Source organism: Salmo salar, chromosome 10 (genome assembly GCF_965601325.2).
Source record: "Salmo salar chromosome 10, fSalSal1, whole genome shotgun sequence".
NCBI classification, from domain to species: domain Eukaryota; kingdom Metazoa; phylum Chordata; class Actinopteri; order Salmoniformes; family Salmonidae; genus Salmo; species Salmo salar.
The window spans coordinates 72,513,165-72,657,343 of NC_138300.1; the positions used below are offsets into that span (position 1 = coordinate 72,513,165).

Sequence of the window (144,179 nt, forward strand, 5' to 3'; positions counted from 1 at the left end):
CGTCATACCGCTCAGGAAGGAGACGCGTTCTGTCTCCTAGAGATGAACATACTTTGGTACAAAAAGTGCAAATCAATCCCAGAACAACAGCAAAGGACCTTGTGAAGATGCTGGAGGAAACGGGTACAAAAGTATCTATATCCACAGTAAAATGAGTCCTATATCGACATAACCTGAAAGGACGCTCAACAAGGCTACAGTTTGCTACAGACTACAGTTTGCAACTGCACATGGGGACAACAATTGTACTTTTTGGAGAAATGTCCTCTAGTCTGATGAAACAAAAATAGAACTGTTTGGCCATAATGACCATCGTTATGTTTGGAGGAAAAAGGGGAGGCTTGCAAGCTGAAGAACACCATCCCAACCGTGAAGCACGGGGGTGGCAGCATCATGTTGTTGGGTTGCTTTGCTGCAGGAGGGACTGGTGCACTTCACAAAATAGATGGCATCATGAGGCAGGAAAATTATGTGGATATATTGAAGCAACATCTCAAGAGATCAGTCAGGAAGTTAAAGCTTGGTCACAAATGGGTCTTCCAAATGGACAATGACCCCAAGCATACTTCCAAAGTTGTGGCAAAAGGGCTTAAGGACAACAAAGTCAAGGTATTGGAGTGGCCATCCCAAAGCCCTGACCTCAATCCCATAGAACATTTGTAGGCAGAACTGAAAAAGTGTGTGCAAGCAAGGAGGCCTACAAACCTGACTTAGTTACACCAGCTCTGTCAGGAGTAATTGGCCAAAATTCACCCAACTTATTGTGGGAAGCATGTGGAAGGCTACCCGAAACATTTGACCCAAGTTAAACAATTTAAAGGCAATGCTACCAAATACTAATTGAGTGTATGTAAACATCTGACCTACTGGAAATGTGATGAAAGAAATAAAAGCTGAAATAAATCATTCTCTCTACTATTATTCTGACATTTCACATTCTTAAAATAAAGTGGTGATCCTAACTGACCTAAAACAGGGAATTTTTTACAAGGATTAAATGTCAGGAATTGTGAAAAACTGAGTTTAAATGTATTTGGCTAATGTGTATGTAAACTTCCGACTTCCAACTGTAAGTGACCAGTACATGGGGTGTTCATCGATTGGGTGTTAACTGACTGGCATGCCTGTAAAATGACCTACATTATCCTAATAATGATGAGCAGGCTGCAGACCTTACACATGTAAATCAGCCCAAGGCCAGCCTGAACGTGCCAAAACATGAATCAGGTCAAGCGTTTTGGCTAGACAAATACAATTTATTTGGAGGCAGTATCCTAGTAAGATCATGCTGCTATAATATCACCCCAATTATGCCTGTAGCCTATCAACAGTTATCACAGAGGTTAACAGCGCGTTTCTTCAACCCATCCTGGTCACAATTAATCAAAAGGTTTCCATCTTGGACTTGGGTTTTTGGAATTATGTGGGTTCAGGTTTTTGTGATTGTGTGACCTATTATTGCCTCGTAAAATAGCTAGACTCTGGTGAGTAGACTGGACACAGTCGATCGTTTTGCATTTACATTTACATTTTAGTCATTTAGCAGACGCATTTCATGCATTTTTTTTTTTTTTTTTTGTACTAGCCCCCCGTGGGAATCAAACCCACAACCCTGGCGTTGCACACACCATGCTGGCGTTGCAAACATCATGCTCTACCATGCTCTACCAACTGAGCCACAGGGAAGACTTGCCAGTGCAGTGCTATATTTGAACAGTATCGTGTCCAATAGCTCCATTTTAAGCTGTTTGACCACAGTAAAACTCCAACACTTGCTATGCCCAAGCTTTTAGTTAAAAGTCACCTGATTTGACACACAATCAATAATTTTTTCTGTACAGAGCAATTTGTTTGTGCAATACAACAAAAATACAGTAAGACTTTTGTTAAACATTACATTTCAAAATTGCATCCTTGAACAATAGCACCAGTAAATTAACAAAATGCATACATTCAAAATAATGCTTTCTTTAAAAAAAAGAAGTTATTATATATTTTTTTTACCCGTAGGCTATTATTATGTTCTTTACATTTATGTATTTATGCTCCAACTATTTCTCAATGCTATCTCACCAAATCTGAAACATAAATTGTATGGGGGTGGTAGGGATGTTGGGGAGGATAAGAAAGTTAAGACGTGCAAAAAAATGGGGGGAAAATAAAATAAATGTTTGGATTATCATGCTATTTCAATGGCAACACATTCCCTTATGCAGCATAATGAAAAATGTGATTTTCAATTTTGGGAAGAAGTTGACAAAACTTTGCAATGGCCAACTGGAAAACCCATTGTCACTAAATGTCTTTGTATCATACACATAGCGTTTTACCGCAGACCTTTATTTGGAAGGGAAAAGCAGAAAACCGGAAATGTTAATGTTGCTGCTGTGACGCTAATGTTGCTGACATGATGCTTATGCTGCCGTTACGCTAATGCTGCCTGCATTAAAATTTACAAAAGGTGAAAGGTCACACAACGCATATTTAAAAGAACATAGTGTTATAATATTTTTAGATGTGGGCGTTGTCAAGTATGCATAATGTTATTCTCAATGACTGTGATGCAAATGTTTATATTTATTCACAAAAAAGTCGTTATAAACATTGTCTTTACGTCACAAATTGTCATGTGACATGCTGCACACTCACTTTTAAGTGTTCTCCATCCATACACCAAATTATGTATACATTGAATGGATGTGATACACTCACAGAGATAAATAGCGATATCATCTTTAAATATGTCCCATATGGCGTCTATGAGCGCACGGGCAGCGCCATTGAGGCAATCTCTCTGAAGTGATCAAATTTCTTCTACTTCTATGAGTTGGCAAACAAACTGAAAGGGTGCATACTATCACCTAGTGTTTGCTCACGAGCCTAATCCCTTGGCTGATTCCTCCTGATGGCCCGGATGGAATCACGTGATCCTTCTTTAACCAGTTCCAACCCAAATATTGGGGGGCATCAGTCCAACCCAGTTGACTACTTTAAAATGATGGAGGCCCTCAATGGCAAGAGTCCTCTAACTCTATGGATACATTTAACAATAAACAATTTGAAGGCCATCTTTGAAAACGTTTTTTGAGCATTTTCACAAATTTGCAATTAAAAATATATATATTTCACCTTTATTTAACCAGGTAGGCCAGTTGAGAACAAGTTCTCATTTACAACTGCGACCTGGCCAAGATAAAGCAAAGCAGTGCGACAAAAACAACAACAGAGTTACACATGGGATAACCAAACATACAGTCAATAACACAATCTATATACAGTGTGTGCAAATGTAGTAAGATTAGGGAGGTAAGGCAATAAATAGGCCATAGTGGTGAAATAATTACAATTTAGCAATTAAACACTGGAGTGATAGATGTGCAGAAGATGAATGTGCAAGTAGAGATACTGGGGTGCAAAGGAACAAAAAAAAAAGCAATATGGGGATGAGGTAGTAAATGGGCTATTTACAGATGGGCTATGTACAGGTGCAATGATCTGTAAGCTGCTCTGACAGCTGATGCTTGAAGTTAGTGAGGGAGATATGAGTCTCCAGCTTCAGTGATTTTTGCAGTTCCAGTCAATGGCAGCAGAGAACTGGAAGGAAAGGCGGCCAAAGGAGGAATTGGCTTTGGGGGTGACCAGTGAAATATACCTGCTGGAGCGCGTGCTACGGGTTGGTGCTGCTATGGTGACCAGTGAGCTGGGATAAGGCGGGGCTTTACCTAGCAAAGACTTATAGATGACCTGGAGCCAGTGGGTTTGGCGACGAATATGAAGCGAGGGCCAGCCAACGAGCGCATACAGGTCGCAGTGGTGGGTAGTATATGGGGCTTTGGTGACAAAACGGATGGCACTGTGATAGACTGCATCCAATTTGCTGAGTAGAATGTTGGAGGTTATTTTGTAAATGACATCGCCGAAGTCAAGGATCGGTAGGATAGTCAGTTTTACGAGGGTATGTTTGGCAGCATGAGTGAAGGATGCTTTGTTGCGAAATAGGAAGCCGATTCTAGATTTAATTTTGGATTGGAGATGCTTAATTGTGAGTCTGGAAGGAGAGTTTACAGTCTAACCAGACACCTAGGTATTTGTAGTTGTCCACATATTCTAATCTGTAGGCAGGCTGATCACTCAGTGCTGTTTGTGGGGTATATCCTAAATGCCAGTGTAGCATGGCTGTCTAATATTTATTAATATCAGACAGCCATGCCATACTGGCCAATCTACTGTTGCTAGCCCTAATTCTGACTTGTGCTCTGATATCTGCATCACTAATTTCTGCTCTCATAAATGCCTGGGTTTTTTGCACATTAACACTTATTACCTAAAATGGATCAAATGAAAGTGTGGGTTCACAGCTCCAGATGTGTTGTTCATTACTGAGACGTGGTTAAGGAAGAGTGTTTTGAATACTGTTTTGAATACCTTTTTCGGCAAGACAGATCTTCCAAAGGTGGGGGAGTGGCAATCTTTACCAAGGATCACCTTCAGTGCTCGGTTGTCTCCACCAAGTCTGTCCCCAAAAAATGTGATTTTCTGGTTTTAAGCATTAAACTTTCAAATAGCTCTTTGTTGACTGTTGCTGGGTGCTATCGTCCCCCATCAGCACCAGCCTGTACCCTACCTGCCCTAAGCTCTCTCCTGGACCCTTACACTAAGTCTGAATTTGTCCTGCTTGGTGACCTAAACTGGAACATGCTTAAACCACCTGACCAAGTCCTAAAGCAATGGGACTCCCTAAATCTTTCTCAGACTATTACCAATCCCACAAGATATGACTCCAAACACCCAGAAAAGGCTACTCTCCTCGATGTTATCCTCACAAATAATCCTGATAGGTATCAGTCTGGTGTTTTCTGTAATGATCTTAGTGATCACTGTTTTACAGCCTGTGTTCATAATGGCTGCTCAGTGAAACAACCTGTCCTGATTTGTCATAGACGCTTGCTAAAAAACTTTAATGAGCAAATCTTCCTTCATGAACTGGCCTCTGTAAAATGGTATATAATCAGCTTGATCCCCTCTGTCGAAGACACTTGAACCTTCTTTATTTATATTTCCAGTGGTATTGTTAACAAACACGCCCCCATAAAGAAAATGAGAATTAAAAACAGATTCAGCCCCTGGTTCGACCGTGATCTGGCAGAGTTACTCCACCTCAAGAATTGCATTTGGCGCAAGGCTCGGCACACGCATACTCAGGCTGACTGGCTCTCGTTCAGGCAAATGAGAAATAAGTGCACTTAGGCTATCCAGAAGGACAAAGTGAGTTACTTTAAGGAGCAGTTCTCTCTCTGTGGGTCTAACCCCAATAAGTTCTGGAAAACAGTTAAAGACCTGGAGAATAAACCCTCCTCCTACCAGCTACCCATGTCCCTTAATGTTGATGATGTGGTTGTTACTGACAAGAAGCACATGGCTGAGCTCTTTAATCACCACTGCATTAAGTCAGGATTCCTATTTGACTCAGCCATGCCTCCTTGCCTGTCCAACATTTCCTCATCTCCCACCCCTTCTAATGCGACTATCCCCGATGCTTCTCCCTCTTTTTCCCCTGCCCCGCTACAAAGTTTCTCCCTGCGGGCAGTCACTGAGTCCAAGGTGCTAAAGGAGCTCCTTAAACTTGACCCCCAAAAAGCATCTGGGTCAGATGGTTTAGACCCTTTCTTCTTTAAGGTTGCTGCCCCTTATCATCGCCACGCATATCTCCGATCTTTTTAACCTGTCTCTCCTTTCTGGGGAGGTTCCCATTGCGTGGATGGCAGCCACAGTCCATACTTTATTTAAAAGGGGAGATCCTAACTGTCATAGGCCTATTTCTATTTTGCCCTGTTTATCAAAAGTGTTGGAAAAACTTGTCAATAATCAACTGACTGGCTGTCTTGATGTTTATAGTATTCTCTCGGGTACGCAATCTGGTTTCCGCGCAGGTTATGGATGTGTCACTGCAACCTTAAAAGGTCCTAACTGATGTCACCTCTGCCCTTGATTCGAAGCAATGTTGTGCTGCTATTTTTATTGACTTGGCCAAAGCTTTTGATACAGTAGACCATTCCATTATTGTGTGCTGGCTAAGGAGTATTGGTGTCTCTGGGGGGGGTCTTTGTTCTGGCCTCTCAAAGAGTGCAGTGTATAAAGTCAGATAATCCGCTGTCTCAGCCACTGCCTGTCACCAAGGGAGTACCCCAAGGCTCGATCCTAGGCCCCATGCTCTTCTCAATTTACAGATGCAGATGATACAGTCTTATACTCAGCTGGCCCCGCCCCGGATTTTGTGTAAAATGCTCTACCACAAAGCTTTCTTAGTGTCCAACAAGCTTTCTCTACCCTTAACCTTGTTCTGAACACCTCCAAAACAAAGTTCATGTGGTTTGGGAAGAAGAATGTCCCTCTCCCCACAGGTGTGATTACTACCTCTGATGGTTTAGAGCTTGAGGTAGTCACCTCATACAAGTACTTGGGCATATGGTTAGATGGTACACTGTCCTTCTCTCAGCACATATCAAAGCTGCAGGCTAAAGTTAAATCTAGACTTGGTTTCCTCTATCGTAATCGCTCCTCTTTCACCACAGCTGCCAAACTAACCCTGATTCAGATGACCATCCTTCCCATGATAGATTACGGAGACATAATTTATAGATCGGCAGGTTAGGGTGCTCTCGAGTGGCTAGATGTTCTTTACCATTCGGCCATCAGATTTGCAACCAATGCTCCTTATAAGACACATCACTGCACTCTATACTCCTCTGTAGACTGGTCATCTCTGTATACCCGTCGCAAGACCAATTGGTTGATGCTTATTTATAAAATCCTCTTAGGCCTCACTTCCCCCTATCTGAGATATCTACTGCAGCCCTCATCCTTCACATACAACACACATTCTGCCTGGCACATTCTGTAAAAGGTCCCCAAAGCACACACATCTCTGGGTCGCTCGTCTTTTCAGTTCGCTGCAGCTAGCGACTGGAACGAGCTGCAACAAACCCTCAAACTATTTTGTTTTTATTTTTAATTACTAATTCCAGCCCCCGTTCCCACAGGAGGTCTTTTTGGCCTTTTGTTAGGCCATCATTGTAAATAAGTATTTGTTTTGAACTGACTTGCCTAGTTAAATAAATGTTAAATAAAAAAAATGTATAATAACATGATAAACAGTGGTGGAAATACACTGCGTGCACAATTATTAGGCAAGTGAGTATTCTAATCTTATCATTGTTTCTATTCACATTTTCGAACTCCAAACCATATAAACTTGAATGCTTATTGGATTTAATCATTTTCAGGTTATATGTATTTGTGTAATGAGGGAGGGTGTGGCGAAAGTGAATAACACCTTATATCAAGGTGTGCATAATTATTAGACAGCCTCATTAACTCAGGTAAAATGGGCCAAAAAAGAAATTAACTGACACTGAAAAACCAAAAATGTAAAATGCCTTTCAGACGGATGCGACACTGTTTAAATAGCTAAACTATTGAGGTGTGACCACTGGACAGTCAAACGTTTTGTTGCGAATAGTCAACTGGGGCGCAAAAAAACGCATTGGGAAGAAAAGGCGCAAATTAACTGCAAAAGACTTGAGAAGAATTAAACGTCAAACGACCAGGAACCCATTATCCTCCAGTGCCACCGTATTCCAGAACTGCAACCTACCTGGAGTGTTCAGAAGTACAAGGTGTCAGGTGCTCAGAGACATGGCCAAGGTCAAGAAGACTGAAACAAGACCACCACTGAATAAGATTCACAAGTTGAAGCGTCAAGATTGGACAAAGAAATACCTGAAGACAGATTTTTCAAAGGTTTTATGGACAGATGAAATGAAAGTGACTCTTGATGGACCAAATGGATGGGCCCGTGGCTGGATCAGTAATGGACACAGGGCACCACTTTGAGTCAGGTGCCAGCAAGGTGAAGGAGGGGTACTGGTATGGGCTGCTATCATTGAGGATGAGGTAGTTGGACCTTTTCGGGTTGAAGATGGACTGAAACTCAACTCCCAAACCTACTGCCAGTTTCTGGAAAATTCTTTCGTCAAACAGTGGTACAGGAAGAAGTCCTCAGCATTCTAGAAGGCCATGATCTTTATGCAGGACAATGCTCCATCACATGCATCCAAGTACTCCACTGCTTGGCTAGCCAGCAAGGGCCTCAAAGATGCCTGAATAATGACCTGGCCCCCTTCCTCACCTGACTTAAATCCTATTGAGAACTTGTGGGCCCTTCTCAAACGTGAGATTTACAGTGATGGCAGACAATACACCTTTTTGAACAGCACTTAGGAGGCCGTGGTTGCTGCTTCAGTGAAAATTTATCGTGAACAGATCAAGAAACTGACAGACTCCATGGATGGAAGGCTCATGGCAGTTACTGAAAATAAGGGTGGCTATATTGGTCACTGAATATTTTTGAAAGGCCAAAAATATTATATAATTGTCATTTTGTGTTACTTATCTGTTACACTTACTCTAAAAATTGAGAATAAACAAGTGAGTTGAGATAAATTATTTTTGTAATTTAGTTGCCTAATAATTCTGCACACTAATAGTTGCCTAATAATTCTGCACACTTATATATTTCCCTGAGAAAGACAAAACTCATTTTTCCTTTGTTAAACATTCAGGTTTGAGGTTCAATAATATTTTGGATTGACTGAGAGCATTGTGTTTGTTCAACAATAAAATTAATCCCGAGGAATACAATTTGCCTAATAATTGTGCACGCAGTGTAGTACCCAATTGTCATACTTGAGTAAAAGTAAAGATAACTTAATAGAATATGACTCAAGTAAAACTCACCCAGTAAAATACTACTTGAGTAAAAGTCTAAAAGTATTTGGTTTTAAATATACTTAAGTATCAAAAGTAAATGTAACTGCTCAAATATACTTAAGTATCAAAAATAAAAGTATAAATCATTTCAAATTCCTTATAAAAAGCAAACCAGACGAAATCATTTTCTTGTTTTTTTAATTTACGGACAGCCAGGTACATGCTCCAACACTCAGACATAATTTACAAATGTTTAGTGAGTCCGCCAGATCATAGGCAGTAGGGATGACCAGGGGTGTTCTCTTGATAAGTGTGTGAAATAGACAATTTTTCTGTCCTGCTAAGCATTCAAAATGTAACAAGTACTTTGGGTGTGAGGGAAAATGTACGGAGTAAAAAGTACATACTTTTCTTTAGAAATGTAGTGAAATAAAAATTGTCAAAAATATAAATAGTAAAGCAAAGTACAGATAAACCCAAAAACTACTTAAGTAGTACTTTCAAGTATTTTTACTTAAGTACTTTGCACCACGGATGAGAAACATAAAAAAAGTGCCACATTTAGAGCTAGCTGAACTGAGCCACCTATTCCTCATTCTGCATTATGTATCTTAATAAATGTAGCTATTCCATGGAGGAAAATGGCATACAATCATATTCTTCATGAATGCATTGTCGTGTCTTTGGGGTACCATTAAACTGAAGACATGTTTATCAATTAACTCCCTGTAATTATTATCACGCGATTAAACTGATTAATCGTTTAATTGTAATTAACTAGGAGATCGGGGCACCAAGGAAAATATTCAGATTACAAAGTTATAATTTTCCTAATATAACTTTCCTAAATTATAACATTATATATTATATTCTATTATAGGCCGATTATCTTCTGGTTTAAGTGGTGTATTTTACCTCGCGTCCAGTCTCATTCCAAACGTCGTAAATTGTTGTATCTGCACGAACCCAGTCTTTACTAAGAGTCATCCATCCATACATCAATTGTCTTAAAATCATTTATTTACTAAACTAAGTAATTCACAGAAAGTATACAAACAGTAATTATCGTCACAAAGAATTGGTAGAGTAATGTGCCCTAGTGGGCTAACAGCATGGCTGGTGTCTTGTTCAACAATGGGTCATAAAAGTTCAGCTGAGGAGGTACACAGAGTTCATTAATATTAACAATTGATATGCTAAACCTTTGCACATGAACGCTCACTCATTCGGGAACAATTGCAATCAATATATATTTACGCTCAGTGTGTCGTCGGGATCCTTGTTGGAGCGTCGTTCTGTTGGAGAGTTTGCTCTCTCTCTCTCTCTCTCTCTCTCTCTCTCTCTCTCTCTCTCTCTCTCTCTCTCTCTCTCTCTCTCTCTCTCTCTCTCTCTCTCTCTCTCTCTCTCTCTCTCTCTCTCTCTCTCTCTCTCTCTCTCTCTCTCTCTCTCTCTCTCTCTCTCTCTCTCTCTCTCTCTCTCTCTCTCTCTCTCTCTCTCTCTCTCTCTCTCTCTCTCTCTCTCTCTCAAAGCGACATTCATTAATGTCGTTATAGAATGGATGTTTTGTTGGTCTTCGCGTTCAATGATATAATTTCTAGCTCGCAATGGAGTGGAGGCCTGGTCTCCAGAAATGTAAATCAGGGTGGGTTTTATAGTGAACATAGAACAGGCTTGTCACATGACGCCTGGTCCTGTCTGTGTCCCTGGGGGCGTGCCGATGACTGAGTTAAGCTTGGTACAGAAATACAATTCTATCACATCAGTACATAGCATCTCAATGTATTACAAATAGCTTTATCCTTATTAATACACTCTATACAACCATGTGGATGCAAGTCCCATCGCTGAGGCTATTATATAAACAGTTTTATGGTAATATGGCTATATTGTCTCTTCTGAGTATCACAAAATTGTACCAAGCGGACCAGTTCGTAGCTGGATTCTTCACCAGTCTTCCATACCTTCTCCAGAACACAAATGTCGCTTGGCTCCCCAATTCTGTGAGTTGGAAGAATTTCCTGTGTCTCTCTATGGGCCATGTGGCAAGAGATTCTCCTCTTAGAGTTTTACGACCCCTTCACACAGGGCCTGGGTGGGGGGGGAGGTAGGTTGGGGGATGGTGCAAGGGGGAGGGGGTCAACTGTCCTCCCTGTACTCAAAGAGGCCAACGTCATGACAGCATAGATGCCCCCAAATATTTGTACGGGTTACAAATACTGATGGGAGGGTGTGGTTGTGTGTCAGGATTGAATGATTTCCAAGGAGGTGTTGCCATGGTCGGGAACAGTTGAAGTCGTTTTTCTTGGTTACAGATACATCAAAACATTTAAAGAAATAATACATTTTTAACTGTTCTAGGAAGAACGACTCCTTTTTGCTCCTCTGTTCCTATAGGCAAAAACTCAAACAGGAAGTACCCATGCTAAGGTCTACTCAACACTGGTCTGACCAATGGAAATCCATGCTTCAAGATTGTTTTGATCAGGCGGACTGAGATATGTTCCAGGTAGCCTCTGAGAATAACATAGACGAATACACGGATACGGTGACTGAGTTCATCAGGAAGTGTATATAAGATATTGTACCCACTGTGACTTAAAACCTACCCAAACCAGAAACCGAGGATAGATGGCAGCATTCGTGCAAAACTGAAAGAGCGAACCACCGCATTTAACCATGGCAAGGTAACTGGGAATATGGCCGAATACAAATAATCCCCCCTTAAGGCAATCAAACAGGCAAAACATCAGTACAGAGACAAAGTGGAGTCGCAATTTAACGGATCAGACACAAGACTTATGTGGCAGGGTCTACAGACAATCACAAAGTACAAAAGAAAAACTTCTGACTCACTGGGAAGGTGATGAAAGAAATAAAAGCTAAAATAAATCACTGTACTATTATTCTGACATTTCACATTCTTAAAATAAAGTGGTAATCCTAACTGACCTAAAACAGGGAATTTTTACTAGGATTAAATGTCATGAACTGTGAAAAACTGTGTTTAAATTTATTTGGCTAAGGTGTATGTAAACTTCCGACTTCAACTCTTTCCCAGAGCTCAATCACAGTGTGACATTAGCTAAGCGTCCTGTTTGACTTCTTCGTTAATGTTTAACGGCGGTTGGTATCTAAAAATGTTGCATTACCGCCACAACTAGACTGGAGTATAACTCCCTTATACTTTGCAATTACTGTATGACATCAAAACACAGACCTTATATGAAGTAGTTCAAAAATCCCCAATGGAAAAATGAATTGTGAAAAAATGATTGGAACCATTTCTGGATTTTACTGCTAGGTTTTCTGGGTATTATGACTCGTACCATGGTACTAATGCTGCGTTTAAAGTCGGAAATCTCTGACTGGAGAAAATCGATTTGAACGGTCATCCAACTCAGAATTCCAACTCTGGAACTCAGGCCTCTTTCTAGAGCTCTGACATGCCGTGTTCAAAAACACTGGGTACTCAGAAAAATCAGAGGACAAATTATGACATCAGTGATCATCAGGTCAGAAAGTCAGCGCTCTAGAAAGAGTCCAGAGTTCCTGAGTTGGAATTCTGAGTTGAATGACCCTTCAAATAGATTTTTCCCAGTAGGAGCTCGTTTTTTTTCCCCGAGTTCCCAGATGTTTTGAATGCACTGAAGTCGGAGATTTTCAGAGTGCCTGGTTGTTTTGAACGCGGCATCAATAAAGACACGACAGGTGCCCAAATTGATGAAGTATGTTGCACAGCAAGAGTGGAGAAAAACGGATTTGTTTCAGTCAGTGGTCCTGATGAGCCCTTCCCAGCTAGCTAGTTTAAAGGTATGCCAAGAAACGTGTCTGCCAAAGTTGGGCCTTAGGCACGTGTTCAGAAATAATTGCGTTTTTAATCAGAGTAATGAATATGATTTTTCACAAAATGTAGACGTTAATGCCGTAGTTGTACATTTCCTGTGTTAATCACTACTTTAAATGTGCTTTAGCCGTCACCCTGGCCTGATATTGGCTGCTACACTAACTAGCTACTTCCCTTTCATTACTGCCGCAAGGGGCAGCTAGGACACTGTGCCCATGCTGTTGGGTTCCCGGCTTGCAGTGCAAACTCTCCATATTGAGCAGTAGAGACTGTACAGTTGGCCTATCATGGTGACATCCAGATGGTTACTAATACCAAATACCAATACTACATGTTATTTATTGTGTAGGCTGTTATCCTACTGTAAATAAAACCAAGTGGGATGGAACAAATTGGCCACTTTAGCTACCGACAGTGTCATGTGATACAGCTGCCAGGTGGAAAGCAACTCACTAGTGCAAGCACTAGCCTCTTCGCCCTACCATATTGCTTTGCTCCAGGAGACCCAAAGATAGAACAATGAGACAGATATTTCACCGGATGTATAAATGTGAAGCATCGGGTTGGCGTTTCCACTCACTACCAAATATGGTGATGAGAGGAAGCCCAGTGACTCGCAGTGGGAGAAGATAGAGCGAGATGGATTTTGGCCTGACATTCAGCAAATTCTCGTCGATTAAACATTTGATCTCCATACCTTTTTCCATACGTTTCCAAAACTAGAATCTGTAACAAACAGTGGACTGTATTTTGTAGACTTTACCCTTTGCCAAAGTTTTAAACAAACAATTGAGTTATTGCACAGGAGCACTTCACCGAATCTAGCTCATGCTTGGTTCTGCGCACTATGATTAATTTGCTCCCATTGGAGTCTATCTTGGGAGACCTGTCGCCGGAATCAAGTGGCTAGCAAGCACCTCTATGCAACATCGTTGCACCGGGCATGTCATGGTGACATCCAGATAGTGACCAATAAATACTACTACTTTTATTTATTTATCGCCCATCGAAATAAACAACTTATTTAACAAGTTTTATATAGCCCCATGCTGCTGTTGTTGCCTAGCTGCCGTCTCTGTTCAGCTATTATTCCACTCCAGAATGTTAGCTAAAATGACTGGTACCCAGTTGATGATGAAGATAATGGCGCCGTTTTACGATCTCGTAACAAATTGTGCTATTGTGTATGTTTTTTATGTTATTTGTTACTTATTTTGTACATAATGTTTCTGCCACCATGTCTTATGACCAAAAAGAGCTTCTTGATATCAGGGCAGCAATTACTCACCCCGTACTGGAGGAATTCTTCTTCTTCAACGAGTCGAATGGGAAGGATTTACTCCAGACACCCGACAAGGCCCTGATCCCCGTCATTCGCAGGAGGAAAAGACGGCGGTATCGTGGAAGACAGTCTGGGTGCCTTGTAAGGATCAGTCGCCAAGAGGGTAATCTACCTTTACCATCGGTCCTATTAGCCAACTTACAATCAATTGATAATAGAATAGACGAACTACGAGCACATATATCCTACCAGAGGGACATTTAAGAATGAATGCCTTATGTTCACCGAGTTGTGGCTGAACGACGACATGATTAACATACAGCTGGCGGGTTTTAAGCTTCTTCGGCAGGATAGAACAGCGGCCTCTGGTAAGACAAGGGGCGGCGGCCTATGCATATTTGTAAACAACAGTTGGTGCACGAAATCAAAGGAAGTCTCGAGGTTTTGCTCGCATGAGGTAGAGTATCTCATGATAAGCTTTAGACCACACTATTTACCAAGAGAAATTACATCTATATTTTTCGTAGCTGTCTATATATATCACTGCAGACCGATGCTGGCACTAAGACCTCACTCAATGAACTGTATATGGCCATAAGCAAACATGAAAATGCTCATCCAGAGGCGGTGCTCCTCGTGGCCAGGGACTTTAAAACTTTAAAGACTTTAAAAAAGTGGTCAGATGAAGAAGATGCTAAACAACAGGACTGTTTTGCTAGCACAGACTGGAATATGTTCCGGGATTCTTCCGATGGCATTGAGGAGTACACCACATCAGTCACTGGCTTCATCGATGACGTCGTCCCACACAGTGACTGTACGTACATACCCCAACCAGAAGCCATGGATTACAGGCAACATCTGCACTGAGCTAAAGGATAGAGCTGCCGCTTTCAAGGAGCGAGACTCTAACCCGGAAGCCTATAGGGAATTCCGCTATGCTCTCCGACGAACCATCAAACAGGCAAAGTGTCAATACAGGACTAAGATTGAATCGTACTACACTGGCTCCGACGCTCATCGGATGTGGCAGGGCTTGCAAACTATCACAGACTACAAAGGAAAGCACAGCCACGAACTGCCCAGTGACACGAACCTACCAGACGTGCTAAATTACTTGCCTCGAAGCGAGCATAGAAGTAACACTGAAACATGCACAAGAGCACCAGCTGTTACGGATGACTGTGTGATCATGCTCTTCATACCTGATGTGAGTAAGACCTTTCAAACAGGTCAACATTCACAAGGCCGCAGGACATACCAGGACATGTACTCTGAGCATGTGCTGACCAACTGGCAAGTGTCTTCACTGACATTGTCAACCTGTCCCTGACTGAGTCTGTAATACCAACATGTTTTAAGCAGAACACCATAGTCCCTGTGCCCAAGAACACTAAGGTAACCTGCCTAAATGACTACCGACCTGTAGCACTCACGTCTGTAGCCATGAAGTGCTTTGAAAGGCTGGTCATGGCTGACATCAACACCATTATCCCAGAAACCCTAGACCCACTCCAATTTGCATACAGCCCCAACAAATCCACAGATGGTGTTATCTCTACTGCACTCAACACTGCCCTTTCCCACATGGACAAAATTAACACTTATGTGAGAATGCTATTCATTGACTACAGCTCAGCGTCCAACACCATAGTGCCCTCAAAGCTCATCACTCAGCTAAGGATCCTGGGACTAAACACCTCCCTCTGCAACTGGATCCAGGACTTCCTGATGGGCCACCCCCAGGTGGTAAGGGTAGGGAACATCACATCTGCCACGCTCAACACGGGGGCCCCTCAGGGGTGTGTGCTCAGTCCCCTCCTGTACTCCCTGTTCACTCATGACTGCATGGCCAGGCACGACTCCAACACCATCATCAAGTTTGCCGATGACACAACAGTGGTAGGCCTGGTCACCGACAACGATGAGACAGCCTATTGGGGGAGGTCAGAGACCTGGTCGTGTGGTGCCAGGACAACAACCTCTCCCTCAATGTGATCAAGAAAAAGGGGATGATTGTGGACTACAGGAAAAGGAGGACCAAGCACACCCCCATTCTCACTGACGGGGCTGTAGTGGAACAGGTTGAGAGCTTCAAGTTCCTTGGTGTCCACATCACCAACAAACTAACATGGTCCAAACACACCAAGACAGCCATGAAGAGGGCACGACAAAGCCTATTCCCCCTCAGGAGACTGAAAAGATTTGAGATGGGTCCTCAGATCCTCAGAAGGTTCTACAGCTGCAACAATGAGAGCATCCTGACTGGTTGCATCATTGCCTGGTATGGCAACTGCTCGGCCTCCGACCGCAAGGCACTACAGAGGGTAGTGCGTATGACCCAGTACATCACTGGGGCCAAGCTTCCTGCCATCCAGGACCTCTATATCAGGCGGTGTCAGAGGAAGGCCCTAAAAATTGTCAAAGACTCCAGCCACCCCAGTCATAGACTGTTCTTTCTGCTACCGCACGGTAAGCGGTACCGGAGTGCCAAGTCGTGGTCCAAAAGGCTTTTTAACAGCTTCTACTCCGACCAAGCCATAAGACTCCTCAACAGCTAGTCAAAGGGCTACCCAGCCCCCTCTTGTACGTTACTGCTACGCTCTGTTCATAATCTATGCATAGTCACTTTAACTCTACCTACATGTACATATTACCCCAACTAACACCGGTAACCCCTTGTGTACATATTACCCCAACTAACACCGGTAACCCCTTGTATGTAGCCTCGCTTGTTATTTTACTGCTGCTGTTACATTTTTGTATTTTTAACTTAACATTTTATTTGTATTTTTTCCCTTAATTTCTTAAAGCATTGTTGGTTAAGGACTTGTAAGTAAGCATTTCACTGTAAGGTCTACACCTGTTGAAATTCGGCGCACGTGACAAAACATTTGATTTGCCAGCAAGCCAGCATGAACTAGCTTGCTGGGAAGGGCCATTGAGCTTTTAAAGAACATGAAAGGCTCATCAGGGCGACTTACTGAACCGAAACCAATCGTTTCCACGACATACGTCATCAATTTGTGTAATTGCCGCGTTCCCATCACATTCGGAACTAGGAAACTCAAAAATGTTCGACTTGCTAACTTGTATAGCGATAGGTGCCGCGTTCAACCTGTTATCAAGTGAGAAATGTCCGAGGTTCCGACGTACGTGGACGCGGCATAAGACTCTATGGCTGTATAGCCAGAGATACTGGATATAACGACGAGATGCCCAGGTCTCAGCCCTAACAATGGAATTTGATGTCCACAGCGTGGAACGGCGTCTTCCTATGCTCTCTTTGGATTGGTGGATACAGCTCGTTATTTGAATATCATTTGAATATTCGAAGAGCGTGTTGACGTCAAACCGCCCGAATTCAATGGAGAGTGAGACGCTATGCAAGCCTCATAAATATAAATCATTTCACCAGGAACAAAATAAATCACATTTTATTCGTCACATGCACCGGCAGGTAGCCAAGTGGTTAGAGGGTTGGGCCAGTTACCAAAAGGTTGCTAGAACGAACCCCCGAGCTGACATGGTAAACATCTGTCGTTCTGCCCCTGAACAAGGCAGTTAACCCGCTGTTCCTAGGCTGTCATTGTAAATAAGAATGTGTTCTTCACTGACTTGCCTAGTTAAATAAAGGTTAAATAAAAATAAATTAAAAAAAATACAATGAAACGCTTACTTACAAGCCCTTAACCAACAACAACTGATAAAGTCATTTTTTTCCACACAGTTGCCAGGATGCCACATGCATCACACGTATCAGTCCACTCCTAATAACCTATGCATTCCAACTTTTATTAGATAAAATAGAATTTCATTTTTATCTCCTAAATTCGACACTCATTGCCCCCACCATACAAAAACGCCTCACCTGCTTAATAATTAATGAGTTGCTTGACGTGGACATGTTTTGGGTGGAGTAAACCCTCTCGCTTCGCCTCTTCCTCTCTGGTATAGCCTCTCCCGTTTCAGAACTCATCATGGCGCTCACTTCCTCAGTCAAAGGTAAGAGTCGTCTTCAATAACATTTCCAAGCTATTATTTCAAATCAACACAGTTTGCAAAGCAGTTGACGGCCATGTCAATTATTTCATTATGTAAAGCCTGAAATATCTCACGTTTACTTGGGCTTCCTCACTGTCCAGGTAGCTTGTTATGCTAATGACACTTAGCTAGCTAACGTTAGCTGGCTAGTAACATTACTCCTTTAATCTTCACTTGCAGTCGCCCCAAAAAGTCACGTTACCTAGCTAGCTATACATCCAATTATCTGACGGGGAATTGCACTGCAGTAATGTTATTTATTGAATGTGTGGGTGAAAGTATTTAGCTAACGTTAACTAGCTATTAACTATAGCGTGCTAGTAACGTTAGCGTGTTTGTCTTATCAGGATGTAATACACAATTGGTATATACAGACAAACATTTTTCATACAAGCCAGAATGTTGAATAAAATTATATTTAAACTTACTCTACCGCTTGTACGTGAGGTTTGTCCTGTAGCTACTCGAAATTTGAGACAAATTATCCACAGGAAAGTATATATTTTTTTACCTGACTTTAAAGAGCTGGTAGGTATATGATTCCGCACCGATTATAAATTTAAAGTGAGTTTTATATTGGATATTCTGTTTTCTCTCGTCAATAGCAATTGAACCAAGCATGACAATGGACAAGTTCATTTTGCATGGCCCTATGTCATAGGTGGGTGGATTTTGATCATTTTAGACCATTCCATTGGTCCTTGAAGGAAAGGTTCACCCATTTTAAATGTTGTATTGTTTTTGTGCATCTCTGAGTGATGTTCTATCGATTTCCCTGTGTTATTTCATGTTTGCATGTGTATCTGAGTTATTGGCATTCAAGTAGTCAGATCCGTCCGGTATGGGTTAGTACTGAGATAAAGTCGCTCTCAGTAAACTGGAAGGTAATAGGAATATGACTTTTAGATTGTTAAAACGTCTTATCATACATGTCAGATTTCAATACTGGCCGATGTGATAACTCGGGAGAATGTATTTTCTCGAATGAGCCATTGATAACATTTTTGTGATATTCCTACCTTGAGAATTTTTTTATTTAATGGAGGGTCTATCACATTTTTCCTTTTTGTCTGCCTCTTTAGGGCAGAGTGCATTACATGGTGCTGTTGCCAGATATATTATAGAAAGGAGATCGGAATGTATAATGCAGCACCCAGCAGACTGTTGACAAATCGCGTTCACGTTATTGTGCTGCTCACGCGGTTGCTAAGCTAATCGTCACACAATCCCTTCTCAAAGTCATTAGCTGCGCTCGAATACTCATACTAACCATACTATTTGTGATGTGAATTGAATGTATATAGTATGCTTATTGATCATAGTATGGATATAGTTAGTATGTCAAATGTTCCCGGATGTCGTACTAAATTTGCCAAAATATGAAGTATACACGCAGAGGACACTGTCTGTACTTTAGGGCCCATAATGCAATTCTTCAGGAAATGGGCATAGCTACACATCATTTTCAGATTTGAAGAAAATGGCGGAAAGTACGCAGCTGAAGTACAACGAGGTCGGATACAAATTCATAGCTTTAACTAATTATGACAAATGTTGAGTAATGTAATAACTTTTCAAATAAATTACCTTACATGTTATGTTGGCTGACAATTTGTTAGCTACGCTGTCCTTACGAACCACATTGCATATTGTTACAGCAATATGTTAGCTAGCTACCTAATGTTAGTTGGCTACTTATACATCAAACCGATTATGGCCAATTATATTGCACTCCATCAGGAGACTGCGTGGCAGGCTGACCACTTGTTACATGAGTGCAGAAAGAAGCCAAGGGAAGTTGATAGCTAGCATTAAACTTATCTTATAAAAAACAATAATCACTAGTTAACTACACATGGTTTATGATAGCTTGTCCTGCATTGCATATAATCAATGCAGTGCATGTTAATTTATCATCGAATCACAGCCTACTTTGCCAAACGGGTGATGATTTAACAAGCGCATTCGCGAAAAAAGCACTGTCGTTGCACCAATGTGTACCTAACACCTAAACATCAATGCATTTCTTAAAATCAATACACGTATATTTTTTTAAACCTGCATATTTAGTTAATATTGCCTGCTAACATGAATTTCTTTTAACTAGGGAAATTGTGTCACTTCTCTTGCGTTCTGTGCAAGCAGAGTCAGTGTATATGCAGCGGTTTGGGCCGCCTGGCTCGTTGCGAACTGTGTGAAGACCATTTCTTCCTAACAAAGACCGTAATTAATTTGCCAGAACTGTATATAATTATGACATAACATTGAAGGTTGTGCAATGTAACAGCAATATTTAGACTTAGGGTTGCCACCCGTTCGATAAAATAAGTAACGGTTCCGTATTTCACTGAAAGAATAAACGTTTTGTTTTCGAAATGATAGTTTCTGGATTTGACCATATTAATGACCTAAGGCTTGTATTTCTGTGTGTTTATTATATTATAGTTAAGTTTATGATTTGATAGAGCAGTCTGACTGAGCGGTGGTAGGCAGCAGCAGGCTCGTAAGCATTCATTCAAACAGCACTATCCTGCGTTTTTCCAGCAGCTCTTCGCTGTGCTTCAAGCATTGTACTGTTTATGACTTCAAGCCTATCAACTCTCCAGATTAGGCTGTCTATACTATAGTGCCTATAAGACCAACCAATACTCAAAGGTATATGAAATACAAACGGTAGAGAGAGAAATAGTCATATAATAACTAGAACCTAAAACTTCTTAACTTGAAGACTCATGTTAAAAGGAACCACCAGCTTTCATATGTTCTGAGCAAGGAACATAAACGTTAGCTTTTTTCCATGGCACGTATTGCACTTTTACTTTCATCTCCAACACTGTGTTTTTGTATTATTTAAACCAAATTGAACATGTTTCATTATTTATTTGAGACTAAATTGATTTTATTGATGTGTTAAATTAAGTGTTCATTCAGTGTTGTTGTAATTATCGTTAATACAAATATATATTTAAAAATCGGCCAATTAATCGGTATTGGCTTTTTTTGGTCCTCCAATAATCGCTATCGGCGTTGAAAAATCATAATTGGTCGACCTCTACTCTGGATAACATGAAGACAGCCTAACCAGCTCTGCTAGGGTGAGTAAAATGGTCAGAGTGGTCTCATTTGTGTCTGGAAGTAGATGGCAAGCTAGTCAGTATTAGCTTGGGCGCTTGACTGCCGTTGTAAGGTAAGAATGCTCAAATCAACCGTACTCCTTGGCCCGAGCGTCCAGTGTGCGCTCCAAGACAATGCTCTGAATTTACGAGCACACTCTGGCACTCCAGATTGAATTTAAGAACACACCCGAAGTTTTAAAATGTCTAAGTAGTCATTTGTTATGCTAGCAAGAGGTTGCATAGCAACAGCATCAACTTCCGGGGGACAGGCGAAGAGCTAGTATGCTCAACTGAAAGAATACTGTTTGTTTACTTTACAATATACTAAAATGAACTCATGTCATGTAGTATACAGTATGTGTTGTATGGGTATTTGAACACAGTTAGTGTATATGTCGAGAAACGTGCCCATTTCCCTCAAATACGTAATGTCACAATTTCTAAGTTAATTATCTCACATCTCGGAAAAGATTTGCAATGTTTTACTTCTTGTTGACAAAATTTCGGTTAATGTTGGGTTTTGGAGCTAGCACCCAGTAGATTCCCATTCACTCCTTGAGGAAAAACGTTCCCTTTCCCAGAATCGCCCAGAATGCACCGCGCAGCCCATTGACCTAGCGTGGTATATCTGCCATTGCGAAAGTTAGACTCCACTCTGTGAGGCACATCGAGCTGCAAGTTGAACATGGTGAGATTGTAGACACCTAAATTGATAATGCAGTTTAAAGGATTTTACAACTAACTAGCTACTTTAAATGCTGATAATGTCTTTGGTATTATTGTGTGTAGCTACGTTTGCTTGCTTGCTAGCTTGCCAGCCAGTCCATAGAGAGAACATTGCATTGTGGATTTTGTAGTTGACTTGAGCTGCAACAGATTTCAACAATGATTTTCCATGTTGCCACCAACCTTATTATAATGCAAAAATGAAACATTTGTTCACAAAAAATATTGTTCTCACATATTAGTGTTATTTAACACTGTCAATTAAAGGAATGAGTGGTTTTGGTTGGATTTTTCCTTTAATAAGTGATCTCTTCACCCACCTGAGGCATGCAAAACGAACTCCACCATTTGAAAATTGTAATTTCTGCATCAGTGGAGGATGGAGAACAATGGAAAAAAAAATTTGTGAGTTTTTCAGTCTCCAACAAAAAGGGGGGTGATTGTTCTCCATCCTCCCCTAGTTCAGAATATACTTTTGTTTTCATGGCATGCTTGGTTCAATAGCTATTGACGAGAGAGAAAATATTTAACATTTACATTTTTAACCTTTATTTAACTAGGCAAGTCAGTTAAGAACAAATTCTTATTCACAATGAATGCAGGAATGTGATTGGTCTGACAAGGAGAGCAAAGATTAATCATCCGAGTGGAGAAGTGCAACTGCAGCACAAAATTAGTCTGAAACTGATCAGAAATGACAATAAAGGAAGCATTTCAGATCTGCATTTACAAAATGCAGCAAGATTTTTCTTATGCTTTCTAAAAAAAAAAAATCTGCGTGGAAAAACGCAGAATTCTGCGTTGAGACCCCTGCTGGCTCAGAACATGTAAGGAAATCAGTCGATTGAAATAAATTCATTAGACCCAAATCTATTGATTTCACATGACTGAATACAGATATGCATTGTTGGTCACAGATACCTTAAAAAAAAAAAGGGTATAGTTGAAACTGGGATTCATCTGTGAAGAACACCGTTATCCAGCGTGTCAGTGGCTATCGAAGGTGAGCATTTTCCCACTGAAGTCAGTTACGACGCCGAACTGCAGTCAGGTCAAGACCCTGGTGAGGACGACGAGCACGCAGATGAGCTTCCCTGAGACGGTTCTGACAGTCTGACAGAAATTCATCGCTGATGCAAACCCACAGTTTCATCAGCTGTCCGGGTGGCTCGTCTCAGACCATCCCGTAGGTGAAGCCGGATGTGGAGGTCCTTTGCTGGCGTGGTTACACACGGTCTGCGGTTGTGAGGCCGGTTGGATGTACTGCCAAATTCTCTAAAACGACATTTGAGGCAACTTATGGTAGAGAAATGAACATTCAATTATTTGGCAACAGCTCTGGTGGACATTCTTGCAGTCTGCATGCCAATTGCGCGCTCCCTAAAAACTTGAGACATCTGTGGCATTGTGTTGAGGCAAACTGCACATTTTAGTGGTCTTTTATTGTCCCTAGTGGAAGGTGCACCTGTCATGAATGATCATTCTATTTAATCAGCTTCTTCATATGCCACACGTCAGGTGGATGGATTATCTTGGCAAAGGAGAAATGCTCACTAACAGGGATGTAAGCAAATTTGGGCACAAAACTTGAGAAATAAGCTTTTTGTGTGTATGGAAAATGTCTGATTAAAAAAAAAAAAAAGATAATTAAAAAAAGAATGTATTTCAGCTCACAAAACATGGGACAAACACTTTACATGTTGCATTTATACAGTGGCAAGAAAAAGTATGTGAACCCTTTGGAATTACCTGGACCTCTGCATAAATTGGTCATACAATTTGATTTGATCTTCATCTAAGTCACAACAATAGACACACGGTCTGCACACAAACACTTATACGTTTTCATGTCTTTATTGACCACACCGTGTAAGCATTCACAGTGCAGGGTGGGAATAGTATGTGAACCCTTGGTTTTAATAACTTGTTGACCCTACTTTGGCTGCAATAACCTCAACCGAACGTCTTCTGTAGTTGCGGATCAGACCTGCGCAACAGTCAGGAGGAATTTTGGACCATTCCTCTTTACAAAACTGTTTCAATTCGATATTATGAAGCAAAGGCAACCAAATTACTAGCATGGAGACTCAGGAAACAACAAGCACAGAATACCATTTTTCAAAATAAAAGACCCCAAAACAAAGATCACATGCAAATTAGATGAAATACAGAATGCATTTGTATCATATTACACAAATCTGTACAAGAAACCAGAGAAGGCAGATGCACAGACAATAGAGCATTTTTTTTAACTCACTTGATCTCCCCTCAATTGGGACAGAGCAAAATGATAGACTAACTTTAGAAATATCCGCCGAAGAAATTAATAAAGCAATATCTCAACTAAAAGTAAACAAGTCTCCAGGCACTGATGGCTTCCCTTCAGAATGGTTCAAGACCTTCAGAGAACAACTAACACCTCTACTTAAGGCCTGTTTAAACTGGACTCTGCGGGAGGGGGGGGGGGGGTCTCCCACCGTCATGGAGAGAGGCCATCATATCTGTAATCCCAAAAGAGGGTAAAGGTAAGAAGGAATGCAGTTCATATAGACCTATCGCAATTCTTAACACGTATTATAAACTATATGCATAAATAATAGCCAAAAGAATGGAGAACATAATCCCAGAATTGATTGACGGAGATCAAACTGGTTTCATACAAAATAGGCAGACACAAGACAATATAAGGAGAACACTACATGTCATGGACCACATTACTCAGAATAAGACCAGTGCAATATTAATCAGTCTAGATGCAGAAAAAGCATTTGATCCGGTGGGATGGGATTACCTATTCCAAGTTATGGAAAGATTTAGTTTCAACAAAGGGATACAGTGCATCAAAACACTGTATTCGTGTCCGACCGCTAGAATAAAGATACATGGACATTTGTCACGAACGATAAAATTACAGCGAGGGGCAAGACAAGGCTGTAATCTTTCACCCACGCTCTTCTCCTCGTACATTGAACCATTAGCACAGGCAATAAGACAGGACCCAACCTTAGAGGGAATAACAATAAGAAGCAGTGAACATAAGATATGCATGTATGCTGATGACGTTCTGTTATTCCTTAAAGACCCAGGCTCAAGTGTACCTAGATTGATGGATGTTTTACAAACATTTGGAACATATTCAGGGTATGTGCTTAATGTACACAAGACCCAAGCCCTAGTATATAATTATACCCCACAGAAAGAGCTGAAGAGTAGGTATAACTTCCACTGGACCTCTTCATCCATTAAATATATTGGAGTATATCTACCAAAAGATACACCCAAATTTTATTGCATGAATTACTATCACATCAACAAGAAAATAAATGATGACCTAGACAGGTGGAATTCACTTCCCTTAGATCTTAGTAGTAGAATTGAAACAATCAAAATGAACATCCTGCTGAGGTTACTGTATTTGTTCCAATCACTGCCCATAGAAATCCCACCTAAACAGTTTAGAGAATGGGATAAACGGATATCAAGGTTTATCTGGAACAGTAAGAGACCAAGAACTAGATATACAACATTACAATTACCAAAAGAATGTGGGGGTATGGCCTTACCAAACCTAAAAGATGATTATTATGTGTCAGCCCAATTGAGACCTCTGGTGTTCTGGTGCAATTCAGAATACGAATCCAAATGGAAAGACATTGAGACTACTTTGACAGACACCCATACAGTCAGTTTTTGGAAATAAGAACATGTTAATAGAAATATACAGTAGACAAAATCAGTGGATTAATTTCTCTCTGAAGACATGGTTTAGGGTAGTTAAGCAAAATAATTTAGACAGAGAGGTCAAACTGCTGAGTTGGCCCGCATACGACCCCAGCTTCATCCCTGCAACTCAGGATAGCAGATTTAAACAATGGACGCAGAAAGGCATAACATCATTCAGTACAATCATAAGGAATGGGAACCTAGATAACTTCCAGGACCTAAGTAAAAAAACATGGCTTGGATAAACAAGATTTTTACAGATACCTACAAGTTCGACACAATTTCTTAAGGGAGATAAAAGTGACTGACCCTCGAGCACCTCCAAAATTAATCCAAGTATTCACTAACGCATACAACTTGGGGAGTAACAAAAAAAACAATCTCAAATCTCTACTTGGGTATTCAGTCCTCAAAGAAACATTCTACAAACTATATTAAAAAGAAATAGGAGGAGGAACTTAACATTGAAATAACTGATGAAACATGGTTGAACATATTAGAGACTCAACAAAGCTCCACCAACTCAAAGTCATGGAGATAATTCTGATGGAAGAATGTTGTACGTTTCTTCATAACACCTAAACTGAAATCAAAACAGACTGGCTCCCTTCATCCTTGTTGGAGAGAATGCGGCCTATCGAGGGTGGATCACTCTCATATCTTTTGGACTTGCCCCGCAATCGAAACCTACTGGGGAGAAATAAAATAATGGGATTTGACATAAACAAACATTCATTTCTTTGTACTTGGGTGAAATACCAGATAACTTACACAATAGAGAAAAGTACCTATTGAAGGTCCTACTGGCAGCCAGTAAAAAGGCTATCACTAGGAAATGGCTACAAAAAGACCCTCCCACAGTGACACAGTGGATAGACATTGTGAAAGAAATACACCACATGGAGCGTATGACCTTTCCTTTAAGAACACAAGAGGAGAGGAATACTGGGAAAAATGGGTTTCGTACTTGGAAAAGGTCTAATTCAAAGATGTCAATGAAACTAATATGATGAAGGTATGACGTGCACTATAACTGCCAGATCTTTTTTGTTCTTTTATTTTACTGTATTTGTACTTTCTTTGTGTTTCTACAATAAAAACAAAGTATAAAAAAAGTAAAAAAATTGTTTCAATTCAGCAATATTCTTGGGATGTCTGGTGTGAACTGCTCTCGAGGTCATGCCACAGCATCTCAATCGGGTTGAGGTCAGGACTCTGGGCCACTCCAGAAAGCGCATTTTCTTCTGTTGAAGCCATTCTGTTGTTGATTTACTTCTGTGTTTTGTCTTTGTTGCATCACCCAACTTCTGTTGAGCTTCAATTGGCGGACAGATAGCCTTAGGTTCTCCTGAAAAATGTCTTGATAGACGGAAAAATGAATTCACAAGTTTGATAGTAAGCTGTCCTGGCCCTGAGGCAGCAAAGCAGCCCCAAACCACAATGCTCCCTTCACCATACTTTACAGTTGGGATGACGTTGGTGTGCTGTGCCTTTTTTCTCTACACATAGTGTTGTGTGTTCCTTCCAAACAACTCCACTTTAGTTTAATCTGTCCACAGAATATTTTTCAAGTAGCGCTGTGGAACATCCAGATGCTCTTTTGCGAACTTCAGACGTGCAGCGATGCTCCAACCGAAGTGTATGTGAACTTCAACTGCACATTTGTGCAACAAATGTGCTTTTTTTCCGCTGCACATTTGTTAAATCTTCACCCGTTTGGCAAAGTTGAAGTAGGCTGTGATTCGATTATTATTATTTTTTTATTTTACCTTTATTTATCAGGTCTCATTGAGATAACATCTCTTTTCCAAGAGAGACCCGGTCCAATAGCAGCAGAGATTAATTAACAGGCACCGCATTGATTATATGCAACGCAGGACAAGCTAGTTAACTACACATGGTTGATGATATTACTAGGTTAACTAGGGATTATGTGAAGATAAGTTTACTGCTAGCTAGCAACCTTGGCTCATTGCAGCCACAAGGTCCTTTTGACGCTGCACTCGCGTAACAGGTGGTCAGCCTGCCACATTTTTTTTACATTTTAGTCATTTAGCAGCCGCTGTTATCCAGAGCGACTTACAGTAGTGAATCCATAGATTTCATTTCATGCATTTTTGTACTGGCCCCCCGTGGGAATCGAACCCACAACCCTGGCGTTGCACACACCATGCTCTACCAACTGAGCCACAGGGCCGGCCACACAGTTTCCTCATGGATTGCATTGTAATCGGCGATCTGCCATGCCGATTTAATTGGTCAACCTCTAATTTTTACCAGCTCGGGGATTCGATCCAGCAACCAATTGGTTACTGGCCCAACGCTCTAACCACTAGACTACCTGCCGCCCCTCATTACTATTGTCCTGCTGAAAGGTGAATTTGTCTCCCAGTGTCTGTTGGAAAGCAGACTGAACCAGGTTTTCCTCAATGATTTGGCTGTGCTTGGCTCTTCCGTTTCTTTTTATCCAAAAAATTCCCTACTCCTTGCCGTTGACAAGCATACCCATAACAGGATGCAGCCACCACCATGGTTAAAAATATGAAGCGGTACTCAGTGATATGCTGTGTTGCATTTGCCCCAAACATAACGCTTTGTATTCAGGACATAAAGTACATTTCTTTGCCAAATTTTTTGCAGTTTGACTTTAGTGCCATATTGCATACAGGATGCATGTTTTGGAATATTCTGTCTGTACAGGCTTCCCTCTTTTCACTCTCACAATTAGGTTAGTATTACAGTCATTAAACAGTTTGAAAGTCACCATTGGCCTCATGGTGAAATCCTGAGGGGTTTCCTTCGTCTCTGGCAACTGAGTTAGGAAGGACGCCTGTATCTTTGTTATGATTGGGTGTATTGATACACCATTCAAAGTGTAATAAATAACTTCACCATGCGCAAAGGGATATTCCATGTCTGCTTTTTAAAATCTTTAGCCTTCAACCATTGGGTACCCTTCATTGCGAGGCATTGGAAAACCTCCCTGGTCTTTGTGGTTGAATCAGTGTTTGAAATTCACTGCTCGACTGAGGGAGCTTACACATAGTTGTATGTGTGGGGTACAGAGATGAGGTATTCATTCAAAAATCATGTTAAACACTTATTGCACACAGAGTGAGCCCATGCAACTTATGTGACTTGTTAAGCACGTTTTTACTCCTGAACTTTCAGCTTTTAATTTCATTTATTTGTTTTAATAACTTGAATAATATAATTCTATGTTAACAGTATAGGGTATTGTGTAGAGGTAGACCGATTATGATTTTTCAACAACGATACCGATTATTTCAGGACCAAAAAAGGCCGATACCGATTAATCGGTCAATTTTTATATTTGTAATAATGACAATTACAACAATACTTAATGAACACTTATTTTAACTTAATATAATACATCAATAAAATCAATTTAGTCTTAATAAATAATGAAACCTGTTTGGTTTAAATAACGCAAAAACAAAGTGTTGGAGAAGAAAGTAAAAGTGCAATATTTGCCATGTAAAAAAGCTAACGTTTAAGTTCCTTGCTCAGAACATGAGAACATATGAAAGCTGGTGGTTCCTTTTAACATGAGTCTTCAATATTCCCAGTTAAGATGTTTTAGGTTGTAGTTATTATAGGAATTATATGACTATTTCTCTCTATACCGTTTTTATTTCATATACCTTTGACTATTGGATGTTCTTATAGGCACTATAGTATAGAGAGCCTAATCTCGGGAGTTGATAGGCTTGAAGTCATAAACAGCGCAATGCTTGAAGCACAGCGAAAAGCTGCTGGCAAACGCAGGAAAGTGCTGTTTGAATGAATGCTTACGAGCCTGCTGCTGCCTACCACCGCTCAGTCAGACTGCTCTATCAAATATCAAATCATAGACTTAATTCTAATATAATAAACACACAGAAATACAAGCCTTATGTCATTAATATGGTCATCCGGAAACTATCATTTCGAAAACGAAACGTTTATTCTTTCAGTGAAATACGGAACTGTTACTTATTTTATCGAACGGGTGGCATCCCTAAGTCTAAATATTGCTGTTACATTGCACAACCTTCAATGTTATGTCATAATTATGTACAATTCTGGCAAATTCATTACGGTCTTTGTTAGGAAGAAATGGTCTTCACACAATTTGCATCGAGCCAGGCGGCCCAAACTGCTGCATATACCCTGACTCTGCTTGCACAGAACGCAAGAGAAGTGACACAATTTCCCTAGTTAAAAGAAATTCATGTTAGCAGGCAATATTAACTAAATATACAGGTTTAAAAATATATACTTGTGTATTGATTTAAAAAAATGCATTTATGTTTATGGTTAGGTACATATTGGTGCAACAACAGTGCTTTTTTCATGAATGCGTTTGTTAAATCATCACCCGTTTGGCGAAGTAGGCTGTGATTCGATGACAAATTAACAGGCATCACATCGATTATATGCAACGCAGGACAAGCTAGATAAACTAGTAATATCATCAACCATGTGTAGTTAACTAGTAATTATGTTAAGATTGATTGTTTTTTATAAGATGAGTTTAATGCTAGTTAGCAACTTACCTTTGCTCCTTGCTGCACTCACGTAACAGGTAGTCAGCCTGCCACGCAGTCTCCTCGTGGAGTGCATTGTAATCGGCCATAATCGGTGTCCAAAAATACCGATTGTTATAAAAACTTTAAATCGGCCCTAATTAATAGGCCATTCCGATTTAATCGGTCTACCTCTAGTATTGTGTGTACGCCATTGACCAAAAATCTAGACGTAATCCATTTTCAATTCAGGCTGTAACACAACAAAATGTGGAAAAATTAAAGGGGTGTGAACTTACTGATGGCACTGTAATAATAAAGCAATTCTCAGAGCTTTGAGAACCATGTAATGAAAAGCGCTATACAAATGAAATGTGTTATTATTCATCAAGTCTTTTGTATGATTAGCTAACTCCACACTAGCAATGGTGTTTCTACTGTTGGCCTAATCTTTCGAAAACATTTGACATGAGGCTTGTGATGATAAGCAGGACGCGTTACCTCCCTTTACTAAATAGGAGCATATTTGAGTTCCCTTGTGTCCCTCATTTCTTTTTGCTCATGATCTTATGTGGTTGATTTCCTGGTGACAGTAAGCATGTTGGGTTTACAGTATGCATGCAAGTCTTAACTGTTGTTCAATTATTTGAGGCTTGTCATGCCCAGAAGGAAGAAATGAGTTGCCTTACACAGATGCACAATGGACAGTTATGCTGACAACAAGATGCTTGCATTAGTACATTTTGGGAGGCAGCCCGTCTGTCTTGAGAGACTCGTAGGCACCTGTTTATCTAAATCTCAACTCATTCCTAGTGCTAGTAGGCTGGTTAAGTCACAAACATAGGGACCACTTTGTGCTGTCCCCTACAGAGGCCTTCTTGACTACTTGTGATTTAGCTTTCATTCTAGCCTTGGTTCAAAGGGCCAGGGGGACCAAGTGGAACAAAACACATAGGCCTACATGACATTCCCCAGACTTATTTATTTTTTTTATGGGCAAAAGGAAGGGAAAGTTAAATGGCGCTGATTAAAGCGAGTCGACCACTGAGAAGGGGGTCAAGGCTGCATGCCAAGAGGCAGAACTCTTCAAATGGCCCTCAGTTTCCATAGGATGTACAGTGGAATTTTCGCTCCGATACAGAATATATCGGGGCGGCAGGTAGCCTAGTGGTTAGAGCGTTGCAAGATTGAATCCTTGAGCTGACAAGGTAAACATCTGCCGTTCTGCCCCTGAACAAGGCAGTTAACCCACTGTTCCTAGGCCGTCATTGAAAATAAGAATTTGTTATTAACTGACTTGCCTAGTTAAATAAAGGTAAAATAAAAATACAACTATCCCTCATGCTAATACATACATACACACTCTGCACAAGCAAGTGCTATTTAATCACACTCTTTGTGTGAGGCTGGAAGTAGTAGTAGCCTAGTTGAACTCATGCGGGGTGTAAATAATGAGTGTACTTGCTCTCCTCTAGGACAGGCAGTCTCTAGTGTCAGATTGATGTGTGTTTCTGTTTCCCCATACAGAGGAGCATCCTTTTAACCACCTGATTGACACGCTGAAAGATGGCGACCAGAAGTATTTCAATCCACAGAAGCTGAATGATGCAAGATACAGTGAGTGTGGATTTGTCAGCTCCTGTGTTGAACAACAATACGCTAAGGCTTGCACTTATGCGTCAAAAGACCAAATCAGAGTCAAATTATTTCTCAAAATGTAGCTTTTGTCATTATAGGGCCATGAGTTGAACTGTGGTCAACCAATATAATGTAAATAAATGCCACATAAATGCCAAGAGTTATGTTTTTCTGAGGGTGTTGATAATGGTCTCTCATTCCTTTCCTTTCCATAGACAAGCTGCCTCTATCCATCCGTGTCCTCTTGGAGGCAGCCATACGCAAATGCGACGGCTTCTACGTGAAAGAAGAGGACGTCCACAACATCCTAGACTGGAGCGAGCAGCAGAATGTGGCAGAGGTGCCATTCCCTCCTGCCCGGGTCCTGCTGCAAGACTTCACGTGAGTGTCTTTCGCTACCTCCCCAACCTTTGATTATCCAGGTTAATCTCTTTGATATACAATCTTTTTTGCAAGAGAAACCTGGTCCAAGATACCGGCAGTGTCCCTGTGTCATAGCATATTCCCTGTCTATCCCTCCAAAGAAATGTAGAGTTGCAGCCATCCCCAGACCTTTTTGTTGTCTTCCTTTTTGTAGCGCCTGTAGGTGAGGTAAATGTCTCTGTAATATTTTGTAGGTCAGGGCTCACCACCGGTATCCTCAGTGTATTCATTTTGGGCAGTTGATCAAGTACACACAGTCTTGCTTGTTGTCTTAGGAATGAACAGTATTTTTCTGAAGAGACCTTGCTCAAGGGTATAGCAACATTGCAGCACTATCTGTTTACATGATCAAATCAAGATCTTGAGTACAATTAGTTAAACTAGCCTATTGCAAAGACTTGTTCCACTAATTTCTATGGTTCCGCCTGCTTAAAATCCCAATAGGCCTACATGTAGTAAATCCTAGTGAGATCACCACTACTGTATCGCAGTGCTATCGGGTTACCAGTGTTGGTTTCCCTGTGTGTTATTGTTTGTTTTGTGGAGTAGTATGGTGGATCTGATTGTTGTTCCTTCCACACAGGGGCATCCCTGCCATGGTGGATCTGGCTGCCATGAGGGATGCAGTGACCAAACATGGAGTGGACCCTGGCCTGGTCAACCCTGTGTGCCCCACAGACCTCATTGTTGACCACTCGCTACAGATCGACCTCAACAAATGGTGGGGACAGTTTGCTTAAAGTTACATATTTTACCTTACGATAGCTGGGAAACCCTCCTGAGTTGGATATCTTGATACTGTGCTATTTCTGAAATCAACATTTGCTGTTTCTTAATTATCCTCAGAAATGATCCTGCTCTTTCTGAAATTATCCACCCTTTCTATGCAGTGCCATACAGAATGCCCCCAACCCTGGTGGAGGGGATAGCCAGAGCCAGGGGCCTCCGTCTCGACCCTCCCCCGCCAGACCCACACCCAGAAGAGGGTCCCAGTGTGCAGGCGAGAGAGGGAGCTGCAGCAAAGGGGGCTGCAGTGACTCCCCCGCCACTGCTGTCCAGCAGATTGAGAACACCCCTCTCCTATGCCCCTTCCACCTACAACCCGTCTCTGAGTAAGACATTATACATATTCATGAACTGCACGTTGCGTCAAGCCATTGTTGTGAATATTCTCTTGAAGACTGGGGTGTATTCATTACGCCAATCCTGTTGCAAAACGTTTCATCGGTTGCAAAACATTTTGCAACAGAAACCGTTTACTCCAAACGCTATTGAGATTAGTTTTGTTGTTAAAAGGAAGGTTTAGTTTAGTTGCGTCTCAAAAATAAATAAAAATAAGCGGCTGGAAGGAAGGAACCCAGTGGACTTCACTCCACTTTAGAGCATGGAAGAATCGATCATTTATAGATTTGAAGTGAACTACAACTTCACATTGTGTTTGGAGTAAACAGTTTGCTGCAAAACGTTTTGCAACAGAATCAGCATAATAAATATAAAATAATTATACATCCCTGAATACTGACTGAACGTTCTACTTAATGCTTCTCAATTGGTGCATATGAAGATGTCATCAAAAGTGCATTATAGTGCCTTGGAGATTACTTGTATAAAGGAGACATAATTGGTAGGAAAACCTTTTGTCATCGTGATGTCAGATTGACTTTAGATGCAGTTTAACATTAGCTAGCTAGATAAAATTGAGGGGATAGGACTGGAGCTAGCTAATGTTAGCATTGCTAGGGATTTTTGACTAACTTTGATAGCTAATGGCAATATGACCATGTCTAAGGTTAAATTGTCGACAACATAATGATGGCAAAGTTATTTTCTACTAAGTATGTCATTGTTTTCTTGAATATTTGTTGTTTTTAAATACCTGCAGGCAACTTGTGCACAAGGTTAATAGATAAACCAGATTACGTTCTTCATTTCGCTTGTTGCATTATTTTTTAATTATGAAGCCGTTCACCCAAAGCAGCTGATTGAGTCACATGGCATGTTTGTTTGCGAAGAGCACACAGAGCAAGCGGAAGCTTTCGTGACGTGATGATCCACTGTTGTGCAGGTGATCAAGTTGCACTTAAAATTCACTATTACTGTTTTCCAGCTAAATATATTAGAAGTATAAGTTTAACTATCTAAGATGTGCCAAACTAATGATCTAAAGCTCAGGGCTCCAGCTATGCTATGTAAGTGGCTAGCTTGCAAGATCAAGCTTCTTGATAACCAATATGCAGAAACGGTGTGATATATTGAAAACATAAAATGTACTATCTACACAGCATGTGCAACAATAGTAATCATATTACTTGTATTTTTTGAAAAGATCACTTTATAAACTGCACACGAACCAAAAACCCAGTTGAAACTACCACAACCTAAAAAAATAATGCGGGAGACAGAGCGCATTCTGGAGAGAGCCTATAAAAAACACAAGGCAAACAATTCACACAATGAAATGATGAATACACACAAATTAACGGGAGACGGAGAGCACATTCTGGAGAGAGACGCGCTTACTAGTGCATCTTCGTCACACACCCCAGTTCCCTTCTTTTTGTGTCGACATTTTACATTTGGGATGTCATTTCTGAAAATACTAAGCTGTAGTGTAGACCACAACTCAATTATTTTAGCTAGGCCTACAACAGAAAATGCATGTGACACGTTAACTTTCACTGCCTGCTAGACAAGTCAAAACAATTCTGCTGGCTTGTGCAGCAATTAAGCTGCATTTATTTTATCTTTCGGATCCATGTGGGATACAGTCCCGACCCAATTTGGCTCCGATTCTCCCTCATCGCTGACATATTTTGGGTCGGATCGGGGGGGGGGGGGGTGGTGGGGGCGACGACTACTGGGTCAAGTCGTTCTGGAGTTTCACAGATCCAATAACATTCGTATCTCAATTTTGGAATCTGAGAAGACCTCTAATTCGGGAATGCAGGTCCTGGCTCCTGAGTTGTTGGGTGGATATATAGTGTAGCAAAGCCTACTCGGTACCCTGTATAGGAGAGAGGAAAGGTGCATATTGTTCTTGTCATTGTTTTCTGCAGACCTGAAACCGCTCTGAAAAACCAGGAGTTGGAGCTGATCCGAAACAAAGAACGGCTGCAGTTCTTTAAGGTAACTTTTTGTCTCTCTCTCTCTAGTTTCCGTCAAAGTAAATTCAATGTAAACAAGATACTTAGTTACAGAGACTCTGCAGCAGCTATTTCAAACTGAAACCAGAACCTGTAATCACACATTGTAACACGGCTGCAACTTATTTAGACCTGTGTAGCGCACCAGTCTAACCTTTTTCTTACGTCTTTCTCTTTTTCCCCTGAAGTGGTGCTCCAAAGCGTTTAAGAACGTGAACGTGGTGCCCCCGGATGTGGGCGCAGTACACCAGCTAAACCTGGAGTACCTGTCTCGGGTGGTGCAGGAGAGCCAGGGCTTCATCTACCCAGACAGCGTGGTGGGCACAGACTCTCACACCACCATGATCAACGGTCTGGGCATCCTCGGCTGGGGTAAAGAACAATTTAAAGTTCTATCAATGTCCACACAGCAGCCAATACTGGCTGAAATCCATTGCCATTTTTTTAAAGTTATGAATATAACTATGGTGCCCTGAAGGAGGGACATTTCACAAATGCTCAACCTCACAATAGCTGTGTGTTGCACAGAGTACACGGACTGAAGTACCCATTAACCTCAATAAATACTAGATTAGCATCAAACAGAAAAACATCAACATATCAAAGAGAATAGATAAAAGAAAGGACTAAGAATTATGCTGAGACCACATTCATCAGGTCATAGTTTAATATCCAAGTTACAATGCTTTGGTGATGAAAGAGCTTAAGAAGGAGATCGACGTGTGAATTAGCCAATAGCTCTATAGCTTTCAGACGGTTTCCTGTCTCTTTCCCGCTCTCTGTCTCAGGTGTGGGAGGGATTGAGTCGGAGGCAGTGATGCTGGGCCAGCCCATCTCTCTGACCCTTCCCCAGGTGGTTGGCTGCAGGCTAGTAGGCTCCGTCAACATCCTGGCCACGTCCATCGATATTGTTCTGGGGATCACCAAGGTAGGCTACAGCTAAGAAATGAAACGTATTGGTACACATCTGAGGGTAGCTCAGAAATGTTGAAACCATATTCAAAAGAAGCTCCCGTACACTGCACTTGCAAAGTATCACTTTTTATTGATTGCTAGCGTTTAAGCTACATGTGGTTGAACCACCTTTAGGTCTTTTTAATTTCCTTTGTATTATCTATATTGTCATTGTAAAGTACATGATGGAGATGTTATAAATGTACTGCCAAGCTTGATTCAATGTGTTCTCCATCTCAGCACCTTCGTCAGGCGGGCATAGCTGGGAAGTTTGTGGAGTTTTTTGGTCCCGGCGTGTCTCAGCTGTCTGTCCCAGACAGGACCACCATCGCCAACATGTGTCCCGAGTACAATGCCATCGTCAGCTTTTTCCCTGTCGACCATGTCACACTCCAACACTTTAAGCAAACAAGTAAGACAGGAAGCTGTCACCTGCCTGTTTCCAGGCTAGACTGTCACTTCTGAGGCTGTGATGTATGTCAGGTGTTAATGTGAGATTCATGTGCATGCGATTTGGAACATGCTGTTATAAAGATTTGTTTTATTGCAAGCTCTTTGCAATAAGGAATTGAGACCAAAAGCTCAAGAGAAGTTTCAAGTGTTTATTACCAAGGATGCCGTCGGCTGAGTGCATACATTTATACTCTTCCCTCTTTTTGGTCACCACCTTCTTGTAGGTGTCACCTCCCCAGCCATACATTTTATGACCCCAATGAGTTTCCCTTATCTCCCTTGTGGAATGTCCATGGTCCTCTCTTTGTTTAGCTAGATGTCAGAATCGCAACCCGTCATTGTCCTGGGCCTTACCATGCTTTCTGATCCTAGGCAATTTCCTCTTATCAGATTTGGTCAACCTTTACAAATGAGCATACACACAGTTTCATGGCCTAAACTCCATTTAATACTCAAAGTAATCATTCACGAAACAGGATACAAACAAACTTCAGTTTAACTTGAAACATGTTACATTTTAACAGAATCCATCAATGCTAAGAGAAGCTGTACTAATTGTTTTTTGCTCAGCAATGTTAATGCTAACTTCAACAAACCCAAATTCTGTATACAGACTACTTTCTTGGTTTCCATAAGGTGGGGTAAATTTGGCATTTGGTGAATGATCCCTTGATGTTTAAATGTTGCATCTGTGGCATGTAATGTTAAAACTTGATGTTTTCCTTTGCTCTCAGACTTTACGGAGGAGAAACTTGAATTATTGGAGGCTTATCTGAAGGCTGTGAAACTCTTCAGGAACTACGAGGACTCGTCAGAAGACCCACAATATTCTGAGGTATTCTTTTAGTCTTTTCAGATATTAGTGGCCAATAAGTAGAGGAAGCTATGGAGGAATATTGGTCCATGTTACAAAGTGCATCGTTTTTCTGTTTCACAATCAGAGGTACAGTTGTGTTGTCCCTGTTTTCTCTAAAGGTGATTGAGATCAACCTGAGCTCCATGGTGCCCCATGTGAGTGGGCCAAAAAGGCCCCAGGACAGGGTAGCTGTCAGCAGCATGAAGGAGGACTTCCAGAGCTGTCTCAATGAGAAGGTAACATATCAGTCAGACGCCTTAGGTCAACGAAGTCGAGAACTCAAATACTTGACATCATCAAACAATTAGCCTATTCATATTTTAGTTTGCATAGCAACAGAAAAGTAAAACTGCCCATTGAGGGGAAATGTCCTATATAAGGCTTTTTGTTGGTTCATCTCAAATGAATCAATCATATGACCCTTGTTCACTACAACTTTATATGAGTGATAAATACTTTTGTTAGAATGACCTGGTTTTGTCTGTTGCGTAGAAAGGGGTGAGATCCTTGCCACATCTTCTGGCTATAAAATATTGAAAGTATGGATTAGTTAATTGTGTTTCTCTTTCCAGGTGGGTTTCAAAGGGTTCCACATCTCCAAGGAGAAGCAGGAGAGCCTGGTGCCGTTCCTCCACGACGGTCAGGAGTACGAGTTGGCCCACGGCTCTGTGGTCATCGCAGCCGTCATCAGCTGCACCAACAACTGCAACCCCTCTGTCATGTTGACCGCAGGTGAGAGACACTGGAGGAACACGGTACTATATTCTCAGGCTTTCCTGAAATCCCAATTGGACTGTCAGGAATTTTGCCAATGCACCTGGTATCGCCTTTTGATTGACAGGTTTGCTGGCCAAGAAAGCAGTGGAGGCGGGCCTTATCGTCAAGCCTTACATCCGCACCAGCCTGGCTCCTGGCAGTGGCATGGTCACCCACTACCTCAACACCAGTGGAGTACTGCCTTACCTCAGCCAGCTAGGGTGAGGACACGCACGGACAGGATCTGAACCTAGGTCTCCTATGGGAGAAACCAATGTCTCGACCGTTAGGCCAAGAGAACATTTCCTCTTAGGCCAAGGGCTGACACACAGGTTTTTAAGTCACAGGCAGGGCTTCCTCATCACGAGACCATGAGCAACTATGTACCCGACTCATGTCCGACACACACCCACATCACTTGATTATGCATAATTGGCTCATTGAATATGCAGGAGTGGAATATTAGATAATTGTTCCTCATATCTGACTCAGGTTTGAAGTGATAGGCTATGGATGTGCCACCTGCGTTGGAAACACTGCACCTTTACCAGAGACCGTCTCTGAAGCTATCAAAGAGGTACTTGAAAAAACTCTGTCTTAACTTGGTTACTATTCACTGCAGAGCTGGAATGAATAAGACTGTATTCCATAATGAAGTATTTAGGAGATATTATCCAATCCAGTGTTAATTTGATCCTTGAAAAAAATTAAATACACTTGACTACCTCCTTTAACGCACTCTGTCGTCAAATCTTTTGACCACATGGGTGGCTAGAGAGAGTGACGGAGAGGTTTTATAGGAAGGTCTAATCTTCCCCATGCGCCCGCTGTAGGGGGACTTGGTGGCCTGCGGAGTGCTATCTGGGAACAGACACTTTGAGGGACGCCTATGTGACTGTGTCAGGGCCAACTATCTGGCCTCTCCGCCCCTAGTAGTGGCGTACGCCATCGCCGGCACCGTCAGCATCAACTTCGAGAAAGAGCCTCTGGGTAAGTGAACAACATCACGTTTCAAACCTCAAGACCACATTTTGAGGTTTGTTTGACACTTAATTTTAATAATCTGTCTCCTGTCTTCACTTTTTGATACCATTGATGAACTACCGTTCACTTGCTGTGATGGTCCAAAAACGTTATCTGGGGGGGGGGGGGTCAATTTTTTTCCCCTGGGAGACACCAATCGAAGGTTAAAAACATAATGTGTTAGCATGTTTGTTACCCTGTCACTCTGGTGTAGGTGTGACCTCTGAGGGGAAGGAGGTGTACCTGCGGGACGTGTGGCCCACCAGGGAGGAGGTGCAGCAGATAGAGCAGGACAAGGTCATCTCTTCCATCTTCACAGAGCTCCGTGCCAGAAGGGAGGTGAGGGTCCTTTTGTTTAGGGTTGGCTCCCTCTCTTGAGTCTTTTTTCTCTCAACCTATTCAAGTTTCATTACGGTGCAGTCATTACGGTGTGCTGTTTGTCACTCTGTTACAGAAAGGGAACACGTTTTGGAATAACCTTGAATGTCCAGAGTCTGTGGTTTTCCCATGGGATCCCAAATCCACATATATCCGCTCTCCTTCCTTCTTCAACAAACTTGTGAGTCTTATTTTTTGTGTGGAAAATTACTCAAATGTACAACAATAATAAACACTTAAGAGAGAGAATTTAAGAAACTCAGAAGTAGACATATGTATTTCATATATTCAAAGCGTAATGGATAGTTTGAGTTTGAGTTTATTTTATTTTTACAGGGACAGTGCACATTAATCAACGTTTCAGTAAAAGTGCCGGTTTTAGCCAGCCGGCTAATTTTCAACCGCAGTCCCTGGGCAGGTTATTAAAAACAATTACAATATAGACAATCATTGAACAGTGAGCACACGCAGAGTAACATAGGACAAGCAAGACATAGCATACAGACAGAGCAACATAGGACAAGCAAGATGTAGCATACAGACAGAGCAACATAGGACAAAAAGCAACAAGACAAAATCCATAAAAACAACAAAGTGTTTCCACACCTCACAAGCAACAGACAACAGACAACATGGAAAGCGGCAATACACAGCTAGGGATTATGTTCACAAGTCTGATTGACCTTTAGCCATGTCTTCATGCATTTTGTGAAATTGTGATATGTGGTGCAGTTATGTGTGTCTGATGGCAGTGTATTCCAGACATGGGAAGCTCTCACAGAGAAAGCAGATTTACTAAAGGTGCTTTTCCTTAAGGGAACTATACAGTCACCTCTCATGGCAGACCTTGTGGATCTGCTGCCATATGTTTGGGTTTTCTGTTTTACAAAAATACTGAGTGGAGGGGGAGCTAGGCCATTTAGGATCTTGAATACAAGACATGCGTCGGTGTATTGCACAAGATTTTCCCAACTCAGGAGCTCATGCTTTCTGAGGATGTAACAGTGATGATGGCTATTGGGCTTTCTATCGAGCACTTTGAGAGCCTGTTTGTAGACAGACTGAATAGGTTTTAATGTTGTATAGCAAGCTTGGGTCCAACTAGTCAAGCAGTATGTTAAGTGGGGGAGTATCATCGATTTGAAATACAGTTTTGCTACCTCTGTGGTCAAACAATTTCGTATAAATCAGAAATTAGCTAGGTTGAATTTGGTTATTTGAATTACCTTTTTCACATGCTTTTTAAAAGAGAGGTTGGAATCAAGTATGATTCCAAGGTACTTAAAATCAGATACCACCTGGAGCTTCTCCCCTGACACATAGACATCTGGCTCAGTAGCATCTCTTGCCCTCTTTGTGAAGAACATGCAAACTGTTTTTTTCACATTGAGATGCAAACACGAGTCACTGAGCCACTTTGTAACCTGGACCATTACAGTAGTGAGTTCTTGTGCAGCTTGTTGTTTGCTCTTTGCATGCACATATATCACTGTATCATCTGCATACATTTGAACTTCAGACCCAGTGCAGACGGAAGGCAGATCATTAATGTACAGGCTGAACAGGAGGGGCCCCAGTATTGACCCTTGGGGCACGCCCACATCATAGCTAAGAGTGGGCGACAGCTCATTGCTCACTCTGACACACTGAGTTCTGCCTTCAAGGTATGATTTCATCCATCTCAAGGCATCGGGGGAAAAGTTGAACTTGGACAATTTTGTGATGAGAATCTCATGGTTAACAGTATCGAAAGCCTTCCTTAGGTCCAGAAACACAGCCCCAACAACGCCCCCTTTGTCCATCTTGGACTTCACATTTTCCAGAAGAAAGCAGTTGGCCGTTTCTGTGGAGTGTTTCGCTCTGAAGCCAAACTGCATGGAGTGTAATGTGAAGGGGGTGTTGTTGAGGTGGGAAATCAGTTGTTCTGCTACACACTTTTCAACAACCTTCGACACTACAGGTAGTATACTAATGGGCCTGTAGTTACTCACATCAGCAGGGTCGCCCGATTTAAAGATGGCCGTTATTATGGCTGACTTCCATACCCTTGGAAACACCCCCAGACCAATAGATGTGTTGGTGACCTTAGTAATGGGGCCAATGAGTGACTCTTTGTAGTTTTTAAGAAAGGTAGAGTCCAGCCCAAACACATCTTTGGATTTAGAGTTCTTTAGTGAGCTAATCACCTTGTTCACCTTTGACTCAGAAACCTCCCTTATGATGAAGACAGGTTGAGCGTCATTCACTAGCACTGAGCCCAATAAACCAGTGGAGGGGTTCTGTGTCAGTACCTTGACAGAGTCAATAAAGTAGGAATTGAAGGCTATTGCTATTTCAACTGCATCCTGTGTTAGATTGTTATTCACCATGATTTCTAGTCTTTTTGCGGTGTACTATGGTCTTTCCCTGTTCACTTTTTTAGATTCTCCCAGATCAATTTAGAATTTCCCTTTGACTCACCAATTATGTTAATAAAAAAGTTTGCCTTGGCCTGTCTGATTTCTTTCATCACCTTATTTCTCAACATGGTAAACCTACGTCTGTCATGCTCTAATTTGGATTTTAGGGCTGTTTTTAGAGCATAATCTTGTTCTTTCATCAATTTCCAAATTTCTCCATTTAGCCAAGGAAGAGTGCTCTTTTGGCCAGGTTTGGATTTGATTTTCTTTAGGAAACCATTTATTGTAGCCTGGATTGTGGATAGAAAAACCTCACTATCAGCTTCCACGTCTGTATAGGACAAGAGATCATTCCAGTTAATTCCATTAATTGCTTTTTCAAAATAGTTTAATTCACTCTTAGGTATTCTTAGTTGATCCGGCTTTCTAACAGTAGAGAGCTTAAACCTGCTCTTAGACAACTTTCTGGCTATAAGTGTCAAACTATGATCAGATAGCCCAGTAACCATATTGAATGATTTAGTCACTCTCTCTGGTTTATTACTGAACACCAGGTCAATCTGTGTTTTAGAGCAACAAGTCACCCTGGTTGGCCCTTTAACGAGCTGTGTAAGGTCAAAGGTATTAGTGATCCATTTGAGGGTTTTCCTACAAGACTTGTCTTCATAATTAATATTAAAATCTCCCATTAAGATGACCTCCTTCCCAAAATCACATTCCCTAAGCATGTTATTAAACTGATCAAAAAACACACTTTTGGTGGAAGGTGGTCTATACATTCCAATAAGGGTAAAGGACATTTGGGGAGACAGTGTAACGTTCAGGCCAATACATTCTAGTTCATTATCACATGACCACTCAATTTGTTTACATCGGATATGTTCTTTAATGTAAATCATCAGACCCCCTCCTCTTCCTTCAATAGTTTGTGAAACATATTAGCATCAGGTTAAGCTGAATTCGTATTTCAGAACTATTCTGGGCCCTGGTTCTATATGACCTCTCCCCTCTCTCCCAGTGTAAAGAGGTCCAGCCGCCCCAGTCTATAGAGAACGCCCACGCCCTACTGTTCCTGGGAGACAAGGTGACCACCGACCACATCTCCCCTGCCGGGAGCATAGCCAGGGTCAGTGCTGCTGCCAGGTACCTGCTGAGCAAACGGTGAGCACCCTATAATTTATCTCTACGTTGTACGCAGACTGCTGCAGTATTTTACCAGGGGCTGGGTTGTTTAAAATCTTCACCTCCATGTAATTTATTTATGTCGTATGCAGTGCTACTTTAGCATTTTACCAGGGTCAGGAGCAAAGTTTTGGTAAACTCTCAGCGGGACTCAGGAGGAAAGCAGTTTGACCTTTAAACTCTGGATTTCTCACTCTCAGCCTTACACCACGAGAGTTCAATTCATACGGCGCCCGGAGGGGAAACGACGCGGTGATGACCCGAGGGACATTCGCCAGCATCAAACTCCAGAACCGGTTCATCGGCAAACCAGGCCCCAAGACTGTGCACATTCCATCAGGCCAGACTGTAAGTGAGAGAGAGGGTCAAGTCTAGAAACGGTGCACTTGAACTGTGCTCTTCATTCAGCTCTGTACAGAAGGGAATAAGTATCTCCCTGCTGCTCACGATTTGATAACCCAAGCAAATGCTTCAAGTGACTTAGTAAAATACCTTATTACAATTAACATGAGATTCATCTGTGCAGTAAATGGAGAGTGGATAAACATGCATGATTTCGGCCAAGTTGTTTAACAGTGTGTTTTTGTGCTGTTAGCTGGACGTGTTTGAGGCAGTCGAGCGCTACCAGAGAGACGGGGTTCCCCTCATCATCCTGGCAGGGAAGCAGTACGGCTCAGGAAACTCTCGGGACTGGGCAGCCAAAGGACCCTACCTACTGGTAAAGGCTACATTCCACACCCAAAAGCCTCAAGCACTGGTCACATGCCAATAAAACTGGCTTCTGGGTGGAGTTTGTTCTTTAACACTTTTTTTTTTAAACACTCTTTAACACTTGAAGTGTTGCAAGATTTTTCTATATATTTTTTTATTTTTTATATAATTAGATGCAGTACAACCGAGGTGAGGGCGTTTGACGTGATGTTGGCTGCAGATCTGGTTCTGTACTGTGGCTGGCACCATGTGCTCTTAAAGGATGGCCCCCTATCTCTTAAAGGCCCTAGGATCCATGTGTACAGGGATGATCAGCCAGTTACTGGGACGACAACCTAACTTTGGATGAGGGAAGGTTTTAGCAGGTGGAATATTGGAAGAATCTTTAGAGGTTTACTTAGTCGCAGCTACGGTATGCTTAACTACATATCATGGCCCAGTTACACTACCAAAAGTGGACACCTGCTCGTCGAACATCTTATTCCAAAATCATAGGCATTAATATGGAGTTGGTCTCCCCATTGCTGCTATAACAGCCTCCAATCTTCTAGGAAGGCTTTCCACTAGATGTTGGAACATTGCTGCGGGGACTTGCTTCCATTCAGCCACGAGCATTAGTGAGTTTGGGCTCAAATGTTGGGCGATTAGGCCTGGCTCGCAGTCGACGTGCCAATATATTCCAAAGGTGTTCCATAGGGTTGAGTTCAGGGGTCTGTTTAGGCCAGTCAAGTTCTTTCACACCGATCTCAACAAGCCATTTCTGTATGTACCTCACTTTGTGCACATGGGTATTGTTGCCTAGTGGTTAGAATGTTGGGCCAGTAACTGAAAGGTTACTGGATCGAATCCCCAAGCTGACAAGGTAAAAATCTGTCGTTCTGCCCGAGTTAAGCAGTTAACCCACTGTTCCCCGGGCGCCGAAGATGTCAATTATTACAGCCCCCCGCACCTCTCTGATTCAGAAGGGTCGGGTTAAATGCGAAAGACGCATTTCAGTTGAATGCATTTAGTTGTACAATTGACTGGGTATCCCCTTTCCCTTCCCTTTCCCATTGTCATGCTGAAAACAGGAAAGAGCGGTCCCTAAACTGTTGCCACAAGGTTGGAAGCAGATAATCGTCTAGAATGTCATTGTATGCTGCAGTGTTAAGATTTCCCTTCACTAGAACTAAGGGTCTTAGCCCGAACCATAAAAACAGCCCCAGACCATTTTTCCTCCTCCACCAAACTTTACAGTTCACACTATGCATTCAGGCAGGTAGCGTTCTCCTGGCATCCGCCAAACCCAGATTCGTCCATTGGACTGCCAGATGGTGAAGCGTGATTCATCACTCCAGAGAACACGTTTATACTGCTCCAGAGTTCAATTGCAGTGAGCTTTACACCAATCCAGCTGACGCTAGTCATTGCGCATGGTGATCTTAGGCTTGTGTGCGGATGATTGGCCATGGAAACCCATTTCGTGAAGCTCCCGACGAACAGTTATTGTGCTGACGTTGCTTCCAGAGGCAGTTTGGAACTCTGTAGTGAGTGTTGCAACCGAGGACAGACGATTTTTTCGCGCTATGCACTTAAGCACTCGACGGTCACGTTCTGTGAGCTTGTGTGGCCTACCACTTTGCAGCTGAGCCGTTGTTGCTCCTAGACATTTCCACTTCACAATACCAGCACTTACAGTTGAACGGGGCAGCTCTAGCAGGGCATACATTTGATGAACTAACTTGTTGGAAAGGTAGTATCCTATGACAGTGCCACGTTGAAAGTCACTGAGCTCTTCAGTAAGGCCATTCTACTGCCAATGTTTCTATGGAGATTGCATGGCTGTAGGCTCTATTTTATACACCTGTCAGCAAGGCTTGTCCACATACTTTTGTATATATAGTGAATATGGACACACTATTATTGTGGTACTTCTTAATGGTAAGTTTACAAACATATATTATGGTCATTATACTCAACTTGTATCTCATCATGGTAAGTGGTGAAATAAGTATAGCTAGTTATAATTGTAATGGCTTAGCAGATAATACCTGGCTAAAAGAGAAGGAATATGATATATAAAGTTGTATGGAAAAAGTACATGGGGGGGTGTAAGTATTTTCCTCCCATGGGTAAAGAAACTCAAAAGGGGTGATGATATTACTTAATAATAATTTGGAAGGAATGTGCAAACTGTTTAAACAGAACCGCAAGGACGGTGGATCCTTTTAAATATGCTATTGGCCCATTAACAGATTATGTTAATCTATATGGTGCAAATGATGATGATCCACACTTCTTTGAAAATATATATAATCATTTATCGAGCTTATAGGCAATACATGACTCGATTATTATGGTGGGAGATTATAATACGGTTTTAAGTTCTTCAATGGACCGTAAAGGAAATTGCACTACAAACTATCACCCTCATGCACTTAAGGACATTACAAATATTATGGATATATTGGTACTAGTGGATTTATGGAGGCTTAAATATCCTGACCTAGTGAAATATACATGGTGGAGGCTCAATCAAGCTAGTCGTCTTGACTACTTATGTAATTTTTGCTGGCACCGAAAGTTAAGTGTTGATAGGGGGCAGAATGCGTTCGGACCATTAAATAATTGGTATACACATTACTCTTACAGAAGTTCCACAAGGATATTGGAAATGTAATCAAAGCCTACTGAATGACAACTTGTTTTTAACCGAGACAGAATAATTTATAACTGACTTTTTATATAACATAGGTACAGCAGATCCTCTTATTGTATGGAACACTTTTAAATGTGCCTTTAGATGCCATGCGACTCAATACTCATCTTTAAAACAAAAGCAATTTAGGTCAAAAGAGTCATTTTTAAAAAAGGAAATGGAGGAACTAACAGTACAGATGGCAATAAAAACTAACACAGAGGCACAGAATACATTAGAGGAAAATAAATACTGTAACTTATTCAAGAAAGATCAAGTGTAATCTATTATAAAAAATAAAGCGAACTGGATGAAATGAGGAAAAATGCACAAATTATTTCTTAATGTTCAACATATAAATGCTGCCAGAATAGACAGAAACTTGTTACAAATAAGAGTTATCATGATTCACTGAACGATATTTTGAAAGAGGAAGCAAAGTACTTTAAGCATATGTTTATATTTCAGTCTCCTCCATCTCCACTAACTGAAGTTAATTGTATGTTATTTTGTCCTATGAATAGTATAAAATTAACAGCTATACAGAAAGACTCATGTGAAGGACTAATTACAAAAGAGGAACTTATAGACGCAATTAAAGCCTTCAAGTCCGGGAAAACTCCAGGGCTGGATGGCATACCAGTTGTGGTATATCAAATATTTTTCGATGTACTCAAAGGTTCGTTACTTGCATGTTTTAACCACTCCTATAAAAATGGTCGACTATCAGATACTCAGCAAGAAGGTCTGATTTCGCTTTTACTGAAACAGTACCCAGGTGTTAAATATAAAGATCAAGTCCACCTAAAAAACGGGAGACCCCTTACACTTCAGTGTTGTGATGCCAAAATCCTAGTAAAATGCAAAGCGCATGGAATTGAAAAGGTATTGTTGGACATTATTCATCCTAATCAGACAGGTTTTTTACATGGACGATACATTGGAGATAATATAAGACAAATACTGGAAACAATAGAACACTATGAACATTTTGGGGAATCTCTTATACAATGGGTTAAAGTTATGTATACTAACCCCAGGTGTAAAATAGGCATTTAATGGCTACTTCTCAAAGTATTAAATTGTCAAGAGGAGTAAAACAATGTTGTCCACTATCGGCATATCTATTTTTTAGACATTAAAATCAGATCCAACAACAAAATCAAGGGGCTAGAAATCCAGGGCTTAAAAACAAAAGTGTCATTGTACGCTGACGATTCATGTTTTCTTTTAAATCTTTTATTTGGATCCCTGCACAGCCTCAGAGGATCTAGATCATTTTTCTAAACTCTCTAAAGACAACTTTTACATTACCGTGTAGCTTACCAATAAAATTGTCCGACTGTGTAGGTAGTTTCTTATAACTGCATGTTGGTTAAGGGCTTGTAAGTAAGCATTTACTTACATTTACTCCTCTCGGCGCATGTGACACAATTAAATTTGATTTACTTGGTATTCATATCCCGAAAGAGAGAAATTATCTCACAACAATACATTTTAATAGAAAGTTAGCTAAATTAGATAAGATTTTGCTATCATGGAAAGGACTACACCTGTCTATTTGTGGAAAGTTAGTCATATCCCAGTTTACCTATTTACACATTTTACATTTTTTTTTTAACATTTTAGTCATTTAGCAGACGCTCTTATCCAGAGCGACTTACAGTAGTGAATGCATACATTTCATACATTTTTTTCTCCGTACAGTTGTACACGTACAGTTGAAGTCGGAAGTTTACATCCACATTAGCCAAATGCATTTAAACTCAGTTTTTCACAATTCCTGACATTTAATCCTTGTAAAAATTCCCAGTCTTAGGTCAGTTAGAATCCCCACTTTTTTTAAAGAATTTGAAATGTCAGAATAATAGAGAGAATGATTTATTTCTTTCATCACATTCCCAGTGGGTCAGAAGTTTACATACACTCAATTAGTATTTGGTAGCATTGCCTTTAAATTGTTTAACTTGGGTCAAACGTTTCAGGTAGCCTTCCACAAGCTTCCCACAATAAGTTTGGCCCGTTCCTCCTGACAGGGCTGATGTAACTGAGTCAGGTTTGTAGGCCTCCTTGCTCGCACACGCCTTTTCAGTTCTGCCCACAAATTTTCTATAGGATTGAGGTCAGGGCTTTGTGATCGCCACTCCAATACCTTGACTTTGTTGTCCTTATTAAGCCATTTTGCCACAACTTTGGAAGTATGCTTGGGGTCATTGTCCATTTGGAAGACCCATTTGCGACCAAGCTTTAACTTCCTGACTGATGTCTTGAGATGTTGCTTCAATATATCCACATAATTTTCCTGCCTCATGATGCCATCTATTTTGTGAAGTGCACCAATCCCTCCTGCAGCAAAGCACCCCCACAACATGATGCTGCCACCCCCGTGCTTCACGGTTGGGATGGTGTTCTTTGGCTTGCAAGCCTCCCCCTTTTTCCTCCAAACATAACAATGGTCATTATGGCCAAACAGTTCAATTTTTGTTTCATCAGACCAGAGGACATTTCTCCAAAAAGTACAATCTTTGTCCCCACGTGCAGTTGCAAACTGTAGTCTGACTTTTTTATGGCGGTTTTGGAGCAGTGGCTTCTTCCTTGCTGAGCGGCCTTTCAGGTTATGTCGATTATAGGACTCGTTTTACTGTGGATATAGATACTTTTGTACCGGTTTCCTCCGGTATCTTCACAAGGTCCTTTGCTGTTGTTCTGGGATTGATTTGCACTTTTCGCAACAAAGTACATTCATCTCTAGGAGACAGAACACATCTCCTTCCTGAGCGGTATGACGGCTGCGTGGTCCTATGGTGTCTATACTTGCGTACTATTGTTTGTACAGATGAACGTGGTACCTTCAGGCGTTTGGAAATTGCTCCCAAGGATGAACCAGACTTGTGGAGGTCTACAATTTATTTTCTGAGGCTGATTTCTTTTGATTTTCCCATGATGTCAAGCAATGAGGCCCTGAGTTTGAAGGTAGGCCTTGAAATACATCCACAGGTACACCTCCAATTGACTCAAATGATGTAAATTATCCTATCAGAAGCTTCTAAAGCCATGACATCATTTTCTGGAATTTTTCAAGCTGTTTAAAGGCACAGTCAACTTAGTCTATGTAAACCTCTGACCCACTGGAATTGTGATACAGTGAAATAATCTGTCCGTAAACAATTGTTGGGAAAATTACTTTTGTCATGCACAAAGTAGATGTCCTAACCGACTTGCCAAAACTATAGTTTAACAAGAAATTTGTGGAGTGGTTGAAAAACGAGTTTTAATGACTCCAACCTAAGTGTATGTAAACTTCCGACTTCAACTGTAAATGTGTTTAGCAGTTATTGCAGGTGTAGCAAAATGCTTGTGTTTCTAGCTCAACCGGTGCAGTAATATCTAACAAGTAATATCTAACAATTACACAACAATACACACATCTGAAGTAAAGGAATGGAATTAAGAATATGTAAATATTTGGACAAGCAATGTCGGAGTGGCATAGACTAAGATATAATAGAATACGGTATATACATATGAAATGAGTAATGCAAAATATGTAAACATTAAAGTGGCCAGTGATTTCAAGTCTATGTATATAGGCAGCAGCCTCTAATGTGATACTGGTGGTTATTTAACCTTCCTGTGGCATCGGGTGCTGTAGGTGTCCTGGAGGGCAGGTAGTTTGCCCCTGGTGATGCGTTGGGCAGACAGTACCACCCTCTAGAGTACCACCCTCTGGAGAGCTTGCAAGCCTCCCTTTTTTCCTCCAAACATAACAATGGTGATACAGCCCGACAGGATGTTCTCAATTCTGTGTCAGTACAAGTTTGTAAGGGTCATTTACTTATCGCCCTGCCTACACCTAACGACTTGTTTTTTAAATTATATGAGCACAAACTATTCCACTTTATTTGGAACGGCAAGCCATACAAAATTAAACGGGCCTATTTAAATAATGATTATGTATTCAGAGGGCAGAAATGTTTAATATTAAAGCATTGGACCTCTCACGAAAGATTTCAGAACATCTAAAAAAATATATATAGTTTTTGGGTAAATAATATAAATAGGACTGGTGGAGTTATGTCACATATGCAGTTAAGATAAATATATGGACATGTCTGCTCTATCCAAAATTACAACCAACTAATTGCAGCATTACTGCAAAAATGGAAGAGGCAAGTGGACGGGGAGAATGTAAGGAACTTGTTTGTCGGCCCTGCATTTAAGACCAAAATTGGCTAAAGAAAATTGTGATTAAATGAAAAGTATACCCGTTTGATTTAAGGACCAAAAAATGTACAGCTGCGCGATACATGTTGCAAAAATAGTTGGGAGAAGCTTTTCGACGTACCAATTCCATAGCACTTGGTTTGTGAACTGATACACAGAACGACACCAGATTCAAAACTTAGGTTTTCCATTTGAATTATTATACAAAATTCTTGCAACCAATAGAATGTTATTTATATATGAGGTATACAACCATCCCAGCTCTGCAGATTTTGCTGACAGAATCATTAGATCACTTGTTTTGGTACTGCCCATAGGTAGCTTGGTTTTTGGTCACAGGTTCAGGAATGGCTAAAAAATTGCAACATTTACTTGGAGCTAACTCTGCAAATAGTGCTGTTCGGTGATTTCAAAAGTCATAGTCAATCGATCGATAATATAACAATACTCTTAGCAAAAAGGATTCTTTAATTTACAATCTGTAAAAACTTTGCGAATAGAAAGGTTCAGAACTTTTGAAACCGCACAGTGGAAAAATGGCAGCTAGAAATCAAATGGTCTTCAGAGATGGAGGGGAGCGGTTGAGGGTAGCTGAAGGCTGGGACTAAAAACAAACAAAAGATAACGAATGTAAAATGTACTGTCTGTAAAATGTACATAGTCATCTACTCAAGCTGGAAGTAGAGGCCTAAGTATTGTTGTCCATTAGTTTACTCCAATTAGGGGTGGTTGGGTTGGGGGAAAATCATAAAGAAGGAAATCTATATTTAAAACATGCATATTTCAAATAATATATACATTTACAAAAAAATATATGGTGTTTTGGAAATGATGCAGGCAAATACATTGATGGAATCCACAGTATATCTGCAATATTAAAGCTGATATACCCCTAAAAATATCTATTTTTTAACATAAGCGCCAAATGCCGTCTGTTCTGTGATCTCAATCAATAGACGTTTTTACCAAGTCATGTTTCACAGAACACTTGGACCTAAAGCCCCAAAATAGTATGGCAATGGTGATAACTCCATAGTCTGAAATAAAGAGCGATATGAACCAGATCCTAAGGCAGAAGTCATCTTGGCTCTGCATAAAATCTCTACTCCTACATTGTTCTTTGTTTGAATTTACATGAGCTGGAGAGAGAGAAATGTACACAATTCTAAATAAATCATATATTCATTGGGAAATTTCATTCAATTGTATATGTGCCTTTTTACTCCATGAGATACAGATCCCATTGGTCTCTTATTCTGTGTGTTCTATGGTTGGCAGGGTGTGCGAGCTGTCATAGCAGAAAGCTTTGAGAAGATGCACAAGAACCACCTGGTGGGCATGGGCATCGCGCCCCTCCAGTTCTTGCCAGGCCAGAGTGCCGATTCTCTAGAGCTCTGCGGGAAGGAGAAGTTCACTATCACGCTACCAGAGGACCTGTCCCCAAAGCAAATGCTGACTGTCAAAGTATGGCATCCAATCAAATGTTACCTTTTTATAACTAAAATTTCCCATCCCCAGTTAAAATGTCTCGCAACTATCTTTGTCTATGGCATTGTCTCTTCATTGAACTACATTTTTCACTTTTTCTCTCTCTAGACTAGCTCTGGAAAGACCTTCAGTGTGACGACTCTGTTTGACAACGAGATGGACGTGGCCTTTTACCGGCATGGCGGGCTGCTGCGATACGTGGCTCGGACCATGCTCTAGACTAGATCATTTTATCTTAACTCAGCTTTAACCCCAAGGCCTGATTTTCTTTCTGTGCTTATATATGGGGTTATTCATGCTCCAACCATCTAGTTGAATGTGTGGAAATGGGCCTACTAAACTAGCTTGCTCAAGTAGGGATGACACAGAAGCTAATTCACAGAGATTATGTACCCTCCCCAGCCCACAGACAAATGCCTCCCAGGTCTAAACCAAACCTGTGCTGTTTTGAACTGCTTGTGACCAGCCCAGTCTGCTCCACTTCAGACTAGGTCAGACCAGCCCAACATTCTTTCAGCTCCAAGACCAGCTCAGTCCTCTTTGATGATATCCATCTGCTTCAGCATTTAGACCAACACAATCCACTTTAGAACAGATTGATATTTAATGGTTGAGCATGCCCCGTTCAGAACAACCAGCTCCAGCAGGGTGCCTGTTCTATAGGGTGGAACATTCAGAACGTTGCGGTGTAGAAGTCCAATGTAAAGAATGGACATAACCTGATATCTTGTGAATGAAAGGGTTGTGTCTGATTCTAAGTCACTGATTTTTATGTGTCAGTCGGAAAGTTTCATCTCTTTTGAACAGGTATCTGCACTTTTTATCAGCGCTTGAGCTTCCTAACCACATCAGTCAAGTTCAATTCTGAGACCAGATCGATCTACTTTAGCCGACCAGATGAGACCTTGTGCCCAATTCCAACCCAACTCTTTCCCTCTACTTCTTTTGATGCTTATGTAGATCTGGACAGATTGGATTGCTGTAAGCAATAGGGAGAATATTCTACTTTGCCTACATAATGTAATCTTTTTAGATTTGGATTTGGAATCGTGCACCAGTCTAGGCTGTGCATATCTCCTGCAGACTCATCCATCCTTTACAACAGAGTATTTCCAGGGATGTCCTCTTTTGCACTTATGGTCAGAATGAGAATGTGGAGGAAACAGTTGTTTTTTGCTCTCCATGTCTGCACAGCTTCATTGTCTACTGGTTGAACTGATTATCTGACAACGGGGTTAGTATTTGGGTGTGGAAACTATCTATTTCACTGGTGCTGAGGCAGAGGTGTCAAAATGTCCTTCGCTTTGGTGCTTCTCATGACAATTTGCGAGGTCCTCTGTAAGATGCATACAATCTAGAACTGTATATCTCTATATATGGCTCTGATAGTCTAGTTTGATCTACAATATCTCATTACATGTTGCTTGTCAGGTACCGGTATTTAAGGTTTACAAAGTAGTGGGCAACCATTGTTCGTGTGTTGGTGTTAACGCTGTGGTTGGACATTTTGCATGTTAAGGCTGTCTGTGTGACAATGTTGCCTCAGTTGGCTTACTCAGATAATGGCACTATATGAAACTTTATTCATACAATTTAATTGAGACCTCTGGAATGTGGATTTGAACATTAGCTTTTAAACGAATACTTTAGTGATCATTGAGATTGTCATGTATTTATTGTCATACTAAATTCAAACATATTTTTTACTTTCAAAGAGTGAACAATGCCATTGTGTTGCCATGACACATTCCCAAAGCAAGTTTAAGCAGAGAAGAGTTTCCTGACCTGTAATGATGTCATTCGTTTTGAGGGTGCATACACACGTGTTGATGTCATTGGTTGTCAAACTACAGAGCTTCTATTAGCCTGATTTGGGCTTATTGGTTTCCTGTGTTTTGTGTTTTGATTGGGTACATGAGTCCTGGCCGGTGGTCTGATCAAGATGGTGCAACGCTGAAGAACTTTCAGAATCAGGTAGAAATGTCTAGTGTAGATACGATTTAATTGTCATGTAGAACATGTAATCAAGTCAACTGTGTTCATTTCTATCTGCAATGTTATTCTGAATATTTCACCTCACTGAGTATACCCCAGTTTTATGTTAATGCAATTTCCCTTGAAAGTGTGATCCGTTCTATTGGCTTGACTTCACAGGTATGCGTCTCACTGACTGCTTTGGGGATTTTAGGTTTTTCCCTGAACACAAGCACACGGTAATTTAGTACATTTTAATTAATGGATGATGTATGTGGTGTTATTATTTGTGTGTAGCTGTTGGGGTACTGCTTCTTTTTTCATTGTCACAAAAAATGTACCATATGCAAACAAAGCAAGTGCAACATTGCACATAACAATGAGTACCTGGTTATTGCAGAGAAGTGGTAAAAAAATTATTAAGTACCGAATACTGAATTATAACAGATATTGTATATAGTTTTTAATAAATGATTAAAATAAGTTTTGTTTGTTGTATGTTTTACTGTAAAGAAACTACAAAAAACATCTCTATTTGGATGCTGGGCTCTCAAATCAGTGCCTGCATTATTGTTCCAGCACATCACTCGCAAGTCCAAGAAATACCTTTTCACACTGCTTTGTTCTTAGTCCTGGGCTATCTTACCCCCAGGCTAGACTGGATCATTGTTTTGCTTAGCAATGACCAAGAAGGGTAAAGAAGCTTCAGAATTTTGGAAAACCCATTCACTTACATGTGTTTGCTTGAAATTAACATGCTACATTTGTAGGTTTAAATGCTATCTTAACTGGCTGTAAAATAGATCATTTACAACAGCACTACTAATATCCAACTTCGACTTGAAGAATGTCTGTTCTTTGCCAGGAGATACCGACCCTGCCGTTATGCTTGTTTACACTGAGCTAAACTGTCGGGATGCGATCCATTACATTCTATCCACCACATTTTCTAACGTTTCTATGGACACAGCCAAACAACAGAAGTGATGGATTCGACTTCTGTTTACTTTCCTATTGCAGCGCAACGGTGACAAACTTGCCGAGTAAATTATTTGAGGGTCAATTTATAGAGAATAAAAGTCAAGTAAACGGTGTGTGTGTGTGTGTGTGGTGTGTGTGTATATATATATATATATATATATATGTATGTATGTATGTATGTATGTGTATATATATATATATATATGTATGTGTATATAAAAAAATACAAGTACCTTTTTCAGGACCCTGTCTTTCAAAGATAATTTGTAAAAATTCAAATAACTTCACAGATCTTCATTGTAAATGGTTTAAACACTGTTTCCCATGCTTGTTCAGTGAACCATAAACAATTAATGAACATGCACCTGTGGAACGGTCGTTAAGACACTAACAGCTTACAGACTGTAGGCAATTTAAGGTTACAGTTATGAAAACTTAGGACACTAAAGAGGCCTTTCTACTGACTCTGAAAAACACCAAAAGAAAGATTCCCAGGGTCCCTGCACATCTGCGTGAACGTGCCTAAGGCATGCTGCAAGGAGACATAAGGACTGCAGATTTGGCCAGGGCAATAAATTGCAATGTCCGTACTGTGAGACGCCTAAGACAGCGCTACAGGGAGACAGAACGGACAGCTGATCGTCCTCGCAGTGGCAGACCACGTGTAACAACACCTGCACAGGATCGGTACATCCGAACATCACACCTTCGGGACAGGTACAGGATGGCAACAACAGCTACCTGAGTTACACCAGGAACGCACAATCCCTCCATCAATGCTCAGACTATCCGCAATAGGCTGAGAGAGGCTGGACTGAGGGCTTGTAGGCCTGTTGTAAGGCAGGTCCTCACCAGACATCACCAGCAGCAACCGTTGCCTATGGGCACAAACCCACCGTCGCTGGACCAGACAGGACTGGCATAAAGTGCTCTTCACTGAAGAGTCACGGTTTTGTCTCACCAGGGGTGAAGGTTGGATTTGCATTTATTGTCGAAGGATTGAGCGTTACACCGAGGCCTGTACTCTGGAGCAGGATTGAGGTGGAGGGTCCGTCATGGCCGGGGGCGGTGTGTCACAGCATCATCGGACTGTGCCTGCAATGACAACAAGCTATCTCAACGCTGTGCGTTACAGGGAAGACATCCTCCTTCCTCATGTGGTACCCTTCCTGCAGGCTCATCCTGACATGACCCTCCAGCATGACAATATCTCCAGCCATACTGGTAGTTCTGTGCATGATTTCCTGCAAGACAGGAATGTCAGTGTTCTGCCATGGCCAGTGAAGAGCCCGGATCGCAATCCCATTGAGCACGTATTGATCCTATTGGATTGGTGGGTGAGGGCTAGGGCCATTCCCCTCAAATGTCCGGGAACTTATATATACACAGTTGAAGTCGGAAGTTTACATACACTTAGGTTGGAATCATTAAAACTGTTTTTTCAACCACCACACATTTCTTGTTAACAAACTATATCGTTTTGGTATGTCGGTTATGACATCTACTTGGTGCATGACAAAAGTCATTTTTCCAACAATTGTTTACAGACAGGTTATTTCACTTATAATTCACTGTCACAATTCCAGTGGGTCAGAAGTTTACATACACTAAGTTGACTGTGCCTTAAAGCAGCTTGAAAATTCCAGCAAATGATGTCATGGCTTTAGAAGCTTCTGATTGGCAATTAGCCTTACTTTGAGTCAATTGGAGGTGTACCTGTGGATGTATTTCAAGGCTTACCTTCAAACTCAGTGCCTCTTTGCTTGACATCATGGGAAAATCAAAAGAAATCAGCCTCAGAAAATAAATTGTAGACCTCCACAAGTCTGGTTCATCCTTGGGAGCAATTTCCAAATGCCTGAAGGTACCACGTTCATCTGTACAAACAATAGTATGCAAGTATAAACACCATGGGACCACGCAGCCGTCATACCGCTCAGGAAGGAGATGTGTTCTGTCTCCTAGAGATGAACGTACTTTGTTGCGAAAAGTGCAAATCAATCCCAGAACAACAGCAAAGGACCTTGTGAAGATGCTGGAGGAAACAGGTACAAAGGTATCTATATCCACAGTAAAACGAGTCCTATATCGACATAACCTGAAAGGCTGCTCAGCAAGGAAGAAGCCATTGCTCCAAAACCGACATAAAAAAGCCAGACTACGGTTTGCAACTGCACATGGGGACAAAGATCGTACTTTTTGGAGAAATGTCCTCTGGTCTGATGAAACATAAATAGAACTGTTTGGCCATAATGATGACCATCGTTATGTTTGGAGGAAGAAGAGGGAAGCTTGCAAGCCGAAGAACACCATCCCAACCGTGAAGCACGGGGGTGGCAGCATCATGTTGTGGGGGTGCTTTGCTGCAGGAGGGACTGGTGCACTTCACAAAACAAATGGCATCATGAGGCAGGAAAATTATGTGGATATATTGAAGCAACATCTCAAGACATCGGTCAGTAAGTTAAAGCTTGGTCGCAAATGGGTCTTCCAAATTGACAATGACCCCAAGCATACTTCCAAAGTTGTGGCAAAATGGCTTAAGTACAACAAAGTCAAGGTATTGGAGTGGCCATCACAAAGCCCTGACCTCAATCCTATAGAAAATGTGCGCAGAACTGAAAAGGTGTGTGCGAGCAAGGAGGCCTACAAACCTGACTCGGTTACACCAGCTCTGTCAGGAGGAATGGGCCAAAATTCACCCAACTTATTGTGGGAAGCTTGTGGAAGGCTACCGGAAATGTTTTACCCAAGTTAAACAATTTAAAGGCAATGCCACCAAATGCTAATTGAGCGTATGTAAACTTCTGACCCACTGGGAATGTGATGAAAGAAATAAAAGCTGAAATAATTTATTCTCTTTACTATTATTCTGACATTTTACATTTTTATTTTAGCTTTTATTTCTTTCATCACATTCCCAGTTGGTCAGAAGTTTACATACACTCAATTAGTATTTGGTAGCATTGCTTTTAAAGAGTCCAAGGCTGGGCTTGGTCCCCAGCGGGTGGGCCTGGCTCCCAAGCAGTGGTGGAAAAATCCCAATTGTCATACTTGAGTCAAAATAAAAAATTACTCAGGTGAAAGTCATAGTCTAAAAAAAAGTCTAAAAATATTTGGTTTTAAATATACATAAGTATAAATAGTAAATGTAATTGCAAAAACATACTTAAGTATCAAAAGTAAAAGTATGAATAATTTAAAATCCCTTTTATTAAGCAAACCAGACAGATATCCAGGGTCACACTCAGACATCATTTACAAACTAAGCATTTGTGTTTTTTGAGTACACCAGATCAGAGGCAGTACGGATGACCAGGTGGGTTCTTGATAAGTGTGAATTTTCTGTCATGCTAAGCATTCAAAATATGAGTACTTTTCATTGTCAGGGAAAATGTATGGAGAAAAAAAGTACATTATTTTCTTAAAATTAAATATTTAAAATGCAATGCTACCATTTTTCCATAAGTACTTTATACCACTGCTCCCAAGTGGGTAGGCCTATGCCCTCCCAGGTCCACCTATCGCTCTGCCCCTGCCCAGTCATGTGACATCCATAGATAAGGGCCTGAATTTATTTGACTGATTTCCTTATATGAACTGTAACTCAGTAAAATCGTTGAAATTGTTGCATGTTGCGTTGATATTTTTGTTCAGTATAAATATTACCTAGATTTTAGGCCATTCATTAGCTAAATATTAGGGCCATAGGCAAAATATTTACCTGGCAAAGTGCAAGAAATATAGGTAACCAGATTATAAAATGGCAGATCTGTAGTGTGTTCCTCCAGGCTTTGCTCAGTGGTGCCCGGGCACACACAGCTCCACTATGAATGAAATCAAATCACATTTTTGTTGTCACATGCTTCATAAACAACAGGTGTAGACTAACAGTGAAATGCTTACTTACGAGCCCTTCTCAACAATGCTGGATACAGTAAGAAATAAATTATAATAGAAAAAAAAAAAGTAACATGAGGAATAAATACACAATGAGCAATGATAGCTTGGCTATATACATGGGGTACCAGTACAGACTTTGTGTGCAGGGGTATGAGGAAATTGAGGTAGATATGTACATATAGGTATTAGGTTGGGGTAAAGTGACGAGACAACCGGATGGGCCTAGGACAAGAAAAGTATTATACCTGGGCTACAACAACACAGTGCAATGAGGAATGTATTATTGATACCAAGTGACTACACATTTGTCTATAGGGTGTAAACTGCAGTGATGTAGGCTAATTTGAATATCCACTCACATTTCCTGTTTTGTTTCATGCTGAAATCACTACATAGGCCAACAGCCTGATTATGCAACCATTTGGATCAGTTTGGGTCTATTCTCAATAGTTTAGAAGGTCCAAAAAGCTACATTAGCAGGCCACTCATATGGTGTAGGCCTATTTTGTCAGGATATAGCCCGGCGTTAAGATAGGTCTACTGTAGGAAAATATTAGCTTTTCCCTTCCATCTCCCAGCTTGTTACACCTCGATCATACATACAGTTTCATTGTGCAAAATGTTACGCAACATCATCTGGATGTGTGTGCAGCAAAAGTTAAACATTCACCTTCTACCTTTTCTGTCAAGCCGTCTACGGATACAATTTGATGCATAACTTTGATAAATCCAACATATGCACCACCAGTGGAGACTGCTGAGGGGAGGACGGCTCATAATAATGGCCGTAATGGAGTAAATGGAATGGCATGTGTTTGAAGTATTTGATACCACTCCACCTATTTCGCTCCAGCCATTACCACGAGCCCATCCTCCCCAATTAAGGTGCCACCAACCTCCTGTGTACATCACACTGAACGCACTGCAAGGCAAACGCAGCATTCCATTGGAAATGAATGTACTTCTGGTGTACCAAAACGCAAGAACACTGTCGGTGTGAAGGCGTTAATGCTGTAGCTTATTTTATTCAGAAAGCAAGAGCAAGTGTGCATCTCTCCTCCAGTGGGCTATTAGTAGGCTACAGAAAATAAGTCGAAATAAGTATCCAACAAGTTTTTGTAGTCTGGCTTTTCCTGGGATGGACTCGACAAGATGTATAAGGAATAGCCGTGGCAGCTGAGAGGCCAGGTGAGTAATTGTGCAACAGAGCAATGAAGACAGACAGGCTTGAGATGTAGTCTATTTCCTAAATTGGAAGCGTATGCATATTAGCCCACAATTCATAAACTCAATGTTAGGCTTAATACTGCAGTGAATATATCCAGTCAATTTACACAGTGAAATATATATATTTTTTATTAGATAATGAAATCATAGGTAGCTTACACTATGAGCGCTCCCTCCCAGTCCTCGGGTATGCAGCTCGAAAATCTACCATATTGTTTCAGTTTTTTAGGGACAATAATTGTATTATACATAGGCTACAACAACACAACGCAATGAAGAATTGTATTATCGTTTTCGAGTACAAAACTCTAGTATAGGCTGTAAACTGCAGTGAATAGCCTATGTAATTTGAATAACCGCTCTAAAGCCTGGCGTTTAGAATGCATATTCATCATTTCAAAATAACTGCATCTAGTCTGCCTGCCTGATTGTGCAACCATTTGGATCAGTTACGTTTTTTAAATTTTCTTGGCAGTTTAGCCTACAAGGTGCAAACACATTAGCAGGAGAGTCATATGGTGTATTTTGTCATGATGTACCGGCTAACAGAAACATGCTTATGCAGGGATTTCTGGTGGCGCTCACATGAATTATAATAATGCGTGAGCACAAAATAAGATGTATCCATAGTTTCCGCGTTTGGCTTCTGGGTTTTTAAAATGTTCTAAAATGAGGGGGATACTGAGAAGGAACTGCCAGATGCATCATAATAGCCCGGAAGTAAAGCTGCACTAGGAGCCACATTTTAAATGGAATAGATGGAATACATGGAGCAGGGTATAAACACTCGCATTAAAACACTATTTAAATGTATTTTTGGAAGGGATGTGGTCATCATTCAATTATTACATCAAATATATACATCTCATGGTAGTGGGCAGCTATTTTATATATTTTTTCACACGTCCATTATTTTTTGCATACGTCTTATAGCGACCCTATATTTTTGGCAGCCCTGGTGTGAATGTTGAGGAATGGAAGAGCAGACTGTCATATCACAGATAGAACAATGAGACAGATATTTCACTGGATGTAGGGCCCATACATGTGAAGCATCCAGTTGGAGTTTCCATTCACTACCAAATCTGGTGATGAGAGGAAGTCCCCATGGTTGACAGTGGGAGAAGATGGAGGGAGATGGGTTTTGGCCAACATTCTGCAGATTTTCTCATAGATGAAATATTTGATCTCCATACAGTTTTCTGTTTCCAAAACTAGAATCTGTTACAAACAGAGTGGACTGTGTTGTGTAGTGCAAAGACAAATTGAGCACACATGCACTTCAAAGAGTAGGTGAATAAATGCTTGAACACACCAATAGGATCTCACTAGCTCGTGCTTGGCTCTGCACACCTTGCTTGTTCTGCCCACTAAGATTAATTTACTCCCATTGGAAACGACACGACAAGATCTGGTCTATCTTGGGTTAGTTATACAAATCTTCGGTCATATAACCCTAAATATTTTTGATGTGCAGTTTTGGAATTACAATTTAAGAGGACTATAGTGCTTCTATAGCAAACAAATCTCAGATCTGTGCTGTTTGGGTGCAATGTTAGACTGCATATTGTTCTTAACTCTTCAGAGCTGTCACGACTTCCGCCGAAGTCGGTTCCTCTCCTTGTTCGGGCGGCGGTCGATGTCACCGGTCTTCTAGTCATCGCCGATCCACTTTTCATTTTCCATTGGTTTCGTCTTTCCCACACACCTGGTTTTCATTTCCCAATTACTGGTCATGTATTTAACCCTCTGTTTCCCCCGTGTCTTTGTGTGTGATTGTTTATTGTTCAGGTCGGTACGTTTCCGGCAGTTTTTTTTCCCGGGTGCTGTTTTCACCCGCGTTTTGTGGCAACCGTTATTGTTCGCACATTGGTATGTTTACTGTGTGCTATTTCTTAATTAAAATGCGTTGTTCACTCATCTTTGCTCTCCTGCGCCTGACTTCATGCACCAGCTGCACCCACCGCCTGACAGAATCACACACCAAGAAACGTCATGGAGTCAGCAGGAGCAGGTACCCCTGTTATTGGGGTCAAGGAGCGCGTCCAGGAGCAAGGGACGATGCTCCATCATCTCGGCGCCACCATGGACCGCGTCCTACAGACTATGGATCGCTGGGAGAGAAAGGGACGTCCTCCAGCGCCTCCGCCGGCTCAACCAAGGTCTCCACTACTCGCCCCTCTTTCACCCGGTCCCAGTGGGATTCGTCTTTCCCTCCCTAGGGAGTATGATGGGACGGCTGCACAATGTCAGGGCTTCCTATTACAGCTGGAGCTCTACCTAGCAACCGTCCACCCGGCACCTTCGGACCGAGAGAGGGTGTCCGCCCTCATCTCATGTTTCTCAGGGAGAGCCCTGGAGTGGTCGTCGACCACCCGCCTGAGGGTAGACTGGCGGGTGAAAGTTTCGTACATCTGAGGCAGGGGACGAGGAGCGCCCAGGAGTTCGCTCTGGACTTCCGGACCCTGGCCGCTGACGCGGGATGGAACGACACTATCGACGCGGGATGGAACGCCCTGATCGACCACTATCGTTGCAATTTGTGCGAGGACGTCCGTCGGGAGTTGGCCTGCAGGGACACCACCCTCACTTTCGACCAGCTGGTGGACCTGTCCATTCGGTTGGATAACCTGCTGGCTACCCGCGGACGTCCAGATCGGGGTCTGTCGGTTCCATCCCCCAGCACCACCGCTCCGACGCCCATGGAGCTGGGAGGTGCTGCGCTTAGGGAGACTGGAGGAGGTTCCGTTTCATGCACCATCTGTGGCCGCAGAGGGCACACTGCCGGTCGGTGCTGGGGAGGTTCCTCTGGGAGTCGAGCCAGCACTCTCGCGTCACCCCAGGTGAGCCGGCACCATGCTCACCCAGAGCTCTATGTTGCCCACATGTTTTTGAACATTACTTTTCCTGAGTTTTCCCCGCATTCATAGCATAAGGCGCTCGTCGATTCAGGCGCAGCTGGGAATTTCCTTGACAGATCATTTGCCCATAAATTAGGGATCCCCATTGCTCCTGTGGATATGCCCTTCCCAGTTCACACCCTAGACAGTCGACCATTAGGGTCCGGGTTGATTAGGTAGGTCACCGCGCTCCTGGGCATGGTGACGCAAGAGGCTCGTAAGGAGAGAATCAGTCTCTTCCTTTTTGATTCTCCTGCGTTTCCCTTTGTGCTAGGCCTACCCTGGTTAGTCTGTCATGATCCCACTGTTTCGTGGCAACGGAGGGCTCTCACGGGGTGGTCATGAGAGTGCTCAGGGAGGTGTTTAGGGGTTTCCGTTGGTGCTACTACGGTGGAAAGTCCAGACCAGGTCTCCACCATGCACATTCCTCCTGAATATGCCGAAGAAGGCAACTCAATTACCACCCCATTGACAGGGGGATTATGCAATAAATCTCCTGGTAGACGCCGCACTTCCCAGGAGTCACGTGTATCCCCTGTCACAAGCGGAGACGGCGGCTATGGTGACATATGTCTCCGAATCTCTGTGTCAGGAGTACATTCGATCTTCCACTTCACCCGCCTCCTTTTTCTGAAGAAGAAGGAGGGAGGTCTGCACCCGTGTATTGACTATCGAGATCTAAATCAAATCACGGTGAGGTACAGTTACCCGCTACCTCTCATCGCCACCGCGATTGAGTCAATGCACGGGGCGCGCTTCTTCTAGATCTCAGGAGCGCGTACAACCTGGTGCGTATCCAGGAGGGAGACGAGTGGAAGACGGCATTCAGTACCATCTCAGGGCATTATGAGTACCTCGTCATGCCGTATGGGTTGATGAATGCTCCATCAGTTTTCCAAGCCTTTGTAGACGAGATTTTCAGGGACCTGCACGGGCAGGGTGTATATTGATGACATTCTGATATACTCCGCTGCACGTGCTGAGCATGTGTCCCTGGTGCGCAGGGTGCTTGGACGATTGTTGGAGCATGACCTGTACGTCAAGGCTGAGAAATGCCTGTTCTTCCAGCAAGCTGTCTCCTTCCTAGGGTACAGCATTTCCACCTCAGGGGTGGAGATGGAGAGTGACCGCATTTCAGCCGTGCGTATTTGGCTGACTCACACCACGGTAAAGGAGGTGCAGTAATTATTAGGGTTTGCCAATTACTACCGGCGGTTTATCCGGGGTTTTGGCCAGGTGGCGGCTCCCATTACCTCACTGCTGAAGGGGGTCCTGTACGTTTGCAGTGGTCGGCTGAGGTGGACAGGCCTTTTGGTCACCTAAGGGCTCTGTTTACCTCGGTTCCTGTGCTGGCCCATCCGGATCCTTCTTTGGCGTTCATAGTGGAGGTGGACGCGTCCGAGGCTGGGATAGGAGCCGTGCTCTCTCAGCGCTCGGGCACGCCACCAAAGCTCCGCCTCTCGAAGAAACTCAGCCCGGCGGAGCGGAACTATGATGTGGGGGACCGGGAGTTGTTGGCTGTGGTGAAAGCTTTGAAGGCGTGGAGACATTGGCTTGAGGGGGCTAAACACCCTTTTCTCATCTGGACTGACCACCGCAACCTGGAGTACATCCGGGCAGCGAGGAGACTGACTCCTCGTCAGGCAAGGTGGGCCATGTTTTTTACCCGTTTTGTGTTTACCCTGTCCTACAGACCAGGTTCCCAAAATGTGAAGGCAGATCCACCAGCTACAACCACCGCCTGACAAGATCGCACTGATGCACAAGTGATAGGCCTACATTGTATATCATGCTGACCACACCGTCTGCGTTGCGTGTGTGAGCGTTGAAAAATAAATGTACACATACATGTTATTCAATCATTTCATCCAAAGCTTGCACGTCAATGAGCGTCTGCGTGGCCAGGTGCTAAAATAGAATTTGGCTCTATTTTTGACGCTTGACATGCTGCAAGTCCAGCCTCTCTAATTTCCTCATTGGTTTTTAGGAGCATATACCCATGTGGGTGATTTGAAAGATGACTGAGGTCCACACTCCAGTCAAAATTGTTTGCCAACCGCCATATAAAGGCCATAGAAGAAGACTAAACTAACTAGGTTTCTCCTTTTATCTGTGGATTCATTGTTGGAGTAGAGAACACATGATTTTGTGTGACTCAAAATAGGTAAAAATTCTACAAAGATCCATAAAAAAAGGACCTTGTACATTTCAGGTTAAATAACAACCCAATGTTTATGTCCCTGGACAAATAAGCTAGCAATGGCCAGCTAGATAGGTAAATATCCATTCATGTTTCATGTGTTTCGACCTGTCCCCAAATTAATATAGTTGGTTCAGAGTTTGTTTGGATATTTCAACCTACGGGTCCTGATCACATCTGGTGTGGATGGACAAAATCAACATGCACGGTCTAGTCAGCACGACTCGGTGAACATAAGATATTACCGTTTTTAATGTCCATTGGTAGGATATTCGTGATCGTAACTCGTCTATTTTGTTATCCATTGATTGTACGTTGGCTAATAGGACCGATGGTAAAGGCAGATTACCCACTCGCCGTCAGATCCTTACAAGGCACCCCGACCTACGTCCCCGAAAACTCTGTTTCTCCTGCGAATGACCGGTTGGCCTTGTCGGGTGTCAGACGTAAATCCTTCGCATCCGACTCGTTAAAGTAAAAATCTTTGTCCAGTACGAGGTGACTAATCGCTGTCCTGATATCCAAAAGCTATTTTCGATCATAAGAGACAGTGGCAGAAACATCATGTACAAATAATGTGAAAAAACACACACAATAGCACAATTGGTTAAGAGCCCGTAAAACGGCAGCCATCTCCTCCGGCACCTATTATGGCCATTGCACTACTGACGTCACAAACTGCAGTAAGAAATCCATCGCCATCTGCGCCCATTCAACATAGCCTATGTTTACGTTTTTATTACTTCTAAATAAAATAACTTTTTGGGGTTCTCATACGCTTTCACTGATGTTTTGATTCTTGCTTTAACAGTCGCTAAGATTAGATTTGGTTGTGATATTTTCTAAATAACTATTTTGGATGCGGCAGTTGTTAGCTAGAATGCTACCTTGCATAACCTAGGACCTAGGTGCATTACTATCAAAGGTCATAGAGGGGGCAGAGGATACGGACTGTACCTCTCAAAGGACCAAAATAACAAGGGTTACATAAGCATAACTCAGGAAGTGTAGCGGAAATGTTGTTTCCTCAGATGGAGCTGTAAGTGTATATTTTCTAGTTGAAGGATTCTTTCTCGCTGATGAAAGATAAGGGCCATATGTTTCGAAAGCCGTGTCGCAAGCGATGATTATTGATGTTTCTAAACGTTAAAACATAGCATTGGGATTTTAGTTCACGAGTTAATCGGGAGCGTAGCCAGTGGTGTAAAGTACTTAAGTAAAAATACTTGAAAGTACTACTTAAGTCGTTTTTTTGGGGTATCTGTACTGTACTTTTCTATTTATATTTTTGACAACTTTTACTTCCCTACATTCTTAAAGAAAATTACGTACTTTTTACTCCATACATTTTCCCTGACAACCAACAGTACTCCTACATTTTGAATGCTTAGCAGGACAGGAAAATGGTACAATTCACATACTAAGAGAACATCCCTGGTCATCCCTACTGCATCTTATCTGGCAGACTCAGGAAACACAATTGGTTTGTTTGTAAATTATGTCTTAGTGTTGGAGCATGCCCCTGGCTATCTGTAAAAATAATAATAATTATGTCATCTAGTTTGCACAATATAAGGAATTTTAAATGGTTTATACTTTTGATACTTAAGTATATTTAAAATCAAATACTTTTAGACTTACTCGAGTAAAAGTAAAGATACCTTCATAGAAAAGTACTCAAGTAAAAGTGAGACATCCAATAAAATACTACTTAAGTATGACAATTGGCTAATGGCTGAAAACTGTAGGTAGAAGGCAGAATGCCCCTGAGATTGAGAGCTATGTTCAAAGCAAATATCTTGAAAATGTCATGTCCAGGGCCCAGTTTTCTATTTTCTTTTCTAAAGCTGTCTATCTGGATTTCGGATATTGGATGGGATTAAATGCATAGAAATAGAATGAATAGAATGAGAGTCCCCATTAAACTCAATTATTTGTATTTCTATGCATTTAATCCTATCCAATAGGTGAAATCTAGAAATACAGATAGATAATTTTTGAAAACTGGGCTCTGGGGTGCAAAACACGTGCCAAGTCCTCCACAACACTAGGTGGCATAGCCGAGGCAGTTGGATTTTGTATTATAATATATATTTTTTATTTCACCTTTATTTAACCAGTTAGGCCAGTTGAGAACAAGTTCTCAATTACAACTGCGACCTGGACAAGATAAAGCAAAGCAGTGCGACACAAACAACACAGTTACACATGGGATAAACAAACGTACAGTCAATAACACAATAGAAAAGTCTAAATACAGTGTGTGCAAATGAAGTAAGATTAGGGAGGTAAGGCAATAAATAGGCCATAGTGGCCGAAATAATTACAATTTAGCATTAACACTGGAGTGATAGATGTGCAGAAGATGAATGTGCAAGTAGAGATAATGGGGTGCAAAGGAGCAAAAATATTAAACAATATGGGGATGTTGGGTGGGCTATTTACAGATGGGCTGTGTACAGGTGCAATGATCAGTAAGCTGCTCTGACAGCTGATGCTTAAAGTTAGTGAGGGAGATATGTGTCTCCAGCTTCAGTGATAAAAAAATAAAATAATAATATTATTATTATTATTTTTTGCAATTCGTTCTAATCATTGGCAGCAGAGAACTGGAAGGGAAGGCGGCCAAAGGAGGAGTTGGCTTTGGGGGTGACCAGTGAAATATACCTGCAGGAGCGCGTGTTACGGGTGGGAGCTGCTATGGTGACCAGTGAGCTGAGATAAGGCGGGGCTTTACCCAGCAAAGACTTATAGATGACCTGAAGCCACTGGGTTTGGTGACGAATATGAAGCGAGGGCCAGCCAACGAGAGCATACAGGTCGCAGTGGTGGGTGGTATATGGGGCTTTGGTGACAAAATGGAGGGCACTGTGATAGACTACATCCAGTTTGCTGAGTAGAAAGTTGGAGGCTATTTTGTAAATGACATCGCCGAAGTCAAGGATCGGTAGGATAGTCAGTTTCACAAAGGTATGTTTGGCAGCATGAGTGAGGGATGCTTTGTTGCGAAATAGGAAACCAATTCTAGATTTAATTTTGGATTGGAGATGCTTAATGTGAGTCTGGAAGGAGAGTTTACAGTCTAACCAGACACCTAGGTATTTGTAGTTGTCCACATGTTCTAAGTCAGAACCATCCAGAGTAGTGATGCTAGACGGGCGGGCGGGATCTGTCTAAAGTCGGAGTGGCCGGTCTTTAAGATTGTTGAGTCAATGGGCGGGTAACAACACAACCAAATCACAGATAGAACAAGAAAGGAAAGGGAATTTTATGTACTTTGCCCGTGACTGGCTTCATACTCCAGTACAGTAGGTGGCGGTGTAAATTGGATGCGATCCTCCAACCTAATCCCGAAGAAGAAGTTGAAGGGGTAAAAAAAGTTGAACAAGGAAATATCTTTGACAGTCTTCTTTCACGCCGGCTACGTTAGGTTACAACGCAAGAGAAGGTGTATGACAATTTGCGTTGTATATTTCAGCTTTTAGTTATCCCTTTAAAAAAAAAAATGAAAACACGCTTGTTGCTTTGCACAGTAATGATATTGTAATTCATGTCATTAACTAGCTAGCCATTTCCTTTAACATCTATAATGGTGGATGGAGTGGGGAGCTAGTGAGCTAAAAGTTGCTGCTTCATGGTAGCTCGAGAGCTAACAGTTAGCTAGCAAGCATCCTAATTGATAGAGCTTGCGCTAGTAAAAAAGTTGTAACTTCTATTTCTGCCATAGTTAACTAGCTAGTAAACGTTAGCTTGCAATGAATCAAACCATATTGGTGTGTACATATGTTGTCCTTTATAGCGAATTATTTCCAATTCCTCCGGTACTACTGCACTTTCAGTTTCACTTTGCTGGCCTCCGTACTAGCGCAGGCAAACTAGCTAACGTTAGCCATAGCTATGACATGCAAGTGCTGTAGAACTAGAATACCGGTACTGATAAATATCAATCTGTGGCAGAATGAGTTGACTAAGTCTTTAGCAACTTGCTTATCACATAGTGGAGTTGATTAATTTATCTAAACATTATTTGTTTAACCTCCACAGCATTTTAAAGGAAACTACTAAGATGGTGAGTATCAAATCAACCTGAGATCTAAGTTTTTGTAATGGAGCCAAAGAAACTGATGGAAGCACAACAGCAATTTGTGATAGTTTGTAGTCTGCCCTATATAGTGTGATATTGTTGACCTTTTACAGTCTCGTCGATATGATTCAAGAACAACCATCTTCTCGCCTGAAGGTAAGATTGAGCCTCTCAATTTATAGGCAGTGAAGTTATTGACAACTGATGGACATTCATGTTGGAATACTTTTGAATGCATCCTTCATTTGCTCCTTGAAATAAGATGGATCAAATACAATTGGATAGGTGAAAGCTTATGATCCTACTGCGAAGGTTTACAAATCCAATAATGTCAGATTAGTTATTTCTAAATCTTGGGCCAGCCCGCTCATTAGGCAGGACTAGGCGGCCGCCAGGTGGCAGATTGACAAGGATGGTATTTTCTGAACTAAACTGATCAAGACGCACCTCTAACAGCACAAAATCTCACAATTCTACCCCAAAACAATGACAATTTGTCAGCCAGTGTCATGGGCTTTTTGGGTGAGCGTTGATGCCACCCTGTGATAAGCAGTGCCCACTTTGTCAAAGGCAGGGCCGAAAAATATTTATCTTGTCCATTCAAAGCACGCCTTTCCAGGCTGCTGTTGGAGAGACTCACCTCCACCAACATTCTGTCAAAAATAATCAAACGTAAATCATGTAGCAAATATAGCATATGGTAGAGTATGTGGTCTTCTCTGTAGCCTACAGGCTGGAGATAAATGTATGACAACGTAATGAGACAGAAACATTTTACCTCATGCAGGTTTCTCTGATCAAATAGCCTAACCTAAATGGTGCCCAATTTACCCCCCCCCCCCCCCCCCCCCCCCCCACAAAAAAAATGTGCTGACCTGTTGAACAACATATCCTAAAAACAGGACAGGCCAAAGTAAAATGTAGAATATGGAACGGACAATCGGGCTACTCACAACTGCTGTCCATGAGTTCCGTGGACAGCAGTTGTCATGATCAGTGATTTCAAGTTTTTAACTGTCAATCTTTTATGGGCTGATCATAGCGAAAAGAAAATACTTCTGCATTTCCCACTGTGTTAACATATTGCAAATAGGTTTAGGAGAACTCCTGATAAATTTGGGTATCTGATATTCAGAGCTTAAAGAGCCACGTCGATTAGTGACAGGAAAGAGGACTAATAAAGCCAATGCGATGGCCTGTTTTTTGAAGTGGTGGGCCTACCACATGGATGGGCTTTCATAAAATTCCGTTGCAGGCTGATATGTTAGGCTGACGCCAACATCTTTTTTGGGGTCCTGTCCGGACTGGCCGTCTTGTGTTTTACAAACATTAGACCTACCACATAGATGGGCGTTCCTAAAATTAAATTTCAGACGACACTGTAGGCTATACCTCAGTAATCACGGACCGCCGCAGACGTCTTTTGGACATTTTTTTTTTTGGTGCAGTTCGGACCGGCCTTGATTTCCATTTCCACGGACTTTGCTTTTTGGTCCGGACCAAATCCAAACCAATCATAGACGTCTAATGTTTGGTTCAGATTTTGTCCGGTCTGTACAGACCTTGATTTGGCCCAAACATGGATGTCTTTTAAATTATGTATTTTTACCATTCATATCATAACTTCAATGGCTGGTAAATAGGTCTCAGAACGGCCAGGACCGGCCCTGTCTAAAAGGAAAGGTGCATTTATAAACTCAGTAAAAAAAGAAACGTCAACTGCGTTTATTTTCATCAAACTTAACATGTGTAAATATTTGTCTGAGCATAACAAGATTCAACAACTGAGACATAAACTGAAGAAGTTCCACAGACATGTGACTAACAGAAATGTAATAATGTGTCCCTGAACAAAGGGTGAGGTCAAAATCAAAAGTAAGTCAGTATCTGGTGTGGCCACCAGCTGCATTAAGTACTGCAGTGCATCTCGTCCTAATGGACTTCACCAGATTTGCCAGTTCTTGCGGTGAGATGTTACCCCACTCTTCCACCAAGGCACCTGCAAGTTCCCAGACAAATGGCCCTAGCCCTCACCCTCCGATCCAACAGGTCCCAGACGTGCTCAATGGGATTGAGATCCGGGCTCTTTGCTGCCATGGCAGAACACTGACATTCCTTTCTTGCAGGAAATACCGCACAGAACAAGCAGTATGGCTGGTGGCATTGTCATGCTGGAGGGTCATGTCAGGATGAGCCTATAGGAAGGATACCACATGAGGGAGGAGGATGTCTTCCCTGTAATGCACAGCGTTGAGATTGCCTGCAATGACAACAAGCTCAGTCCGATGATACTGTGACACACTGCCCCAGACCATGACGGACCCTCCACCTCCAAATCAATCACGCTCCAGAGTACAAGCCTCGGTGTAGCGCTTATTCCTTTGACGATAAACGCGAATCTGACCATCACCCCTGGTGAGACTAAACCGCGACTCGTAATTGAAGAGTATTTTTGCCTGTCCTGTCTGGTCCAGCGACGGTGGGTTTGTGCCCATAGGCGACGTTGTTGCCGGTGATGTTACAATAGGCCTACAAGCCCTCAGTCCAGTCTCTCTCAACCTATTGCGGACAGTCTGAGCACTGATGGCGGGATTGTGTGTTCCTGGTGTAACTCGGGCAGTTGTTGTTGCCATCCTGTACCTGTCCCGCAGGTGTGATGTTCGAATGTACCGATCCTGTGCAGGTGTTGTTACACGTGGTCTGCCACTGCGAGGACGATCAGCTGTCCGTCCTGTCTCCCTTTAGCGCTGTCTTAGTTGTCTCACAGTACGGACATTGCAATTTATTGCCCTGGCTACATCTGCAGTCCTCATGCCTCCTTGCAGCATGCCTAAAGCACGTTCACGCAGATGAGCAGGGACCCTGGGCATCTTTCTTTTGGTGTTTTTCCAGAGTCAGTAGAAAGGCCTCTTTAGTGTCCTAAGTTTTCATAACTGTGACCTTAAATTGCCTACAGTCTGTAAGCTGTTAGTGTCTTAACGACTGTTCCACAGGTGCATGTTAATTAATTGTTTATGGTTCATTGAACAAGCATGGGAAACAGTGTTTAAAACCGTTACAATGAAGATCTGTGAAGTTATTTGGATTTTTACGAATTGTCTTTGAAAGACAGGGTCCTGAAAAAGGGACGTTTCTTTTTTTGCTGAGTTTAAATGTGCTGAGCCACAGGCAATTCCATGGTAACAGAGTTACGCAGTGACTCAGATTTTCACAGTAATGTATACCAAACAAAAACAATGATTTCACAGTTTAATAAACCATAGAGCTCTATGCACAAGGACTACTTTTAATAATTTCCACTGACAATTTTACAAAAACACATTTACAGGAACTGTGGAGATGCAGTATTTGGTAAAAATAAAAAAACTGAAGGAGGTTTTACCTTTGTTTCCAAACTTTGCATCTGCACAGTTATTCCTGGAAAGTTTCTTTTTATTATTTCTTACTGTGTAAATTGTTCAAAGTAGTCATTGTGCATGGAGTTATATGGTTTGTTAAACTTTGACATTCCGTTACCATGGAATTGCCCACACTTATTATTTTCCATCTCTGTCATTGGCAGGCCGCCTATACCAGGTAGAGTATGCCATGGAGGCCATTGGTCACGCTGGCACTTGTCTGGGGATTTTGGCCAATGACGGTGTGCTGCTGGCGGCTGAGAGGAGGAACATCCACAAACTATTGGACGAGGTGTTTTTCTCAGAAAAGATCTACAAGCTGAATGAGTAAGTTGCTGCATCCTTTGTGTTTATCTTCAGATAAAAGTCCAGATGCATCATCTAGTGGCAAGCAGAAGTGCCCTTCCATTGCCTCTACTGGCTTGTGTGACATTTCCTTTTGTCTTGCGTTGCAGGGATATGGCGTGTAGCGTGGCTGGAATCACATCAGATGCCAACGTACTGACCAATGAGCTGAGACTAATAGCACAGAGGTGAGCAGAGGACCACCTAAGAGATGAATAGAGGGTGGCGCTGGGTGGGCAGAGCAGCGTGTCAATTAAGCACTTATATACATTTGATTGATTGATTGATGCGCTTCATAGCTATGATGAAACATAATAATAAATTAGGAAAACATTTCGGAGAACCTTACCAATGACAAATGTCACTGTTCCATTTTACTGTCAGTGACATCTGAAATGCCTCTCTGTGTTCACTTCACACAAGGGTTTGCGCAAGGTGCTTAAAGTACTTGAATTTGGCACTCTGAAATTCAAGTACTGGAATACCTTGAAAATCAGACATTTTCGGAAGTTAGTACTTGAATTGAAATGAGAGAACAGAAAATGATCGAATATATTAATATGAAAAATGTATTGGTCTTAAATTAATTTCCTGGCAGACTGACAACTTTTATTTCATTGTGTGTTTTGTGTTCTGGTTGCCAAGCGAGCTCACTCATTCCACCCACACTGCCACTCAGCCAAGCAGGTACAGAACTGACTGATTAGGCGGTGGAAAACGTCACATCGATAGGTAAAATGACTGGCAAATGTAGATTAAATCCTGCCTTTTGTACGTATGAAACATTTCTGGGATCTTTTAAATCTGCTCATGAAACATGGGACCAGCACTTTACATTTTGCGTTTTATATTTTTGTTCAGTGTAGTTTACCCACTTACATTTCTTTTATATACCACTATCACTGGTCCCAACCAACCCACACCGTGTAAGGTGCAAGAAATGCGTCAGACTTTGACATTGCGAGCATGGGTGAATCGCCCCTGAAGGGGGAAAGACCCAATGCTGCATCCATCCTCCGTATGTGACTTTTTTTCTCTCCAGAGATTTTTTGCCTCTTTCAAGGGGTGCCCGTGATATTCCACTTTATCAAGCGTCAGCTCCTGCCATTCTGGTGGCCGTTCACCTGCCGTTTTCCTCACACAGCCCACCCGCCCTTCTCCTCACCGGTGACATTAAAGCTGCCAGTCGGAAGCAAGAGGCTTTTTCATAGCTATTAAGTAGTAGATTCCCAAATGCCCAATAATGTCTTCCGGCGCCGACAGAGATGGCCGCCTCGCTTCACATTCCTAGGAGACTATGCAGTATTTAGTTTTTTTATGTGTTATTTCTTACATTGTTACCCCAGGAAATCTTAGGTTTTATTACATAGAGTCGGGAGGAACTATTGGATATAAGAGCAACGTCAACTCGCCAACATTACGACCAGGAATACGACTTTCCCAAAGTGGATCCTCTGTTTGGACCACCACCCAGGACAATGGCTCGGATCCCAGCCGACGACCCAAAACAACGGCGCCGCAGAAGGGGCAGACGGAGCGGTCTTCTGGTCAGGCTCCATAGACGGGCACACCGCTCCTGAGCATACTACTCGCCAATGTCCAGTCTCTTGACAACAAGGTAGACAAAATCCGAGCAAGGGTTGCCTTCCAGAGAGACATCAGAGACTGTAACGTTCTTTGTTTCACGGAAATATGGCTCACTCGGGATACGTCATCAGTCGGTACAGCCACCTGGCTTCTTCACGCATCGCGCCTACAGAAACAAGCATCTCTCTGGTAAGAAGAAGGGCGGGGGTGTATGCCTTATGATTAACGAGACGTGGTGTGATCATAACATACCGGAACTCAAGTCCTTTTATTCACCTGACCTAGAATTCCTTACAATCAAATGCCAACCGCATTATCTTCCAAGAGAATTCTCTTCGATCATAATCACAGTCGTGTATATCCCCACCCCAAGCAGACACATCGACGGCCCTGAAATAACTTAATTTGACTCTTATGTAAAATTGGAAGCCACATATCCTGAGGCTGCATTTATTATAGCTGGAGATTTTAACAAGGCTAATCTGAAAACAAGGCTCCCTAAATTTGATCAGGATATCAAATACACGACCTGGGCTGGCAAAACCCTGGATCATTGTTGTTCTAACTTCCGCGACGCATATAAAGCCCTCCCCCGCCCTCCTTTCGGAAAATCTGACCACGACTCCATTTTGTTGCTCCCAGCCTATAGACAGAAAATAAAACAGGAAGCGCCCGTGCTCAGGTCTGTTCAACGCTGGTCCGACCAATCGGATAACACGCTTTAAGATTGCTTCGATCACGTGGATTGGGATATGTTCCGCATAGCATCGGACAATAGCATTGATGAATACGCTAATTCGGTGAGCGAGTTTATTAGCAAGTGCATCGGTGATGTTGTTCCCACAGCGTCTATTAAAACATTCCCCAACCAGAAACTGTGGATTAATGGCAGCATTCTCGCAAAACTGAAAGCGCGAACCACTGCTTTTAATCAGGGCAAGGTCACCGGAGACATGACCGAATACAAACAGTGTAGCTATTCCCTCCGCAAGGCAATCAAACAAGCTAGGCGTCAATATAGAGATAAAGTAGAGTCGCAATTCAACGGCTCAGACACGAGAGGTATGTGGCAGGGTCTACAGTCAATCACGGACTACAAAAGGAAACCAGCCCCGACGCGGACTACGATGTCTTGCTCCCAGACAAACTAAACAACTTCTTTGCTCGCTTTGAGGACAATACAGTGCCACTGACATGGCCTGCTACCAAAACCTGCAGGCTCTCCTTCACTGCAGCCAACGTGAGTAAAACATTTGAACGTGTTAACCCTCGCAAGGCTGCCGGCCCAGACGGCATCCCCAGCCGCGTCCTCAGAGCATGCACAGACCAGCTGGCTGATGTGTTTAGGGACATATTCAATCAATCCTTATCCCAGTCTGCTGTTCCCACATGCTTCAAGAGGGCCACCATTGTTCCTGTTCCCAAGAAAGCGAAGGTAACTGAGCTAAATGACTACCGCCCTGTAGCACTCACTTCCGTCATCATGAAGTGCTATGAGAGACTAGTCAAGGACCATATCACCTCCACCCTACCTGACACCCTAGACCCACTCCAATTTGCTTACCGCCCTAATAGGTCCACAGACAACGCAATCGCAATCACACTGCACACTGCCCTAACCCTTCTGGACACGAGGAATACCTATGTAAGAATGCTGTTCATCGACTACAGCTCAGCATTTAACACCATAGTACCCTCCAAACTCGTCATTAAGCTCGAGACCCTGGGTCTCGACCCCGCCCTGTGCAACTGGATCCTGGACTTCCTGACGTGCCGCCCCCAAGTGGTGAGGGTAGGTAACAACCTCTCCACCCCGCTGATCCTCAACACTGGGGCCCCAGAAGGGTGCGTTCTCAGCCCTCTCCTGTACTCCCTGTTCACCCATCACTGGGTGGCCATGCATGCCTCCAACTCAATCAAGTTTGCAGACGACACTACAGTGGTAGGCTTGATTACCAACGATGATGAGACGGCCTACACGGAGGAGGTGAGGGCCCTCGGTGTGTGTGGTGTCAGGAAAATAACCTCACACTCAATGTCAACAAAACAAAGGAGATGATCGTGGACTTCAGGAAACAGCAGAGGGAGCAGCCCTTATCCACATCGACGGGACAGTAATGAAGGTAGAAAGTTTTAAGTTCCTCGGCATATACATCACGGACAAACTGAACTGGTCCACCCACACAGACAGCGTGGTGAAGAAGGCGTAGCAGCGCCTCTTCAACCTCAGGAGGCTGAAGAAATTCGGCTTGTCACCAAAAACACTCTCAAACTTTTACAAATGCACAATCGAGAGCATCCTGTCGGGCTGTATCACCGGCTGGTACGGCAACTGCTCCGCCCATAACCGTAAGGCTCTCCAGAGGGTAGTGAGGTCTGCACAACGCATCACCAGGGGCAAACTACCTGCCTTCCAGGACACCTACAGCACCCGATGTCACAGGAAGGCCAAAAAGATCATCAAGGACAACAACCACCCGAGCCACTGCCTGTTCACCCCGCTATCATCCAGAAGGCGAAGTCAGTACAGGTGCATCAAAGTGGGGACCGAGAGAGAGAAGCTGTTTTTCAGTCTCAAGGCCATCAGACTGTTTAACAGCTATCACTAACATTGAGTGGCTGCTGCCAACATACGGACTCTAGCCACTTTAATAATGAAAAAAAATGGATGTGATACATTTATCACTAGCCACTTTAAACAATGCCACTTTATATAATGTTTACATACCCTACATTACTCATCTCATGTATATACTGTACACCATCTACTGCATCTTGCCTATGCCGTTTGGCCATCGCTCATTCATTTATTTGTATTTACATATTCTTATTCATTCCTTTACATGTGTGTGTATAAGGTAGTTGGTGTGAAATTGTTAGGTTAGATTACTTGTTAGATTTTACTGCATGGTCGGAACTAGAAGCACAAGCATTTCGCTACACTCGCATTAACATCTGCTAACCATGTGTATGTGACAAATAAAATGTTATTTGATTTACAATAGTCATTAACCTGGAATTGTGTAGTAATGCCAATAGGAAATGTGTTCACCAGTACGCATGTCTCAACTCTGCTCATCACTACTCAAATTTTATCCACAGTACTGACTTACCACTCATGTATGTATTGAAAGGTAGCGATGAATAGTATGTGTAATTGTTTGTTTTTTCTTTAGGTTGAGATATACTGGCATCTGGTGGCGACTAGAAACAATAAAAAGTAAATATTAGAGCTTAAAGTCCTTGAATTTGACTTGCCACTGTCTGTACGAACCTTAATTCACACTGAAAAAGTGCACATATCCCTGTATGAACCGGATCCTGGATCGTTTGTTACCCTGTTCCGCACTGACTCGTGTGAGTTTATTCCACGTTTTGTTGTTACATCCTGAATAAAAAATGGATACCAATAGATTTATTTTCTACTCATCTACACACAATACCCTGTGATAACATGTTTAGAATTTTTTTTTTAAATGTCTTGAAAAGGAAATGCAGAAATGCACTATATATACAAAAGTATGTGGACATCCATTTAAATGAGTGGATTCAGCTATTTCAGCCACACCTGTTGCTGACAAGTGTATAAAATCGTGGCCACAGCCATGCAATCTCCACAAGGAACATTGGCAGTACAATGGCCTTACTGAAGAGCTCAGTGACTTTCAACATGGCACTGTCATAGGATGCCACCTTTCCAACAAGTCAGTTCATCAAATTTCTGCCCTGCTAGAGCTGCCCCGATCAAATGTAAGTGCTGTTCTTGTGAAGTGGAAACGTCTCGGAGCAACAACGGCTCAGCCGACAAGTGGTAGGTCACACAAGCTCACAGAACGGCACCGCCGAGTGCTGAAGCGCGAAAAAAATTATCTGTCCTTGGTTGCAACACGCACTACAGAATTCCAAACTGACTCTGGAAGCAAAGTCAGCACAAAACTGTTTGTCAGGAGCTTCATGAAATGGATTTCTGTGGCCGAGCAGCCGCACACAAGCGTAAGATCATGTGCAATGCCAAGCATCAGCTGAAGTTGGTGTAAACCTTGCCACCATTGGACTCTGGAGCAGTGGAAACGCGTTCTCTGGCATGATAAATCTTCACCATCTGGCATTCCAACGGACAAATCTGAGTTTGGCAGATGCCAGGAGAACGATACCTGCCCGACTGCATAATGCCAACTGTAAAGTTTGTTGGTGGAGGAATAATGGTCTGGGGCTGTTTTTCATGGTTTGGGCTAGGCCCCTTAGTTCCAGTGAAGGCATATCTTAACGATACAGCATTCTAGACGATTCTGTGCTTCCAACTTTGTGGCAACAGTTTGGGGAAGGCCCTTTCCTGTTTTCAGCATGACAATGCTCCGTGCACAAAGTGAGGTCCATACAGAAATGGTTTGACGAGATCGGTGTGGAAGAACTTGACTGGCCTACACAGATCCCTGACCTCAACCCCATCAAACACCTTTGGGATGATTTGGTACACCAACTGCGAGCTTAATCGCCCAACATCAGTGCCAGACTAATGCTCTTTTGCTGTGGGGACTTGCTTCCATTCAGCCAATGTTCCAACAGCCTTTCTAGAAGAGTGGACGCTGTTATAGCAGCAAAGGGTGGACCAACTCCATATTAATGCCCATGATTTTGGAATGAGATATTTGAGCAGGTGTCAACATACACTACCTGAGCAAAAGTATCTCATTTACATAAGTATTCACACCCCTGAGGCAATGCATATTAGAATCAAATTTTTGTAGGGCTTCCCGAGTGGCGCAGCGGTCTAAGACACTGCATCGCAGTGCTTGATGCGTCCCTACAGACCCGGGTTCGGTCCCGGGCAGTCACAGCAAGTCGTGAACGGAAGAGCCGTGAGGCGGTGCACAATTGGCCCAGCGTCGTCTGGGTTAGGGGAAGTTTCAGCCGGCCGGGATGTCCTTGCCCCATCGCGCTCTAGTGACTCCTTGTGGCGGGCCAGGTGCATGCACGCTGCCACGGTCGCCAGTTGTATGGTGTTTCCTCTGACACATTTGTGCGGCTGGCAACCGGGTTAAGCGCGCAGTGTGTCAAGAAGCAGTGCGGCTTGGCAGGGTCGTGTTTCCGAGGATGCATGGCTCTCGACCTTCGCCTCTCCCGAGTCCGTACGGAGTTGCAGCGATGGGACAAGACTGTAACTACCAATTGGCCATCATGAGAATTTGGGAGAAAAAAGGGTTAAGTACAAAATAAGAATAACCTTTAGCAGTGACTACAGCAATTAGTCTAGAGAAGTCTCTAAGAGCTTTGCACGCCTGGATTGTACAATATTTGCACATTTTATTATTTTCCAAATTCTTCAAATTGGTTGTTGACCGTTGCTACATTTTTTTACATTTACATTTTAGTCATTTAGCAGATGCTCTTATCAAGATGATAACTGTTGTGAATGCATTCCATTTTTTTGTTTTTGTACTGGCCCCCCGTGGGAATCGAACCCACAACCCTGGCATTGCACACACCATGCTGGCGTTTCAAACACCATGCTCTACCAACTGAGCCACAGGGAAGAAGTCTTGCCCTAGATTTAAAAGCAGATTTAACTTCCCTGGCGTCCCACCTAGTCAACAGCCAGTGGAATCGCGTGGCGCGAAATACAAATGCCTCAAAAATGCTATAACTTCAATTTCTCAAACATATGACTATTTTACACCATTTTAAAAACAAGACTCTCGTTAATCTAACCACATGGTCCGATTTCAAAAAGGCTTTACAGCGAAAGCAAAACATTAGATTATGTCAGGAGAGTACCCTGCCAAAAATAATCACACAGCCATTTTCAAAGCAAGCATATATGTCACAAAAACCAAAACCACAGCTAAATGCAGCACTAACCTTTGACCTTTCTCAGATGACACTCCTAGGACATTATGTTATACAATACATGCATGTTTTGTTCAATCAAGTTCATATATCAAAAAACTGCTTTTTACATTAGCATGTGATGTTCAGAACTAGCATACCCACCGCAAACTTCCGGTGAATTTACTAAATTACTCATGATTAACGTTCACAAAATACATAATTATTTTAAGAATTATAGATACAGAACTCTTTTATGCAATCGCGGTGTCAGATTTTAAAATAGCTTTTCGGCGAAAGCACATTTTGCAATATTCTGAGTACATATCACGGCTAGCTAATTTGACACCCACCAAGTTTGGCCCTCACCAAACTCAGATTTACTATAAGAAAAATTGGATTGCCTTTGCTGTTCTTAGTCAGAATGCACTCCCAGGACTTCTACTTAAACAACAAATGTTGTTTTGGTTCCAAATAATCCATAGTTATATCCAAATAGCGCCGTTTTGTTTGTTCGTGCGTTCAAGTCACTATCCGAAGGGGGACGCGCGAGCGCATTTCGTGACAAAAAAAATTGAAATATTCCATTTCCGTACTTTGAAGCATGTCAAACGCTGTTTAAAATCAATTTTAATGCTATTTTTCTTGTAAAATAGCGATAATATTCCAACCGGGCGACGTTGTATTCATTCAAAGGCTGAAAGAAGAAAATGGAGAATTCTCATGAACGCGCATCTCCAGTGTCACTGTTCCCAGCCTGACCACTCACAAATTATCCTGCTGTTCTTCGCCCAGAGACAGGAGACATGTCATTCCACTTTCTGGCGCCTTCTGAGAGCCAATGGAAGCCTTAGAAAATGTCACGTTACAGCAGAGATGCTGTATTTTCGATAGAGATGCAACGGAAGGATAACAAATTGTCAGACAGGGCACTTCCTGTATGGAATCTTCTCAGGTTTTGGCCTGCCATATGAGTTCTGTTATACTCACAGACACCATTCAAACAGTTTTAGAAACTTTAGAGTGTTTTCTATGCAAATCTACTAATTATATGCATGTTCTCGTTTCTGGGCAAGAGTAGTAACCAGTTTAAATCGGGCACGTTTTTTTTATCCGGCTGTGCAAATACTGCCCCCTAGCCCCAACAGGTTTTAAGTCAAAACTGTAACTTGGCCACTCTGGAACTTTCACTGTCTTCTTGGTAAGCAACTCAGTGTAGATTTGGCTTTTTTTTATTTTAGGTTATTGTCCTTCTGAAAGTCGAGTTCATCGCCCATTGTCTGGTGGAAAGCAGACTGAACCAGGTTTTCCTTTTATGGTTTTGCCTGTGCTTAGCTCCATTCCATTTATTTGGTATCCTGACCAACTCCCCAGTCGTTAATGATTACAAGCGTACCCACAACATGATGCAGCCCCCACTATGGTTGAAAATATGGGGAGGGTATTCGGTAATGTATTGGATTTGACCCAAACATAGCCCTTTTGTATTCAGGAAAAAAAGTAAATAGCTTTACAACATTTTTTGCAGTATTACTTTAGTGCGTTGTTGCAAACAGGATGCATGTTTTGGAATATTTGTGTTCTGTACAGTCTTCTTTTTCACTCTGTCAATTAGGTTAGTATTGTGCAGTAACTATACTGAACAAAAATGTAAATGCAACAATTTCAACGATTTTACTGAGTTACATTTCATATAAGGAAATCAGTCAATTGGAGAAAAAAATATATTAGGCCTTATCTATGGATTTCACATGATTGGGGTGCAGCCATCTATGGCCCTGGGAGTGCATAGGCCCACCCACTTGGGAGCCAGGCCCTGCCAATCAGAATTCGTTTTTCAGAAATACCCATCACTTTCATCAACTGTCTGGGTGGCTGGTCACAGATAATCCACAGGTGGAGGTCCTGGGCTGGTGTGGTTACATGTTGTGAGGCCGGTTGGACGTACTGCCAAATTCTCTAAAATGACGTTGGAGGTGGCTTATGGTAGAAAAATGTACATTAAATGCTCTGGTGGAGACATCTGTGGCATTATGTTGTGTGACACAACTGCAGATTTTAGTATCCTTTTGTTGTCGCTACCACAAGGTGCACCTGTGTAATGATCATGATGTTTAATCAGCTACTTAATATGCCACACTAGTCAGGTGGATGGATTATCTTGACAAAGGCTAAAATGCTCACTAACAGGGATGTGCTCAAAATTTGAGAAATAAGCTTTTTAATGCGATTGAAACATTTCTGGGATCTTTTATTTCAGCTCATGAAACATGGTCCCAACGCTTAACATGTTGCATTTTATTTTTTTTGTTCAGTGTGTTTGCCTGTTCTAAGTAAGCTAGCAAGCTAACGTCACGTAGAATGTGTGTCTTGCTAGTCGCACCCTGAAAAGTTTTCTGTAGAAATCTCACACGCTCCAGGAATCCAAACCAGAGTAACATGTTTCATATGTGAAAATGCCCTAAAGGTAGCCTAAATTTCGGTCTATGTGCCTTTTTGTTGTTGCTCCTAAATAGTTTATTGAAGCTAGTGTTGAAGCAACATTGTGGAAACGTATGGAATTCCTCTTCTCCCTTCCCACAGATACCTACTGCAGTACCAGGAGCCTATTCCCTGTGAGCAGCTGGTTACAGCTCTATGTGACATCAAACAGGCCTACACACAGTTTGGAGGTAAGTTACTGTCTACACCAGATGAGGCTTAATTCAGTAGCACTCTCCAATGAAACGAGAGTCCACCTGCAGGTCACCGTAAGCAACTAGAGCGCTGTGTCAATTGGAAGGCCATTGTGTTTAGCTCACTGCTCCTCAATAGTGTCATTTCAAGTGTGAAGTTGTAACTGGCTGGTCCGGCCACCTTCAGTGTAAAAAGCAGTGTCTTCTGAATTCATGATTGCCTTTCGTTCTCTGAGGTTGTTCAAAAAGCAAAGTTGAAGTTATAGATCCAATTCTTTACATTTCTGTTTGTGCGGTTTGACCACAGGGAAAAGGCCATTTGGCGTGTCTCTGCTGTACATGGGTTGGGACAAACACTATGGTTTCCAGCTCTACCAGAGTGACCCCAGCGGCAACTACGGAGGCTGGAAGGCCACCTGTATCGGTAACAATAGCGCCGTAAGTCCCTCTTAACATTGGATGTGTTTACATGCTGCGTTCTTCATCTGCTGTGGCAAATTGCAATCACCAGAGATGGACCACGGGTCGACTATGGACTTCAACCACAAATTACCCTCTTTTTTTTTTTTGTCAGCCCTAAATCCCCTTTATATAAAGCAGCCTGTTTCTGTGGTGGATTCTCAGATGACCTGTAGTATACTTTGAGATTTGGGTTGGTTATGGAGAACCAGTACATGAACGGTACCATAATATAGGTTCCTACATAACTACCACACCTGATTTCACTTAGTCCACCAAAAGACCACTCATGACTGCACCTGATTCTCCTGCCCCTCTTTGTCCGTATGCTGTGACGTCTCTCCTGCAATAAACTGAATGATGAAACTATGCAACGCTTGGGCACCAGAGGGCGGCAGCTGTGCTTCTGAAGGTCTCTGCATGTTGGAAAGGCGCTCACCATTGAACAGATTAAAAGAGTAAACTCAAATGTTTCACCACACAGCATTGTAGTATAAGAAGTGTCACCATGATGGCTCAGTCTTTGACTAACCTGAATATCAAGGACATGTTTGCTTAGCACGATTGTCTGTGCATAAGAGCTCTTAATGGTGCACTATGGAAATGGAGTTGCTAATTGTTTTCCCCAAAATGTTGATTGTGTTGGCTGTATGATTCATACACTTAAATACTTTATTTCATTTTTTTGCCAAACCAAGATTGAACTATTTGTCCTGAATGCCAAGCGTCATGTCTGGAGGAAACCTGGCACCATCCCTACATTGAAGCATGGTGGTGGCAGAATCATGCTGTCAGGATGTTTTTCCGTGGCAGGGACTGGGAGACTAGTCAGGATCAAGGGTAAGATTAACGGAGCAAAGTACAGAGATCCTTGTGCTCAGGACCTCAGACTGGGGCGAAGGTTCACCTTCCAACAGGACAATGACCATAAGCACACAGCCAAGACAACGCAGGGGTGGCTTCGGGACAAGTCTCTGAATATTCTTGAGTGCCAGAGCCTGGACTTGAACCTGATTGAACATCTCTGGAAAGACCTGAAAAAGCTGTGCAGCAACGTTCCCCATCCAACCTGACAGAGCTTGAGAGGATCTGCAGAGAAGAATGTGAGAAACTCCCCAAATACAGGTGTGCTAAGCTTGTAGCGTCATACCCAAGAAGATCCAAGGCTGTAATCGCTGCCAAAGGTGTTTCAACAAAGTACTGAGTAAAGGGTCTGAATACTTACAGTACCAGTCAAAAGTATGGACACCTACTCATTCAAGGGTTTTCTTTATCTTTACTATTTTATACGATGTAGAATAATAGCGAAGACATCAAAACTATGAAATCAAAATATATTTTAGGTTCTTCAAAGTAGCCACCATTTGCCTTGATGACAGCTTTGCACACTCTTTGCGTTCTCTAAACCAGCTTCTTGATGGAGTTCCCACATATGCTGAGCACTTGTTGGCTGCTTTTCCTTCACTTTGCGTTCCAACTCATCCCAAACCATCTAATTTGGAGGCCAGGTCATCTGTTGCAGCATTCCATCACTCATTCTTGGTCAAATAACCCTTACACAGCCTGGAGGTGTGTCGGGTCATTGTCCTGTTGAAAAACAAATGATAGTCCCACTCAGCGCAAACCAGATGGTATGGCATATCGCTGCAGAATGCTGTGGTAGCCATGCTGGTTAAGTGTGCCTTGAATTTAAAAAAAATCAGACTGTGTCACCGGCAAAGCACCATCACACCACCACCTCCATGCTTCACGGTGGGAACCACTCATGCGGAGATCATCCGTTGACCTACTCTGCATCTCACAAAGAAAAGGCGGTTTCGACCAAAAATCTCCAATTTGGACTCCAGACCAAAGGACAAATTTATTCCGGTCTAATGTCTATTTCTCGTTTCTTGGCCCAAGCAAGTCTCTTCTTATTATTGGTGTCCTTTAGTAGTGGTTTCTTTGCAGCAAATCGACCATGAAGGCCTGATTTCAGTCTCCTCTGAACAGTTGTCTGTTACTTGAACTCTGAAGCGTTTATTTGGGCTGCAATATTTAAAAAATATATATTATTTAACCAGGTAGGCCAGTTGAGAACAAGTTCTCATTTACAACTGCGACCTGGTCAAGATAAAGCAAAGCAGTGCGACGAAAACAACACGGAGTTTCCCATGGGATAAACAATCGTATAGTCAATAACACAATAGAAAAATCTGTATACAGTGTGTGCAAATGAAATGAGGTAAGGCAATAAATATGCCAATAGTGGCAAAGTAATTACAATTTAGCAATTTACACTGGAGTGATAAATGTGCAGATGAGGATGTGCAAGTAGAAATACTGGTGTGCAAAAGAGCAGAAAAACTAACAAATATGGGGATGAGGTAGGTAGGTGGTTGGTTGGGCTATTTACAGATGGGCTGTGTGCAGCTGCAGCGATCGGTAAACTGCTCTGACAGCTGACGCTTAAAGTTAGTGAGGGAGAAAAGTCTCCAACTTCAGTGATTTTTGCAATTTGTTCCAGTCATTGGCAGCAGAGAACTGGAAGGAAAGGTGGCCAAAGCAGGTGTTGGCTTTGGGGATGACCAGTGAGATATACCTGCTGGAGCGCGTGCTACGGGTGGGTGTTGCTATGGTGAACAGTGAGCTGAGATAAGGCGGAGCTTTACCTAGCAAAGACTTATAGATGACCTGGAGCCAGTGGGTTTGGCGATGAATATGTAGCGAGGGCCAGCCAACGAGAGCATACAGGTCGCAGTGGTGGGTGGTATATGGGGCTTTGGTGACAAAATGGATGGCACAGTGATAGACTGCATCCAATTTGCTGACGCTATTTTGTAAATGACATTGCCGAAGTCGAGGATCGGCAGCATAGTCAGTTTTACGAGGGTATGTTTGGCAGCATGAGTGAAGGAGGCTTTGTTGCCAAATAGGAAGCCGATTCTAGATTTTACTTTGGATTGGAGATGCTTAATGTGAGTCTGGAAGAAGAGTTTACAGTCTAGCCAGACACCTAGGTATTTATAGTTGTCCACATATTCTAAGTCGGAACCGTCTAGAGTAGTGATGCTAGTCGAGCGGGCGGGTGCGGGCAGCAATCAGTTGAAGATCATGCCATATGTGAATTGATACCATATGTGAATTGATTGCCCCCCATCTATCTTCAGAGCTTGTGCTTTTAGGTGACCGAAACTGGGACATGCTTAACACCCTGGCCATCCTACAATCTAAGCTTGATGCCCTCAATCTCACACAAATTATCAATGAACCTACCAGCTACAACCCCAAATCTGTAAACACGGGCACCCTCATAGATGTCATGCTAACTAACTTGCCCTCCAAATACACCTCTGCTGTTTTCAATCAAGATCTCAGCGATCATTGCCTGCATCCGTAATGGGTCTGCGACCAAACAACCAACCCTCATCACTGTCAAACGCTCCCTAAAACACTTCTGTGAGCAGGCCTTCCTAATCGACCTGGCCGGGGTATCCTGGAATGACATTGACCTCATCCCGTCAGTAGATGATGCCTGGCTATTCTTTAAAAGTGCCTTCCTCACCATCTTAAATAAGCATGCCTCACTCAAAAAATGTAGAACTAGGAATAGATAGTCCTTGGTTCACTCCAGACCTGTCTGCCCTTGACCAGCACAAAAACATCCTGTGGCGTTCTGCATTAGCATCGAATAGCCCCCGTGATATGCAACTTTTCAGGGAAGTTAGGAACAAATATACACAGGCAGTTAGAAAAGCTAAGGCTAGCTTTTTCAAACAGAAATTTGCATCCTGTTGTACTAACTCAAAAAGGTTCTGGGACACTGTAAAGTCCATGGAGAATAAGAGCACCTCCTCCCAGCTGCCCACTGCTCTGAGGCTAGGAAACACTGTTACCACTGATAAATCCACTATAATTGAGAATTTCAATAAGCATTTCTCTACGGCTGGCCATGCTTTCCACCTGGCTACCCCTACCCTGGTCAACTGCCCGGCACCCTCCACAGCAACCCGCCAAAGCCCTCACCATTTCTCCTTCACCCAAATCCAGATAGCTGATGTTCTGAAAGAGCTGCAAAATCTGGACCCATACAAATCAGCCGGGCTAGACAATCTGGACCCTCTCTTTCTAAAATGATCTGCCGAAATTGTTGCAACCCCTATTACTAGCCTGTTCAACCTCTTTCACATCGTCTGAGATTCCCAAAGATTGGAAAGCTGCCGTGGTCATCCCCCTCTTCAAAGGGGGGGGACACTCTAGACCCAAACTGCTACAGACCTATATCTATCCTACCCTGTCTTTCTAAGGTCTTCGAAAGCCAAGTTAACAGATTACCGACCATTTCGAATCCCACCGTACCTTCTCCGCTATGCAATCTGGTTTCAGAGCTGGTCATGGGTGCACCTCAGCCACGCTCAAGGTCCTAAACGACATCGATAAGAGACATTGCAGCCGTATTCATCGACCAGGCCAAGGCTTTCGACTCTGTCAATCACCACATTCTTATTGGCAGACTCGACAGCCTTGGTTTCTCAAATGATTGCCTCGCCTGGTTTACCAACTACTTCTCTGATAGAGTTCAGTGTGTCAAATTGGAGGGCCTGTTGTCCGGACCTCTGGCAGTCTCTATGGGTGTGCCACAGGGTTCAATTCTCAGGCCGACTCTCTTCTCTGTATACATCAATGATGTTGCTCTTGCTGCTTGTGATTCTCTGATCCACCTTTACGCAGACGACACCATTCTGTATACTTCTGGCCCATCTTTGGACACTGTGTTAACTAACCTCCAGACGAGCTTCAATGCCATACAACTCTCCTTCCGTGGCCTCCAACTGCTCTTAAACGCAGGTAAAACTAAATGCATGCTATTCAATCGATCACTGCCCGCACCTGCTCGCCCGTCCAGCATCACTACTCTAGAAGTCTCTGACTTAGAATACGTGGACAACTACAAATACCTGGGTGTCTGGTTAGACTGTAAACTCTCCTTCCAGACTCACATTAAGCATCTCCAATCCAAAATTAAATCTAGAACCTATATCGCAACAAAGCATCCTTCACTCATGCTGCCAAACACACCCTCGTAAAACTGACCATCCTACCGATCCTCGACTTCAGTGATGTCATCTATAAAATTGCCTCCAACACTCTACTCAACAAACTGGATGCAGTCTATCACAGTGCCATCCGTTTTGTCACCAAAGCCCCATACACTACCCACCATTGCGACCTGTATTCTCTCATTAGTTGGCCCTCGCTTCATACTCGTTGCCAAACCCACTGGCTACAGGTTATGTACAAGTCTCTGCTAGGTAAAGCCCCGCCTTATCTCAGCTCACTGGTCACCATAGCAGCGCCCACTCGTAGCATGCGCTCCAGCAGGTATATCTCACTGGTCACCCCCAAAGCCAATTCCTCCTTTGGCCGCCTTTCCTTCCAGTTCTCTGCTGCCAATGACTGGAATGAACTGCAAAAATCTCTGAAGCTGGAGACTCATATCTCCCTCACTAGCTTTAAGCACCAGCTGTCAGAGCAGCTCACAGATCACTGCACCTGTACATAGCCCATCTGTAAACAGCCCATCTGTCTACACCATACTGTATTTATTTATTTATTTATCTTGCTCCTTTGCACCCCAGTATCTCTACTTGCACATTCATCTTCTGCACATCTACCATTCCAGTGTTTAATTGCTATATTGTAATTACTTAGCCACAATGGCCTATTTATTGCCTTACCTCATTTGCACTCACTGTATATAGACTTTTTGTTTTCTTTTGCTCTACTGTATTATTGACAGTATGTTTTGTTTATTCCATGTGTAACTCTGTGTTGTATGTGTTGAATTGCTACGCTTTATCTTGGCCAGGTCGCAGTTGCAAATGAGTACTTGTTCTCAACTAGCCTACCTGGTTAAATAAAGGTGAAAAAAATAAAAATGCATTTAGTTTTACTAGCATTTAATAGCAGTTGGAGGCCACGGAGGGAGTGTTGTATGGCATTGAAGCACGTTTGGAGGTTTGTTAACAGTGTCCAAAGAAGGGCCAGATGTATACAGAATGGTGTCGTCTGCGTAGAGGTGGATCAAAGAATCACCCGCAGCAAGAGCGACATCGATGTATACAGAGAAAAGAGTCGGCCAGAGAATTGAACCCTCTGGCACCCCCAGAGACTGCCACAGGTTCGTACAACAGGCCCTCCGATTTGACACTGAACTCTATCTGAGAAGTAGTAAGTGAACCAGGCGAGGCAGTCATTAGAGAAACCAATCTGAGGTGCCGTTAACTCTAATGAACTTATCCTCTGCAGCAGAGGTAATTCTGGGTCTTCCTTTCCTGTGGCGGTCCTCATAACGCTTGATGGTTTTTGCGACTACGCTGGAAGAAACTTTCAAAGTTCTTGAAATGTTCCATATTGACTGACCTTCATTCCTTAAAGTAATAATGGACTGTCGTTTCTATTTGCTTATTTGAGCTCTCCTTGTCATAATATGGACTTAGCTCTATTTGGTAAAATACAATTTTCTGTATAGCAACCCCCCTAACACAACTGATTGGCTCAATTGTATTAAGAAGGAAAGAAATTCCGCAAATGTACATTTAACAAGGCACACCTGTTAATTGAAGTGCATTCCAGGTGACTGCCTTATGAAGCTGGCTGAGAGAATGCCAAGGGTATGCAAAGCTGTCATCAAGGCAAAGGGTGGCTACTTTGAAGAATTTCAAATATAAAATATATTTGTTTAACCTGTTAGGGCTAGCGGGCAGTATTGACACGGCCGGATAAAAAACGTACCCGATTTAATCTGGTTACTACTCCTGCCCAGTAACTAGAATATGCATATAATTATTGGCTTTGGATAGAAAACACCCTAAAGTTTCTAAAACTGTTTGAATGGTGTCTGTGAGTATAACAGAACTCAAATGGCAGGCCAAAACCTGAGAAGATTCCATGCAGGAAGTGGCCTGTCTGACAAGTTGTGTTTCATCTTGGCTCTTTTTATTGAAGACAGAGGATCTTTGCTCTAACGTGACACTTCCTACGGCTCCCATAGGCTCTCAGAGCCCGGGAAAAAGCTGAACGATATCGAGGCAGCCTCTGGCTGAAACACATTATCGCTTTTGGCAAGTGGCCGATCAGAGTACTATGGGTTTAGGCACGTGCCCGAGTCGACCGAATGCTTTATTTTCTTTCGTCTGTTTACCTAAACGCAGATTCCCGGTCGGAATATTATTGCTTTTTTATGACAAAAATGGCATAAAAATTGATTTTAAACAGCGGTTGACATGCTTCGAAGTACGGTAATGGAATATTTAGAATTTTTTTGTCACCAATTGCGCCATGCTCGTCACCCTTATTTACCCTTTCGGATAGTGTCTTGAACGCACGAACAAAACGCCGCTGTTTGGATATAACTATGGATTATTTTGAACCAAACCAACATTTGTTATTGAAGTAGAAGTCCTGGGAGTGCATTCTGACGAAGACAGCAAAGGTAATAACATTTTTCTTATAGTAAATCTGACTTTGGTGAGTGCTAAACTTGCCGGGTGTCTAAATAGCTAGCCCTGTGATGCCGGGCTATCTACTGAGAATATTGCAAAATGTGCTTTCACCGAAAAGCTATTTTAAAATCGGACATATCGAGTGCATAGAGGAGTTCTGTATCTATAATTCTTAAAATAATTGTTATGCTTTTTGTGAACGTTTATCGTGAGTAATTTAGTAAATTCACCGGCAGTGTTCGGTGGGAATGCTAGTCACATGCTAATGTAAAAAGCTGGTTTTTGATATAAATATGAACTTGATTGAACAAAACATGCATGTATTGTATAACATATCTGCTGACATAATCTAATGTTTTGCTTTCGTTGTAAAGCCTTTTTGAAATCGGACAGTGTGGTTAGATTAACGAGAGTCTTGTCTTTAAAATGGTGTAAAATAGTCATATGTTTGAAAAATTGAAGTTTTTGCATCTTTGAGGTTTTTGAATAACGCGCCACGGGATTACACTGGCTGTTACGTAGGTGGGACGATTTGGTGCCACCTACCCTAGAGAGGTTAACAATCTAAGCCAATTTTTGGTTTTGTGTAGATTTATTGGGGGGGGGAACAATTAATATACATTTTAGAATAAGGCTGTAACTTAACAAAATGTGGTAAAAGTCAAGGGGTCTGAATACTTTCCGAATACACTGTACATGCATAATAATCTTCCGTTAACAGACGTGCACTCTCCCTCCCTTCCTCACACACTGTCTCCCTCGCTCTTAAAAACACACCACACATGCACACACTGCTCCCAACTTTTAAAATGTTAGGCACCAAACATAATTTTAAGTGGTAACAGAAAAAGATTTTTGGTATAGTTTAGGCTTACATTAGGCCTAAATGAGTCCTTTTTTGAAGCACATGTTATGAGTAGCAGATCCTTTTCCTTCATTTGCCAATCAAATTTGCCTAAACCTACTGTCAACTTACAAAGTTGTTTATCAAACCAATAATTTGGGACCCGGGATAAGTATAAACAGCCCGCAACATGGTTTGTGAAATTATTTAAAATGCACGTGAATTCCAATAGAAAGAAAAGTCATCTCCGGTAATATGGGTAATTGTTTTTACTGTTCAGGCTAGAGACAAACCGTTTTCTTTGCTGTAAAGTTGCAATCATGCATTTACCTTCTCGGACACTGAGGCTGCATGACAGTGAACTTGCAAAGTCTACTCAGTCTGGTCTGTGCTCTTGTTTATAACAAGCGATTCAATTATGTATCAACATTGCTCGCTTTGTGCGCTGCTCCAATGTAGCAAATGTACAAATCGTACGTTTAAATTTTTTGGGATAATTTAGGAGTAATATAGACGTGCAAAGAGCGGATGGAGAGAAGCAGAGTGAGGGCTGGTAGGGGATGTGGCTGGCTGATATCAGCTGCCACACATGATATGCGCATGAAAGGGAAGTGGATGTTATTGTTCCTGTGTATACAAGAGACTAGTGGCAGTTGCTTAAATTCAACAATATGTATTAACAAAATGGACTAAACATTTTAGAACAGGCGCCAGCAGGTTCTTTAGAGCGGTAGGGCTGGAAAAAGTTGGTTGTAAGCATATGAAACGGTACTACGGTATTCTAAAATGTTGCTATCATGAAGTTTGGTACAATGATATTACCGTGGAACTGGTATACCATGGAACACTACATCCGCATATAGTTGTTTACAATTTTGAACAGATTGACCAATGGGATTTATATAAACAGTTTAGTCCAAATATCAACCCCAGTGGTACCTCTTATGTACTTCAAGAAATTCAGACTTCACTCCATCAATCACGAGGGCCTGTCACTAAGACAATCATGAAACCATGAACAGGCTGTGAAATTCGACCATTGCAGGCTGGCAAAATGTGTGCAGTGTTGGGATTAACATGTGTAACCGGGATACCGGGACTGTCCCAGGAGCCTACTTTACATTTCCCCAAAAAAATTCAATGCCGGGATGCTGGCCTTCTAGGCGGAGTTCCTCTGTCCAGTGTCTGGCAAAATAACACAATCTTAATATTTTCTTTTTATTGGCCAGTCTGAGATATGGCTTTTTCTTTGCAACTCTGCCTAGAAGGCCAGCATCCCAGAGTCACCTCTTCACTGTTGAAGTTGAGACTGGTGTTTTGGACCTCTGTAAGCCTATGTAGATATTCCATAAAAAATCTGCGGTTTCCAGCTACAATAGTCATTTACAACATTAACAATGTCTACATTGTATTTCTGCTGTTTTTAATGGACAAAAAAAGTTGCTTTTCTTTCAAAACAAGGACATTTCTAAGTGACCCTAAACTTTTGAACAGTAGTGTACATGTACTTCTGCCAGGTAAGCCTACTTTGCATTTAACATTTTAATTGAGAAGGTTTTTTGGGAAAGTATTTGTCAATCCACAAGGCGCTTATCACTTCAATTGCTAGTGATGGGCGTTCCCAGTCTTTTCTGTGAGCCCAATCATTTGGCTCCATTCACCTAAAAGAGCTGTTAATTTGGCTCATCTCTCCTTGCTATTGTTCCTGCACTGAGGAATTACCATCTTCAGAGAATGTTTTTATAATTCATCTGCAGATCAGCAGTAGTAGCTGTATGCAATTCTGGGAGCCAAATGAAAGTCTCTTCACATATGCGATTCGCTCCCGACGTTCACCAAAAAGAGCCGCTCATTTGCAAACGACCCATCACTACTGGCTACACATGGAGTGATTGACAAATGCCTGCACCACACACAGTAAAGGGAAATATTGCTGGAAATAATTAACAGATATTGTGTTAGGTTTGGTTTTTAAAGCTAATAGTGGATAACCAGGGGTGAGAGAATGTTCTGTTGGTTAGATAGTAGCTGGGATCTTGCCGTGTCTGATACTTGAGATTTGTTTATGACAGTTTGTGGTGGAACACGGGGAAATTGCATGTTCTTTCGGAATTGTTTGGTGAGCTGCTTATAGGTGGTCTGCGAGCTGCTGGTAGCTCACGGTTGACCTGTTGGAGACCCCTGGTATAGCCTACAAAATAACGTGTGCCTCTTTGGACTGTCATTGACACTTCAGACAGTCACATTTGATAGGCCTATGCACAATTCACAACATAGGCATCTCTGTCAAAGACATGAATCCTGTTAACAATTCAGAGGCATGAGGGGAAATTGTATCTTCTGTCCTAGAGCCTAGGCTAGTTTCCAATCCCACTGAAACCCCAAATCCTGACTTCTGTCTCGCATGGAAATTCCTAACTGTTCTGTCATCCATAGGTTGCATTATCAAAAAGCACATCTTTCAACCTATGAATGCCAAAATACCGGCACGACATTTCACCCTCTTCTTTGCGCTGTCCCGTACTTTCTGCCCGTATGAGAGCTTCGGCAGAGAATGTGAGATCAACCTTGGTATTTTAACTACACTTAACAAAAAATATAAAAGCAACATGTAAAGTGTTGGTCCCATGTTTCATGAATTTAAATAAAAGATCCCGGGAAACTTTCCTTAAGCAAAAAAAGCTTATTTCTCTTAAGATTTTTTTTACATCCCTGTTAGTGAGCATTTCTCCTTTGACAAGATAATCCATCCACCTGACAGGTGTGGCATATCAAGAAGCTGATTAAACAGCATGATCTTTACACATTTGGACCTTGTGCTGAGGACAATAAAAGGCCACTCTAAAATCTGTAGTTTTGTCACACAACACCACAGACGTCTCAAGTTTGAGGGAGCATGCAATTGGCATGCTGACTGCAGGAATGTCCACCAGAGCTGTTGCAAGAGAATTTGTTTATTTCTATTCCTTAAGCCGCCTCATTGTCGTTTTAGAGAATTTGGCAGTACGTCCAACTGGCCTCACAACCGTGTATGGCAAGCGATTTGCTGACGTCAGCGTTGTGAACAGAGTGCCCCGTGGTGGCGGTGGGTTAAGGTATGGGCAGGCATAAGCTATGGACATTTTATTGATGGCAATTTGAATGCACAGAGAGATCCTGAGGCCCATTGTCATGCCATTCATCCTCTGCCATCACCTCATGTTTCATCATGATAATGCATGACCCCGTGTTTCAGGGATCTGTACACAATTTCTGGAAGCTGAAAATGTCCCAGTTCTTCCATGGCCTGCATACTCACAAGAAATGTCACCCATTGAGCATGTTTGGGATGCTCTGGATCGACGTGCACGACAGCGTGTTCCAGTTCCCCACAATATCCACTAACTTCACACAGCCATTGGAAGAGGAGTTTGACAACATTCCACTGGCCACAATCAACAGCCTGATCAACTCAATGTGAAGTAGATGTGTCGCGCTGCATGAGGCAAATGGTGGTCAACCCAGATGCTGACTGGTTTTCTGATCCATGCCACTACTATATTTTTATACGTATCTGTGACCAACAGATGCATATCTCTATTCCCAGTCATTTGAAATCCATAGATTAGGGCCTAAATGAATTTATTTAAATTGACCGATTTCCTTATATGAACTGTAACTCAGTAAAATCTTTGAAATTGTTGCATGTTGCGTGTTTTTATATTTTTGTTCAGTATATTTCCACTGTTCATTAACACGATTTTGCCAAATATAGGAGATATTCTGTCATTTGTTGAAGGTTCTCTAGCAAGCTTAGCAACTTTGGTCATTTGACATTTGTTTGACTACCATTTAAAAAGTTTGTATGATTCGACAGCGCTATACTCTGGGTGCGCTCGGTGTCGAGAGAGCCAACTGCTGAATTAAGGAACATGATAACGCTCAGAATTTTTGAACGGCCTGTTTTTTAATTAACGTCATTGGCGATCCGGTGGCGCAGCCAAACTCTTATTTGAGGAGAACCCTGGCATAGTGATCATATCTTGGTTTTAAACGCTTTAAATGGGCACTTCTGATTTTTGCGGTATTTCCCGGGAATCTCTGATAAATATGAATGATTCCCCGTATTAAAACTTGGTAGATTTTTGGGAAAATATTCATCACCAGTGCAGTGCATGTGTAATTCTTGATATAGGTCTATTTATTGATGTTATTTCATGAAACCACACAATTATTTTGTAATATTGTATTTTTCTCACAGGTGTGGGGGTTTTTCTGGACAATATTTCTGGCCATTTAGGGGACCCTTTTTGGCTCACCAGCACCCCCAATGTCTTCAGTAATGTAACTTTTTAAAGTGTGTGTTTTTTTCTTCTTCTTAGTGTTGTGTTAAAGATGTTAAGTGTCTTGTTTGTTTCCTCTCCAAGGCGGCTGTGTCCATGCTGAAGCAGGACTTCAAAGAAGGAGAGATGTCTCTGTCCTCTGCCCTGGCTCTGGCCGTCAAAGTGCTCAACAAGACTATGGACGTCAGCAAGCTGTCTGCTGAGAAAGGTGTGTGTTAGTGAAAGATTGTCTGTGTGTATGAGAGAGCTCTTGAGACTCAATCAGAATGGAATATTACTCAAATTGAGTGTTAATGGACCTTTTTAACTTAAGCCATGTTGACATTGGCAGTTTGAAGTGACTCAGATATTTCAAGCCACATTTCAAACCACCTTCATAGGTTGTTTAAAGTCAGATGCAAATCTGATCCCTGCTCTAGGGCTGGGTAGGATACCATATTTTACTATATACTGGTGTTGATGGACAGACCAGGCTGGGTTTTTACTTTACCTTCTGTAACGGCATTTGAATGTTGGTTTGTTAAATGTGATACACTGTGTGTAACATCCATTTTTATAGTTGACTTTGTTACTTGAGTCATCTCTCTCTATGCCACTTTCCACACAGACCTAGCCCCGACCCCTGTCACTCAAGGAGCGCGATTTGTTGTTCCTCGAACACGAGACAGAGACACTTGCATTCAGTCTGCATGGTCAATGCAGCACATGCAACAATGTTGATGACGACAATGCTGTTTTCACTTTGCTTCTTACTATAAATCCACTAGTGTTCTATACTGAACAAAAATATAAACACAACATGCAACAATTTCAAAGATTTTACTGCGTTAGTTCATAGAAGGAAATCACTCAATTGAAATAAATTCATTAGGCCTTAATCTATGGATTTAACATGACTGGGGCCCACCCACTGGGGAGGCAGGCCCAGCCAATCAGAAATACTTTTTCTCCACAAAAATAAATACTCCTCAGACGATCCCGCAGGTAAAGAAGCTGGATGTGGAGGTCCTGGGCTGGCGTGGTTACACGTGGTCTGTGGTTGTGAGGCCAGTTGGATGTACTGCCAAATTCTTTCAAATTATATTGGAGGTGGCTTATGGTAGAGAAATGAACATTACATTCTCTGTTGACATTATTGCAGTCAGCATGCCAATTGCACGCTCCAAGACTTGAGACATCTGTGGCCTTGTTATGTAATTATCATGCTGTTTAATCAGCTTCTTGATATGCTACAACTGTCAGGTGGATGGATTATCTTGGCAAAGGAGAAATGCTCACTAACAGGGATGTAAAAAATGTGTGCACAATTTGAGAGAAAAAAGCTTTTTGTGTGTATGGAACATTTCTGGGATCTTTTATTTCAGCTCATGAAACATGGGACCAACACTACATGTTGCGTTTATATTTTTGTTCAGTATATAATTACACTATTAGTTTGTTTCATACATCTGCAAACAGCTAGTTTATTTTTTCTTAGCAAGTTAGGCCTAAATCTTGTTAGTTGCTAGCAAGTTAGCTGGCTAGCTAGCTAATAAATGTACTGAGTCAGAGCAAACGTAATTAACTATACAGACTGATAATACCAGTGATGGTGTAGACTTAAATCTGCATGTTTGTGCAACAGGATCTTCTAAATCAGTGGTTCCCAAACATTCAACCTCCAGCTGCGTGCCCCTTCTAGCACCAGGGTCAACCCAGCTCGTGGGAAGTGACAAAGAGCTCTTATAGGACCAGGGCACAAATGATAATAATCAATAATTATGCTCTTTATTTAGCCATCTTACATATAAAACCTTATTTGTACATTGAAAATTGTGAATAACTCACCACAGGTTACTGAGAAGGGTGTGCTTGAAAGGATGGACATAACTCTGCAACGTTGGGTTGTATTGGAGTCGGTCTTAAATCATTTCCATGCACAGTCTGTGCCTGTATTTAGTTTTCATGCTTGTGAGGGTTGAGAATCCACTCTCACATTTGTACGTCGTTGCAAAGGACATCAGTGTCTTAACAGCGTGATTTGCCAAGGCAGGATACTCTGAGCGCAGCACTATCCAGAAATCTGGCAGTGGCTTCTGATTTTAAATTCAATTTTCACAGAACCGCTTGTTGCAATTTTGATGAGGCTTATATCGGTAAGTGGACTGGAGGCAGGGCATGAAGGGGATAACAAATCCAGTTTGTCATCTGTTTCGGGAAAGTACCTGCGTAATTGCGCACCCAGCTCACTCATGTGCTTCGCTGTATCACATTTGACATTGTCCATATCTTGAGTTAATTTGCACACACATCATACAATGATGGAAAGACCTGTGTGTTGTCCTTGTTAATGCAGACAAAAAAGAGCTCCAACTTCTTAGCCTCAATTTTGTCCCACACATTGAATATAGTTGCGGAGAGAACCTGTAATTCAGATCATTCAGGCGAGAAAAAACATCACCCAGATAGGCCAGTCGTGTGAGAAACTCGTCATCATGCAAGCAGTCAGACAAGTGAAAATTATGGTCAGTAAGAAAACTTTAAGCTCGTCTCTCAATAAAAAAAAAAAGTGTCAATACTTTTCCCTTTGATAACCAGCGCACTTCTGTATGTTGTAAAAGCATTACATGGTCGCTGCCCATATTGCATAATGCAGAAAATACACAAGAGTTCAGGGGCCTTGCGTTAACAAAGTCCAAAATATATTTCAATCAGTCAGCTATTCCCTTGGCAGCAAGAGCCTCTCGGTGGATGCTGCAGTGTACCCAAGTGGCGTCGGGAGCAGCTGCTTGCACGCGCGTTACAAATCCACTAGGTCTCCCTGTCATGGCTTTTGCGCCATCAGTACAGATACCAACACATCTTGACCACAAGTCCATTTGATGTCACAAAGCTGTCCAGTACTTTTTGCAGAAGAGGATGTCTTCCTTAATTGACCCCCATAAACGTAACAGACACATACCAGGAGCTTCCCCCACCACATATAATTCACTGGCTTGTATGCGAAGCAGTAATTGTTTCAAAATAGTGTTGTTTGATGAAGGCATTGTCTATAGTTTTTTTGGCCTTTTCCCCCAGCATTGTCCCAGCCATATCCGCGGCAGCAGGAAGAATTAAGTCGGTAGCTCACCATATAAGACGCTTCTAGCCTCTTCTTATTAATGGTATCTGTTGCTTTTATACATGTCCTACTACTCAAAAGTAGTCTTTATTCTCGCTCAATAAACTCCCGTGGCTTATTTTTCAAATTGTCATGTTTCATTTCTAAATGTCTGCGCAAGAGTGAAGATTTCCCACGAGAAAGTAACGGTTAATGTGACTGGATGTTAATTATTTGACTACCTGTATTTGACATTGTGTTGTTATTTCGCTGAACACTAGATGGTTTAATTGTATTTTTGGCAGTGAAACGAGGTTCCTCAGGTGAGGGCAAAAAACCTCACCCAAATGTATACCCCCGTTGGAAAATATAAATGTACTGTTTGAAAATGTGAAGGAAAAAAATATGAATCACATTTTTATTTGGCGTACCCCTGAGGAATATGCAAGGCATGAATGGTAGCTACCTGAAATAGCTAAGAGTAAAGATTCCATGTAGCCAAAGATTATAGGGTCACCTAGGAAACACTTTATCAACACTTTGGTTCCTACCGTCACAACTTTATTATTCGACAACATAAAATACCATCATACTGTCAATTTCTTTTTCAATACTGTGATATATTTTGGCCATATCGCCCTATCCTGGACATGTGACTTGTCTGAATGGTCAAATTTGATATTTGCCCTCAAGTGGTTTTTATATTGTTGATTGCTAGCTACTCTGTTTGACAAGAACATGGTAGCTAACTAGCTTGTTAATTGTTTACAAACAAATTGGTGATTGTGCTAGAAAGCCAAAAAGGTCTTATGAAAGTTATCCTTTTGAGGCTTTAATAACATTCAAAGGAAATGGAAAATGGCCATGGCAGGCATTGTCACCTTAGCTTGCTACTTAACTTCTGAGGAATGGGAAACAAGCACCACCATCAATCATTTTGTAAGTCGCTCTGGATAAGAGCGTCTGCTAAATGACTTAAATGTAAATGTAAATGTAATCAGCCTACACACTGCACACACACTGTTGTTACTATGACAACTAGCATAGACTTGTCAGCAAATGACTGCTGTCTGAACACACACGTTTTGGTCACTTGCTGTTTGGACAGTCCAGTAGTCCAAAATAGTTTTGAAAAACAGATTTGAGCATTAAGGCCTGCTGTGTGAACAACGCTTTATTTGCATATACTGTATATGTATGTCTGTTGTATTGCGTTCCTCATTTTCCCCCTTCCAACCTCTTAAGTGATAAATATTCCCCCCAAAAGTTATGTTACTGGTTTACATGCTGGGTGGTAGCCTCCTTTTTGTAACCCTATGTGTCTCCGCTTTGGTGTTATCTAGTGGAGATCGCCACTCTGACCAGAGAGAACGGAAAGACTTGCATCAAGGTGCTGAAACAGAAGGAAGTGGATGAGCTGATCAAGAAACACGAGGCGGAGGAGGCCAAAGCGGAGAAAGAGAAGAAGGAAAAAGAGCAGAAGGAGAAAGACAAATGAGTGGCCCACATTGTTACTTTTCTGTAAAAAAAAATAAAAAATTGTTCAGGTTTTCTAAATTGTTCTTTGACTATCTGTTGTATTTCTTTAAATAAAGGCTAAATACTATACATGTCTGGCATCTGCTGAATGATGTTTATTCAGAAAGCTAGGGCTGACTGCGTGTTGTCATTCACATTTTCTGTGTAACAACTCTACAAAACTCACGAAGCCTCTGCACAGTCTAATATTTGTCACACTACGTGTGTCGTATATTAAACATAAGCCATCAAATGAGAACACAGTATGTTTGAGAGGAAATGTGACTTATGCTGTAAGCTATATGCTGAGCCATCAGTGCTAAGGAAATGTTCATGAATAGTGTTCTGATCATGTAATGTGGAGAATATTGAAATTCCCTAAATGTGCTTATGCAACATCCATATTCCATGCGCTTTTCTGGTGGAATTAGCGGATATCGGATGCGATGTAAAAGATGAGTCAGGTCATTTTTAGAAGGGATTAGTCATTGATTCTAGCTTGCTTTAATTCTGCTGACCTGATCCTCAAACCCCGATAGCTGTACATGCAGAAAAGGGACTTGTGCAAAATGCCGTGACTGACATCCATGCGGTAGCAGCGTCAATCTGAAGGCTTGTTATGTAAAGTCAAGTGAAGATTAAGGTCAGAAGGGACTGACTGTCCTTTTTTGCTCCACCAGGGATTAGTGGTGGGAGCCAGAATGGCAGCTGGGTTTCTGCTGTGTCAGTCATGTTGCATAAAACATTTTGTGTGGAAAAAGTAATCGAAAATATGTAAAATGTGTTGTACTGTAAATCAGCCTTACAACCTGAGTGTGCACAGGGCCTAAAATACACCTTGTAACCCAGCAACAAAATAGGCCCACATTCAGACTAAATAAATAGCATGTCTAAATGTCTGAGACCATAGTGATTGTGTGACTACATAGAAGTTTTAAAGTCCGCTTCAAACCATGCTGCTGCTATGAAACACAGAACAGATGCCTTGGGGGCAGCCTAGGCTAAACAAGCTACTTTCCACTTAGCAGTAAACAGGCCTAACTCTCATCTGCACACAACGCCTGTAATGAGGTCAGAGGTCAAGCTCTGTCCTTTGCGCTGCCTTGACACTGGACTGTGGAAAATGCCTAAGGCATGTAGCACAGCACCTTTACTGGCCTGACACCGGAAATAGACGGAAAGATCAACCAGTTTGGGACAAAGTGGGCTTGGCTGAACATCAGGAGTGTCGGACAGTTTCCAGGAAACAGCCTGAAGATTATTGGTTGAATCGGCAAGAGAGCTGAGAGCCCAGCGGGAGAAGAGCGTTTTATAGCCTTTGGCCTACTCATTCTGATAAACAACTCTGCATTTGACTCACCTATTCCATTAATCCCAACATCTTTGTCTCTCACATGCACTAGGTTACTGTTGGTAGATACCTTTGAGGTTTTGTAAAGCCTTGCCTAAATAAGGTTGAGGGGGTAGTTCACAATCACAAGTGTAGGCCTACAGATTGCAGACCCAAAATGTATTTGTGCTACATCTGAGATAAAGGGAAGGCCCACACATGGTGTATTGCTGTTCCCCATTGTATCATATACTGCAGCAATAAAGCAAAGGTTTGACTTCACAGAAGTCTTTGTCAGGGCCAGACATCTGAAGTCTAAATGATACAGGAAATGGAATAAAGTTCTGGGGATGATGGAGACTTCTGTGAAGTCAACACGTATAGTATCATAGTGCAGGTATAACACAGTGCACTTATTTCTACAATTAACTTTTTGACCAACCCTATTTAGCGTCACTACTACATCGTCCTAAATACAGAAGATTAAATGCTAAATTCAACAACCTGTTTGATGGACCGTTGTCAGTACAGGGTCTGTCTGGCTGTCAAATAATGGTGCTCATGAGTCGGTTATTACCGTTCCTTTTTTTGGTGCCAAAACCCGGGATCAAACCCAGGGACAAATTCTTACTCAAACACATTCTCTCTCAATTGTCAGCAACTATGCACACACATCCCGATGGATAAACAAACACAAGCAAGATAGATTAAAACAATTTAATTTTTTTCCGGACAGAAAAAGTTAAAGGTATAAGTATGGATTGCCATTGAATGATTCTCTGTACGCCACTGTAAACAAAACAATTAAACTAGGCTATAAGAAAGAAACAATCAACCAAGAAAGATACAGAAAAATATAACTCTGAAGATGAATAGACATTGTCCTTTTCGTCACTGCTCATTCAACAGCTATAGACAGGGTTGGTTGTTTAGCAACAACTGACGCGTGCGCAACTATGGGGCAAAAGCGACTGGGTTGACTTGTAAACTATATTTCTTCAATGTTTATTGAAATCATAAATGCATTTCCACAATGAACACTTGTCTCTCAAATACATCTTTACAGTTGTTGGTTGGCTAGCTAGCTAGCAAAACTTTGCCATAAGCATTGACATGAAATCAGTCAAAACAAGACATGGTATCAAGAACATGATGAAACTAGCTAAAATGAGTCATTTACGATTCCCCACATGGCAGATTGTCATTGTTGGTAGATATCTGGCCAATCAGAATCACAACTCCTCATGGACTTCTGCCCCATTTGAAGTGTGTGTATAGTTTTTGTGACGTCATCTAACCCATCTATGAAGACTCAACATCTACACACATGCAAAAATTAAAGCCCCCTGCACATAGGATCCCAAGCACAGATCACTCTTGACCATGTTCCTCTGAGACAAAATGCTATTGGTAGGGGAATATATTTGTATACTGCTTTCCTGAAGAAACCAGGTCACCCTAGAACTGTTTTAGGGATCTTGTTAGTGTGAGAGAGAAACTTAAGCCAGTGTCCTATAGGATTACTGTTAACCGGAACGTTTTAACTGTTACTGCTGAATGTAGAACTATTTCTTTGGCAATTCTGTCTGGTTTGCACGGCAAAACAAAATGGAAGGCGCTGGCCACATCTCCATAATGGACCCTAATGCACTTCCACTCGATTTTACGTGGCTACCTAAAGTGCTGTGTTGTGACTTTTCCCTTCATGGGTTGGTTTCCTTTTTGCCACATTGCTTTGGGTAGCTAGGGATGAATGTGGGAAATGGGGAACATTCTACAGTAAGACTGAAGTGTAAAAGAGAACATTGCTGTCTTTTCTTAGGCGGAAAAGGCCCCACCACAACCCTCTCAAAATAGTTTCAACTGAGCAGAGGTGTTGTTGGGGGTGGTACTACTAGTACAAAAGGGCTCTGGTTGATAGAACTGTATACGAAGATATGAATTTTAACTGGGATTGAAACCAGGAAGAGCTGTTTCAGCCTATTCTTATATCGCTTCAATGTATTTGCAAAATGATGAGGGCTAAGTCTAGCTATGTTTATGTGGTAACTTATGTGCCGAGTGAGAATGGATTACAACATTTATGTTTAATGGTTCTTCCACTCTTCTCGATGTACCTCTACTGGCTCAATAATTCAGGTGTTGTTAGTTTCACAGGCTCATTGCGTAGCTGAGCGACCTCAGGCGAGGGGAACGCACATCATTGCTGCAGAGAGCTGTGAACTAGATTGCCCTGACCCAACATTCAAAACGACGACCTTCGACCAGCTTTCAAATATCAGACGAGACTAACAATATCACGCTAACTATAATCTGGTAAGAAAATAAGAAAACCGTAAGCTGAACGATCATAGCTAGTGATGCAAAAGTAGGAATGATGACTTAATATACCCAACAGTTTGAGAAAAAATATATATGTTATAGAATGATTGCAATTGTAACGGAAAGATCAGTGTTATACTTGTCCCAATCATAGAAAAAAATACAAGCAGAACTATTAATTCATTCATGTTGACCCAACCATACCCAGGCAAATATCCCCTTAAAATAATTCCCTTATGCTACCCATTACATTGCTGTCCCTACTAAACAAGCCCTGCTTTGTATAGAAACCACTGTACATTAAAAGACCCAAGTCAGGCTCTTTGATATTCCGTGCAAGCTGTCAGAGTATAGATATGCTTTTACTTCCAGCCAAAAAGTCACCCTGTTGGATTGTTGTGGGCAGGCATGTAAAGCCTGGCATGGAGTGGAGCCCATCGGTGGGGCGATTAGTCAAATCTGAACCAATCGGGTGATGACTCAGTCCAAGCTCCGCCCTTTCCATGCTCCACCGCTGTGTATCACCACAGAGATCTTAGCATCCCCAAGCACCACACCCCTCTTATAATAGAGTCTACAAAAGTATGACAACCCAATCAATGAGAAGGGTAGAGATTTGGGTGGAAGAGAGTATCTTTGGGGTTAGGGAGGGGACACACAGTTTGAGGATGGGGGACAGGGATGAAGGCAGCTGGCGGGAGGGGTTCTGTGGGGGTCATGTGTGGGCTAGGGAGCGGCAGGGTGGTCCGGTTTTACAATGTTTCATTCACTCCTCATCGGAGCTGCTGTTTTCCAGAGAGTAGACCATGAAGATGAGGTCTGTCCGAGCCGGCACCAGAGGGTTGCCGGGTTTCACCACCTCAAAGCCCATGTAGTGGAAAGTCTTTATGATGGATACTGTTAAGAGAGACCATACAGAGAAGTTAGTGAACCTAGCAGGACCAGGACAGGATTAACCAGTGTTGTGGCCGTTCTGTCTTGGGTACCAGATTAGAAGCACTATCTAAGATTAACTTCCCTAGAACATCACTGCCACTTCTAATCAAGATACACTACATGACCAAAAGTATGTGGACACCTGCTCATCGAACATCTTATTCCAAATTCATAGGCATTAATATGGAGTTGGTCTCCCCTTTGCTGCTATAAGAGCCTCCACTTTCTTGGAAAGCTTTCCACTAGATGGTGGAGTGGCAGGTAGCCTAGCGGTTAGAGCGTTGAACTAGTAACCGAAAGGTTGCAAGATCGAATCCCCGAGCTGACAAGGTAAAAAATCTGTTGTTCTGCCCCTGAACAAGGCAGTTAACCCACTGTTCCTAGGATGTCATTGAAAATAAGAATTTGTTCTTAACTGACTTGCCTGGTTAAATAAAGGTAAAATAAATAAAATAAAAATGGTGGAACATTGCTACGAGGACTTGCTTCCATTCAGTCACAAGAGCATTAGTGCGGTTGGGCATTAATGTTGGGTGATTAGGCCTGGTTCACAGTCGGCGTTCCATTCTACCTCAAATGTGTTTGATGGGTTTGAGGTTAGGGCTTTGTGTAGACCAGTCAAGTTCTTCCACACCGATCTCGACAAACCATTTCTGTATGGACCTCGCTTTGTGCACGGGGGCATTGTCATGCTGAAACAGGAAAGGGCCTTTCCCAAACTTTTGCCACAAAGTTGGAAGCACAGAGTCATCTAGAATGTCATTGTATGCTGTAGAGTTAAGATATCCCTTCACTGGAACTATGGGGCTTAGCCCGAACCATGAAAAACAGCCCCAGATCATTGTTCCTCCTCTACCAAACTTTACAGTTGGGACTAGGCATTCGGGCAGGTAGCGTTCCCCTGGCATCCGCCAAACCCAGAATCGTCCGTTGGAATGCCAGATGGTGAATCGTGATTCATCACTCCAGAGAACGCGTTTCCACTGCTCCAGAGTTCAATGGCGGATAGCTTTGCACCACTCCAGCCAACCCTTGGCATTGCGCATGGTGATCTTAGGCTTGTGTGCGGCTGCTCGGACATGGAACCCCATTTCATGAAGCTCCCGACAAACAGTTCTTGTGCTGACGTTGCTTCCAGAGGCTGTTTGGAACTCAGTAGTGAGTGTTGCAACCGAGGACAGACGATTTTTACACATTCTGTGAGCTTGTGTGGCCTACCACTTCGCGGCTGAGCTGTTGTTGCTCCTAGATTTTTCCACTTCACAATAACAAAACTTTCAGTTAACCGGGGTAGCTCTAGCAGGGCAGAAATTAGACGAACTGACTTGTTGTCAAGGTGGCATCCTATGGCGGTGCCAAGTGGAAAGTCACTGAGCTGTTCAGTAAGGCCATTCTACAGCCAATGTTTATCTATGGATATTGCATGGCTGTGTGCTCGATTTTATACACCGGTCAGCAACGGGTGTGGTTCATTTGAAGGGGTGTCCACATACTTTTCTATGTATAGTGTACTTATAAGCTATGGTCGTTTGATTTCATGGACGTTATTAATATACAAAAGGATAGCTCAATCAAATGTCATTATCCATTCAATGTTTTTTTTCTCCAAGGAAATGTTCTACAGTTGGAAAGGAACTGCAACCCTTGCTTTCCAATGTGTATCATAGTCTAAACATCTAATTGGGACAGTCCAAGTACATTATATGGAAATGAATTAGCATGCTAATGCTAACCACCAATTATGTGCCCATTAAAAGCTAGAATTGGCAGTTGCTTCATCCATTTGTGACTTATACATTAATGATATATAGCCATTGATTCTTTAAGAATATAACTTATAAATGCCCCATGAGCCTAGCTTAAATGTCATACCTCATCAGAACCCAAAATATAAGATTGTTTTACTCTAATCTTGTAAACAATGTAAATGTAAACAAACAGTGTATAGCCTCAACATGTTTAAAACTATAATTTTGATATCATGGATGGTCAGTCCTTGCATCCACCCAGAGCTTTTCACCAAAACAGAGGCGGGGTGACATTTTTTGGGGGTTTCAAATAAGAATTCTAGCTGCACTCCTCCTTTGAATCCAGCACTAAATAGTGGAGCGCTTACATCGATCCTCTCTGGCTCTATCGAACCACAAGAACACGTAGTTGACTTTCAGCTTCTCCTCAGCAAACTCCAGCAGGCTGGTGAGCCTGGGGAGAAAGAGAAGGGGGAAGAGAATGAGATGATGCACTGTTTTTACATAAGAGAGTAGACTTACATAATAATGCAGTGGCAGCTGCAGTGCCCCCTTAGAATTAGCTTGTTAGCTCTGCAGTGTTGGAGAAGCCGCTGGCACTGTGCCAAGGCCGTGCCAAGAGGATATTGACATGACACTGATGACATAACGACGCCGCGTAATGGCTCATTTCTATTCATAAGAGGAATGGACTAGAGCAGTGTTCCCTAACCCCAGTCCCCCCAACAGTACATATTTTTGTACTGGCCCTGTTGACAAGTAGAAACATACCTGATTCTACTTGTCAACTATTGATCAAGCCCTTGACAAGTTGAATGAATCAGGTGTTTTTTGTTTGGGACTACAACTAAAATGTGTGCTGTTAGAGGGGTACTCGAGGACCAGAGTTGGGAAACACTGGACTAGAGAGAGAGAGAGAATAGCCTCCCTGAAATGCATTGTTTCAAGTTTTATTAGTCATATGTTAGGGACATGCATGCAGGGCAGGGTTACCGAACAAGCACACAGGGCATGTGCCCCTCGTGACAAAATGTGTAGAATAGTGTTATAAACGGCACATTTTTCTCTCCGCACCATGGCAAAATGCTGTAAGTCAGATTTCTTCCACCGAATATCTTTAGAAGCATTAGGAAGTAGAGACGCTGTTGCACCCTCTTGACTACTGGTGATGTTGTTGGTCCATGTCAAGTCCTCGGTGATGTGGATGCCGAGGAACTTAAAACTACTGACTCTATCGGAAGTCCCGTTCATGTGGATCGGAGCAAGTCAACAATCAAATATTTTGTTTTGCTGATGTTGAGGGAGAGGTTGTTGTACTGGCACCGCAATACCAGTTCACTTACCTCCTCCCTTTTAGGTTCACTCGTCGTTGTAGGTTATCAGGCCTACAATTGTTGAGTTGTTAGCAAACTTGATGATGGAGTTGGTGTCGTGCAAAGCCACGCAGTTGTGGGTGAACAGGGAGTACAGCAAAGGGCTGAGGACACACCCCCGGGGGGCCCCTTTGTTAAGAGTCAGTGTGGTGGCGGTGTTGTTGCCAATCCTCACAGCCTATGGTCTGCCCGTCAGGAAGTCCAGGATCCAGTTGCAGAGGGTGGTGTCCAGACCCAGGGCTCTGAGCTTGGTGCCGAGCTTGGAGGGAACAATAGTGTTGAATGCTGAACTGTAGTCACTTAACAGAATTCTCACTAAGGTGTTCCTCTGATCCAGATCAGAGTATGTGAGTGGAGTTGAGTGGTCGGAAATCCCGCTCATTGCTCATGGAGCGGTGGCTTGCACACCACTCCGGCGCTCCACGTCCTTTCCAACTGCTTCGCTAAAAACCGCTCCTTGCTCAAAGGGAAATAAAACTGCTGCTCCAAATTCACTCCATTCATTCAAATCACAATTTAACCAACACACATCTATTTTTTTTTGACTACCTGAACCTACCATTTGGTTTTGAAGTATTGAAACCAAATCTCCCAAGTGGTGCAGCAGTCTAAGGCACTGCATCTCAGTGCAAGAGGCATTACTACAGTCTGTTGAGGCTGTATCACATCTGGCCATTATTGGGAATCCCGTTGGGCGGCGCACAATTGGCCCAGCGTCGTCCGGGTTTGGCCATCATTGTAAATAAGAATTTGTTCTGACTTGCCGAGTTAAATAAAATATAATTTGAATGAAAAGTATTTCAATAAATAACAGGAAAAAGAGACTGTAAGTGCTTATAATTTCAAGTAGGCTACATGTCATACAGTATTAAACAGCATATAAAAACTCTAAATAGGTCAGGAGCAAGACAGTTAGCCTAAGAAGGAACGATTAATTTATTATTTAGGTTATATTATTTATATTATTTCAAGGCTATAGCCTTCAAATAAATAAATAGTGAAGCATTTGAATGTGTGACACACTAGGTTGGCAGGGACATTAAGTGCTCAGAATTTAAACATTTAGTTGGATTAAATAATTATAGTTTAAAAATTGCACATAAGCTGTGACTTACTTAGAATTAAATACAAATTAAAAAAAATGCCTTATTAGGCTCATTCGTATGTGCCTTTTGAATTCATTTTTAGAAACATGAGTTTGGCCAGAGTCTGGTCCCTGGAGAGCAGGCCAGCAGAGGAGAATACCCTCTCAGCGCTTGCAGAGCCACTGGGGACGCTTAACACCCTTTGTGCCACTCTTGCCAGGCTGTGCAGGGATGTGTAGTTTTTTCTTCTTCTGTAGGTAGGCCTAAAGGATTTTAGATAAAATAATCCTATTAAAACTGAAAGCTCCCTGAAAGAGGTAATATGCCAGGCCTATTGGGCCAAAATCAATCATGGCCTTTTGTATAGATAATAGAACGAAAATGAGATCAGATATTTTGTTGATAAATACTTTGCTACAATGACACAATGACCCACCTCGTCCTTTCTGTTAGCATGTGCACGCTCCATTGTCCTTATACTATAAATGTTGTCAGAGTATAACTTGCATGGGAAATTAGTAACCTAACAGGTCATCCAACATTTCTGTAATGGGTGTCTGCAGGCAAGCTGGTAGGTCTTAACAAGGGGTATGTGTCTCAGAGCTGTATGTAACACCCTGCCTGTCTGTCCTTCTTCGTGTGTGCCTATGCTTACCCCTCCTTGCTGCCCTCCGCCAGCGCCCCAGCGGGGATCTCCAGAAAGAGGCTGTCTGAGGAGAGGGCTGTTTCCCAGCAGGCCGTGCGGCACTCGCTCAATTGGTAGTGGAAGTGCAGGATGGCTGGTGTCCCATTGACAGGAGCTGCCCGCGTCACCGTAAGCCTCTCGTCCTTTAGTGGAGAGGAAGGGAGGACAGACGAAAAGGTACATTTCCTGAAGATAATTTGTGTGCTTGCGTCATACAAACTGTACACACAGCACTTTGACACTTAGCTCATTTAAGACAACGTCAGTGGCCTTGGCGTTTTTCAAAAGAGTGGGGATTAGAGTATTATGTGATGTCTAAATTCTCTAAACCTTGAAAGAATGCAGATTTTCTTTTCTATTGACTGTATTAAATCCCATGAGTTTCCCATGGACTTATTTGAGGTAAAACCAATGAAGTACAGTGTATAAAACCTGGATTTGTCACGAATGTCGTAAGAACATTCAGACCAAAGCGCAGCGTGAAATCGGTTCGACATTTTATTAGAAGTGAACCGCACAAAAAAACAATAAACGAAACGTTCTGGAGTGCTCACAGGCAACTACACAAAAACAAAACAAGATCCCACAAAACACAGTGGGGAAATGGCTGCCTAAATATGATCCCCAATCAGAGACAACAATAAACAGCTGCCTCTGATTGGGAACCATACCAGGCCAACATAGAAATAGAACAACCTAGATTACCCACCCTAGTCACACCCCAACCTAACCAACATAGAGAATAAAATACTCTCTATGGTCAGGGCGTGACAGGATTGCTGATGCTATGTATTGGCCAATGAGAGGCTTAAAAGCCACCAGTCAGCCATATTGATATTCCCCAGTAGGAGCAGTCCTCCATAGGTATGAATGGAATTCTACAGTGTTTCAAGAACAAAATGACATGTATTTAAAGACTGACTGACACTAAAAAAACAATTAATCCCTTTGAAAACGGCCCATGTGGCATCGATATGAGTCAGAAACATTGATTTTTGTGTCAAAATGTACTACAAAGTGTAAATAGGATAATTTTGGTCATAAAGTCAGTCTTGTCTATAACTGAGTTTGGAACCTCAGTGCGTCACAACGAGGTTGGGTTTGGATTACAATTATGTCTATCGTGGGTGAAAAGAGACAATAATGAGATGAATGTCGCCTATCATTGAACGTCTGACTGACATGTGACAGCTGCGTTTTAGAAAATAGCATTGAGCTATATTGTTCATCTGCAGGCTATTATAATACCCTAAGCCTCAACTGTGAGAGGGTCTACTCATACAATTTAGATTAGATTGTCTTTTAGGTTCAAAAGAATCGTGTCCTCTTACATGGTAAGCCTACTGCTGGTAACTTTAGACTATATTGTGCTGGGGTTTTTTTTGGGGGGGGGGGCACCGTTGCATTGGATGTTGGCATAAACACCATGGCAATTATGCACTCCAACGGTAATTATATGCAACATGCATCAATCCACTATAGGCCTATCTAACAATGTAATTATTACCCCAGGATCACTCCCGTAGTGCAGTTTCTCTGGACCACCGCAAGGTCGGAGTTCAGACAGGCTAGGCCTATTTTAGGAAACTTTCTGAATGGACATAGTGAGAATTAGCAAACTGATACACACACACACTTAAAAAGGACCCATCAACCAAAGCCACCTGCAGTGCATCTCACTCAGACACATAAGCAAATCAATTTCTCCAAAAACCTTGCCTTAGCTTTAAATCCTTTCTGTAGGATATCAAAAACTAGTCTGCTAAATCAATGTAGCCTATCATGTAAATTGAGGGGGAAAGTTCAAATCAAATCGTATTTGTCACATGTGCCGAATACAACAACCTTACCGTGAAATGCTTACAAGCCCTTAACCAACAACGCAGTTTTAAGGGGAAGATAGAGACAGCTGTGATATACAATGCCTTCCGAAAGTATTCACACCTATTGACTTTTTCCACATTTTGTTGTGTTACAAATTGGGATTATAATGGATTTAATTGTATTTTTTTTCTTGACGATCTACACAAAATACTCCATCAATGTGAAAGAGAAATTCGAACACTTTTAAAGAAGAATGAAAAAGAAAACACTAATATATCTTGATTAGATATACTGTAGTCAATACATGTTAGAATCACCTTTGGCAGCGATTACAGCTGTGAGTATTTTGGGGTAAGTCTCTAAGAGCTTTGCACACCTGGATTGTACAATATTTGGCCATTTACTCTTTTTTGAAACTCTTCAAGCTCGGTCAAGTTGGTTGTTGATCGTTGCTAGACAGCCATTTGAAAGTTTTGCCATAGATTTTCAAACCGGTTTAAATCAAAAACTTTAAATTAGGTCACTCAATGTTCAATGTCGTCTTGGTAAGCAACTCCTGTGTATATTTGGCCTTGTGTTTTAGGTTATTGTCCTGCTGAAAGGTGATTTGTCTCCCAGTGTCTGTTGGAAAGCAGACTGAACCAGGTTTTCCTCTAGGATTTTGCCTGTGCTAAGCTCTATTCCGTTTCTTTTTATAAAACAAAACACTCCATAGTCCTTGCAGTTGACAAGCATTCCCATTTGATGCAGCCACCACTATGCTTGAAAATATGAAGTGGTACTTAGTGATGTGTTGGATTTGCCCCAAACAACATAATGCTTTGTATTCAGGATAAAAATGTTTATTTATTAGCCAAAAACCTCTGGTCTTTGTGGTTGAATCTGTGCTTGAAATTCATTACTCGACTGAGGGACCTTTACAGATAATTGTATGTGTAGGGTACAGAGATGTGGTAATCATTCAAAAGAATCATGTTAACCCCCATTATTGCACTCAGTCCATGCAATTTGTGACTTAATCAAATGTTTACTCCTGAATGTATTTAGGCTTGCAATAACAAAGAGGTTGAATACTTATTGATTAAAGACATTTTAGCTTTACATTTTTTTTATTAATTTCAAAACATTTCTAAAACTAAAATTCAACTTTGCCATTGTGTGGTATTGTGTGTAGATCAGTGTCACAACATCTCAATTGAATCCATTTTAAATTCAGACTGTAACATAACAAAATGTGGAAAAAGTCAAAGAGTGTGAATACTTTCTAAAGGCACTGTAGGCCTAGGCTATGAAGATGAAATTGACAACCCTTAGAAAATAGAAACACATAAACGCAACCTGTCCATAGCCTATTAGCCGTTGATTAATTTAAGTGAATCAATGGGTAGTTATGTTGACACTAAGCCTGCATTTACATTTTAGTGCTTTATCTGTGACACGACTTATTGATATGGGTAACCTAAACTCCGGCGGATATTTCACTGTTCCCTTCTTGTAATTCACGCATCTCCGCTGGCAACTCTCCTATCCCTTCCCCCTCTCTCTAGCTCTTAAGCAAGTAGCCTAGGCTATACTGAAAATTATTAGCTCTGGTGTGGTGTGATCCCATTGGCTAAATTGATACATTGTCGCAATGATGCATTGCAACAACAACAACAACAACAAAAAAACAGACAGAGAAATTCAAACATTCATTCACACAACGAACCCACAGACCTGTCAGCGGCAGACTGTCAGTGGCAGGCTATAAAGCCTTCCCTGTATTTTTCGTTGTCTTAAAAAGATTCTGATAATGTCTCCAGTCATATAAAATGTAAAAAATGTTGCCAGGCAAAGAAAGGAGAAGAAATGTCTCTCTATTTGCCATTTCTAACATAGGCATTGGAAGTCTTCCATGCAGCTCTCACGCAGTAGCGTAGGCTACATATACCTACAATAAAGCAATGTTTTGTAAAGTTTTATACACTGCTCAAAAGAATAAAGGGAACACTTAAACAACACAATGTAACTCCAAGTCAATCACACTTCTGTGAAATCAAACTGTCCACTTAGGAAGCAACACTGATTGACAATAAATTTCACATGCTGTTGTGCAAATGGAATAGACAACAGGTGGAAATGATCGGCAATTAGCAAGACACCCCCAATAAAGGAGTGGTTCTGCAGGTGGGGACCACAGACCACTTCTCAGTTCCTATGCTTCCTGGCTGATGTTTTGGTCACTTTCGAATGCTGGCGGTGCTTTCACTCTAGTGGTAGCATGAGACGGAGTCTACAACCCACACAAGTGGCTCAGGTAGTGCAGCTCATCCAGGATGGCACATCAATGCGAGCTGTGGCAAGAAGGTTTGCTGTGTCTGTCAGCGTAGTGTCCAGAGCATGGAGGCGCTACCAGGAGACAGGCCAGTACATCAGGAGACGTGGAGGAGGCCGTAGGAGGGCAACAACCCAGCAGCAGGACCGCTACCTCCGCCTTTGTGCAAGGAGGAGCAGGAGGAGCACTGCCAGAGCCCTGCAAAATGACCTCCAGCAGGCCACAAATGTGCATGTGTCTGCTCAAACGGTCAGAAACAGACTCCATGAGGGTGGTATGAGGGCCCGACGTCCACAGGTGGGGGTTGTGCTTACAGCCCAACACCGTGCAGGATGTTTAGCATTTGCCAGAGAACACCAAGATTGGCAAATTCGCCACTGGCGCCCTGTGCTCTTCACAGATGAAAGCAGGTTCACACTGAGCACGTGACAGACGTGACAGAGTCTGGAGACGCCGTGGAGAATGTTCTGCTGCCTGCAACATCCTCCAGCATGACTGGTTTGGCGATGGGTCAGTCATGGTGTGGGGTGGCATTTCTTTGGGGGGGCCGCACAGCCCTCCATGTGCTCGCCAGAGGTAGCCTGACTGCCATTAGGTACCGAGATGAGATCCTCAGACCCCTTGTGAGACCATATGCTGGTGCAGTTGGCCCTGGGTTCCTCCTAATGCAAGACAATAGCTGGAGTGTGTCAGCAGTGTGGCTGGAGTGTGTCAGCAGTTCCTGCAAGAGGAAGGCATTGATGCTATGGACTGGCCCGCTCGTTCCCCAGACCTGAATCCAATTGAGCACATCTGGGACATCATGTCTCGCTCCATCCACCAACGCCACGTTGCACCACAGACTGTCCAGGAGTTGGCGGATGCTTTAGTCCAGGTCTGGGAGGAGATCCCTCAGGAGACCATCCGCCACCTCATCAGGAGCATGCCCAGGCATTGTAGGGAGGTCATACAGGCACGTGGAGGCCACACACACTACTGAGCCTCATTTTGACATGTTTTAAGGACATTACATCAAAGTTGGATCAACCTGTAGTGTGGTTTTCCACTTTAATTTTGAGTGTGACTCCAAATCCAGACCTCCATGGGTTGATAAATTGGATTTCCATTGATTATTTTTGTGTGATTTTGTTGTCAGCACATTCAACTATGTAAAGAAAAAAGTATTTAATAAGATTATTTCTTTCATTCAGATCTAGGATGTGTTGTTTGTGTTCCATTTATTTTTTTGAGCAGTATATTTTTGTTCAGTATAGTTAAAGCAGGGCTCCCCGGCCCTGTTCCTGCAGAACGTCCTGTAGGTTTTGCCTCCAACCCTAATCTAGCACACCCGATTCTAATAATTCGCTGGGTCAGGTTAGTTATAACTGGGGGGAAAAAACTAAATCATTGTCTAAATGTCCTGGACCATAGGAAATATAATAATAGCGAAGTCCAATGTCCAGCAATAATAATGAGGGCAGCATCACAGCCATAGCCACGGAAAGTAAGGGTGCTAAAGCACCCCCTGAAAAATTGGGAATATTACAGTACCAGTCAAAAGTTTGGACACACCTACTCATTCAAGGGTCTTTCTTTATTACTATTTCTACATTGTAGAATAATAGTGAAGATATCAAACCGATGAAATAACATGTAGTAACCAAAAAAAAGTTTAATAAATCAAAATATATTTTAGATTCCTCAAAGTCGCCACCCTTTGCCTTGATGACAGCTTTGTACACTCTTGGCATTCTCTCAACCAGCTATTAGATTACTCTGCCAATGAAAAACATAATCAACATGTAGATGTTTGTAATGCGTTCATGGTGACGTCTATAATAATAACTACTTACACATCACGTGTCAGTTTATCTTTAGATAAAGCAAGGCAGGCTAGCTAACGTTAGCTAGTGAGGCAGGCTAGCTTACGTTTTTTGCTAACATTAGCATAGTTCGCTAGCTAGAGAACTAGCTAGCTAGCTAGCTAGCTACCTCGTTACAACAGGTCGTAGCTCATACAAGTTTGTGTATTGTCATTTTGGTTGTGAAGTGCAATTTCAAAAAATGTTGTCCTTTCTTTATAACAAAATGCAATTGACCACTTGGCTGTCTACTGTATCAACTTGTCACAGGCCCTCCCAGTCAACACCACCTCATAAGATGAGGAAGTACATTGTTTATAAGGATTGCCTGCTGCAGTTGTTCGAAAGATGTCCAGTTTGCAGCCAAACATGCAACATAGAGAAGACCAGCGAGGGGACCCTCAGCATTACACAGACATGGCCTCACTGTGAGCATTCCTATAAATGGAACGGGGAGGACACTTGAACCAGATTAGTGACATCTGACCTTGTCAAAACAGTTTCGAGTTTTGTCCCAATTCACCTTCATAACCTAGGCTGGTGGAATCAGCCTGATTGCTGTGTTTTACCATTCCATTTCACTTCACATACCATGATATCTGAAGTGAAATAGAAAGGTGAATGCAGCGATCAGGTTGGTTGCACCATGCTAATCATAACCACCATTGATAATGTAATCAGTGCTTTGTGTGTGTGTTTTTGTGTGACCGACCAGTATCTTTGATGAAGGGCCAGGAGCCGATCTATACTGCCATGCCCATCAATGGGGCCCTGGCAAAGACCTCACCTCTTGCCTGCTCGGTCGCCGATGGGGAGACCAGAATTAGGTAGGTTTAGTCTGACCTGTTCAACATAGTATATGTTTGTCAGATATCACCTATCCTAACTGCCATCGGTAATTGAACAGTGACTGTGAATGTGTTCATAGATGCATCTATGGAGCCGGCACTTGGAGACTTGCAAGATGATGTGATGGAGTCCTGACAGGCTTGATTCTGACGTCTCTGAATGGAGAGAGACCTGGCACTTAACACATCCACAATGTGGGACTGAAGGTGATTACTAATAAAACATTACAGCAGAAATGTCTAGTATTTGCAACACCCTTTTCATTATTTTAATTCCATTGGAGACACCAGTTAGTCCTCTCACTCAAACCCTGTCATTTTTTTGTCTTGTTTCACCTACCACACATTTTCCAGGAATATCCGTATAATGTTCCTGAATGTATCCAGAGTATTTTCAGATTTCGTTGCCGTGAAAAGTACAGTAAATGTAAAATTCACATCAAGCGTAATGTTTGGATTCATTCTTGCGTCAGGTGAACTGTCGTGTCCTCATCTTTGGTCTAATCATTTTCCCATCATCTCGAAACTGTTCCCTTGCAATTGCTTCCATGCTTATCCATATGCTTTTCATATTTCTTCCTGTAAGAAACATTTCAATTTAGCCCTATCCATATATGCCAATTCCCATGAGTGTAAAGGGTTAAGGAAAATGTTTTTATTTGTATGTTTAGCTCACATAATACTATGTAAAAGTATTGCTTCAAGACAGTGTTTCCTGTCAGTCATCTAGTGTATATATATACAACAACAACAACAACAAAAATCACTGGGTAAAACTAATTTCAGCATCAGTCAATTCAGAAATTGAACTGGACACAGTATCCAATACGACCCCACCTCTGTTTTTGTTATTAAATGTGTTTAATGTTGACCCCCCACCTCTCTTTCTCTCTTCTCATTGGTGGTACCTAATAAAAACAGTGGGTAACAGTAGAGCTGCGAGCCTTCTGCTGTCAATGAAAGGGCTCTTTCTTTCATACGCGAGGCAAGGATGTTGATATCACAGGTGTGACTGATCTGTTTAAGCCTAACCCTCTTAGCCCACTCTGAGACAGTCACATGTCTGGGGCAAGGACACACCTGTGTGTGCAAGTGTGTGCAAAGAGAAGGAGGGTAGAGCAGATTCAGGTGCTGCTCTTAAATGCAAGTAAAACTAAATGCATGCTCTTCAACCGATCGCTGCCCGCACACGCCCGTCTAGCATCACTACTCTGGACGGTCTGACTTAGAATATGTGGACAACTATAAATACCTAGGTGTCTGGTTAGACTGTAAACTCTCCTTCCAGACACATTAAACATCTCCAATCCAAAATTAAATCTAGAATCGGCTTCCTATTTCGCAACAAAGCATCCTTCACTCATGCTGCCAAACATACCCTCGTAAAAAACTGACCATCCTACCGATCCTCGACTTCGGCGATGTCATTTACAAAATAGCCTCCAACACTCTACTCAACAAATTGGATGCATTCTATCACAGTGCCATCCGTTTTGTCACCAAAGCCCCATATACTACCCACCACTGCGATCTGTATGCTCTCGTTGGCTGGCCCTTGCTTCATACTCGTCGCCAAACCCACTGGCTCCAGGTCATCTACAAGTCTCTGCTAGGTAAAGCCCCACCCTCTCAGCTCACTGGTCACCATCGTAGCACGCGCTCCAGCAGGTCTATCTCACTGGTCATCCCCAAAGCCAATTCTTCCTTTGGCCGCCTCTCCTTCCAGTTCTCTGCTGCCAATGACTGGAACGAAGTGCAAAAATCTCTGAAGCTGGAGACTCTTACCTCCCTCACTAGCTTTAAGCACCAGCTGTCAGAGCAGCTCACAGATCACTGCACCTATACATAGCTCATCTGTAAATAGCCCATCCAATCTACCTCATCCCCATACTGTATTTATTTATCTATCTTGGTCCTTTGCACTCCAGTGTCTCTACTTGCACATTCATCTTCTGCACATCCTACCATTCCAGTGTTTAATTGCTTTATTGTAATTACTTCGCCACCATGGCCCATTTATTGCCTTACCTCTCTTATTCTACCTCATTTACACATGCTGTATATAGATTTTTCTACTGTATTATTGATTGTATGTTTGTTAATTCCATGTGTAACTCTGTGTTGTTGTATGTGTCGAACTGCTTTGCTTTATCTTGGCCAGGTCGCAGTTGCAAATGAGAACTTGTTCTCAACTAGCCTACTTGGTTAAATAAAGGTGAAAAAAATAAAATTATAATAAATAAAGGTGCGAATACACTTGCAAAGAGACTCAAATATGTGTGCTCGGGGCCTCCCGAGTGGCGCAGTGGTCTAAGACACTGCGTCGCAGTGCTAGCTGTGCCACTAGAGATCCTGGTTCGAGTCCAGGCTCTGTCGCAGCCAGCAGCCAGCCAGCTGCGACCGGGAGACCCATGGGGCGGCGCACAATTGGCCCAGCGTCATCCGGGTTAGGGGAGGGTTTGGCCGGCAGGGATATTCTTGTCCCATCGTGTTCTAGCGACTCCTGTGGTGGGCCGGGCTCAATGCACGCTGACACGGTCGCCAGGTGTACGCTGTTTCCTCCGACACATTGGTGTGGCTGGCTTCGGGGTTAAGAGGGCATTGTGTCAAGAAGCAGTGCGGCTTGGCTGGGTTGTGTTTCGGAGGACGCACGGCTCTCGACTGTCACCTCTCCCGAATCCGTACGGGAGTTGCAGCGATGAGACAAGACTGTAACTACCAATTGGATACCACGAAATTGGGGAGAAAAAGGGGTAAAAGTAAAAAATAAATATATAAAATGTGTGTGTTCAGCATCCACGGTAGCACAGATGGGAATTAAAAACCCAAAGGATATTGTGGTAGAGAGCTTCAAGTTCCTCGGTGTTCAAATCACTAAGGACGTATCATGGTCCAAACAAACCTACACAGTCGTGAAGAGGGCACTACAACACCTCTTCCCCCTCAGGAGACTAAAAGATTTTGCATGAGCCCTCAGATCCTCAAAAAGTTCTAAAGCTGCACCATTGAGAGCATCTTTACTGGCTGCATCACAGCTTGGTATGGCAACTGCTTGGCATCTGACCGTAAGGCGCTACAGAGGGTAGTGCGTATGGCCCAGTACATCACTGGGGCTGAGCTCCCTGCCATCCAGGACCTCTATACCAGGCTGTCAGAGGAAGGCCCAAACAATTGTCAGACTCCAGCCACCAAAGTCAGACTGTTCTTTCTGCTCCCGCACGGCAATCGGTACCAGATCGCCAAGTCTGGGACCAAAAGGCTCCTGAACAGCTTCTACCCCCAAGCCATAAGACTGCTGAACAGTTAGTCAAATCACAGATAGACACACTTTCACACACACGCTGCTGCTACTCTGTTTATTGTCTATCCTGATTGCCTAGTCACTTTAACCTCTACTTACATGTACATACAGTGCATTCGGAAAAGTATTGAGACCGCTTGACTTTTTCCACATTTTGTTACCTTACAGCCTTATTCTAAAATGGATACAATAAAACATTTTCCTCATCAATCTACACACAATACCCCATAATGGCAAAGTGAAAACGGTTTTTTGAAATTTTAGCACATTTATAAAAAGACAGAAATACCTTATTTACATAAGTATTCAGAGCCTTTGTTATGAAACTCAAAATTGAGCTCAGGTGCATCCTGTTTCCATTGATAATCTTTGAGATGTTTCTACAACTTGAGAGGAGTCCATCTGTGGTAAATTAAATCGATTAGACATGATTTGTAAAAGCACACACCTGTCTATATAAGGCCCCACAGTTGACAGTGCATGTCCGTAGAGCTCCAAGACAGGACTGTGTAGAGGCACAGATCTGGGGAAGGGTATCAAAACATTTCTGCAGCATTGAAGGTCCCCAAGAACACAGTGGCCTCCATCATTCTTAAATGGAAGATGTTTGGAACCACCAAGACTCTTCTTAGAGCTGTCCACCCGGCCAAACTGAGCAATTGGGGGAGAAGGGCCTTGGTCAGGGATGTGACCAAGAACCCAATGGACACACTGACAAAGCTCTAGAGTTCCTCTGTGGAGATGGGAGAACCTTCCAGAAGGACAACCATCTTTGCAGCACTCCACCAATCAGGCCTTTATGGTAGAATGGCCAGACGGAAGCCATTCCTCAGTAAAAGGCACATGACAGCCCGCTTACACTCTCAGACCATGAGAAACAAGATTCTCTGGTCTGATGAAACCAAGATTGAACTCTTTGGCCTGAATGCCAAGCGTCACATCTGGAGGAAACCTGGCACCATCGCTACAGTGAAGCATGATGGTGGCAGCATCATGCTGTCACAATGTTTTTCAGCGGCAGGGACTGGGAGACTAGTCTGGATCGAGGGAAAGATGAACGGAGCAAAGTACAGAGATATCCTTGATGAAAACCTGGCCCAGAGCGCTCAAGACCTCAGACTGGGGTGAAGGTTCACCTACTAACAGGATAACAACCCTAAGCACACAGACAAGACAACACAGGAGTAGCTTCGGGACAATTATTAGAGCCCAGACTTGAACCCGATCTAACATCTCTGAAGAGACCTGAAAATAGCTGTGCAGCGACGCTCCCATCCAACCTGACCGAGCTTGAGAGGATCTGCAGAGAAGAATGGTAGAAACTCTCCAAATACAGGTCTGCCAAGCTTGTAGCATCATAGCCAAGAAGACTTGAGGCTGTAATCGCTGCCAAAGGCGCTTCAACAAATTACTGAGTAAAGGGTCTGAATACTTATGCAAATGTAATATTTACATTTTTCAGAAGAACAGTTTTTGCTTTGTCATTATGGAGTATTGTGTGTAGATTGATTTTAGAATAAGGCTGTAACCTAACAAAATGTGGAAAAAGTCAAGGGGTCTGAATACTTTCCGAATGCACTGTATTACCTCAATTACTTACACATTGACTCTGTACCAGTAGTCCTTGTATATAGTCTCATTATTGTTATTTTATTGTGTTACTATTTTTTTTATTGTACTTTTTACTCTGCATTGTTGGGAATATTTCACTAAATGTCTACACCTTTTGTATTTGGCGTATGTGACAAATAACATTTGATTTGACTTGATATTATGATATTAGCTCTTGGACAATGCACACTTTCTAGATCACCATGTATAGAGTCTATGGTTGATAAACTATCTCAGTTATTTTGACTGCCTCTGTTCAAACCATATATGGTTTCAATATTGTCAGCCAGAGCTATAGATCAGCAGCATTTTCATGTACCATAATTGTACATAAGACACCTTGTTATCAGGTTATTACTTTGACAGTACACTGTGTACATTAGAAATGCTGACATGGGGTGATCAGGGCAAAATAGGAAGTGCATGTAGGATTCCTGTGTTGTCTCAGCATAAAGAGCATAAACCATTCAATGATATTCAGCTTTTCAAGGGATCCATTTGAGCAAGGCGAGGCTCAGACTCGTTTATCATGATCACTTAAGGAGTATTTACGGGTTGATGTGATTTGTTGATCAGTGACTGCAATGAAGTTGCCTCTGGGGTTCTCACCTTGTGTAGTAACAGGCCGAGAGAGTGATCCCTGCCAGTCCCTCGCCCACCCGGGATCTTCAAGTGTGGGTGAGGGGCATCAGGAGCACCACAGAGGCCCCGGAGCCTGGTGCCTGGAGCAGTGGAACCTGGAGCCCACTAACAAAGAACTGTAGAGAGGGGATGGAAGGAAAAAGAGAGAGAGAGAGAGAGAGAGAGAGAGAGAGAGAGAGAGAGAGAGAGAGAGAGAGAGATGAATGACCATGCCACAGGATTCATGAAAGAGACATGAAAAGCAGGAGCACTTGACTGATTGACCATTCAGGTTCAGGTTTAGATTTGTCGGTTTTTGGAGATTTGGGGCAAGGTTTGGGATATATATGATTTGCCTAGTCTCATTCACCAGCCTTGTGTCTGTTGGCAGCTATTAACTTGATAAAATGTTGGCGGAGATACTATTTCCGTAAAACCAGTGTTTCAACATAGGACCAGGATCAATAAGTAGTTAAAAGGGCCCAGGGTATTTAATCTTCTTTCCTAGAGGTACCAGTTCTGTCTCAAATTGCACCCTATTCCCTACATAGTGCACTAGTTTTGACCAGAGCCCTATGGATCCTGGTCAAAAGTAGCATACTATACAGGGAATAAGGTGCCATTTGGGATGCAGCCACCGTTACAATAACACTAAGTGGTGCACTGCCATGTCATAAAGTCACCGGGACACTACTCAACCCACATACCTCCCGTTGCTACTCTACTTGGACATTTATGATTTTAATACACTTAATGGAAGTGGATGGCTAATGGGAACCAAGTGCCCAAGTAATAAAAGTGCCCAGTTTGCATTAGATTGATGTCTTTCTTTGGTTGTGTTCAATTTGCCAGCTTGTTGCGTCACTGGCACTATGACAGTCCTACATTAGTTTTAATCAAGTGCTGTTCCACAAATACCACCAAATAACAGCACCTCAGTAACAACACCTCTTTGCTCCTGCCTATGCCAAAGGCAAAGTAATATAGTTAGGTTTTGAGAAGTCGCAGTGTGCCATCTGCACTGCTTCTAAACTCGGCAACCTCAACCTTCATTGAGGCAGGCGATGTCATAGAGAACAAATTGACTTTTACAATAACAACCTGCTGAAGTTAAGTGTTAGCTCTGCCTCTGTCAATGCCCGCCCCCTCTGTGTTATTCATGGTTCACCTCACTGCAGTCCTTGGCTGGAACAGCTTGCCCTATTTTCCCCGAGTCATGTCTAATCAGGGCCGGAAGAATAGTGCATTATACCATGACATGCTGTGCTGTGGCCAGTACTTGTCATTGTCTGCTCTCATAAGACGTCTCGTAAACATCCCATAAGACTAAAGCAGCCGCCAAGCCTCTTATCAGACGCAGGTAGTACTGAATGTACAAAATCAGTGGCCTTCACCTTGAGCTTTAAGGCAGGCTGAAGAGGCATGGCTGGTTTTAACTTTCTCTGGGGCAGACAAGTAAACAAGTCTGTGTAAACAACTCTTTGGCCTCAGGGCCCTTCGACTAGTAATAAATAATACTAACCCAGCCTAAACCATAAACAAGGTAAATAATCAAAATGTCAGGGGTGGCCAACTCTGGTCTCCGGTCCTGAAAATATTGTTATGGAACAAATGTGCGCACACACTGTAGCTCTTCAGGAAGGGGGTTGTCTATGCTACCCATTGTTGCAATATGGGAATTTATTTTCAAAGCTATGAAATTATCAGCACTTAAATCAAAAAAAGTCACACTACACTGTGGTTTGACTTGAGAGGCAGCAGAGGAACTACTGTGATGTGAAGAGAAAGGATCTGGCTTGTTTGTGATGCATGCCTTTCCACCACAACGGCATGATCTGTAAACACCTCTGCAAATAGCCTCGTCGGGGCCCAGGAACACACATCTTGGTCGTTTGGAGTTACGGGGCCTAGTTTCAGGCCAGTAGTAAAAATAGCCCGATGCTCCCGAGGGGGCTTACAAAAACATTGCATGGGCCAGTATTACCATTAAGAAAACGTGCCGCCACACATTTGACAGGCAGCATTTTAATTTACCAGAAATTAACCGGACCCATACGCATTGGGTGCATAACCCGATTAGGGCATCCAACCACAGTGCTCAGAATGACAAATCACATTTAGATTATGGTAGTTCATCTTAACAGACCATGCAAGTCGAGGACGCAACAACATGGGTCCTTCTTACCGAATTCCGATGTGTACTTTGAAGATTTTAGAATAATGCCCCATTCACATTAACCATAAGTAGTCCACTACATTGCCACAGAGGTAATTCATTTGAATGGGGACCGTGCACAACGGAGTAGAATCACAACGCCCCCTTACGGTTGAAGGCTCAGTTCATCAGTCCGTCGAAGAACAGGAAGTTGCCAAACCACTGAAGAAGATGAAAATGTGGTTTTGGACGATGGATTTATGGGATAGCTAGCAACTTGTAAACAATTACACATTCCTTCCTGTATGTGAGTACTATATTAATAGTATGTTAAATAATACATATTTACTGTTATGCCAATTATACTTCATGACTGTTGCCTCCCGTTTTAGTTTGTGATGGTAATGGCGTTAGTTTTTTAAAAGAATTATTAGGTGGAGGTCGCTAGCTACAGTATAGCCTAGATCTTAGCTAGCTAGCTGCTCTGTAAGCTAGCTTGACTTGCTATAAAGTTATAGAAACAAGTTCAGGAAAAAGTAAACAAAACATGTTTTATTATCAACTGAAACAATATGTTTCCACCTGTCTTGAATAAAAAGGTCCTATTTGACAATCTCACAAAATAAATTCGATCCCTGACAAGACACTAGGCTCTCCATCTTATCTTGCATTGTGAAAACGTCCTTAAACTCTCCCTCCAGTAGCTGAACAAGATTGCATGAAGATGACGTATGGCATAATGAAACCCGTTACGATGTAAATGAGGCATAACTGTCCACATTTACTTTTCCTCAGCCAACAAGACAAGTAACAAACAGCAAAATCACTAGCCTATGTCAATCTACTATACCCCAAAGTAGAAAAGTTGACCTATTCTATTGGTCACCCTGTAGATAAAGAAATAGCCTATTCCTAACAGACTGTGGGACGATAGATTCGAAATTCATACAACCAGTAGGCCTGGGCTACATAAAACAACTTTAAAAGGCAATGAGGCAGATGCAACAGATTAGAATGTTTAGCTTTAAATGTTGATAAACTATTATTTCTTCACATTGTAAGCGCAGCAATGCGCACAAGGCAGTAGGCTACGCGAAAATGTTCATTCCATGATGCAATTAGCATAAAAACACTGTTGTCAAAAGTACACCGCACATGGGAGCGGTTCCATGTGACCAAGATGAAAATACCCATTCGAAATTTAGAAAGAGGGCAGATCTAAAGATGCAACGCGATTTAGAATTGTTGCGCAATGATTGGGTTTATAAAAGCACGTTTCACTCCAGCAGCAATGAAAGAGCTGTTTGAGGAGCTGAAGTAGCAGATGTTCTGCTGCCAATTTAATTCCACAGAAGTATGCAAATTAACCACATAATGTATTTCCATCGACTGGTATTTCCATTGATTAATAGGCAAAAAAAAAAAAATTCGCAATGGGTTTTTTGTCCTTTTCCCGGACAATTGGCCGTTGTGAATTTTATTCATCGGCTTTAAAAAAAAAAAAAAAAGATATCGGCCAAAAGCCGGCTATTACTGGCTAACTGAAACCCTGGCATGGGGTCACATTCACTCTGGGGAGTGTCTGTATGTCTCGCCCGCAGCCAGTGTGGACTGGTGGTTAGCCACGTAAGTTCAGAGGCTTTTCAAATAAATTATTATTTGTCACATGCGCCGAATACAATGGGTGTAGACTTTACGGTGAAATGCTTGCTTACGAGCCCTTCCCAATGATGCAGAGTTAAACACCCTCTGTAGTGCTTTACGGTCGAGGGCGGTGCATTTACCATACCAGGTGGTGATGCAGCCAGTCAAGATGCTATCTATGGTGCAGCTGTAGAACTTTGAGGATTCAAGGGCCCATGACAAATCTTTTCAGCCTCCTGAGAGCATCTTCTCGTGTCCTCTTCACGACTGTTTGGGTGTGTGTGGACCATGTTAAGCCCTTAGTGATATGGACGCCAAGGAACTTGAAGCGCTTGACCCGCTACACTACAGCCCTGTCGATGTGGATGGTGGCGTGCTCTCCCCTCTTTCTCCTGTAATCCACGATCAGCTCCTTGGTCTTACTGATGTTGAGGAAGAGGCTGTTGTCCTGGCACCACTCTGCCAAGTCTCTGACCTCCTCCCTGTAGGCTGTCTCATTGCTGTCGGTGATCAGGCCTACCACCTCTGTGGCGACAAAAAATGACAGCAAAATTGAGGATGGTGTTGGAGTTGTGCGTGGCCACGCAATTGTGGGTGAACAAGTACAGGACGGGACTAAGCACACACACCTGAGGGGCCTCTGTTGAGGATCAGCGTGGCAGTGGTGTTGTTGCCTACCCTCACCACCTGTGACCGGCCCATCAGGAAGTCCAGGATCCAGTTGCAGTGGGAGGTGTTCAGTCCCAGGGTCCCGAGCTTGGCGACGAGCTTGGAGGGGACTATGGTGTTGAAGGTTGAACTGTAGTCTATGAACAGTATTCTCACATAGTTATTTCCCCTCTTGTCCAGGTGGGAGAGGGAAGTATGAAGTGCAATTGAAATTTTATCATCTGTGGCTTTGTTGGGGCGGTATGAGACTTGGAGTGGGTCCAGGGTGTCTGGGATGATGGTGTCATGACCAGCCTTTCAAAGCACTTCAATTACAGATGATAGTCATTGAGGCAGGTTACCATTGAGTTCTTGGGAACAGGGACAATGTCGTTCAGCCTGAAACATGTTTGTATTATAGACTGGGACAAGGAGAGATTGAAAACGTCTGTGAAGACACTTGCCAGCTGGTCTGTGCATGCTCTGAGAACGCGCCCTCGTATTCCGTCTGGCTCGGCTGCCTTACGAGTGTTAACCTGTTAAAAAGTTTGACCTACATCGGCCCCAGAGAGCGAGATCACACAGTCATCTGGAACAACAGGGGCTTTCATACAAGACTGTGTTGTTTTCCTCTAAGTGAGCATAAAAGGCATTTTGCTCATTTGGAAGTTCTTCGTCACTCACGGGTGGGTTTCGCATTTTAGTCTGTTTATTGTCTGCAAGCCCTGCCACATACAACGAGCATCGGAGCCGGTGTAAATAGGATTCCACTTCCTATGTTGTTTTTCATTTTTTATGTCTCGGAGTTCATAGTTTCCTTTTATGTGTCCATATCTGTGTCCCGTTCCTTGTAAGCGGTAGCTCTAGCCTAGTGCGTAAATGTATTGATGAAGTCCGTGACGGATGTGTAAACTCCTCAATGCTATCAGATGAATCCCAGAACATATCCCAGGCTTGTACTAGCAAAACAGTCTTGTAACCTCGCGTCTGCTTCATCAGACCACGTCCGTATTGAGCATGTCACTGGTACTTCCTGTTTGAGCTTTTGTTTGTAAGCAGGAACCAGGAGGATAGTCATGGTCTGATTTACTGAAGGGAGGGCGAGGGAGGGCCTTCTATGTGTTTCTGTGGGTAGAATAAAAATGGTCTAGCGTTTTAGCGCCCCTATTGGCACAGGAGACGTGTTGGTAGAAGTGAGGTAGAACGGTTTTAAGTCTCCCCTCGTTAAAGTCTCCGCCCACCAGAAATGATGCCTCTGGGTGTGCGGTTTTTTGTTTGTTTATAGCCCCATACAGTTTGTAATTCAATCAAAAGTGGTTTCTAGGAGTTACCTTGGAAAGGCTTTGAGAGAGCATTATCTACCAGTTGCTGTTCTTATAGTTGATTTAGTTAATAAAAAAATGTAATAGTTAATCTATTGATTATATTATTTCAAATGTGCAGCGCAAAATCTAGCAGTGCAAAAAATTATGCTCTTTGGTCGAATCCTGGAAACTCCTAGTAGGTGACTTGCATTGATTTATTTGTTGTCACTAGCCACATGATTACTCAATGTGTCACGAGATGACGAGAACATTCCAACAGTTTCAGGAGGGTCACAGCTCCTAAAAAGTTTTGAACCAGCTCAGCATTCTTAGTTGTGCTAACACTTTCTCGGGCACATTCCATTGTTACATTTTATACATTTACCAGACACTCTTATCCAGAGTGACTTACAGTAGTTAGTGCAGGTTTTGTTTTTACTTTTTTGTACTGGTCCCCCATGGGAATCAAACCCACAACCCTGCCGTTGCAAGCGCAATGTTCTGCCAACTTCCTAAGGAGGTTACAGTTAGGGTTAAATAATGGTGGCACTGCTAATAAAATGCTGAGAACCAGCACCTTTTTCCATTCCCTTATATAGGAAAGCGCCTGTCCTTGCACAAAATGCCAGCTTGTTTTGAAAGGCAACACTCTCACCCTCTGACATTCAGACCCCCCCCCCCCCCCCCCCCCCCAGTGCCAAAGGGCGCTAGGCTAAATAACCACAGTCACAAGTTGAAAAACTAACAACAACCACTGCACCCTAGTATAAACATTATTCAAGTCTTGCAGCAGTGACCTAGCTTGCACCGTACTGTATTAACATACTGGTGAGGTATTAATCATATCTGTGTTGCAGGCACAGCACTGGGACACAAGGATATAAGTGCGTCATGCACCATGTATTCTCCCAGGACTTGTGTTAGGAGAGTGTGAGAGAGTGGTTGTATAATCACTGGAACCCAGGCAAGCATACCAAACTCTGCATTAGGGTTTAATATAGAGTACACTGCAGTGCAATGAGAGAGTACTGTATGGAAGGTCGATAAATAATAGGGTCTGAAGGTGATAGGTAAATCCAAAACCCATAGTGCTTTTTGTCTGGTCAGGGTGTTTTCGATTATTTCAAATATCATGAGTTCTGCAATTATTAATAAAACTGGTTTCTTCAGTCCATTTCTCTTGGTGCTGCAGTTGTTTGAGTTTCAACCTTTGGCAGCCTGATTTTAGTTAATTATTCCTTTGAATCCAAAGCCATTATCTATGTTTGCCCTGGTGACTGGTTAAGAGTTTTGTGTGGCACAAGTCCAAGGAACACAAGGCTCCAAAACAGGATACTATTCCTCGCAAGTCTTCCAGGAAAGCGCTAACAGACTAGCTCCGAGAGTTGGTGGCCAAACCACCTCTTACTAGCCAGTTAATCTATGGGTCAAACCTGAGCTGCTCCAAATATTTTATGACTAGTTTTATACAATTTAAGTTAGTCAACAATATACTATTAACCATACTATTAACCATTGACCTACTGGATAAATAAATCCTTGCCTACATAGCAAACCAAAAGTTCCCATGAGCTTGATGGGTAAGATTTAGAGCTGTACAGTATAAGTGTGAATGTAGGTTCTCGTTTCTAAAAAACCCAGGATACCAAACTGAGAAGTTCTGGTAATTCGAGCTGCGTGTGCTCATTGGAGACCACCATGTGTACCCTGTCCCGATCCCCTTTCCACTCTTGACTTGGCTTAGGTCAAGAGTATCATGACCACAGTAAATGTCACCTGACAGCCAGAACCTACTACTTACAAACATGTTTATATGAAGTTTGTCTTAACCTACAGTACTGTATCAAGTTGCATTCAGGATGCCATTTTAGGACAGAACAGCGCATCACAAGGTGATCCCTTGAGGAGATCAGTGTACTGTACAGCATGTCATAGCCTCATCTGATCTATTCAAAGTGTTCCCCTATCATCCATAGAAATTAGTCGCATTAGACTAGAAAGAAAATCGTACTGTTAAACAGATCCATAGCATCCCACACAGGTTTCCACTGGTGCTTTAGCCACAAGCTAATATAATCTAGTCCAAGCCCATTGGGGGCTCGGCTGGTTGTGTAATAGTGTGTGTCTGTGTGATGTAGGGCAGCTGATGCCTTCTGCTGACAGGGACATAAGCTAGCACGCTAGTGAATGGACCCTGCGCTTGCCACCACACATGTAAAACATAAATGCACATGCATGCATAGTACACGCACATACTATGTTGTCAATGTAATATTCAATGTAGGCTATTTTGATATTCTTAGCTTCTGCATATCATGTAATGCATACTTTTATGAGACAGGCTGGTGGTATATGATGATGGAATACTGCTGTGGACATTGACACTCATTCTTCAAAAGGCAGTACTGTGTTTACCAAGATTGAGTGATAGGCTATAAACGACTCTCCTGATGGAACATGGAAGAAGATTCTGAAGATGATAGCATTGTGGATGCATCACGTCATTATATAGGCTAGTCTAGGAGGCTACTGTTGCTCTGCTGCTTCGACTACAGCTAAGCAACCCTGTCCTTTGACGCAAAGCTGATTTTCGATGAAAGCAAAAAAATCTAAGTAGGTCTAGGCATGGGGGTGATATCAGGTCATAGGTAGGCATGGCACCTGGACAGATTATGGCAACAATAGCCTAATAATAAGAGGTGCATCTATATTTTTCCGTATTAACATCTCATTTATATTAAAGGGATACTAACCCTATTGATTTGACTTTCTAATAAAATATGCGATATTAGTGCGACATTTGGGCATCAAGAAAATAGGTTACATTCACTGACACTGCACAAAATGAAATGTCCCGTGCGCAGAAAGTACAAGGCGGAAATGTTTTTGGTAATTCGATCCATCTTCTACGCTGTATGAAAACAACTTCGTAGGACAATTGTTGTAGACTTAGGGGTAAGCATTATAAAAAAAATATTAAGTATAGGCTAATTAAATTATTGTTGGAGCAATTAAATGCAAATGCATAGTGCGCAATAGGGTCATTGTTGAATACATTGATACAAAATTGCCTATAACCAATAACAAACAATATGTGGTCTAGGTTATGCATGTAGGCGTACAAATGCTATTAGGACATGTTACATTATATGGGCCTAGTATGTGACATCGATACTATTCTATTAGTGTTCATAAATAGGATCGAAAATTCACATGCATAATGCTACTGTAAATTAATCTAATCACAAACCTAAAGCAAATCATGAATACATCAGCTGTAATTGATAACCTACAGACAGGAATTACAGCCAAATATTCAGTGTTATTATCACAACATGAAATATCTGGTTATTATTGTGTTATTCTGAAAAGTTAAAGGGTGGAAAACTAATGCATTTAAATATTCGTAATCATTTAAATATTCATAATCAATGGTCAGTTTAGCAAATCAATGAAAAAAAAAGATTAGGAAAATAAATATCTATAATTGTAGAAATGTATTCGCAAAATCGTGTAAGACATTGCCTACCTTTCCTCGGTATTCAGCATGATACCCTCGAGGAAATCGAAAACTTTATGTCCTTTTTGACAACCAAAGCAATGACTATTTAACAGAAGCTCCACGGAGAAGTGCACCATCCGTAAAAAAACGGAATTAGAGTTAACTCCGGCGCGGTTCTAGCTATATAATATGAGGCTTCAATTCGCAAAAGAAATAGCCGTAGACGCCTCTGCATCGACTATAGTGTTGATGCTGGAAAGGGGCTATTTATATGCCCGTCCGACACGACCATTGGAATCATGGGTAATTCAAAGCAGGAAGCAATGTACTAGCTATTGACCGATTGGGTAAAGACAGTACAGTATGAAGATACGCAGAAACAGCTTCTCCAATAGAAATCCCCGATCACGTATGTAGACGATGTCATGGCAACGTTGGCTAGCTAAACTCATGCGCAGAAACACGTAATCGTCTAACGTTCGTCTTGTGCCAAACTGCGCATGTGCAGACCGTCAAACCAACGGCACTCTTAGCATATAAAGTTGTTTTTGACGAAAATTAAAACGTGTAGGTTTGTAAATTCCACGAGGTTGGATTAATAACATGTTCAACTACTTAAGACATTGGCTCGAATTTAGGTTGTGCCTTTTAGATTTTTAGATAATTAACAACTAAGAAATCATTTTTCACTTATTTTATTAACTTCTCACACCCTACCCTAATCTAACCGTAACCCTTGTCTGCGTGTTCTTCTTCGCAAGCGTATGCTGAGCTTCTGCGTTTAGAAACTCTGTGATTTGTGTGTGTTTCAAATAGGAAGATTAGTGCTAACTGGAATCCTTGGGAAATCCCTTACCTAAGCCTACCCTTAACCCATACCTTAAATATTTTATTATGGGTTAGGGATCTCTCAAGGACCTCAGATAGCAAGGACTGTTCCGGATACACAAAGGGTCACAGGCCTGAGCTGGTTATCAAATCTTTACAATGGTTGCTCAGCCTGGTCTCATAGACTAGACGTAACATAGTAAACGTAAATTCAGGACACTGAAATTAGTATGACACAGCATGTTACATTTGGTATGATTACAAAATCGACGGTTACTTAAGACAAAAACTAAAGGAGGGTGGTTGGTTAGCCACCTATTTTAGATTTTTTTTTCAACAGAATCGGTGGAATGAATACACATTAATAAACACAGTTAATTTTCATAGCAGCCACGTTGTATTCCTTCTCACATCTATGCACTCTCCTCCTCTCACCTTTTCCCTTTTCTTGTGGACTTCAATGCACAACTCATCAGCTGTATGTGACCAGGCAAAAAACCTTTCCAAGCCAAACCATATCATATCTGCTACACACAGCCTACATCGTTGTCACCATATTAGCTAAAGTAAGGTCATAATAAACATAGCTAATAGAACTAACACATTAGTAAACACCCTACAATCATGGGGCGGCAGGTAGCCTAGTGGTTAGAGCGTTGGACTAGTAACCGAAAGGTTGCAAGATCGAATCACCAAGCCGACAAGGTAAAAATCTGTCGTTCTGCCCCTGAACAAGACAGTTAACCCACTGTTCCTAGGCTGTCATTGAAAATAAGAATTTGTTCTTAACTGATTTTCCTGGTTAAATAAAATAAAAAAATGCAGTAACGGTACAGTGTAATACTGTCAGTAAGCAGTTTAGCACTTACATGAAATTTCATCAGCCGGTAATTGTCAAGCAAATAACTGTTGGTCTCACGATAATTGACCATTAATTAACATAAACCCATTTAGCATCTCCTGGCTTCCACACATAGCCTACCAGCCATTTTAAAAAGTCAAATAAATCCATCTAATATAGCCTACACCTTCACAATGAATCCATTATTTATTTTAGACAGGTCTAAAGAAGCATAATATGAAGAAAATGTAGTCTATTTCAGAAGAAAAGAATAGCATACTCTGAGTTGTCCTTATGTTAGGTCCTGATGTGGCTATGCCAAATGACTGTGGGCTGCACTAGTTTATTTAGCAGACAAGATTTGCTTATAATTCTGTGGCATTATTTTATATTATTTTATAGTATGAAGAATACAATTGAACAAAGCTGAAAAAAATATAAATATTTTCTCCAAACAATTTGAGTCAACCTATTCTGTGCGAGAAATAAATATTCCATACATAGTCTGGGACAGTTGTGGGATGCGATAGATCCCAAATTAATACAACCACTAGCATAAAAAAAAATGTTTATGCAATGTGGCTGACACAACAGATCAGAACGTTTAGCTTAAAATGTTGATAAAATATTAGATTATTTCTTCACATTATAACCGCAGCAATGCGCACATGTTAGTAGGCTATAAGCGTGAATGTTCCATTAGCAGAAAACACCATTATCAAAAGTGACCGCAAATGCAATTATGCATGTAATGCTTTTATTATAAAGGTGCATTGTTTATGGTGATAATGATCTTCCCCGAAATTGAAACTCACTCGCTGCTTATATATGCCAGTTAAGCTCTACACGCCCGGTAAAGCGGATGAATGTGGTTAATTTTAAGAAGATATTCGCCCACTTTACTTGTGATACAACCCTTATTAAAACATATAGGCCTATGGGCTAGGCTACATGAGGTGTGTAACTATGATTAGAACAAGTCGCAAAAAAAGGCATTGTTTCTTATGCTGGGCGTCATTCACAAGTGATAATATATCATTGACAAGTGATAGGCTAATATTGTAACCCATCAGTCTATTCATGATTTAATCTTGTCTTTACATATACTAAATAATATATGTGTGACATTTTGTTTTGATTTAGAATGGACCACTATCAAGCACCTGTGTCGAAACAGGGGGCAGCGGGAAAAAATACATGTCATCTATGCACTTATATAGCGAATGGAGGACCCTTTTCCCCATGGTTTATTTTCATGCCAGCCAGGTAGGCTATATTCCTGTTATAAATATAAGCAATGTGCTTAATATTAGGAAAGTTGAGAAATAAATATAGTAGGCCTAGCCTATAGAAAGCTCATGGGATCCTCCTCTTTTTATTAGAGGCCGTCATTCTGTTTTCCCTCGCAATTGCATAGCCTATAGAAATGTTGCGTAACATGAGCTCATGGGCTCTCATGAAGTGTTTGATTAGATTTTCAAATTAATTTGCATTGATGACAGAGTGATTAGAGGGACAATAGAGTGCTGAGTGCCAGGCATTTAACACGTTTGGTAGGCTATGAAATGTATGAAATGTATGCATTCACTACTGTAAGTCACTCTGGATAAAAGCGTCTGCTAAATGACTAAAATGTAAATGTAAATTTGCTAGGTAAGTAAGTGAAACTTAAAGTGGAAAAAAATGCAAAATCTCTTCTCCTTCATTTTGGAAGTAATGAATTTGTTCACAACTGTTAAACTATTGTCTTTCTCTCTCTTTGGGTCAACTAATCACCACTAATCACCACAGTGCTAGCTAGCTGTAGCTTATGCTTTCAGTACTAGATTCATTCTCTGATCCTTTGATTTGGTGGACAACATGTCAGTTCATGCTGCAAGAGCTCTGATAGGTTGGAAGACGTCTTCCGGATGTTGTCATAATTATTGTGTAAGTCTATGGAAGGTGGTGAGAACCATGAGCCTCCTAGGTTTTCTATTGAAGTCACTGTATCCAGAGGAGGACGGAAGCTAGCTGTCTTCCGGCTACACCATGGTGCAACCCTACAGAGTGTTGTTGACGCTACTGTAGAGCTTCATTGCAAAACAGTGTGTTATAATCTATTATTTGGTGCCGTGAATATATTTGGTATAGTTCTATCAAATAAGGATAACTTTTAAATGTTTTAACATTTTCATTTTTATGAAATTCTGAGGAGGGTGGTCTTTCCTCCTCTGTGGAGGCTCCAATGGTTTGAAACAACATTAGCTAGTATCAACATATATTTATAACTGTTTTGGTTGTTTATACCACCAAGTGTATCCCAACATGTAGAACACTTATGTAAAGCCAAGGATGGAAAAGAGCCACTCTGCCAAAACAGATTAAGAGATTAGTAACAAGATACCAACTTTGGTACTTGAACTTGGCACCAAGGTGACTTTAATAATGGTGTCAGTCCGACTGGCCTTGATAAAGCTTGCTGTGTGAAGGCTAACAGAACCACAGCCACCTTGTCCCCTCAGTGGAAAATATGTCCATTCCCTAATATGTCTATTCCCTATATAGCGCCCATGGCTCTGGTCAAAAGTAATGCACTATATAGGGAATAGAGTGCCATTTGGGATGGACCACATGTGAGACACTGAAATTCTGTTGTTATGCAAATTCTATTTGACAGCTCGTCTCGGACATTGTGTCATCGTTCAGGCCGAGATGTACCGTATAAATGCTGATTCATGAGGGGTGCTGATTCTGAATCAAAGGTTAAAGCCCCGGAAGGGAATGCTCTCCCATGTGTGTTATCCCACTGTAACATTGCGATGGGATCATCTACAGTATGTCCACTCCAGATATCCATGTAAGCATACACTCAAATGAGACTTAGACCCTTTCCATAAACATAGGGCTCTCGTCAAAAGAAGTGCACTATGTAGGGAATAGGATGCCATTTGGGAAGCAACCTATATCCCTCCCTCCCATGGGGATGAAATATTCAGGAGCTCTAGGTGGAGAACAAAGCCGTGAAAAATTGGAGCCAAAGAAGGTCTGCGCCTCCTGTTACCAGATAGAGAGGTTAGATAAGAGAACATGGCTAGTCGTCAGGGCTGGGACATCCCAAGGAAAGTACATATCTCATGGAGATTTAGCTGGACAGTGTATTGTTCATTCTGTGGAGAGTGATAGCCTCCCTCCTATCCATACGGTGCACACACTGTCCTGTCTACCTGGTGTGTGTGCGTGCCTGTCTGTCTGTGTCCAGTGCATGAGTGTATCTCTATGACCGTGCCTATGTGTGTGTGTCTTGTGAGTGAGATGCCGACCTTTTCCACCGCCTCACATTCTCTGGACAGCCTACTTAATCTAATTAAAGGGTCCATTGTATCTCTTCCCCTCTGGCACTCTCCTTCGGTATGTCCGGGAAATGTATATTTACTAGGCCAGGTTATCACAACAAACATTGAGTGCAGGAGAAGTGAATTCCATGTTGGCTTGATTGTCCGGATTGTGTAGCGGGATGACACTGGCAAGGACCCACTGCAGCACTCTTGCAGCATCCACTTCCATGGATTTTTGATTTAAGGGCAAAGTTCGGGTGCAAGCTCAGAATAATGCACTTGACTGGCTTGCTCTCTTTCTCTCCTTCGAAATGTATTTGCTCTATTTTATTCTCTCTGATGTGTATGTTTTTTTTGTCCCACTGCAATGCTATGTCAGTAACCTTACTCCATCCATGTTTGGGAAAAATGCGAAACATCTCACCAAATATTGTTTGTTGAAAACTTTAAAAAAAAACATTTGGATTCCACAATCAATCATCTAGGACAAGATCCCAAATTAATCTGTTTTGAGGGGAAGTTTGCAGCTGAGATGATGCTATTTACATTCTTTAGAAATCAGGCTGTTATGGTATGAGAGCTGGTCCAAGATCTGTTTGACATGTTAAGGCTGACGTAACCATGGAGTTGGCAAGGCATCACAAACAGATCTGGTAAATAAACGCACAAGCACCTTCCGCAGCATTACTGCATCACATTTTAGCACACAAGGAACTGTCTTGTCTCTCTCACGGATGAAATCAACACCTTCTTAAGCTGATTGTGTGGCAGTAATACGGCCCAGGTATGGCTACCTCAGAGTTTCCATGGCAGGGATACACACAAACATGCACGCACGCAAATACACACACACGAACGTATTAAACACACGCACGCACACACGAAAGTACACAAACACATGTATGCACGCACGCAGACACACACATGGGTTAGCAAGGCTAACTGAGGACAACGCTAACCCAGGACAAATTATGTACAATAAATATGTATGTTTTGATTAGAGGCGCTGAAGTAGGTAAGAATGGTAATATCATTAGGAACTCCTAGAAGCTCAAGCACACACTACTCTAAGCCATTGCTAAATTAGAATATCGTGGCTAGCCTCTTAGAAAGGGACACTGCAAATATCAATGCAGAGTAAATCAAATATCTGGCAGCATGCAGTCAGCGTGTGGATCTGTAAAGTCAGGTTTTTTTAAACCAAAACTAAATTGAGGACAAAAATAAAAGTGAATTACATGAATGACTTTCAGTAAAACTTCTTCCCTGATCCATTCATTCACTAGATTTCCTATTTGTCTATATCCTAAGATAAGTTTATGTTGCTTGCCTAAAAACGTAATGCTAAGTGGTCATGTGACCATTGTCATCCTGAGGCGAGTGAGGCAGTCTGTGCCACTCTGCACTGTCAGGGCCCATGATCTTTGCTCTGTTACACATCCGTCTATTCACCCCACTACCTGTATTACCAATATGCATTTCGCAACACCCGCAATAACATCTGCTAAACATGTGTATGTGAGAAATAAAATTTGATATGCTCTTATTTTCTCAAAAGGAGGTCTGTGCTTTGCTATGTAACCCCCTCCCCTTCTCCACTCATCCTCTCCCTCCCCAGACTGCAGTGCAGTCCAATGGAAAATGCTGGAAGCCTAGGTGTATACACACACACACACACACACACACACACACACACACACACAAATGTGCATGTACACACACAGAGAGAAACACACACAGGAACAAAAGTATGCATGGACACACACACACACAAAAGTGCAGATTCAAGACAGAACCCACTCAAGGTCTCGCCTGAGCATTACAGTAAGATTAATATTTAATAAGATTACGCAACCTGGACCCACTGCTTAGCTATCCTTTTAAGTGTCTTGTCACTGCTGTCAAAGCCCTACATGAGACAGGGCCTGCTAGGGAGGTGTGCGGACTGCTATGTCAGCCTTGTGTTCCATGGGGTGTTGTTGTATGGTACTTATCCCTGAGCACTGACCTAACGTCAGCTTTTATTCAAACTCTCAGTGCTCAAGGGCCAGGTTGAAGGAGAAGTGAACAGATTCTAGAACAGCGCTTAGGGGAGACTCCGGCTTAGGGGAGACTCCGGCTTGGAGCATTGTATTACACCTTAGGGTATTGCATTACTCCCTATTGCTAATTCAGGTATCGCTGCCAGACACAGGGGGATAATTTGTGATGACAATTACTGAAGAGAGGGAGAGCGAGAAAAAAATACAACATACACACACACACACACACACACACACACACACACACACACACACACACACACACACACACACTAGCACATAAAAGAACATGCACACACTAAGATCGCCAGATGATAAGGTTTGCAGCCTGTGCAAAACAAATAGCTTCATGGTTTTAATTACCAAATCAAATTTTATTGGTCACATACACATGGTTACCAGATGTTAATGCGAGTGTAGCGAAATGCTTGTGCTTCTAGTTCTGACAATGCAGTAATATCTAAGTATTCTAACAATTCACAATAACTACCATATACACACAAATGTAAGAGATGAATAAGAATATGAACATATAAATATATGGGTGAGCGATGGCCGTGCGGCGTAGGCAAGAAGTGGCTAGAGATGAGTCAGTATGTTGGCAGCAGCCACTCAATATTAGTGATGGCTGTTTAACAGTCTGATGGCCTTGAGATAGAAGCTGTTTTTCAGTCTCTTGGTCCCAGCTTTGATGCACCTGTACTGACCTCGCCTTCTGGATGATAGCGGGGTGAACAGGCAGTGGCTCAGGTGGTTGTTGACCTTGATGATCTTTTTGGCCTTCCTGTGACATCAGGTGCTGTAGGTGTCCTGGAGGGCAGGTAGTTTGCCCCCGGTGATGCGTTGTGCAGACCGCACTATCAATCAAATCAATCAAATGTATTTATAAAGCCCTTCTTACATCAGCTGATGTCACAAAGTGCTGTACAGTCCCCTACCCTCTGGAGAGTCTTGTGGTTGAGGGCGGGGTAGTTGCCGTACCAGGCGGTGATACAAACCGGTACGGCCCGGGTACAGGATGCTCTCGATTGTGCATCTGTAAAAGTTTGTGAGGGTTTTAGGTGACAAGCCACATTTCTTCAGCCTCCTGAGGTTGAAGAGGTGCTGTTGCGCCTTCTTCACCATGCTGCCTGTGTGGGTGGACCATTTCAGTTTGTCCGTGATGTGTTCTTCAAACTTTCCACCTTCTCCACTACTGTCCCGTCGATGTGGATGGGGGGGGGGACACCCAGTCAACATTTTTTGGTCAATCTCATGTGAACCAAAAACAGTGGCATTTCTTTGATGACTTTATTTACCATTCCCATCCTGACATTCAATATCTATTTCAGTTGAGCTTCTGAGAAGAAACCCAGATATGATCAGATCCTTTTGGTAATTCCCATGGGAGAGAGAGAGCTAAGGATGACCAGACCTTGCCCTGCAGCTTCCATCGCCCTCTCTGTTTGTTTGACTAAATTAGCCCTGCGGTGCTCTCTGAATGGACTGGAGGCCTTTGTTGACTTCCTGTTTCGAGCCCTCAGCGAGCAGTAAAGGTGAAGGAAGTGCAGGGGGTCGTGGGAACTCGCTCTGTGCCATAACACACCACGTCCATGTCCCAGTGAAAGCTATTCCAGAGAACAACATCACTCTGAAAAAACGCCACAAAAAGAAAAGAAAAAAAACAGAGGAAGCTTGATAACAATGAAGTTTCATGTCGAAACAAGGCAGTTTAGTGATCTTGGGTGGGAACCCAGAGCCTGTGGCCCTACGTTACTGTGCTGTTAACCTAACATTGTGGGCGTAAAAGAAATGCCTGAGCGGGGTATATGCAACCGGTTTTCAGTCCCCCAGCTTCTTTTCCCCTGAAAACGGATGCTTCCTGTTTCTACAACCCAGCTGAGGGTGCTGTGCTGTAGCCTAGCCTGCATCTGGGTCTCTGCATAGTCGTGGGAAGATGTTTGGGGGTGGTGGTTCTGCGGGGGGGGGCTATATCAGTCCTCTAATCCAGGACTGGTAAAGGCCCAGTCCACTACTTTTGTAATAAAAAAATGTTATGTATTATTAATATTATTTTTAAATTCAGATTTTTCAGTGGGTACTGCAGCACCCTTAGCATCCTTACTTCTCATGTCTGTGGGTCTCTGGCCATCCAAGCTCATTGACCCAAAATTTGACCTCAGTTCCCACAGTGACCGTTCCCACGGTAGTTGCAAGTCTTCTATTTACATGTGCCTTGTTGATCTACTTCCCCTCTGACTGGGCAGAGTCACAGCACTTTCTTGATGAAAGTATTACTGTTGTATTTGACCCTGTGTGATTTATGTTTTTCCATTTTTCAGGCAGATTTGTCTGGATTTTGTTGTTTGAGTTGAAAAAGATAGCCATGGCACTGACCAGAGAACTCATATTTTAGACCATATTCATTTCCAATGTGACACGAGTTGTCATGAACTGTCATTCTGTGTTAGGTCAAGTTCCAAGTGGAGTTGTTTATGACAACGTTATGTAGGCAATTCTGAAACAATAATGCATGTTTTTTAGTTCAACCTGTCCTGCAAATTTACAATGTACACAGGGAAATTAACCAGTACAGACAGATCTTTGGAATCCATCTGTATCTGTGGCCTAGTATACACTCAGCTTGTACTGATGTAGGCTACAATGCATTTGACACAACGGTTGTGATACAAGTTTTTCTGCACAAACATTTTTACACAACCATCGTGTCGAACCAATCCTAGCAAAGATAACTGCAGAAATGTGTACTAGAGTGCAGTACATTGCAGTTATACTGTGGTTATACTGCAGCTACTGTTTCCTAAAAACTAGGCACTTTCATAACAACAATGTTATTTCAGTATGCAGCATGTCTGCAGTGCAGTCATTTTGCATTCAACTGCAGTTCAACTGTGTTCACTTTACATTTACATTTAAGTCATTTAGCAGACGCTCTTATCCAGAGCGACTTACAAATTGGTGCATTCACCTTATAATATCCAGTGGAACAACCACTTTACAATAGTGCATCTAAATCTTTTAAGGGGGGGTTAGAAGGATTACTATATCCTATCCTTTGCAGTAAGACTGATAAATATGATATTTGACACTGATATGATCCTTGCTTGATATTATTTTGTGGTGATACTGCAATTTCTAGGTCCACAAACTTAGTTACTTTCGCAACTGCAATAATATTTTTGTAATGGGTGGCACAGGAAGAACAGACATAAGAGCTGTACGGGCCATCGGTGTGACAGAATGCATTTACGGCCATCCAAGCTGGTGTGTTGTGATTCCCTCCGCGGTCTTTAATCTCTGTGATTTCGTAACAAAGCCACTTACAGGAAGCTATGCCAGATATGTCCGGCCCGTCATGCCCTTCCCAGCAGAGCCGCTTCGTGAACAATAACACTGTTTCACTGAACAATCCCAATCGACACAAACAAGGCCAAGCTTCACAACAGGGGATTTAGCCAAGTCCACGTTTGTGCCGACTCCAGGGAATTCTTTCCATACTTCCCTCCCGGTGAGCCACCGTATGCCTGACTGCACCTGGGCAAAACAAGGACCATAGCAGTTATGAGATAGGTCTGACCTGGTCTGGTAGAAAGCCCAGAGTGTTTCTGTCAGAACAACACAATTCTGTTTTTTTCAGAGCTGGTGGATGGACGTTTAGACAATCCACAGCAACCAGGTCGAAGGAATTTTGTGGTCAGTGCAAAACAACATTCTTCCACAGCAACAAATCATGCTTGAATGGAGGGCCTTCTTTCTACAGAGTTCCCATTTGTTTAATAGAGTCGCTGAATGTAAAAGCAAATTCACAAAGCTCACATGGTATCCAGATCCCTCAATATTGCTTTTCATTGAATAGTCTCATCAGTAATAATAATTTATTTCATCACACAGTTGTATTTAGCCTCATTAGACTCATCGTCACTTTATAATAAGGTAGAATGATGTGTGTGTCTCTAACTGTTAGAAACTGGAGTGGAGTTTATCGCTGAACACAGACCCAGTCATAGTGGGTGTGTCTGTCGGTCCGTCTTTGTCGGTCCGTTCGTCCGTCCCTCTGTACGTGCGCGGGTGTGTGTGTGTGTGTGTGTGTGTGTGTGTGTGTGTGTGTGTGTGTGTGTGTGTGTGTGTGTGTGTGTGTGTGTGTGTGTGTGTGTGTGTGTGTGTGTGTGTGTGTGTGTGTGTGTGTGTAAGAGACGGATCGACATTTACAGAATGGTTACTTGGAGGAAAATGGTAAGGGTCACGCTTTTTCAATTTCAGACAAGGGGAGGTTTTAGTATTTTTTTCATCTAAATTTAGTTGAGGGGAGGGTCATGTAATTTGAAATTGATGAAATGTCAATATCTCTGACTCTTTTAGAATTAGTTGCTTATTAGGCTATGCTGTATATATCACTGTGTGCCCAATGCCGCCCCTCATCTCTAATTCTCCGCTGGGCGCGGAATATCAATTGTACATATAGGTTATTTAGTGTGGTCTCAATCAAATGATCCATATCCTATAGGCTATAGGCTATAAAGTGCATGCTCGGAGAAGCACAGAGCAAAGTTATCTAAATCACACTGCAATAGATATTCCATCCCTGAGCCCCGGCCTGGTCTGCTCTTGCTGATCATAAACTTTTTGTGTGCTGCTTAACCAATGGCTGTTCTATGTAGAGCTATGGTGGCAGTTCAGGAAGAGTCAAAGGTTTCTTCTGAAAATATTTTTTTATTGTGCTTAGTCCAAAAAATGCACTATCATGCACGCGGACTAGCCTATGTTCTGTTCAGTTTGAGGAGGACAGCACAAAGACGAGGAGGACCGGAGGTCAACTTTGATAGCTTGCTACTACTATAATTGATTTAATTAAAAACAATATATTTCTTGCCCATGATATACAGTATTTATCAGAGTTACTGACTTCACAATATAA

The 144,179-nt window shown here is 42.2% G+C and overlaps 3 protein-coding genes across 6 annotated transcripts; 2 read left to right on the forward strand and 1 right to left on the reverse strand.

Annotated features, from left to right (window-relative positions):
* Nucleotides 1-17,765: 17,765 nt before the first annotated feature.
* ireb2 (iron-responsive element binding protein 2) lies at nucleotides 17,766-54,795 on the forward strand. The gene is made up of 22 exons (XM_014124042.3): nucleotides 17,766-17,900; nucleotides 31,561-31,650; nucleotides 31,887-32,052; nucleotides 32,678-32,815; nucleotides 32,985-33,206; nucleotides 35,151-35,220; nucleotides 35,426-35,609; nucleotides 36,026-36,165; nucleotides 36,432-36,603; nucleotides 37,379-37,479; nucleotides 37,620-37,736; nucleotides 38,073-38,232; nucleotides 38,342-38,477; nucleotides 38,749-38,833; nucleotides 39,090-39,246; nucleotides 39,494-39,618; nucleotides 39,734-39,838; nucleotides 43,075-43,217; nucleotides 43,439-43,586; nucleotides 43,834-43,956; nucleotides 52,129-52,314; nucleotides 52,447-54,795. Exons 1-22 carry the CDS (start codon nucleotides 17,876-17,878, stop codon nucleotides 52,555-52,557), a joined length of 2,904 nt encoding a protein of 967 aa, XP_013979517.3. The 5' UTR covers nucleotides 17,766-17,875; the 3' UTR covers nucleotides 52,558-54,795.
* A 5,567-nt stretch (nucleotides 54,796-60,362) lies between these two features.
* psma4 (proteasome 20S subunit alpha 4) lies at nucleotides 60,363-101,234 on the forward strand. 4 transcript variants are annotated; one of them, XM_082957138.1, is made up of 9 exons: nucleotides 60,363-60,384; nucleotides 69,568-69,592; nucleotides 69,721-69,763; nucleotides 73,170-73,332; nucleotides 73,461-73,538; nucleotides 83,347-83,435; nucleotides 83,746-83,876; nucleotides 96,632-96,755; nucleotides 100,970-101,234. In XM_082957138.1, exons 2-9 carry the CDS (start codon nucleotides 69,590-69,592, stop codon nucleotides 101,122-101,124), a joined length of 786 nt encoding a protein of 261 aa, XP_082813264.1. In that variant the 5' UTR covers nucleotides 60,363-60,384; nucleotides 69,568-69,589; the 3' UTR covers nucleotides 101,125-101,234. The 4 variants fall into 4 exon arrangements, with proteins under 4 accessions (XP_082813264.1, XP_013979512.1, XP_045544005.1 ...); XM_014124037.3 differs by lacking the exon at nucleotides 60,363-60,384 and adding an exon at nucleotides 68,838-68,893; XM_045688049.2 differs by lacking the exon at nucleotides 60,363-60,384 and adding an exon at nucleotides 68,856-68,971.
* Nucleotides 101,235-105,277: 4,043 nt separating this feature from the next.
* On the reverse strand, nucleotides 105,278-132,493 carry oaz2a (ornithine decarboxylase antizyme 2a). Its single transcript, XM_014124041.3, is given in 6 exon segments — nucleotides 105,278-105,693; nucleotides 107,849-107,934; nucleotides 110,594-110,766; nucleotides 122,972-123,052; nucleotides 123,054-123,120; nucleotides 132,264-132,493. Coding segments are annotated over 6 exon segments (648 nt in total). The 5' UTR covers nucleotides 132,374-132,493; the 3' UTR covers nucleotides 105,278-105,562.
* Between the last annotated feature and the right edge of the window lie 11,686 nt (nucleotides 132,494-144,179).

Excerpts from the sequence above, each read along its gene's own strand:
- psma4 (XM_014124037.3), top strand. The coding sequence starts at position 68,853 with ATGCGATCCTCCAACCTAATCCCGAAGAAGAAGTTGAAGGG. Across the intron at positions 69,593-69,720 it reads TAAAGGAAACTACTAAGATG|TCTCGTCGATATGATTCAAG; the intron begins GTGAGTATCAAA and ends GACCTTTTACAG. Across the intron at positions 96,756-100,969 it reads CAAGCTGTCTGCTGAGAAAG|TGGAGATCGCCACTCTGACC; the intron begins GTGTGTGTTAGT and ends GGTGTTATCTAG.
- ireb2 (XM_014124042.3), top strand. The coding sequence starts at position 17,876 with ATGGCGCTCACTTCCTCAGTCAAAG. Across the intron at positions 38,834-39,089 it reads TCTCTGAAGCTATCAAAGAG|GGGGACTTGGTGGCCTGCGG; the intron begins GTACTTGAAAAA and ends CGCCCGCTGTAG. Across the intron at positions 52,315-52,446 it reads AGCAAATGCTGACTGTCAAA|ACTAGCTCTGGAAAGACCTT; the intron begins GTATGGCATCCA and ends TTCTCTCTCTAG.